Source organism: Amblyomma maculatum, chromosome 1 (genome assembly GCF_055883805.1).
Source record: "Amblyomma maculatum isolate TAMU_Amacu chromosome 1, ASM5588380v1, whole genome shotgun sequence".
NCBI lineage: Eukaryota > Metazoa > Arthropoda > Arachnida > Ixodida > Ixodidae > Amblyomma > Amblyomma maculatum.
In genome coordinates this window covers 168,173,197-168,317,375 of record NC_139344.1, presented here as the reverse complement: position 1 = coordinate 168,317,375, position 144,179 = coordinate 168,173,197, and the positions used below count along the sequence as shown (strand labels likewise).

General features: G+C 47.3%; 2 protein-coding genes and 2 long non-coding RNA genes across 7 annotated transcripts in view; 1 reads left to right on the top strand and 3 right to left on the bottom strand.

Moving 5' to 3' along the window:
* Positions 1-32,336: 32,336 nt before the first annotated feature.
* Positions 32,337-103,479, bottom strand: LOC146204839 (uncharacterized). 3 transcript variants are annotated; one of them, XR_014704060.1, is made up of 4 exons: positions 103,079-103,479; positions 53,080-53,163; positions 50,172-50,269; positions 32,337-32,611 (listed from the first exon to the last, which is right to left on the bottom strand). XR_014704060.1 is itself a non-coding variant. In XM_084589553.1 (3 exons), the coding sequence occupies exons 1-3, from the start codon at positions 52,823-52,825 to the stop codon at positions 32,379-32,381; spliced, it is 390 nt and encodes a 129-aa protein (XP_084445679.1). In that variant the 5' UTR covers positions 52,826-53,034; the 3' UTR covers positions 32,337-32,378. The 3 variants fall into 3 exon arrangements, 1 of the variants encoding a protein (XP_084445679.1); XR_014704061.1 differs by lacking the exon at positions 53,080-53,163 and having other exon boundaries at positions 103,079-103,463; XM_084589553.1 differs by lacking the exons at positions 53,080-53,163; positions 103,079-103,479 and adding an exon at positions 52,767-53,034.
* On the top strand, positions 60,926-67,516 carry LOC146204841 (uncharacterized). Its single transcript, XR_014704059.1, has 3 exons — positions 60,926-61,033; positions 63,512-63,592; positions 66,735-67,516. It is a non-coding gene; the product is annotated as an uncharacterized LOC146204841 (long non-coding RNA).
* Positions 90,752-97,149, bottom strand: LOC146204840 (uncharacterized). Its single transcript, XR_014702969.1, has 6 exons — positions 96,996-97,149; positions 95,014-95,220; positions 94,320-94,383; positions 93,533-93,692; positions 92,058-92,187; positions 90,752-90,812 (listed from the first exon to the last, which is right to left on the bottom strand). It is a non-coding gene; the product is annotated as an uncharacterized LOC146204840 (long non-coding RNA).
* A 30,146-nt stretch (positions 103,480-133,625) lies between the features above and the next one.
* noc (zinc finger protein no ocelli) overlaps positions 133,626-144,179 on the bottom strand; it is a 15,367-nt gene continuing 4,813 nt past the window's right edge. Inside the window, exons 1-2 of one of the 2 annotated variants that reach the window (XM_084589552.1) lie at positions 138,634-139,087; positions 133,626-138,117 (exon numbers count right to left, since the gene is read on the bottom strand). In XM_084589552.1, coding sequence (XP_084445678.1) covers positions 136,747-138,117; positions 138,634-138,648 — 1,386 coding nt within the window. In that variant the 5' untranslated portion in view covers positions 138,649-139,087 and the 3' untranslated portion in view covers positions 133,626-136,746. Of the gene's footprint in view, positions 138,118-138,633; positions 139,088-144,179 lie in introns of those variants that run through there. The other variant, XM_084589551.1, reaches the window with a different exon arrangement.

The following is a 144,179-nucleotide window of genomic DNA, read 5'->3' as shown; positions in this document are numbered from 1 at the left end:
ACGGAAGATATAGGCTTCTCTCAGTAAGGCAAATGGAAAAACTAGGCCTCTGGCGCATACACGCGGCAAGCGTCGCGCCTGTATAAATGCCATTGTAAAGGTCGCAAAGCCATTTTTCTCTTCTCGCGCCATTGTGAACTCGAGAGGACGGTTCACATGAAAATACCCGTCAATAATTCACTCCCCATTGTGCTCCTTGTTTCGGCCTGTTCTCGCGCGTGCGTCGGCAACGAATGGCCTATTCTTTCTCTGCAATCGATGTCACGAAAAACGTAGGGTGACCTGACAAATGGCCTCATGCACTCCACTGCTTCTTCAGTGCAGGAAATGCAGCTGCAGAGTTAATAAGTGAAATTAAATTTAAAAATACAAGAAGTGAAATTGTTCCATTCAGCGAGTTAACCCTAGCGAACAGCCGCAGTGACCTCAGCTTTTATTTCTCATTACTTCGTCATTTCAGGACCCCACTCACTGAAACAAACATGACTGCTATCGTTATGTATATGTTCCAGCATAGTGGCACCTGCCGGGCGAGGCGTTCCTTTTCTTTTGAGCTTCGCGGAACTGCTTCAATAACCGTAATACACGGAATCACCAATGCCGATTGTCTGGTTTTATTCAGCCGCCGCTGCGTCCCTCGGTTTCACGCGTAATCTGTATAATGCCGTGAACGATCTCTTTTTCTCTCATTTTTCCAAGAAAGTATTGCAAGAGAGCCTCAGGTACTATAGAACTGAGCCCAGCCACTTTTGGAGGACAATTTTTATTGAGTACTGTTAAGTTTATGCATTCATAATTGGTGAATACAATGCATGGACATGATTGTAGAAAAATATGTTTCGTAGACAAACAGTACATCTGAACAACTTATCCCAGAACGGGTGTGAAGGTGTTGTATACGGCCGGGTGCTAAAGCCTTTTTGCAGTTACGATTACCGATATGACTTACGTTCAAACAACAAGAACATCGGACATAAAGTAATAATTTAAATAATATAAATGCGTATGTTAGAAGTTGAAGACAGAATCCGTGATAAATGTACCGGAGTAATTTCCCAAAAAACCCTAAAAGATATGTGAACTTTTGATATCTGGTCCTATTTTATCCCAAGGTTTACAATTGCCAATTCAATCTTACGTTTACTACATTTATTGCGTGCTCTATGGAGAAGATGTCGTTAACAGAAAGGATCTGTGGGAGCAAGTCTTTAAAGCGCTTAATAAGCACCTCTTTTTAAAGAACTGTTCACATATATATATATATATATATATATATATATATATATATATATATATATATATATATATATATATATATATATATATATATATATATATATATATATATATATATATATATATATATATATATATATATATGCCGAAAGAGCTAAATTTGAGGCAAAGCCGTGTTGGATAAACGGGAAATGCAATACTGCAAGGTTTCGTGGGAAGTTTCCAGGAATTGAGAGTTAAGCTGCTATTCCGGAAAAAAAAAAAAAGTGAGAAAGAAAGAGCGAGGGAGTCCACCATTGCAGAAGTCGCGGTTGAGCTTGCTGGCTTGCAAAGAGAGGGGAGTATCGTCAGCATACAGGGTTTCTTTGGTGTAGAAAGAAATTCATTTGCGTACGTATACTGTTTATGTGACATCCAAAAAACTCTTCTCATACGTTGATATTCAACGGTGCGAAAAGAGACATTTGACCAGATGCATTACCCGAAGTTTAGCTACTATATACTTTGGTAGACTTTTGGTTAAAAATGAGGAAAAGCCCAATTTGAGGTTTCGAAATAAAATTTTGTAGTAGAAATGCTCAAAAGCCTTCGTAAACGAAATGAAAATAAATACGACACGCTTCTCCTCATTGATTCTGAATTTATTATGTTTGAAAAGCGCAATTAGTGCTCGCTCAGCGGAATATCTGAAGCTGGAGCAAATCTGACTGAGAGATACAAAATTGAAAATTGAATTTATTTGAAAATCGTTTTTGAAAGTCTTTCGACGAGGTCAAGGAGGAAAAACAGGTAGAGCAGGCGCCACGGCTTTAGGGTGTTCTGAGATCCATTCCCGTAGCCTCGATTTGCCCACCGGTCTCGACTGGGGACACACTTTCGCCGGCGTCAGGCTCGTCGTCTCCTCCGTCATTCCGCGCCAGCTATCCTTCTCACCCCTTGTGGTTGAGCTTATGGTGGCCAAGCACACACACACACACACACACACACACACACACACACACACACACACACACACACACACACACACACACACACACACACACACACACACACACACACACACACACACACACACACACACACACACACACACACACACACACACACACACACACACACACACACACACACACACACACACACACACACACACACACACACACACACACACACACACACACACACACACACACACACACACACACACACACACACACACACACACACACACACACACACACGCACACACACACACACACACACACACACACACACACCAGCGCGCGCGCGCACGCACACACACACACACACACACACACAACCCAGGCATAGGCCTGGGCTCAGTCCGGCATCGAATGATTAAAATAGATGACTTGAAAACTGCTTTTCACCATTTTGGAACGAGCAGTGTGCCTTTGTTTATGATGTGCTGTTTGTTGCATTAGAGCGCGCTCTTTACCTCCGTCTCAGTGTCGATGGCTTGGGAACTGAGCGTACACCTACACACTCTATGTTTCTGTGAGGCAAGGGGCTTAGTGGACGGCCTTTTTTCCAAGCCTTTGACTCCACTGAAATCCAATCATCATGTGAGTGGAAAACTTGGGCATATTAGATAGCCGCAGTGACCGGTGACACTTGAAAATAAACCCAGCTAATCCCATATACGATGTGGGCGGATGCCAACGTCCGTCGCCGTGGCAGTTGTTCCCTTCAGCAATGTCAAGTTTATTGAAAAATACAAAATGATGGTGGGTTGAGCACTATAATAGAGATAGGACGTTTAAATATTCGTTTATAATGGAAGTGAGGGCATATGTAGTATCTTTGAACACGCCGCGGTGGCTTGGAGGTTGTGGTATTCGGCTGCTGAGCCAATGGCGGGGGAATCAAATCCCGGTCGCTACGGTAGTAATTCAAAGGAGGACAAGTGCGAAATGACATTAGTTATACCTCGTCGGCTGTCCCTAGCTTCCTGTCGCTTTCTCCAGCAAGGCGCAATTCCTCGTCTTCTTCACCACCAACCTGACGGGTTTGGCCTGTGGGTGCCGAAGTAATATCCCTCCGATTCTCAGCCGAGCGCGCTAACCACTACGCCACACCTAGAAGTGCACTAAATATCGATTCTAAAGAGTCCTGACCCTGCTGCTTAGTTCGGACCCTGAGCTCCAGTTCCGCTTCGTCCGACTGGCTGAAGAGGACAGCGAGACACATGACCTTCCGGCCAGGCCTCCTGCCTCCACGGCCTAGTGAGTAACGAGGGCGGGGGGGGGGGGGGGGGGGGGAGGGGGGGGGAGGGGGGGGGGAGGAGCCATTTTACTGCGACAGCAATACTGCCATTTTCTGAAGAACAGCGCGACTTGGACAAGAACGAAAGGAAGACAACACGGACAGGCGCTGCCGTGTTGTCTTTCCTTCCGTCCTTGTCCAAGTCGCGCTGTTCTTCAGAAAATGGCATACCAACTCGCCCAAGCATCAGTTCTAGCAATACTGCGCCAGATTTCGGCCCGTCGCGTCGTCCCGGCAAGGGCCACGTTTGACCTTGAAAAGCAGCGAAGAAGAAGAAGAAGGATGCTCGGGCACAGGCAGCTAATACTTTCGCTCCATATTCGGTTCAGCAGCGTTGAACCCTTCTCATTTATATTTGGACTGGTAGCTTACGCTCTCGCGTCATGCCCTTAAAGGATGAGCTTAAGTGTCCCCATTAATGTAGCACGTTACACTGATAGGGCGTGATAGGGGAATAATGTAGCAGGTAAAAGAATCTTCTGCCGTTGCTATGGCAATTCACCTAGGGTTAACCAGGGTTAAACCAACTGATTTTTGTCGGATAATAAAAGTTCTTTCCTCCTCCTTCTACTTCTGCCTAAGTACTAGTTTATAGTTTTCTCATTCGTGTGAATATCTCGCCCATACCACGCACAACCACACCAATACGGCGCCGCTCACGCTCCATCGCAGGGGTACAAATTAGCGCTCGTGCATGCACTCTGTCGCTGCTGCGAAGTAAGGCATCGCTTGTAGGGAGCCAAGCTGGTAACATCGTCGTGGCGGCTGAGCAGAACCCCATGGTGATCTTATATGCATCACGCCGGTGGGACAGGCACCTTCATGGATAGGCGCAGGCCTTCGCGACGATGAACACTGTGAAGCTGAATGGCTAAAGTAGTAATGTAATTAGCCTTGTGGTTAATTTGCCGGCAATTTTTCCACGATATAGCGACAGTTAGAAGTTAATAATCCTACACATACCCTCCTTTCCCCTCCCCTTGCTTTTTATTTTTTCAGTGTTTTTTTTTTCTTTCTATTCTACAACGCAAAATTTTGTTTGCCCATTTTTATTTTCTTTTTTATTTTCTTTTTTTAATTTTATATTCGTTTAAGCCCGTTATGCTATTGGCGATGCAGGCTAGGTAACGTTATTTTTATTTTTTGATTGCCCACGCTAACTTTAGTTAGATGATAATACGATCCGGAACTGATTCGAAGATCTGAGACCTGGCATACCTGCGTCGCCAATCGCCATGCATACAGTCACTCATAATAGTCATGAATTGCTGCCGTCACCATCTATGATTACATCAATCAAGAAATGTCCCTCAACACATCAAAAGAATGTCCGAAGAAACTTTTTCAGCGATTTCGTACCCTGTGTCATCCGCCTAACAAGCCCAGCGTGACCAAAGGACTCAAGCCATTTTACTACGCCGCATTCGCACGGGATTCGCTCGTACCCCGGCGGGGAGTCACAAGGCGCGGCTGACATAGTCTCCTTTATGCTTCTCATGTGATGTGTGAGGTGATATGGCACCTTCTCTCATGTGCTGGTTAGTAAACAACGCCGAACGGCGCCTCTCGTTCGCATCCATAAAGAGTGCAGGAGTTCCAGATGGTTCCCTTGAATACATTGCTTATCCGCAGCCGCAACCAGTCAGGTGGCAAGGAGCCTTCTCGTCTTCCAAAATTCATTCGACAGTCTTATCTGGACTCTAAATGGTAGCAGCACCAGTTGTCTATTGTGGATGGTTGCGCGCATAGCGACGCCCATCTACTAGGTAACCGATCTGTGCCTTAATTCCGGACTTCAGTTAATATCTAAGGGTCGCTACGGTGGAGAAGTCGCCGGTATATTCCACAAGGCTTATCCCACCAGCAGTTTACAACAAACTCAACCTCACAAAGAAAGAAACTAGCTCCTCATGCATGCATTGAAACCACTTCAACATAAATAGCACGCTCTAAACTATCATATAACGATTTTAGTCATTCATATGCTGCACATGTGCGAGAATGCAAAGAGGGAGGAAGAAAGGGGGGGGAGGGGGGCTGAAGGCAGGCTAGGCAAAGCTTGGATAGTGCGACCAACCTTGTTTACAAAGCAGGACTTACTCTGGTGAATGCGGATCTGGACACAAGCAAAGACACAACAGTACAGCAGGTCACGACTTGGAGCTTTACATACGTGTCAGCGCAGCCTGATAACGACCGCTGGCTCTTGCTGTCACCTTAGAGGTATTAATGACGTAGACTACATTTTCGCGCTCTGAGGAGCAGTATGTAGATTCGGAAAATCGAAGTGACGTCAAAGTAAGCGCGGAATTTTGGTATGGAAATGTTGTTGCCGTCAGCACGCAACTTGTTCGCTAGGCTTATCTTGCGCGAATTTCACACCGCATACAAACTTCGTGAAAAGTTTCTCCGTCGAAAGTACCGGATCACTGTGATCATGGCTTGAAACTCCTTCACTCAGTAAAACAGCGTCCCCGCCTTCATGTTAGCTCTTATTGTCACCGATTCAGCTTCATGCGGCTCTGTAATATGTTTCTTTGGGTTATGGTTTATGAGGTTTACAACGCCGCAGCAACTCGGGCTATGAGAAACACCGTAGGGGAGGGGACGCTCGAAGAACTAATCGAAGCGCACAGGATCGGCCAATACGAGAGGTTGTCCAATACACCTACAGGGAGACACATTCTCCGGGAACTAAAAATATGTTTCAAAACAACTAAAACGAACGAAAGATCCGTACCCCGCGATATATTCAAGCACCTCGTAACGCACCCGATCCCAAAAAATATGCACCCGGAGTACCACAAGGCGAGAAGACAGGCTAAGCCAAATCTCTTCTCAAGCATTATGGGAACTGCGAGGAGGCAGTCTACGTAGATGCGGCCGAACACGAAGAGCGGGACGCCTTCGCGGTCGCCATCGTAGACCAAAAATTTAAACACCTCTCCGCCGCTACCGTCCTCGGTAGACGCGCGGAAGAAGTGGAGGAATCCGCGATAGTAATTGCAATCACCAATACTGCCTGTGGAATTATTTTCAACGACTAAAAAACGGCCGTGCGTAACTTTGGAAAAGGCAAAATTCACGAAACGGCATATAGAACCCTAAAAAAATCACATTTCTCTCCCCGCCAGATTAAAATTATCTGGGTCCCTGCGCACTCGTCCCACCCGGGGAACGAAGCGGCCCACAATATAGCCCGAGGATTCGTCAACCGGGCAGTGGACCAATCGTGCCTGCGAGGGGTGAAGGAACGCATGATAGCATACCAAGAAATCACCATCTATTACAGGAATAGCAGACTAGAATACCCAGCCCCGGATAAATCCCTTAGTAAAATCCAGCAAGTGACGTGGAGGCAGCTCCAATCGGATACCTTCCCTAACCCTGTCAAACTATCACTGGTCAACCCAGGGCTGTACACCCCCGAATGCCCGCTTTGCGATGCCAAAAAGGCCGACCTAGCTCATATCTTACACATGTGCCCTGAGCTCCAACCCAAAGCCGAATGGCTATTATCTAACCCTGTACAATGGGAGGCTGCGGTGACCAGCTCCGAACCTGTGGTACAACTGCGGGCGGCGAGCTGGACTTTGGAAGTCACCGAAAGACACGGTCTGACGGCCACATCACGAAGCCAACGGAAAGAAACCCATTGATCATTTGACAAATGTCTTTCTTTTTTTTTCTCTCTCTCTCTTTACGGAAATAAAGTTTTCACCACCACCACCTATGTAGTATGTTTGTATTTTATTGTTGTCTCACGTAAACTCACCGCTAGTCGAACGCACTTGAAATAGCAAGTAGCGCTGCCAGTACTAACAATACTTTCTTCGCTCATTTCTGCGCAGGTTAATGTTACCTATTTCTTCGTAGTTCACAAAATGTGTAATTTATTTCTCTCTGAAGCACAGCTCTTGCAGCCATATTATAAATCTTTGAATCATCATGTTTATTTCGGCTGCTGAGTCCTGACAAAGTTTTCGCTGTTGAGGCCATGGAGGCCTTGATTTAGATGGATTACAGAAACGCCAGCGTACTGTTATTTCTGCGCGGTTTAAAGCCTCTCCAGGAAGGATATATAGAACTTAATCTTTCAATTCTCAGGCCTCATAACACCAAGGTATACAGCTTTGGTTCGAAACAGTTTATTTCTATAGCGTTTGAGAAATTACCGTAAACGGAAATTACCTCATACTCCCATACACAATGCTTCTGGGAAAGCATCGTGACAGCCGTTCGTGACCTTAAAGGTTACAAAATTATCTGTAGGAGCAAATGTGCCCTCTTCGATCGTTGTTCACCAGGAGCTTTAATAACAATTCCCCTGTCTCATGATTGACTTCCGTTTACCCTGTACTTTTTCCTCGCCCTATATCCCGAGTTTGCACCCCGGTTCCTGAGCTACTTTAGGTGAACGATCGTTTTTTAAATCGCAGTCATGATTCTTCGGCGAATAACGCTCCAGCCACTGTGTACGTGCGCTATAGACACAAAAAGTGCCACGCTGAAAGACTGCTGGTGGCGATGGTAACGGCAACTAGTACTTGCGAAAATTTTCAGGTCTCAGTCCACTTTTTTTTCTTTCAGAGTTCTGTGCAGCCTGCCATGCACTACGCATCAGATCGAGTAGTTCCGAGCAGTATTGAACAAGTTGGACGCACCAATATTTCGTCGTGCGTCAAAGTGGAAAGCGCCTGCAGCAGCAACACACTAGTATCTGCTCTCCTGGCTGAGAGTTTACGCAATATAGGAGTGACTGCACAGTTATACACTCTTCGGCTTAGTTGAGGCACTATAATGCGATTGGTCTCTGTACTCATTCGCGTGAGCTTCGCAGGGCTGAATATTCTTGTTTGTTGCGTCATTGTCGTTTATTGAAGGGGTGCAAGACCGTTGTTGAGGTTTCATGCCTACAAAGAATCAATCTTAGCGTCAAGCCCACCAGGGAGAAGACACAGGCATGCTGTCATTGGCTGATGCACCCGGCGGCACATCCTAAGCTGAAAGCAAGCCAAACAGGCCTTCCTTTCTCCTTTTCGCCGTAATGAGGAGGGTGACGAGACGAAAGAGGGTAAAACGCTTTATGTATCAATGCGTACGCGTCCGCTCCTCTAACCTGACAGATAGTGTTTACAGCTCGCCGATTGCTGCTCGGAACTGCGGGCACAGAGCGTAAGCCGCGGCTTCGCGTCGATGCGCCGTAATAGTGACGGATAGAGACTAAGTGCTGCAGGAAAGCAGCTGTTCAGGCATCCCTCTCTGCGCCCCGATCCCGTACGGCTCTCTCCATCTTACAGGGGCGTCCCCTGTAGGCCGTGTAGGAGCTCCTGGCGGCGAAAGGAACCCCCGGAGTCGTTTTTACGTGCTGTTCCTTCTGTTCTCCAGTTTCCCAAGAAACTAACATGGAAAAAAAGAAAAAAGAATGTGACTATGGCCCCCATTTGCCAGAGGTTCTACCAGGTGCACTGAATCAACAAGTACTGCGCCTATAGCGAGCCATGAGGAAGGAACTCCTGACTCCAAAATTGCGCATATTAGCAAATGATTGAAATCGCATCATGGCATTCAACCTCACCAGCTTCGTGGACTGAAAGCTGCCGAGGAAGCGGAGGAAAAAACATTTATTGAAAACCAACCGTGCAAACGCGCCTTCATAATTGCCTTGTTAAAGGGTGCCTCTGACCAGGCTCGTGCAACGAATGGGTATAATATACGAAGGGTGTTCATAATGTAATGCTCTGCTTTTTTCTTCTTTTTCTGTCGAGCACTCTTTCTCAATAATTATGAAATTCGCAAATAATGTAGCCGAATATATCAGCGGAGCATAAATTATCTTCTAGTGTGGTCCCTTTCAGTTTATATAGCTTTGCGCCACCCGTGAAAGGGCATGCATGTTTTCTTTGTGCCAGCTTAAGCGCCATGCATTAAAGTTCACTAAAGTTAATTAATTAGTGAAGACTAATTAGCTATTTTTGTAATTCTTGGCTTGAGAGAAAAAGCGTCAATGCAAATGTTGTAGACCTGCTCGAAAAACAGGTAGCTACGTTGTTTCGATCAAACTAGCGTTTACGCAAAGTAAATATTTTTACCAGACGAAAACGCCACCTAGCGCAAAGAAAAAAAAAAAGAAAACCTTCCTCGTGACTGCTGCGTCACTTTAAAGCCTCGAGTCGAACCGAGATAACAAATCTGCTTTTCTGGGCCGTGCTCTCTATACGATGAACCTGGTTGTATGCAACAGCTTCATCGTCTTGTAAGTTGTGACCAGCTGCAACGTAACAGCTGGTCACGTGACAGCATTTTTGAAGGCCTGTAAATACAGGTGGTGTACGCCGTAGCATGACGAAAACAACGTAGCTACCTGTTTTTCGAAATCTGCAACTTTTCCATTGACACTTTTTCTCTCAAGCCTATATTTACAAACATAGCTCATTTGTCTTTACTAATTAATTAACTTCAGTGAACGAAAAAAAATATCGTCTTTATCGCCATTGGTGGTTGGAATCGCGCCTTTTTTCTTTTTCTTTTTTTTTTTTTTTTTTCAGCGCTTCAATGGGCTTTCCTGCAGCCGCTATGAGAGGAATTGGCACTGGCATCATAAATGAGGGCAGTGGGCTTCTATGGAAGTTTCCTTTCCTTGGGGATGTCGCTTAAAACAAAAATATAAGCGGTCAATTGGCGGAATTCAACTTATGACCTCTAGGTCGCGCATCAGGCACGCTACCAGTTAGCCACACTGGCATTTTTTTTTTCTTCTTCATTGCATGGGAAGACTTCCGAAAAGCAGAAACTCGAGCTGCTCATGGATAGGATCACCGAGCTGCATAATACGAACCCTCATACCCCAGCTAATCCCCACCTTCACAAAGGCCAAAATTCTGGGAGGCCCGCACAAGCATCGCGATAAGGAAGTCAGCTAAGGTCGTTCTTTCAGGGCAAGATATACGCACCTCACCAAAGAGTACTGCTCTCGGAACAAAGATTTCGATGATCGTGGAGATTCTGTATGGCGGTCCATCATTCCGCTCTTCCACAAACTGAATAGTCCCCCCCATCAACATTTTTAAATAACAAGACAACACAGTCATTCTCAATGGACAATAACTGAATACAGCAAGGAATACTACACTATACCCAGCCACCGAGGGACGCTCGTAAGACTTGGTCAAAAAGCACTATGCTAAAGTAATAAGCATGTCGATGTCAGCGAGATGGTGCACCAGGGGACCTCCCAGCGACCATAGAAATCATTGAATGCTATCGCGTCATACTCCTTGTGGAAAATCGTGTCCACCAATTCAGTCCTTGAACGGTTATTTCACAACATGAATAGCCTCTGTCAGTAGTTTAGAGCCCAGGTCGGCTCGCTTCTGAGCCACGCCATGTGTCACGTTGTGCATCTCCAGCGTTCCAAACCTCTTGAGGGTAAGGGAGATCTGGTCTCGTTCGAAAGATACAGGACTTCCAAGGATGCTACAAGGACATTGTTTTACGGCTTAGAAGCAAGCCCTCCCTGGATTTGAACGTTTAACGAGAGGTCACCTTTTAAGGTGTCATGATTCTTAGAGAGAGTATATTGCCACTGCAGAAATGAGTCTGAAGATTTGCTTTACTGAACACATCCACAGTGGCGGTGGAAAGGCCAATCCGTGTCTCCTGCCTGCAACTTTTTTCTACTTATAGAATGCCTTTTGTCATTTAAGACTAAGAAATCAACGCCTGAGAAAAATAAGATGCCTTATTCACCTTTTGAGAAATACCACTTCTCGACGTTCAAAAAAAAAAAAAAAAACACAAAAGAACCGTGAGCCGCAGCAGATTCCACAGAAGGCACGAATGAGAGAAATTTCCCTTCATTATATTCTTCTGTCCACATTTCATGACAGCCAACCGTTCAGCCATCTCACAAATGCAGTGATGGCAATAAAGAACGAATTTTTTTCTTTTTCTTTTTTTTTTTTTTTTTTTTTTTTTTTAACTCGCGGAGCTGCGTGAAGGGCGATGTGTTGACAGAATACTTCCATTTGCTGACCTTTCGTTTTGTGCAAGGATACTTCGCCTTATAAAAATTTTGTCAGAACAACTCGTGTCAGCGAACAATGTGTAGTTAGCGATCAGGTTCGTTTAGATTGTAGCATTGCCTTTTATACGAATGCTATTCACATCATCATATTCTTCTTTTACATTCTTTCCAGACAATTAATAGGAAGGCTGTCTTTAAGTACTGGTACGTAGAAGGAAAGAGGGGCGGTTACGTTTTATTTTTCATACAGCCCATAACTTTGCATGCTTGGTCCATGGCACCCGGCTGCGTTTGTGGCGTCGAGAGAGAGAGAGAGTGCATACGTTAAGAGCACGCTCGTGTAGTGCAAAAAGCCGAGCTAGTTACTTCGGCCTGAAGTCTTTTCATGCAGCGCCACTCACAGTCTATATCTTTCGATGCAAAGAACTGCGCACTGTATCTGTGCCTAATGCCGAAAATGCTTTTTCTTTGCTTCACTTTCACTTGTATAGAGCTACCGAATGAGGTCAGTGCAGTGGCTTCTTGTCGCAGAGGGGTGCGGAAACTGAGAAGTGATACCTGAAGAAAGAAAATACACTCAAGGTCAGATTAGAAAAAGTGAGGACCCTGGGCTACAGCGTATTCAACCCTCTAGCCCCCCCCCCCCCCCCCCTTCCCTTTGATATTATACTTCTGTATGCCCCGTTTCATTTTAACCGCGCTGAACTAAAATAATGTACGATAATTGTTATTAATACGAGAGTGGTGCATTAGTTTGGCAGCACACAGAACACAACGGTTGCCATTAACGCTCAGAGTATAAAGTAACATATAAAAGTTAAGATAGGTGCTCACTCTGACATGGCCTATTTTCCTATCCCAAAGCGGGATTAAAGGAGTGATGGAACTATTTGAGAGATGTATGGCGGCGGTGATGGTGGAGGTGGGAAAAAATATTTTCCTCGTTATCTCATCTGTTATTCATATTATATCTCTTATTAAATATTACCCACCGCCAAAACATGGAGGCATTCATTCAGAGGAAACCATAAAAAAATTCTTTTCTATAATCCCTAAGCAAGTGCATATAGCCTCAGAAGAAAAGGACCTCTACGAGTGGTGGGAAATTCATGTTTTTTGCAGCTCGACAAGATCTTCCCAAAAGTTAACAGAAGTCAGATTAGGCGAGGCCCCGTTTCTTCGTTTTAGTGTTCTCTCGTTATACCTGTTGCTCGAAGTTGCTTTATTCGTGGTTCCATATATGAAGCAGCTTAAAAAAATGGGCTCCCTCCTCTTACACTTGGAAACGAGGCACGTGGCTACAGCCTTCTTAGCCGCCCCCTTAATCCAGCGCTGAACACACTGCGGCATGCACGCAAACGTAACTACAATACGCAACGCATCAGTAAAATTTATATATAATGCAAGCGAATTAAATATAAGCAACACATGGGGCACTAACAAATTAAAAAAAAAAAAGAAATCAATGTGAGCCCGCCGAGTCTCAGCAATCAAATATGCTGCGCAAACTTCATTCACACCGAGTCTCATTGCCAATTTTTTTAAATCAAAAGTATGGCAATCATGGAAACGTACTACAGAATGGCTGATACTGTCACGGGTATCGAGGCATTTTGTGCGTGCAATTATTGCGCGTTCTTGAGGAGCACGCATTTGCCTTGAGCCCCCAAGTGTTCTTGTTTTTTTTTTTTTTAAAGGTTGACACTAATTTTTTTTTTTTTTAGTATCATTTAAATTATGCGTCATTTGGGTCCGAGCTACAGCGATTAATTCCGCAGGTAATAAACGTCACCATTTTCTTTATGGCGGTACACGCATTACGAACAGTGCGTGCCACCTATTGTTTTTTTTCTTAACATCTCGCAGGCCGTTTCTAAATATAAACAACGTAAAATAATTGCAGCGGTTCCATTAGATCGCAATGTAACAGTAAACCTAATTACTGGTCAAATGCAGCACAACTACAAACTCCTGAAGGGTAGATGCTTGGGCTTGTTGGTACATGATCGAAGGGAACAAAATGTAGCGCACCATGGACAAGGACAGAGAAAGAAGACACACACAGCGCTAACTTCCAACTAATGTTTATTCAAGGAAGAAAGCATGGTTTTATACCACCACGTATCACATGGTTTTAAAAGTGCACAAAAACCGGTTAACGCGTGAAATAGTTGAAGCTGAATGGATTACTCTTTTGAAATATGATTGTATAAGTAACCCTTCTGTCGCGTTGTTGCCAAAGGAGATTGCGTATCTGGCTGATACGACTTGCTAGCGCATGTTCTTTTGGCGCATGTGATACGCGGTGGTATAAAACCATGCTTTCTTCCTTGAATAAGCATTAGTTGGAAGTTAGCGCTGTGTGTGTTTTCTTTCTCTGTCCTTGTCTTGGTGCGCTACATTTTGTTACAAACTCCTGGGCTCTAACCCCATTGTGTCTCTCTATAAAGGATGGTCAAAAGATTCTAGAACGGAGCGCACTTACGATGACATAAATAGAAGACGAGAACCGATAGTGTCGTTATGAGCTTTCCCGGAAGACCGGGTAAGGTACTGGGTTCCCAGAAATAATGCAGAGTCAATGATATCTTCTAAAAGACTATGTTATGTTGCGCATTGATGCCCTTATAGTAGCAATTATTATAGCGTCTCACTCACCAACGAAGCATGCAGAGCTTTGGAGCTTATGATACTGAGGCAGTTCAATGCAGCTTGTATAAGTCAGTGTAGATTATCGAATCTCGCACATCTTGTGCCGCCGTTATGAAATTCTGAGGAGTACAGTGAGACAATGGACACGAAAAGAACATGGACAAACTCTAAGCGCTTGCCGACCATACAGCCAGGCCATTCTATAAGTCGTCAATTTTCTCATATTTGCAACTTCATACAAATTTGCGTATTCAGCTCAGAAATGACAAATGGGGACGCGGCACTGAAAGAGCCAGAGTGATCTGCGTATCATATACGTGAATATGGTATACATATCGCATGGTCCCAACTTCCTCAGCAGCAAATTCTGTCCCGTATTCTAACTATCCCCTCGAAAATGAAATCAATTTTAACGGCATTCACGAGATACGGCAATATCGCTGTACCAAGTTTACAAAAGTTTTTTTTTTTTTTTTGCGATTTGTTGAGGGATTCCTGAATTATCCTGTTTATGCGAATGTCACCTCGTGCGTCCGTCAAAGAAATTAATGGACACCTGTCTCGTTGGAAGACAAACCAGAAAATGTGCTGGAAAGTTTCAGGCGTGCACAATACAGTGTAAATTGAGGCTGTCGCGCCATTCAGCTTTACCACAGTTTGGAAACGCTTGGGAGGAGTGACCCAAACATACTCAAATGACTCTACGTAGTGGTCGCTTGGAAGCCTTCTACGGAGTATGCGAGAGGCATTGCGAAATCGGCGTGGAATGGGAGACATTTTAATATATGAATTCAATGTCGACTTGAAGCACAGACTACGTAAATTCTTGCCTAGACATTCCGGTGAAGCCTGCAAAACCTTGACCTCAACGCTTACCTGTCCTTTGAGATATTTAATCTGGGCGGCCCAGGAGAGCTAGGCTTCAATTTAAATTAGGACCACACCTCGAAAGTGTAACTTTCAAGAAAAAATTTTTAGCTAGGCGATTTTTTAAAACGCAGCCAGAAATACCGTTTCTGCATGCTAGTATCATTCCTTTTTTAAATAAGGGAGTAAATACTCATTGACATCCACCCTAGCGCAGCCATATACGACTACAAAGGAAAGCTATACAGCTTTCTCAGAAGCTTCGTAGTTAGAGAAAAATTCGTCCTGGTCGAATCCGGGACCACCGCCTTTCCAGGGCAAGGTCGCTCTACCAACTGAGCTAACCAGGTTAGAACGGCCAGTAGATCAGGTGGCAGGGCAACAACGAATTGATTAATAACTCGAAAGGGGGAAAGGTATTCGTCGCATATAGGGGAATCTCCCAAGGTGGAGTTGATTTGTAATAAGGGAGTGATTACTCATTGACATCCAACCATCGCAACCATATGGATACAATGAAAATTTAACTGCTTTCTCACAAGATTCGTATTTAAAGAAAAATTCAAGTGGATGTCAAATGAGTAATCACTCCCTTATTACAAATCTTCTACTTGGGTGATCCCGTAACTTATTCGACCATTGTTCGTTTTTTCTTGTGAGAAACACGGTGTGATGTTTAGGCATAGCAAGCTGATTTACGGTCGCACTCGACTCAGGTGCTAAAATAGACAGAAATAAAAATGGGACGGAAGTTTTCTTGGTAAATCTGGTGTGATATCATTGAGGGTGCCACGCTCTCCAAAGTGGAGACGCTTCCGAACAAGCACTTATTTTCAACTTTGGTTAACACGCCCGGCGACAAATATGCAGCTTCAATAAAGCTACTTCAATATTTCCACTATTTGTTGAGTCTCTTTTTCTGTATGTTCATCGTCTTCGCCGCACCGCCTTATCTGTTTCTGATTGCGATGAGAAACAATAGAAACTTTTAGATGACCGTTTTTACTGCAGGCGGACCTGAGTGGACCAGTGGATACACCAGCGGAGCGTTGGGCGAGACAACTGTTTTAAAGGAGGGGCAAGGTAGATCCCATGGTAGCGAAACTTACATAGCGCCCCATGGGGGCCGACTGAGTGAGGCATGGGTTTCTTTGCACAGCCACGCCACCCTGAGAACTGTCCTAACTACTAGTGTTAATAAAATACAAACAAAAAAGCATGACGTCTTATTGACGACTATACTCGGCGCGGATTTCGAATCCTTTTTTCTTGTGGATTACGAAAGGCAAGGCCATCGGCGACGAAGACTGAACGATGATCAGCCAAGACGGCAAAAATTTGACCCCGTAACGGTTGACGCGCAATTTAACCCGACTGGAAATTTCACTCCCAAGTTAAGACAACTCTTGATGTTGAACAGGGTCTATTCTTAGCCGACTTGTTCAATCATCGTTCTGTCTTCTTCGTCGTTGACTTTGCCTTTCAGTGCGAGTTACGTAAAAGCATGCAGCTTTACATCGCTACTTACATCCATCCACCTTCATTCTTCAGGCATGCACTGGCCTTATGAGTGACAAATGCACCGTAGTGCTTGCACACCCCCAAAAAACACAACGGCAGAATGGAGTATTGGAGAAGCAGCAGCAATTTAATGTCAGCTCTCGGATGTCATCAAGCAGCAACATGATGCAGTAAACAGAACAGAAGGCCTTAAAATAAGATGGAATATAAAGCTCCAATAATAACTCAAAGTAGTATGTCGCAGCAGCAGAGCAACAGTACGGCCGAGCTTAAAGATGAAAAAAAAAAAACACAGAACAAACCATGTACTGTTAGTACATCTTTTTCGTGTTTATAGTTATTTAGAAGTTAAATTGGGGGGGGGGGGGGGGGGGTGCACAGCTATGTGCCCACAGACTACACTTTTCAGGGCCTACAAGTAAAAGAGAGCCCTCATGGAAACGAACGTGCGGGAGTCTCCACAACTATTAATGACAGCACCCTATACAAATACACTGCTGCATGAAAGCGTATTGTATTCGATGGAATGATTTGTTTACAAATAGCAGTCAGCTTGCACATCATCACCAAGGCAGTAAGATTCCCATCAACCCAAATATTACGCAACTGAAATACAGGTATATGCATGCCACAAAACAACCCTTCACTGACCACCGCCAAAAAAATTACGAGGGACTTTAGGCGACTAAAGTATTAAAAGGCGAAAGCCTGAGAAGCCTCATCTTGTCTAGCGTTCCTGCCATCTGCAATCCCACGCTTAAACGCGCGCCAAAGAACGTCACGCAACAGGTGCGATGGCGCACCATCCAAACGCAAACTTGTCGGAGTAAGTGCGACAGGTACTGCACCTTTCATCCAGAAGTCTCATTTTGTCTAGCGTTCCTGCCATCTGCGATCCCACATTTGAACGCGCGCCAAGGAACACCACGCGACAGCCGCCGCGAAAGGACACACTTTGTCCACGACAGTATGAGCCATTAAAGGCTTCCGCCTTAAAATTAGAGGGTCTCTGAAAACGTACCCTTCCTATCCTATAATTTGCCTCCCACTGTTAGCTTTTTGCCGGCATTCGTTGCAGTGCTACATATAATTATAATTAGTTTACAGGAAAGGAAAGGCGCAGTATCTTCCTCCGGCAAGTGTGAGTTTGGACGGCCCACCATCGCTCCTGTCGGGTGGCGTTCCTTGGCGCGCGTTCAAGTGTGGCGCTGCAGATGGCAGGGACGCATCCCGCCTCGGCCAATCAGAACGCCGCAAAAGCGGGACACACTTTGTCCCTGACAGCATGCGCCATTAAGGCTTTCGCCTTAATAAAACGTCGGCCATCTGAATAGACTCAAGTACTTTGCCTTTGTACCTGTGTACTGTCTTGGCATGAGCAGCCAAGTTATAAAATTCGGCCTTTCTTTGCCTCGCAAGCCAATGAAGCCCAACTCGTGTAAAGAAGAAAAACATATCATCATATAACATATCATAGCTGCACACTGCCAAGAATTTTCAACTTTTTCATCAAGGATGGGAGAAAAGGGCTTGACTGATATTGTCTCAGGACACAAGTCTCTCAATAAAAGCCTTAAACGGCATTCACAAGTACAAAAAATAAGCAAGAAGCTGTTCCCATGATATTCCAATACCTCTAGTCATGCACACCAGTATCGCAGATTCCCCCCCCCCCCCCCCCCACCCCCCTGAATGCCACAATATTCCACAAGGCCTTCCAACCTATCAAAAGGTGTGTTGTAGAACTTTTTCTGGCTATACCGGTGCAGTCAAAAGTAAACGGAGCACGCTCTTTGCTTCTGACATTTTTCACGCATTGCATAATTGAAACTGGCAGTCGAGGTATTTGCGAACCGGTAGTATACGCCTGTGCCCTCTCACTTGGACAAATGTTGTTTTCTTATCTCCAGTGCAGGAGGCGTGTTTTTAATTTGAACGAAAAAACGTGCTCAGTTTACTTATGTCCTCACCTGTACATCTAATCAAACATTTTAGAGCATACACACCCGGGTGCCGAAAATGAACTTCTTACAAGTTAAAATAGTTCAGGAAAAATCTATTTTCAAGGGAAAACACCTGAGCTGCAGTTTCCTGACTTATGTTCACATGAAAAATTGTTTAAATTATCTATAGCCCCTTTTGGGATGGAAGTAAAGTTGGGCAAATGCTGCATCTGTCAGACTTGAGAGAAGGAAGATGGGAGGAGAAGCGGAGAGATAGAGTTCCATAGTAAAAAGGCTACGGAGTAATTTGGCCACATCTGAGCCTTTAACGTGCGCGGACATGGCAAAACACAGGGCTGCCTCTCCTTTTAAGTTAGGTTTTGGAGCAAGGAAGGCGCAGTTTCCTTTAGGTGAACACCACGAAATCGTGGACACCCACTCTTAATTAGGACAAGGTCACTTGAAGGCCAAATTCAGTGTCACACGAAGACTGCTATACCTACCGTAGTGGAGGTTTCGCTTCCGTTGTAAACTGGTTTATAAGAAAGGAAAGGCGTTATATCTGTCACGGTCACTTGACGGCTCGAAAGGAGTCTGCGGCGGCGTCACAAGCGCCCCCGTTCTAAACATGGCGTTGGCCTATAGGGGTAAGACATACGAGAAACTTGGTACTTGCTGCTTCAGGTTTTGGCGATCCTGGCAAAGAAGTACTCCAGCTAGATGTTGGAGCGCTCGCGTAATGCCTCTAAAGAAAACAACTTGTGAGTCGCATAAGGCATAATGTACGATTCGCGTCTTCTACGGTGGAGCAACAAATGAATTGTGTTTACTTCTCGAGGCTCGCCAAATGGTCTGCAATAAAAAACAAAAGAAAATAACGTGCTGCGGGTTTGCTGCTTAGCATGAAGCCAAAGCCAAACGTATCTCGCGCTTTCTCATTCGCAACGAGGGCAACACGCAAACGGTTTAGCGAACGCACGCAAAGGTGGGTATTTCTGCGCACACATGCAACGTATACGCAGTACGCAATAAATGAGCTGTGTATGACGCATGCACAGTAGGAAGCACACACGCCGCCTACTTACGCAAGAGTTCTGCGTATGCTTACGTATACGTACTAAAACTCTAATATCACTCATGTAGATCGGTCAGCGCATAGGCGTCTTATCTTGAAAGTTTACGTTTACGGCGAAATTCAGTGCTGCCCTGAGCGACACCCATTCTTGCCCCGGCGACTGTCAAATGCAAGCTGTCCTAAACCCCGAGATTATTATTATTATTTTTTTTTTTTGCTCGGTGGGCAGAAGCCGCCACGTATCGAATAGGATATGCGTGCCTGCGAAATCAAGCCACCACGGCTAATTCTGTTGGCAAAACATCCATTTTCATACCTCCCCCCCTCCCCCCTCCCACACACCCACACACACTCATACAAAATACATAAATTGCCTTGGACCACTACGAAACAACACTGGCTGCGTGCTTGGCCGCAAGTTCACCATAACATTAACTGTAGTGTTGTTTATTAGACCGCTTGTCTGGTTACCACTATCTTCCACTATTAAATCCAACCACCTTTCCGAAAGAAGAAAAAGGGCTGTCGTGGGTAAACTAAAGGTCAATTTCATAATGTAAGGAATTCGCGTATCGCATGCAATTGTGCGCAGACTGCGAAAGTTTGCACAATGTAAGGCGCCTCGCTAATGAGTTGCTCTCATTCGTACTTTTTTATTTTTGCAGTTTCAGCGTTGGTGCAACCGGTCACTGCAGAAACTGCGGAAGTAAACATGTAGTACCTCCGCCTTTCTCTGGCGTCGGCGAATACTCTAAATCAACTGGACAATATTGCACTCAAACAAAAAGTGGTCTGGGTCATTTACTGTCTGGCTCGAGTTTTCTGTCCCTGGATTAAAGCCATATGGAACTTGAAAAAGTCGAACTTAATGACAAAACTGATGTGATCATCTGAGAAAGTGCAGGAAGCTCAATGAGACTTTGGGATAGTCCGTGGCACGAGTTGACGTTGAAGAAGTCGTACTCCTATAATGTTGACAAACAGGCGGTCATACAAGACCTCATGGACAGAAGGAACAAAACGGAGAATTCACAATGGTCCTTGCTGCACGTCAAGTGCGCCCTATTCAAGAGAGACATGCTATGCTATGCACGGTTCGGTTGGATGTTTATACTGCATGGGCGTTCGGTCTGGGACGTTGCACGACGGCAGTGAAGCGCTAGTACGCGGCACGCACTTCACTCCTGGGCCGTCTGGAGTCACGAGCTTTCCTCTCAGCCCAGCGTGCCTTTACGGCCCCCCTCACGGCGGTGACCCGCCGCGCGCGCACAGGCGGGGTCCGAGAGCCGCGCAAGGGGCTCGCTGGCAGCACCACTTCGGACGAAGTGAATATTTCACGAGGCTCTTGAAAAATGCGCCCACCCTTTCCGGGGAGAGATATTTCACAGAAAAAACGGGCGGCCGAACAGGCTCACGCCCGCCCGAGCAAAGTGGCTCACCACTCGCTCCGGTCGTGATGTATGGCTCCGCGCCAAAGGGGTGCGCGTCGCCGGAAGAGGCCGACAACATCCCCGCGCGTAGGCAGCAGCCGACGGCGGTCGACACATGGTCGTCGCTTGCCCCAGGGAGGCGCCGCGGGTTGCGCGTGCCTGTCGGCGCGCGGTGGTGGGTCGCAGTCGTGCAATATGCATGATGGCTGCTGATAGGCCGGCACTGGAATGCACGCTGCGGCTGTGAGTGATGGCGGCGCTTTGGCGGGCGTCGCTTGACGCCTTTGGCGCGCTTTTAGAGCGCTGAACCGCCCACGTGTTCCTCGTGCCTGGTTGCCCTCTTGGTTGCAGCTTGCGCGCCCTACATGAGATATACGCGCTGAAGCAGACAGCACTTTAGACTTTAGGGGAAAAAAGGAATCGCACTGGGGGCCTCAGCGTCCGTATGGGAAGATGCATGCTGCCGGCTTTGCTGCTCGGGGGCCAACATGGCTCGCTCATTTTGGCGTCTGAAATGCGTGAGTGCGCCCATTGATTGTCCTCATTTATACTGCCGAATGCTACATGTTGTAATGTCTGCTGCGCATAGCACTTAAGCACACAACCTTCCCGTTCGGAACTATTCAAGCGACAGGGAGTGCTGCTTCAATCCCCGAGAGGCGACAAACGAGGTCGACACTAGGAGGCAGCAGATCGAAGCATGTATATATTTGTAATGATGACATTGTTTTCTTGCATTCTTTTTTTTTTTCTTCAGCTCGCCACCTGGAGTGTGATGGTTGCATGCATGTCAACTACAAGCGAAGAAAATAAAAGACAGGAAATTGTGCCATGGGAGGGTGCAAAGCTCAGCGAAAACCGCACGGCCTACGACACCAAGGCGCGCTCGCATCGTGCCTCTTGGTGGATCCGTGCAACTAGCCCACTGGTGATAGCTGGCCGTGTTTTAAGCTTCGCAGGCCAGATAACGCGGACAAGAGCGAGTTAAAAGAGGTGCTCGCACTTTCCGTGTTTCTCATTATAGACCACGTTCTTGCTTGCGTCAAGAACAGTTATGCAGTCTAAATAACCGTACATAATTGCTGCTTGTTAATTCACTTTACGAATGCAGCAAAAGCCCCTGAGCCTGGTCCTCCCTTGGCGGGCTTTACCATGATAGCAGACCGCTCTTTCCTTACTTTATGTTGTGCAAAATTTTGCAATGACCTCTAGCTTCATTATTCATTTATTTATTTGTAACTATTTAAATTAACTTATACCTCAAGCGCCACATAAAGTGGAGGCAGAGAGATTTTTTACTTTTCCTTTTTCTTGGGCTGCTTAGTGTTTAATCCCTGTGTACTTTACGGATAACCTGTTCTGTTCAGCGCAACTCTGTCGTAGCTTCAACCACATCTTTCCGCGAGCCAGCAAGGAGATAGGAAAAATTCTGTAGGTCCTTTTCCATATTCGCTTATAGTCTCTGTTGCCCGTCACAGAAATGGCGTGTGTATTTCCTATGCATCTGCAGATTGCGTGTTCCTATAGACATAGATAGTTTCCTCCAGAGGTTCGTATTACAGCAAGCTTTGTAGGCAATAATGTTTCAAACCGCACTACACTCGTACATGCCTATAAATTATTGTACAAATTATAGGTGAACTTCAGAAAGAATCACTTGCACTCAGGCACATATAGCGCTAGTTTCAACCAGCTGACTGTTGCTGCACCTGCTTCACTATCACACGAGAGACAACGTATACCATTAGCGAGACGAGAGTATTGTTACGTTTCTCCACCGAGAAGTGGGACAGCTGACGCGGCCACCGCATAGCAACAGGCAGAACCGCGAGCGGATCGGTCATTTCGACGCCGTTCATCGGCCGCGCAACGCTTCCTCCCGCCGACAAGTCTCAGCGTGTTCTTGTGCGTGCGTGTGTGTGCAAAAGCTGGCCAAGCCTGGAGCTCGAGGGAAAGTGCGTCGCCCTCTCCTGTCTGCAGGAGGTGGAGGAGATGAGGTCGGAACACCTGCGATTGAGTCATTCGTCGTGAACCAACATGTTTGGCTCTCCCTTTCCTGTGAGGGTTTACCCTTTCCCTGTGAACTGGAAAAACTATAAAAAGCAGCGGCCGACTCCGCTGAGGGAGAGACTACTTTGACGCGCCGTTGTTACGACGCTAGACACCAGCTGTGTGAGAGTGTCTGTAATCTCTCCGGGTCAGCTTCACTGCCCGTTTCTTCCTGATGTTACAGTAAAGATTGTTTCGTTAAAAGACGCCTCGTCTTTGCTGGCACCTTTGATGCCGTCCGCCGTCCACGGAGCCGCCAGGCTAACGCTACCGAGAGGCCGCGCGCCGCAGCGGTACGCTACCCCGGCACTCGCGACCCAAACGTAACAGTATATATCTAGGCAGTTCATTTTTTTTTCTTTTGATTATACCTCTGTTTTCCGCTTACAGAGTTTACCAAGATGTTTATCTAGCCTTTACATTCTAATATTTTCGTGAGCAAAAGTAAAGGGCCCCCCTCCAAGTTCCGAACCGAGCCACCGGGCTTGAGGGTGTTATATCTGACGACATACTCTTGGTGTTGAGACCGGAACACTGTGTCGGTCTCGACGCCAGGAGTGCATCATCACCTAGAGCCTACGTGCACTGTGTCATGGTTCGCAACCTGGACAGACTGAGGCAGGACAAAATTAGACTTATTCCTTATTTTGTTCTTTTCACTTAACCTTTCGATCGTGTCCCGCGTCGGTCGATGTATCGATGTTGTCATGGCACTCTTGGGGCACTCTTGGAAAGAATGATGCTCTCAATATATATTACTTAGCTCAGCCTGGTGTGTTTATTCGGGAATAACTCTTTGACGAAACATCAGTGTACCACAAGCTCAATTTTCTCGCGGAGAAAGTATCTCCAAGTTTGAAAATTACCCCTAAGTTATGCCTAAGTTTATATATATATATATATATATATATATATATATATATATATATATATATATATATATATATATATATATATATATATATATATATATATATATATATATATATATATATATATATATACACTACTCTGAGCGTAATGGTAAGGCCCTTTACCGCAGTTACCATGACCTTCGTCGTGGCTGAATTATAGTTAACAGCGTAGACGGCGAGACCAGTTGAGAAAGAAACAAGAAACATGTGGTGTCCGTCCTGCTTTCACTTCTTCACGGTACGTGCTTCAAAGCGAGTTTTTTTCATTCCGATATTAGGATTTATAAACATCCCAACTGTAAATAACGGCAGAAAAAGCAAGCGAACATTCCTGAAGGAAATTACCCCTTATACATATACTGCGAACCGGTTCGGTGTACAAAGCTGGTTTCTTAGGATCTCGTGCATGACATCAAGAAACGTGTAGTTAAATTAACCCTACATCAAAAAGCATGCTTACAAATGTCGGCGATTTGAGAGCTCTTAGCTATGGTGCTAAGACACAAAAAATGTAGGTTTACCTTTGTGGGTGTACCAAGCATCCGGGGCGCTTTTGCTGACCGTTGATAAAAACCCTTCATTTTCTTTTACAGAGAGAGTTACCTTTATTTTCTGCTGGGGTAGGAAGCCTCCGGCGAACTACATCGCCAACCACGTTGAGGACGCAATTTCACTTAACGTGCCGCGCGGCGCAGCTGCTGTAAAATGCAACGTGGTTAAGAGCAGCGATATGTGTAAAGTTCTGTGCTATAAGTGCTGTCAGTGCACCAATTATTGCGTTGACTAGCCAGGTATTACGAGTACAATGGTCACTCGAGTGCACTCTGGTTGTTTTCATGAGATCCTAAGACGAAGGAGCTGACACCCTACAGCAGCCCCACGACCTTGCCGCATAAAGTATTCCGCAAGCAACTAGAGAATAAATTCGCCGCATGTGAGCGTATATGACTCTCTAACGCTGGTTCATAGCCTTCATAAGCATTTCTTTTTGAAGCTCAGAAGACATATAAAGGGGCGTCATTGCGGCATAGTGGACATTATCTGAAGATGATCATATAAGCCCCTAACAGGTTCAGAATTAATTTTTTTTCAGTAAAAAAAAAAAAATAGTTGAAGTGCTAAAGTGCTAAAAATAAAAGTGCGCTGCTAAAAAAAAGTAAATAAAATAAAATAAAAGTTCTAAAAAGTGCTAAAAGTGCTAAAAAGTAGTTGAAGTGCTAAAAAGTGAGAGGACTCACGCGGGTCATACGTATAATTTTCGCCCCCCCCCCCCCCCCCCCAGTACAGCTCTCAAAAATATTTCTCATTGCTTTCCGGACAAAGCTCGTGCAACTAAGCAGCAAAAGAACATTAGTCTTCAAGTTATTAAGGCGAAAGCCTTTATTGTCTCATTGTTGTCGTCAGAAAAAGTGTCTTGCTTTTGCGGCGGCTCTGATTGGTCGAGACGGGATGGAGGTCTCGACCAATCCCAGAGCACCACAACAGTATGTGCGAATGCGTGCCTTATATAGCCATATGGCAATCAATGATCAATTACTAATAATTGACCAATTATTTATCAAATACTAACTATTCAGTAATTACCAATCGAGGTAAATTAATTAGCAAATACTAATTATTCAGCAATTACCAATCGGGGTAAATTAATTAGCAAATACTAATTAGTGGCATTTGGGTAAATAATCAATTAATTACTAATTAATGCCGCGCACCCGGTAAAATCAAGCACACAACAGTAAACGTAGAACAACTGTGAAGATACAAGGAGCGCGCTCTCGTCGCTGCCAAGCAGAATTCACTGAATAAATGCCCTCGCAGAATGTGAGAGTAGTCGCTCTCTTTACTCTCAGCAGCATTCATCGCTACATACGCAATAGTCGCGTAGCAGACTGCAGCACTCAGGCTTTCGCCTTTAGTCGCCAAAGTGTCCTCGAATGTTTTCGTTGAGTTGAAGTATGTAATACTTTATACCTTGCGTCAGCCGTCGCTAAAAAAAAAAAAAAAAAAAAAAAAAAAAAAAAAAAAAACTTGAGCTAAGGGCATACCAATAGCTTTAGATTATAAGTAAGTGGTGTTTCTTTAAACATGAAGAGCCTGTAAGAAGTCCAAAGGCCAAAAGAGAAGTATCAGTACATTATGACCAGGTCAAGTTTGAGCGAGCCGAACCTCCATGACCTATAAAAAGGCACTTTACATAGCACTTTTACAAATACTGGTGCAGCAAGCATATATCTCTTCCAGCCTGACAGCAGCAGAGTACGCCTTGTAATCGTGCCAAAACGTACGGTACGTGCTTCAGGGGTAATAGCCTGAATGACAAGTAGCGCTGCACAAGGGATCAGAGGACGACCGGTCGGCCCCGGTCGTACACAGCAGCCAGGGCCCCGGCTTCTGGGTACCCAGAGCCCAGAGTCAGCAATGTACACTGTACTCTGCGAGGGCGGCTAGCTATTTCTGGAAATTCGTATCGGCGCAGGCCACGGTGTTACTTCTAACTCTGTGGCGCAGGCTGTGCCGCGCGTCTTTTGCGCATGCGCTGTAGCAGTGCAAAAGGGGAGCAGCATATATGGCGTCCGTCTGACCGCAACCACAACAAGTACACTGGAAGATCGGCGTAGTGCACACTTTTCTGCATAGAGAACGAGCGCTACTGACTGTGCGACACTGCGTGCGGCTGAATTTATATCCCCTAGATGACCGCCGACGAAGATGGAGATTCGCACAGCAACCGATTCGTTTTCCCTGTCGCTCTAGCTGTCGAAACGCACTGCGCAAAGTGTCCAACGCCCTGCCTCTATGTTGTACATGTGTACACGAACCAAGACCGCTGGGCACACTCTGGTTTTTCTCTCACTGCGCGCCCCTCTCTTCCTCTTCAGTACTCGATATATCTTGTTTTTCCTCTTCACTTTTTTTTTATCTTCGCTCTCGCGAGTCGGATTCCTTCGATCATCCTTCAGGATTGAACTGACGCATACACGCATGCTGGGCCGCTGCGTCGAGCCGAGAGCGGAGCTGACGCAAGGCCTAGACTGCTTGGCAGTCTGCGAGCGTGCGCGTTCAAAAAACTCCGTCCTTGTTTTTCCCCGTGTTGCCGCTCGCTGGACGACGTGGGTGAGAAAACGCACGCCGGGAAAATTGTCTCCGATCCCTATCTCCTAATGGAGCAGGTAAGACAAATTACCCTCGTTTAATTTATGTGTATATATATACACGTACAAGCACACCCTAGTAGACTCGATCATTCTCGTCTGTTTTCTTTTTATTCAATTTTGACTGCTTACTTTGTTTTGCTCTCCCGCAGTCGGCTGCTTCTTTGCTCGCCGATATAGGCTCGCTGATGCGGAGAGCGAAGTCGTAACAACGTGACGCCCTCAATTAGGCGTCAGCACATAGTTAATTACGTCAACAGGTAATTGCATCAGCTACCACGAACTGCGCCGCAAGGGACCGTGAATAGCAAAACGTTTTATGCCTTTTCCGCTCTGGACACACCGTCCCCTGCAGGTACAGGCGGCGCTCGCGCGGAACAGTTGCGAACAACCTTTGCATGGTTAAGACTGCCTGCAGCTAAATTATTGCTCTTGATCCCCTTAGACTTGTCTGATATTGCGCCTGCAGACCGATAAAGAGGCCAGAAGGCAGCAGGAGAAACTATTGGAGTACATTGAATAACCGCCCCGCCGCGGTGGTGCAGTAGATATGGCGCTCGACTATACTGTGCCCAAGGTTGCGGGATCGAATCCCGGCTGCGGCGGCCGCTTTTCCATGGAAGCGGAAAGCTAGGGGCCCGTATGCTGTGCTATGACAGTGCACGTTAAAGAACCTCAGGTGGTCGATATTTCCGCAGCCCTCCACTACGGCGTCTCTCATAGCCTGAGTCGCTTTGGGGCGTTAAATCCCATAAACCGAACCAAACCGTGAATAACACTATGGTTTCTGGTTTCTTTTTGTGCAGGTAGACGTTTCAGCGCCATAATCAAAAGAAACTGAAATCGAACCTCCGATCGCACAACATGGTTGGTGCTTCGGAAAACCTCTAATGCCTTACTAAATTGTTCACCGGAGGTCAATTTAATATGGTCTGGATATAGGGAACAGTTTGCAAAACAATTGAAATGCTAATAACATAAATCGCGGACGGACACACTGCGTCACGCTTAAGATGTAGAGAAAAACACGTCACAATGTGTGTCGACAGAAGTTACTCGCACTCTAAGTTAAATGCCTAAGAAGTTTTTCCCTGCGGAAAAACTTTTGCGCATAACAGCAGAACAGCAGTGGTCTGGTGACTGCCTCGCTTTTGGAGACTATGCATAGCGGCGCTGATGTCAAGTCGAGGAACGTTTGGGCTTAGATGCAGCGCCGATCTTGGCCCTCCGATGCTTGCGCGGTGGCCATTGGGCAACCGGCCAAGGTGGAACAGTCCTAAGCAGCTGCAAGGAGATCCTGACAGGATGCATGTAGCGACGGTATTGATGTTTGAAGCGGCGGCGAGTGCCGAGCTTTTAACGCGATAGCATTAGAGGTGTCGTTACACGAAAAACCCGGCGTCGGCGCTGTGAGCGAAAAATCACGTGCATGGCGTTGGCAGGTGGTAGGTTGCAGCTGACATGGCCGAGCCCTGAAATTCATCAATGGTTTGTGCGACTCAACGAGACCACATGATGTCATAAACGTTTGAGGAGCTGTCACCTCGGATTGCTCATTTTAGGTGGGAAGGAGGAGGAGGAGGAGGAGGAGGAGGAGGAGGAGGAGGAGGAGGAGGAGGAGGAGGAGGAGGAGGAGGAGGAAAGGCATTGAGGTTAACCGGTAAAGGAACCGGTTTGCTACCCTGCACTGGGGGAGAGGGGTAGGTGAGTATAAACGTTGTGGGAGAGGGGTGGGTGAAGACAGTACATTCACATCACAGACATGTCACATCACATCACGTCACAGGTGGAGTAAGAAAAAAACTTTCCCGTGCTCTTGACGTCGAGTACAAGTGCGCGAACGAGGACTGGCTATCGCGTCGTGCCTTTAAAGGCAGAGCTTAGGTGTCTCCCTAGATTGCCTTTTTTTTTTTGTTTTTTTTTTTTGGCTGCAGCCGAAAGTGCACGACGGCAAAGATAATCTCGGCAGTTTCGACGCGTTCCATGTTTCTCTGGCCACGGAACAAAAGAATGATTGCCCTCTTTTCGTGATCACTCTGTGAGGCAGGGAAAAATACAGCAGGGAAACAAGAGAGAAGGCGACTTATGCTTCTTTATGCGGGCAAAATAACCGACTGCCATCGCTTTCAAGGAAGGAAGGCATGGGTTTTCCCGTAGGTTTTTGTCCATCCGTTCACACCCCACGAAAGCGACTACATCCAACTGGGCCGCTATCCCTACCGCGTTCAGGCAGAAGAGAGCTGATAAAAATAGATGCCCTTAAGGAGGGTTGAAAGAAATGGCATGTCGTAGCAACCACATCTGCCCCAATCGATTGCCGCTGCAGGTTCCCTAAAGAAGGCTAAGCAAGGGATTGCAAAAAAAAAAAAAAAAAAAAAACGTGTTGGCCATCTATGTTGGCCAAAACGCAAGCGCGCCACAAACCCTGCTGGCATTGGTGACACCCTTAGGATGCGGCGGAAACTCACAGTCGATCTCAAATATATCGAACCCCGATATATCGAATTATTGCTTATATCGGTCCCTTAGAATATCATCTTGAAAATCCCATGCAAAAGTATGGAAGTGGTGTTCGCCTTTATCGAACTCCCGTTCAGCAGAACGTTCAATATACAACTCTGTGCGACGCTTCTCCAAATGGTGCCAGACGGCAACTTCTCGCGAGCGGAGCCGGGTTGACTGTGCAGCCTTGGCCGCCTGCCTGCAGCATTAACGCTGTAAGGCTGCTGGACGAGGTGAGCATCGAGCCCGATTGAAAGTGACCTTCGGTCTTGCACGATTGTTTTCAAAGTGACGCTGCTGCCAAGGGGGGAGCGCCCAGGCTCGCCGCACATTTGTTATGCGGTGAAGCCTGCCTTGCGGACCGAAGGCTTGCGGCAGTTCTCCCGGGCATTTGAACTGAGTTAGTGTTACATTTATAGCGTACCAGTAACAGAGTTAGACTTCTTACAAGCAGCAGTGGCTTTTTTTTCCAAAGCACCGTCTACAACAGCTTTGAAGTCAGCCCCAGCACCAAATGCATTTGCGTCACGCGACGCAAGATGCGAGCCCTTCTACCCCGATCTGCTCCAATGAAATACTGAGAGCGTGCGCTCGCACCCATGGAACGGAATGTAGCAGTACTCTTCTCTTTTCAGCGTTTAGCGCGAAGTGACGCGCGCGCACCTCGCGAGCTAGTGGGCGACCAGGTTCTTACCGCGTCAAGCCGGCGATTTTCGCCCGACGGCGCGCACTCGCGGCGTCCAACGTCCCGCATGCCGCCGCCCATCTGGACTTGCCAGATATTTGACGTGAAGCGCGGGTGGCACGTCGTGCAGTGGAACCGGAAGCAGCTGCGAATGTGCGCCAATAGCAGCGCGGAAAGCTGGAATTTCCGTTTTGAGAGGCCGCAGGCAATATGACCGCCATGACCGATGAACTATGCGGCGATTTGGCCGCATAAATGTGATCATCGTGAAAATTAAATGCTCGCAATGCCTTTTTTTTTTTTTTTTTTTTTTTTACGTCAGTACACGACCTACTCGCGGATTGAAATGTATATGTTTCCTCCCTGAAGCAAAATGTGCCAAAGGAAAGCACGCAGCTGGCATCTGCGGCTGAGCGGGCATTCCGAAGTATGCGTCTTCATTCTGTCGAGCATACAAATCCTTCTGCAACCTACGCACGCTTGCTACAATTAGCACAGTAGTGTAGAAATAAACCCTTTCGTGATTTTACCAGAAGGGACAGCGTCGCTGCTCTCATGGACCTCGCTTTGAGGTTATTTGCACTCTCTGATCACACTGTTTGCTTTCGCATCGAGATATATATGGGGCATTGCTCGCGGCTTCGTCGCTCCATGTATTTCGAGCTGGGCGTCGCATCGGCTCAGCGCTTTTCGACGCGTGAACACCATCCTGGGCTTTGTGCCGAGGGACGGGTATCTCGCTGCTAGCGTGGATACACCGTATGCACGCTCCTGGGTTGCATAGAAGCTCATCTGTTGGCGTTTTATATATAAAATTATCGATACATCGAAGTATTCCACGATCCCCTTCTAGATCGATATATTCGGGATCGACTCTATAACTATAGCCTATAGGAACCTATGGACTATATGCATAGAACCTATACTTTATCCAAGACCAGCTCCTCAATCGGGACGTCGAAGAACTGAGGCACGTTCGCTTCTTAGATGAAGTGGTGCAGCAGTAAACATGGCACTGGACTGCTGCATAGCCCAAACGGAGTACAAGATGTTGCTCATGCGGTCATGCAGGGGCATCGCGTTACTATCTCAACTTTCTTTCCCTGCCGGAGGCAGCGGATGAGATACAAATGTTATGGTGTTTAGTTTGCTCCTTGTCAGTTACTTTAAACGTCATGTCTGCTGTCGCGAACATTAGAGCAAAATATTACAGGGAGGGCTTCGAAAAAGATCTGGGGGATCGACCTGTATTCCAGCAAGACGATGTCCTGCGCAATTCATATAGCAGTAACACAATCGAAAGGCTGCTTCCTGCGAAAGCAAACCTGCATTAGCTCTACAATACCTGCAAAGCTGGAGACTAATCCACCGTTATGAACAGAGCCAAAAGCCATGAACGGAACGGAACGGAACGTAGCAGCGTTCTTCGTCACGGCGACATTGTAAGGCTGTTGAAGGCCTGCAGACTAAGAAAATTCCACCATCTTTACCTTTTTCTTACTACTCAAATGCGGGATGCCCACTCCAGAGCGTGCCAATAAGTGCCAAATATTCCGAAACGGGTGAAGTGCAATTCTGCTTTCCCATGTTTCGCATTGAGCAGCAGCTGAAGGCGCTTCAGAACTGGCCAGCGCTGTAATAAACATACAGGGTCGTCCACTTCTAGCTATAACACGGCCACTGCTTTTAAAACAACATTTTGTTCTGCGCAGGTGCATATTGAAGCAGAGCGATACAAGTACAGAGGGGTCCGGAGTGGTGTTTCGCATGACCTCTCACTTGGCTTCACTGCGTGGTCAAGTCGGACGCAATGCCGCTTTGAGAGCAATGGCCGTGTTATAGCTAGAAGTGGAGGAAGCTGTACAACTCTCGTCGCCATTTTGATGCGAGCCCCATCTGACAATTAAATAAAGATACGCTCGCTTTACTCGACGCGCCTTCACCGGTGCGTAGGCTATTTTGTCCTAATAATGGAGCGTGAATTAAATTCAGAATGCCTTTTTCCCTTCTTTTGCAGACAACTGTTTATTAACAATGAAACTAATGGTTGAGGTTACATTCGTCCGTACGGTTCGGAGTCCATCTTCTTCTGCCCAGTCGTCTTCCTCCGCGGGGTTGCTGATCTCCTCCGCCAGGGTGGTCAGACGACTCTTCTGCCCCCCGCCGAGATTGCTCGCTGCGCTTCGCGCGGTGGCGGCTCGCTAAGAAGTGGTGTTGGCTGACAGCAGGTAGCAGGTGAGCCATATCGGGCAGCAGCAGCACCAGCGAAGAAGCTGCGAGAAGAAATTTACTTGCATTGCTGTTATCGCTTCTGCAAGCAACTCGCTATTGGTTAGCAATCCTCGGAAATGGTTCATTTTTTTACATTTTTCTATCTATAGGGCTCAATATTTGCACAAACAAACCAATTTTCGCGCGTTTTTCTGACGCCGGTGACTGTGTTTCAGGCTAATTCTGTTTAGATATCTCGATCGCAAACTTTAATGCTTATGCTTATAGTGCTCAGCAAAGGGCTTGCCCACTTGCCGTTGCCTCTTTTGTCCGTACGTCGCAAGCACATACAGTTTTCCCAAACTGCACTGCACATCCACAATGTGGTCTAGGGATAGACTGAAAATATGTGATATCTTAGCACGCTCCGCTGCTCTGTACTAGCAATGCAGAGAGCGCAATGGCTTGCTTCACGTCCGCAGCGAAATGAGTTCCCAAGATGAATCAGCAACGTACCGTATAGGCGGGTAAACAATGGTATGAATACTGCTTAGTTTCTGCATGTAGGAGATGGTTTAGCTAGAGTTCCTGATCTCTTTGCGAGCATTTTTGATATTTAAGTGTGAAATGTTACTTTTTTTTTTTCTACTATTCCACTCTATTTTTCACAGAAATTTAAACACTCTCCCGATTTCTTAGCGGTATCCGGGTCCGCGTTATAAGGCGCTTCATTCATCCCAACAAATATTTTTACTCGAAACAAAAAGGCAGCGCATATCTCGCGTCGCGCCACGTCAGCGTCTAGTAGACCGGTGTGTTTGCTTGGTGCCTGCGCAGGAGGGGGTGACCTAAGACGCGCGCGGGAACGCGAAATGGCTTCTCCAGGCGGAGGTGTGGAGAAATCGTGGAATAGTTACCATCGTATTCTGCGTTTTCATTCTACTAGGTTCTCGTTGCGAAAGAGGGTATGCGCAAAGGAAGGTGCACAACGCCCAAGACGGTGACGAGAGAACAGCTTTACTTGATCAAGAACAGAAAGATTGCTGTAGATTAATAACAAAAGCGAGGTAGATTAATAACAAACGATTGAATTGGCTAGCTCAGTATATCCGAAGATGTATATCTCAAACCATAGCTCAAAACAATGGACTAAGCTCGCGGCTCAGTTTTAAAGACTATACTTAAAATCGCAGGAAGCGTCAACGCGGTTGTTTCCTGCTGTATGTAACAATACCAATAACTCTCTCTCAAGACAAACTGCAAAGGGCATAGTGACCCCAGCAAATGCGATTTACCCGCCGGATCACGTGTACTTCCCTACAACTTAGACAGTGTGCGCGAAGCTAGCTCTCTCACAAAGAGAAGAGAGAGAAGCCCCTAATGAAAAACAGATAATTTACCCGGCGTTTGGAAATCGCTGGCATGCTACTCTACGTCGGAAAGGGGATCTGAGACAAGAACACTGAAGGAGAGTGGTGCGTAAAAGAAAGAAATAAAGAAACGGAGAAGATAAAATGAGGTGATTAAATGCGTACTAAGGTGCATAGGCAAGTAATGTTAAAACACTAAATGATGAAGTGCATTGTCCGACATATGGGCTCACAAGTTCACTACGTGAAGAAGGCATGAGAGAAACATGGAAAGTGGAATTAGAGATTGCCGAGGTGTCCAATGTCATTTAAATATGTAAGAAAAAAGGTCGTCGCCTGTCTCTGTTTCCTATCTCAGACCAACGGGCCTAAAGCACTGTCCACTCTTAGAGGCACTGGGTAGAGCTTTTGTACGCAATACTCATAGTACGCACGCACGCCCGTCACCATGCGCAGGGTGCTCAAGCAGAATATATTCCACAATTTCGTTCCAGCCGCAGTTATCATTGCGCGGACTGTTCACCGAATTTTTGGTTGCAAGAGGAAAAACAAACAGAAAAGCATAAAATTCCCTTTTCCTCACGTGTCGCATACGCTCTTCCATAACGTCTAGCCGTTCGAACGCTGTCATTAAGGCAAATTAGGAAGGCCGTTTCCATGCGTTCTTCCCCGTGAGGGCTTTTGTGGTGCTCCCGCGACAATCCGCCGCCGTCTAGCGCGCCCTGCTTTCCTGAAAGCTGCCAAGTCGATGACCTCTGCCTTGGCGGCGCGGCGAGGAGGTTCGCGACTTTTCAGCGTGTTCTGTTGTCGCAGTGACAGATGTACCTGTACCCACGAACGCGTACCTTTGCTTTCACGCGCGCTTGGTCCAGCGCTAGCCGGCTCAGCCCCAACGCGCTCTCATGGCGCCCGAAGACACACATGCTCGTCTAGATGCCATTTTCCCGTGAACAGGTCATCATCCGCTGGTGCCAGAGGCACGGGGTCGGCTCATCCGAGAGTCTTTCCGTGGACATGCATAAAGGCAAGGACGTCGTTTGAAGAACCGCCGGCCGTCAGTCACACGGGGTGGGGTGCCTGTCACTTCAACGGCTTTCGGCGCTGTCCAGCGAATTGCGGCGTCTGTATGCCTTCCCATCTTTTTTACAGAAGGCAGTTACTGCGACGGGGCGTTGACACTTGAACGATCTGTCCCACATGATCCCGCGTGCGTACACCGACAGTTTACAGCGGGTACATTTGTTGAGCGCGGATATAAGCAGCTCGGATTAATCCAGAAGTCGCAGTCTTAAGCCTCGCTAGTGATTTGCCCCAACCAATTCCTGCCTATCGCTGCCAATATTCGGAGACCTGAACTAAGAAGAGTTACGGATAAGAGTTAGTAAAGAATACCTCAATAATCTGCGACTTCCTGATGACTGTTTGCTAAGTATCAGGGAATGGTTTGCCAAGCATGGGACCAGTGTGCTAGACAGGAAAAGTAGAACGGCGGGTCTAAAAGTTAATATGCGGAAAACCAAACTTAATAACCTCGAATTGCAGCAGCTGTTCACGATAGGTAGCAAGGCGATAGAAATCGCAAGGGAATCCGTTTGTTTAGGGCAAGTAGTAATCGCCAATACGGACCGCGAAAATTAAGAATGGAGTAGAACGCATTTGTCAGGCACTCTAGGATAGTGAATGGCAGTTTACCTGCATCCCTCAAGAGAACAGTGTCGATAACAACAACTGTATATTGCCGGTAGTCGTCTGTAGGGCAGAAACGTGGACGCTAACGGAAAGAGTTCAACTACTCGAATAGCATGAGGACAACGCCGCGAACTATCGAGATGATAGGTGCGCGTAACGGTAAGAGGCAGGAAGCGAGCAGAATGGGACAGAGAACAAACGCCAGTCAGAGGCATTCTGGTCGAGAAGAGAAAAACCGTCATGGGCTAGTACCGATAACGTAATGCCGATAAGGATGGCAGACTGGATAATTAGAGAAGGCCAGCGTAGCAAGGGGTGTAGGGAGTTAGGTGGGCGGATGAGATTGGTATAGTTTGTGGGGTTTACGTGGACACAGCTGGCACAGCAGCGGGCTTATTCGGAGAGAAGTGTAGGGGCATTTGCCCTGCAGTGGGTATAGTCCGGCTGATGGTGAAGTTCATGAAACCCTACTTTTGAGGCATTTCCGACCACGGCAATGAGATCTAGCATCGTCAGATGTCTGCGTCTTCCTACGTCGTCTCGCTCTAAATGCCAAATCTTGCCCCCGGCCGCGCCGATAGCCGAAGCACGCACGCCACGCTAATCACACGCTGGGCATTTAGCGTCGCGACTCTACAGTGAAAGGTACGACTCGCGCAAACTTCCTCTGGAGCGCGCGCGCCTAAGCCCCGATGAAATAGTGAAAGAGAAGAGTACCGACATAGTGCATGCTTGTTACATGCTTCCCTCTTGGATTTCCATAGATCTTGGTGCAGTGCCACAGTTTTATTTGCGGGCCATAAAATTTCAGCTTGTTCAGCTTCACACGCGCGTGCACGTTTCTAACACTCGGCTAGCGCGCTCAGAGGTGCGCTGAACATACGGTCATGTATGTTCCTCCACCGATAGTCCGCAGCGCACGCAACTATGAAACTTCCTTGGGAGCGGATAGCTTGAGGACACATTACTTAATCTTTCATGAATCGTCACAGTGCCACTTAGTAGACGGCGTGCACATGCAAGCACAGGAAAAAAACAAAAAAGTCTGCACTACGATATGCAATTAACTGCGTGCCTTGCCGCGTACATAGGCGCAGCAGAATTGCAGACTCTCACGCGCAAACATGCGCCGCCTTAACGACGGCAATCGAAAAGCGCCTTTTAGTCTGCATTTTCTGTTTTCGGGTCGGCAAATAATTTGAGGGCGAACGCGTTCGGCTAAAATTAGCCGTTAAAAGGACGCAAACTTGTGCCAGCCACTACGAGACAAAGCGAAAACGAAGCTGAGGCTCGAGTGTCGGAGTCGAGCCTCAGCGTTTAGCACTGATCGGAAGCAGCGATCGGAGCCTACGTGGCACGGTAGTTCGAGGGCGCACGCTTGTACGCACGGGGTGCGGCGCGTGGGACGGCATAAGCAGTGAGGAGAGGAAACAAGTCGCGCGACAAAACCGTCATCCGTCTTCTTTGTCGGGTGCGACACGAAGCTTGGAAGCGGCGACTGGGCGAACAGTACCCGACAGGCAACGCTGACTACACGACGAAGCACGCGGAAACGGCTGCACAAAGAACGGGCGGAGAGTATCGACGGAGCGGGTGTCCGGAGTTACCAGGTGAAGCGCTTCGGCTATTTTGGGAGCGTGCAGTTCTAGTGAGGTTGCAGGACTGACCGGGAGGGTAATTTTCTAACCGCTGAAAGTGCGCTGACAGTGCACTTGAACACGAGGAACAAGACAGGTAATATTTAATGGTAATGGTAATTACTGTCTCATTTAATTGCGTTAACATTCGTAAAGTTTAAAGAGTGATTGGAGAAATGACACGCTGTGAAAAGTGCTGGGCTGTTTATTGAACTAAAGCTGTTGTAAAAGTAATCCCCAACATAGAAACGCGAACTGAGTGCCGGCGTGTAGAACGAAAACCGGAGAGCGAAATTAAGCGAAAGTAGATATGACCATTCTCCGCGGCAGTTGCTTTCTGGGAAGCGCGACTTCAAGGAATCTCAACACCGGTCGAGCTAATCCCCAAAATATGGCAAGGAATTAGACGCGTCGACGCACACACAGCTGTAAATGTACCGAAGGAAGGCTGCTTCTCCAGCTGGCCGGCTCGAACATGCCGTTCGATTGTGATAGTCGGCCTACATACGAAGCATCGGACAGTAGCGCTACAGTTTCTTATACTTCAGGTGGCTAGCCTGCCTTGTTGTGCGCAGGGTTGCACTTCCGCTCTGCGCAGACCACCGAGAGTGTCGCCATGACGTCGCGGCCGGCGCGCGAGCTGCCACGGTGGCAGCTTGCAATGCCGGAGTCGCAGCCCGCCTCCCCCGCCCCGGCTTCAGAACAGATTTCGAGGCTACATGAGCCGGCGGCACATGATGGATAGGCCGCAATAGGGCACGCAAGCCCATAGCTGGGCGGCGTTGCTCTGGCTCCTTTGAGCGCAGCGGCGTCGCAGAACAGGCGCAACCAACTGGACCCGCCAACCCCCCTGCCTTCGAACCGTGCGCGTTCGATGCGCGCGCCCGCTGCTGCGCGTTCTCTCACGGCTGCTGCGAGCTCAGCGGCCGTTTTTCATCCTGTCGCTCACGATGTGGCAACTTATTTTGGTCGCAAAAAGAATGTAAGAAGGCCTTATAGCACAGCGCTGGACCGAATGGAAAGCCACGTGGAACAGAGTACTATAGCTATGATTAAGCACGCCTGGACACTAGAGGTCTTGTTTTGTCTACTCGTACCTGGCGCAGGTGTCCATGCTTTGTGCGCACTCATAAAGTACAAAAAAAGCGAGAGAAGGAAGCTGCCCGTATCCCGATCTGACTCGAACGGAACTACTTGTATTAGGGTATAGGAAACAATGAAACCGTTCGTATACTTGCTTATTGAAGGATTTATGTTCAGTGGCCTTTTGCTGAAATTTATTGAAGGCTGGAGCGATCCTGCGAGCTTTCGCATTAGTCGAAACATAGCCGTTGTTATGTTGTTTACTGACCTTGGAGCTTAGATGTAGTTGAGTTCATTTCACTCGGAATTTCAAGGCACGAAAGCACTGGCCGCACTCAATGACTCGTCTAGAAGCACGTAAATTATTTACTTAGATGTTTCCCATCAAGCATTATGACGGCTACAAAAGAAACCCACTTCCTCAACTTAGTTGCACATATGTACTAGATTGCGATGAATTGCGCTCCACTCGCGCGTAATGTATACGCTGCACCTGGAGTTAGCCGCGCAGTACAAGAAACCAGCGATGAGAAGTGTATTATTGGGGCTTCGGTCCACGTAGCTAGCCCCATTCTACTCCTGCGGAGAATTTCGTTAGTGTATAGAGTCGTTCCCAAAGACAAGCTGTGGACCACCGGCATTTTGTGATCTTCGGAGACGCACTACAGCTGTACAAGAAAGATGAACTCTCTCTGCAGGTCGTCATCCGACAGCTGCTAAAACCTTCCGGCCCCGCAACTAACGCCCTGTCCGGCTGTCTTTCCGCTTCACGTAACCGCCGAGCTTTCGCCCTTCGAAGATATACTCACAGACTGGCAGCGGCTGTAAACACGCGACTCCCTGTTTCCCGGCGCAGTCTCAGTCGGCGCGCAATAGGACTCCTGTCCACTCGGTCACGTCAGGGCGGGCCGTTCGGCCGGAAAATCCGGGGCCGGCCCGATGCCAAACCCGCGCGCTCGGGACTCTGATGAAGAGAAAAGGCGTTGGGTGGCTTCGCGCTGTCCCGCCGCTAAGAGCATCTTATTGCTCGGGCCCGGGACTCGCACACTGCACAGGTCCGCAGCAGCAACCAATAACCTCGGGTCAGCGTCCGGATCGGTGAACGCCTGTAAATATTGGCACTGCTCGCTCCGGCCCGCCAACCGCTTCTCTCCGAGCGAGCGCGCTCACTGGCCAATCCCGGCCGCACCTCGATCGGGTGGCGTCGCAAACAGTTGTACGCTTCCTTTGTGTTTTGCCCCTTGTGAGGGTAATCCTGCGACGCACTTCCTGCAATCTAAACGCCCACGTGGGCGCCCCCGCGGAGAGAGAAGAAAACATCCGCGTAGGCCTCCACGGCCCGTTGGACACTGCATCAACGGGGGTTATGTATACCACTGTCCAGATATACAGCCTCCTGTCTAAATTACATTGACGGCTGATCGCCAAGGCTTCACTCCAAATGCGAACAAGTACTAAGAGGCGCCTGTTATTGCCTTCTATAGTAGGTGTGATTTGTCAGTTCATTCAGCAGCTTCTTGAAACGTCGGCTCGAGCAATTATTTTTCAAGTGTCTCTATGAGCAGCCAATGAAGGATATACAACAAACCTCTATGTCACTTTCTTAAGCTTTACGTCTACTTTACAGGCGCGTTTTTCGAAGCGTTTCTCTGACCTGATTTTAAACTAGCATTCTTTTCTGTCAGTAGCGCAAACGGCCACTAAAACGCATTTGCTCGTAAAGCATCCAAATGTGACACAGATTTCCTTGCAACTGAACACCTTTCTGTCCTGGCAATGAACTTTCAATGCTCTTCAGGAAGCAAGAGAAACAGCATCGTTATTTGGATGGACCGTAAGGACAAAATTGTCTGCTTGGTATAGGCTATGTGCCGGTCTCAGTTCACTTCCCGACTAAGCCGCGCGTATGCAATATTTATTTCCTACCATTCATGCTTGCCTCCAAGTTTTTGACTTTCTTAACTCGTTCGTTGCTCGTCTGCGAAGAGAATCTATCTACCTGATTCTCAAAAGAACTTATTTTCGAAATTTTAGCGTTTGCTTATATTTTTCCCTCGTGTTTCGCAGCAGTAATCTCCTTGCTGGTACTTAGGCTAATGAGTGTTTGCGTAACAGTTGTTGAAATAAACTTGGAACCTACAGTTTTGCAGTTTACCCTTCCACCTACAACGCAGCGCAGCCGCTAAGCCGATGAGTATGCAGGGCGCGTACGCGCACACGTCGTGGGCGCACACTGCGTGTGTGCGTGCGTGGAAAAAAAAAATAAAGTGTACCAAAGGGCCAAGAAGCGCGGCGGCCCTCGGGAACGAAGGCGGAGGGCGCTGCCGGCAGCTGGCGCGCTGCGTGCGTAGTGCTTGCGGCTCGTCCGAACAGGATACATTATTAACGCAGAGGCACTTCCCGTTTCAAAGGGCACCCCTCTCTGACCATTGCGAAGTCCGGAAGGGTGAGCGAAATGCTAAGAACAATCCCGGTATGATTGATCGCCTCCAACTCACGCAAGCCTCGTCGATAACCGGGCCACGAAAGCCGGAGAGGGCAAGACAACGAGCAGGAGCGGACGAAAAATAAAAAGAAGCAAGCAATAGAAAGGAGAGAAGAAGGCGAAAGAAGCGAAGTGCGCGTTTCACGGCGGTTTGTCTTCGCCGAGGTTTGTAATTTAAACGTGCCGTGACAGCTCACACGGAGTGTCGGCCGTATAGGCGGGCACGAACCGACTGGTGGTAACATTTTCATTCCGCCTGTTCTTCTGGCTGTTTTTTTCCTTTCCCTTCTCTCTCTTTCTCTCTTTCTTTCTTTAGCACGAAGAATCAAGCCCTTCCATCTTCGTTCTATTTCTTTCGTGCGTTTTTTGCTACAATCTATTTTGTTCCCTGGCGTTGGAGTGCTGTTTTGGTGTCCTTTTGTTTATTTCGAAACGAAAGCTGGAACGGGGTACAAGCAGCAAAATGCCAGGTGGCCATGCAAGTGCAATTCTGCGGTGTAGAGAAGTGCGGGGTGCAAGCTGGTGCTCTATTGCACTGAACACCAGTTACCTTGCAGCTCTCCTTGGCTGCGCACGCAGGGGTCATGACGAATATCAGTCACCCGCCAGTCACGCAAGCATGTGCAGTGCCGAAGATGCATGTGTTTGCGATACTATCTTTTGACACATTTTTATGTATCAGTATTAGTCCCATCGCATATCAAAAAATAAAACTATCGAAGTATCAGCATCGAAAATACATTTTTAGCGTACCTTCTATTTCAACAATATTTCAACCTGCAGAGATTTCAGGCTTCTATGAGACAAAGTGTGTATACCCCGCTAAGGCACACAACGCACAAAATATAAAAGGGATAGAGTGAAATTACGAAGAAATGATGACAATGCAAATTGGCCCAAGTCAATCTGCTTTCTTCAAAAACACAAACACAAATACAATGATCCAAAAACTTAACAGACTTCGAACAACTTTTCCTTTGCAATAAAAAATCACCATCGTAAAATGAATGGCGCACCTTCAGTTTATACTTCCACCGGTTAATGCATTTCGTAGCCGTCAGCCTGATATTATATGCATGTAGACACATACTGACACCTTTATTTATATATCGATTTCTACAATTCCACATATTGCAGAAAAGCTTTGTACTCTAAAAGTGTTTACCGAATTCTGTTCTCGTGTATTGCATTCATATAATGCTTTGAAGAGACTAGATACTTTGCCCTAGCTATTTCTGATGCCTTTATTGTTGTGCAAGTTTTAGCGTTTCTGTTTTATTGTAAGCATACAGTTTATACAATCTGTGATATATGTACCTTTCTTTTATTAGTATTCTCACAAGCGTTGAGAGTGATGTGCAACTTTCTGTAAACTGGCTTACTCTAATGTCCTTATTTTGATACATTGTTGCCTCCATACTTGTATATATCTTTTATTGGACCCACTGCTAGCCATTGGCTATGGGCCCGAAAAGAGTTTCGTATTATTGTATAGCAACGAAGGACAATAAAAAGAATTAAAAAGAAAGAAAATGAATGTCCCTTCCAGCGGCGAAGAGCGAAGAGAAAAGAGACCTGCAAGACTTCGCCGGGATTTTAACTTGAACCAGTTATGTTGATTGCGTCTTATGCCTAAGAGCACAGTTTTGCAATACATTTTTTTTTTTTCGTTCAGCATTTGAACAGGTTCAATTCATGGGCAGTCACTCTGAGCCGCTGACTCTACAAAATTGCGGCACGAAAAACTTGAACTCCATGCTTTTCCATCGGCCTTCGTTCATCGGAAGCAGCAGCTGAAGGCGAGTTATCCGCGTGCCGAGCCTATGATTGGGATGGAATGCTTTCGCCTCCACCGAAACGCAGCCGCGGCGGCTGGGATCAAATCCGGGTCTCTCGGCTTAGTAGTCGAGCTCTCTAACCACTGTGCCGCATCTGGCGTGGCAGATCTTTGATGTGACGGCTTGCCCCTCGTCGTCATCATCATCATCATCATCGTCATCATCATCATCGTCATCGTCATCATCAGACGAACTATACCCACTGCAGGGCGAAGGACTCTCATTTTCTTCCAATTAATCTTGTCCTGTGCTAGCTGCATCCACTTGACCTCTGCGAATTCCTTAATCTTATCCACCCACCTAATTTTCTGCCGCCCCCTGCTACGCTTACCTTCCCTTGGAATCCGATTCGTTTCTCTTAGAGACCATCGGTTATCCTTTCTTCGAACAACATGTCTTGCCCATGCCCATTTCGTCTTCTTAATTTCGACTAGAATATCAGTATGCATGAGTTATTTCTCTGACCCATTCTGCACGCTGCCTATTTACCTACCGTTTGATCCGTTCCGTGGCCCCCTGCGTTGTCCTCAACTTAAATAGAACCCTTTTCATTAACCTCCATGTTTAAGCCCCATAAGTCAATGCTGGTAGGATGCAACTGCTATACACTTCCCTCTTGAGTGATACCGGTAAGCTGCTAGTCATAATGTTTGAGTACCTTCCAAATGCACTCCATTCCAATCTTATTCTCGTAGTTATTTCTTTTTCATGGTCCGGATTTGAGGTCACTACCTCTTCCTAAGTAACATATTCGCCTACTACTTCCACTACTTCGCTACCTAATGTAAACTGCTGTTCCTTCCCGAGGCTGTTGAACATTACCTTAGTCTTCTGCATATCGATTTTCAAGCCTACCTTTCTAATTTTCCTGTCTAGGTCATCAATCATTATTTGCAGTTCATCCCCCGAGTTGCTTAGCAAGGCAATGTCATCAGCAAATCGTAGATTACTGAGGTATTCTCCATCTACCCTTATCCCTAACTGCTCCCATTCCAAGTCTCTGAATACTTCCTCTAAGCAAGCTGTGAATAGTACTAGGGAGATTGTGTCTCCTTGCCTAACACCTTTCTTTATTGGAATTTTGTTACTTTCTTTATGCAGAATTATTGGTTGCTGTGCAGCCACTATATATATCTTCCAGCACTTTCACGTACGGCTCGTCTACCCCCTGATTTCGCAATGCCTGCATGACCGTCGAGGTTTCAACTGAGTCAAATGCTTTTTCGTAATGAATGAATGCTATGTATAAGGGCTGGTTATATTCCAAGAATTTTTCTATCACCTGATTTATGGTATGGATATGATCGATAATAGAGTACCTTTTCCGAAAACCTGCTTGATCTTCTGCTTGATTGCAGTCTAAGGTTGTCCTGATTCTATTAGCGATTACCTTAGTAAATACCTTATACGTAACAGACAGTAAGCTGATTGGTCTGTAATTTTTAAGGTCCTTAGAGTCCCCTTTCTTATGAATGAGGATGATGTTTGCATTCTTCCATGGTTCTGGTACCGTCGATGACACCAGGCACTGCGTATACAAGGTGGCCAGTTTTTCTAGCGCGATATCCCTCCCCCCCCCCCCCCTCCCCCCGTCCTTCAGCAAATCTGTAGTTATCTGATCCTCTCCAGCTGATTTCCCCCTTTTCATAGCTTCTAGTGCTTTCTTGACCTCGTCCTTCGTCACTGATGGAACGTCTGACTGTTTTTCCCTACCGCCAATCTCATTACGGTCCTGACTTCTTTGGCTACTGTAGAGACCTGTATAGAACTCCTGGGCTACTTTGACTATCTTGTACATATTCGTGATGACGTTGCCCGCCTTGTCCCTTATCGCATACATCTGGTTTTTGCCTATGCCCAATTTCTTCTTTACTGCTTTAAGGCGTCCCCCGTTCTTTACAGCATGCTATATTTTCTCCATGTTATACTTCCTTATATCGGCCACCTTGCGCTTATTGATTAGCTTTGATATCTCGGCCAATTCGATCTGGTCTGTTGGATTGGAGCTTCCATACTCTGGCGTTTTTTAATCAAATCTTTTGTCTCCTTACACAGCTTACCGGTATCCTCTCTAACTATCCTACCGCCTACTTCTACCGCGCACTCAGTAATGATATCTCTGAAATTATTCTTCCTTGCTTCTAGGATAATGTCGCCATCCTCGGTTAGAGCTGAATACCTATTCTGTAACGAGATCCTGAACTCTTCTGCCCTCCCCCTCACCGCTAATTCGTTAATGGATTTCTTTCTTACTAATCTGTTGCGTTCCTTCTTCAGATTTAGGCTAATTCGGGACCTCACCATCCTGTGGTCACTGCATCGCACTTTCCCGATTACCTCTACATCTTGCATAATGGCGGGGGTTGAACACATTATGAAGTCGATTTCGTTTTTAGTCTCCCCGTTAGGACTTTTCCATGTCCATTTCCGGTTCTTCAGTTTGCTGAAAAAGGTATTCATGATTCGTAAGTTACTGCGCTCTGCAAACTCAACTAGTAACTCCCCCCTGCTATTCCTAGAACCAATGCCATAGTCACCTACTGCCTTGTCTCCTGCCTGCTTTTTCGCTACCTTGGCATTGAAGTCGCCCATTAGTACAGTATACTGCGTCTTTACTTTTCGCATTGCCGATTCTACATCTTCGTAGAAGCTTTCAACTGCCTAGTCATCATAACTACATGTAGGTGCATAGGCCTGTACAACCTTCAGTTTATACCGCTTATTAAGCCTAAATACGATGTCTTCCACCCTCACATAAATACTATAGAATTAATCTATATTACCCGCTATATACTTATTGACAAGGAAACCTACTCCCAGTTGTCGCCTTTCTGGTAAACCTCGATAACGCAGTACATGCCCATCCTTCAGTACAGTATATGCCTCATTTGGCCTCTTAACCTCACTAAGCCCTATGACATCCCATTTCATACCCTCTAGTTCCTCTAACAGCACTGCTAAACTAGCTTCACTAGCTAGGGTTCTAGCATTAAGCGTTGCCAGGGTCAGTTTCCAATGGCGGCCTACTGAGTATGTATTCTGCAGAGAGAGCCTGAATTCTACTTTTCTCCTTACCGCTAATCCATTGGTGTACTTCTTCCAAACAATTGGTTCCGCTCCCTCTTCAAATCAAGGCTAATTCAAGACCTTACCATCCTGTGGTCACTGCATCGCACCTTTCCGATTACCTCTACATCCTGCATAATGCCGGAGTTAGAACACAGTATGAAATCAATTTCTTTTTTAGTCTCCCCGTTGGGGCTTTTCCATGTCCACTTCCAGTTCTTCCGTTTGCTGAAGAAGGCATTTATGATTCGTATGTTACTGCATTCAACAAACTCAACTAAGAACTCCCTGTTAATATTATAAATGTTAATATAAATGTTAATATTATATAAATGTCAGAAGGCATAGGCCAGAGCTTCTGTTGCTAATGAATTTTTTCAGTTATCGAGTATTCCAAAACAGGATTTTAATGTCTAGCCACTGCATTACACCCATTCGCGTTGCAAAGCCCGTGATTCTACAGGTAAATATGATTTGCGTGGCTCTTTAATTGGCAGGGATAAAGCCGAAAGTTAACTGATCGTTCCTCATGGCCCTTCGTTTTGGTAACGTAAAGTGTACACAGCGTGCTGGTTCTAACTTCCGCATAGCACACATGCAACCGCCGATACGATCTACAGCAGACGTATTTCAAACTGCATGGCAGTCTACTGCTGCTGCCGCGTTTCCGAACTCACTCTCTCTATCTATCTATCTATCTATCTATCTATCTATCTATCTATCTATCTATCTATCTATCTATCTATCTATCTATCTATCTATCTATCTATCTATCTATCTATCTATCTATCTATCTATCTATCTATCTATCTATCTATCTATCTATCTATCTATCTATCTATCTATCTATCTATCTATCTATCTATCTATCTATCTATCTATCTATCTATCTATCTATCTATCTATCTATCTATCTATCTATCTATCTATCTATCTATCTATCTATCTATCTATCTATCTATCTATCTATCTATCTATCTATCTATCTATCTATCTATCTATCTATCTATCTATCTATCTATCTATCTATCTATCTATCTATCTATCTATCTATCTATCTATCTATCTATCTATCTATCTATCTATCTATCTATCTATCTATCTATCTATCTATCTATCTATCTATCTATCTATCTATCTATCTATCTATCTATCTATCTATCTATCTATCTATCTATCTATCTATCTATCTATCTATCTATCTATCTATCTATCTATCTATCTATCTATCTATCTATCTATCTATCTATCTATCTATCTATCTATCTATCTATCTATCTATCTATCTATCTATCTATCTATCTATCTATCTATCTATCTATCTATCTATCTATCTATCTATCTATCTATCTATCTATCTATCTATCTATCTATCTATCTATCTATCTATCTATCTATCTATCTATCTATCTATCTATCTATCTATCTATCTATCTATCTATCTATCTATCTATCTATCTATCTATCTATCTATCTATCTCATCTCTTCTCTCTCTCTTTCTATTTCTCTCTTTCACACGCAACACACACGCACAAATGCCTAGCATTGCGTAAGGTATACATGCGGCAGGCGATGGAGTGGAGCCTGGATGATTGAACCGTCTAGATAACGCTTCAGCAGCTTTGCCGATAGCTCACAACCCAGCAACAGCTATAAAATAAGTTCGATTACTCCCTTTCGCAGCTTAGTTCAAGAGTTGAAGGCTTTTCGCGCAATTTGGCCGGCGGCTGATGATCGGCTGATTCACGGAGGCGCTGGCTAATTGTATACCTAACCCTTTGGCGAGGCCACGCGCGGCGCGACACGCTGCCTGATAATTAGTAATGGAAGCATTCAAGTGCAATGCCTTACCAAAATTCACTACTGATGTTTCGAGAGCCAGTCATAATAGAGATTTAGCTTGGCGGAAACGTGCTAGTGTAGGAATATACCGGTTTGCTGGACCTCTCCTATACGCACGCGCACTGAGAGGGGCGGATGCAATCGCGGCCACTGCGCCTGCGGTATAGGTCCGGTAAACCAGTATACATCAGCAATAGTACGTCTCCGGAAAGCTAATTCTCTCTAATATAACGTGACCAGATTGCGGCAAAATACGCGCTGCAAAGCTCGAGCGAAACCTAGCGCCAGCTTTTACTCGGGAGCGCGTCTGCTAGCAGGAGGAGGAGGAGAGAGGAGATGACACTACTGTTAGTTCCTTGAGGGGTTTTAGAAGCAGGTGCGCATGCATGCACGGTGTTCAGAGGTTGCGGCGGTGGCCGAAGGGTGGAAGGCATAGGGAAACCGGAAGGAGATACGCATGCACAGTGCTCTGAGGCTGGGCCTATATGGACGAATACTGTAAGGCTTAGAGAAACCTGCAGCAGATGCTGTAGCGGTGGTTGAATTGTGTACCTGCTCAGTCGGTCACAAGGGAGGGAATGTGTCTGCATTTCACTATCAATAACTAATGTCGTAAGAGATCTAAGCACGCTTGCTCGGAACACGACAACGGTTTCATGGATCGCTTCACAAAAATAAAGCTTCCAATATCACTGCCTTGATGTGATCGGCCCAGAAATCCAGCGAAGGCTGACACTTTTAAAACACCGCACTTGAAGAGCTATAAATGAATTGCGAGTTTTTGTTTTTGTCTTTGTTGGCCACGATGCACTCATGACTGCAGTCATGTCCCATGGACGCAACTGATTGGACTTTGCTCCTCCCTCTTCTCTTTCGCCTCCTTTGCCCCTTTCCCCGCGTTTATGGTAGCCAATCAGGCCTACACTTGGTTAATACCTCGCCATCTCATTTGTTCTCTGTTTCTCACATACAATACATAGTGCGCGTTCCACTGTGGCCAATAGCTATTGGAGTTATAATGTGCCGTATCTAGTTGCCTTAATGTTCTTTAATACACCGTTAGCATAACTGACGCTCCGCATTTTAGATCAGCCAAGCCCATGTTAACTAAGGACAAGTTATGACGCGTGCGCTCTGCGCAGCAATAATTGCTCCGATACCAAAAGTTGTAATGTATGCTGTACGCATATATGATAGGACGTGTCCATTACTTTTTATAGCAGTGTCGCAATTCTGCTCACTCTCCAGATATGTTGCGCAACATCCGGTTCACATGCACACGCGCGGGCTATTTGTGCATGCTCCGCCCTGTGTAGCCATATGTGACCTCCATTCATTGTTTCCGACGGGCACTTATCAAGCTCCGCTTCCTCCAAGGAGTCGCTTGTTGCGCATGCATTGAACGCTAATGATCACCGTCCGCTATATGCATAGCCAAATGAGGCGTGTCTCCATGGGATGGCGCGAACACGCGCACCTTTCCTGAGGGAGAAAATTTATCACGGGTCTTCTATATATTGGCTCTAACCGCAGGGAATATAGATTTAAATGCCGCCAATCTTCACGTAAGCCTCAAAACTGATTTCTCTCAGCCCGTGAATTTTAGGGACAAAAAAAGAGCAAAACAACGGAAGGAAACGGATCAGGGCGTTGGTAATGTTTGCATTAATCGTATACCGTCCGCTCGAAAGTGCTCGGCGTCCGGAATGAATAATCGAGAAGAGCCCCCATTGAAAGGTGCATAATAGCGCTCTCTAGTAGTTGTAGACGGATCCTGTGCCGACCGGGCGAGGCTTGCGCCATACGTTATGCGCGGCGAATATCCCCTCATTCGATGTTGTCCACATCTGCGGCACCCACGGTGAGGAGCGAAGAAATGCTATCCCCTCGCGCGCCGTAAATCTTGGCCGGGTCCGGATCAGCGGGGACGATCGGCCATTTTCCTCTTTATGGCGCCGTCATTAACCGCTCGGCCGTCCCGAAGCATCGGCGCCCGCCAGCGTGTGAAGGTTAATTGGATTAATAAATTTCCACTGAAAACAGCCGGCGCTCGATCGGCGCGCCGCCCCGTCGTGAGCGCTCCCCCGGTGCCCCACGGTGCCTGCGCCGACGCGTGCACGCAAAAATGAAAGCGTCGAGGGGAACGCTGCTGCGAAAAGCGCGGCTGCTGCTGCACACGGCAGCATCAGTCAGCGGCGGCGGAAACGCGCAGTCATATCAGTGCGCAGGCCGCAGTGCGCCCTCCTCTTCGGCGTCCGTGCATGGGGGTCTACTCGGGTGGATTGCGATCGCTGATCAGCGGACACCTCTGGATTTATGGGAGATCTTTTCGCGGCGGTTGTAATGAATCGCGGACGCCTGTTGGCCCGGCGTTTATGGGCACCGTGAACGGAATTTGTAGACCTCGCGAGCACACAGGCGGCAACAGGTCAGACTCAGCCCTTTCCCAGAGCCCCATTTCTCTCTCTCTCTCTCTCTCTAACGCAGTCGCCTCTTCCATTTCCCTCGAGGAGCGTTCTGCACCGACGGAGTGGCGCACACCTCGCGTTCACACTGCTTAGGGAGAGCCTCGGAACGGTCTGCTATCGGTGGGCGCGAAGCAAACCCTCACCAATGACGCCATCCACTGGACAGAAGCCACATTCGGAGGCTATCAGGGCCGGGCAGGTAGCTGCTTCAAGTGGAGTCGACCATTTCACCAGCACCAGCCTGGAAATAAAAGGGGAAAGAAAGCTATAAGTCGCGTTGTATATATCATTTCGATCGATGAATACATTACCTCAACAGCGCTTCGTCTGATGTACTAACAAATTTTGGCTCTTTAATAATAGGCTGCCTATTTCGCTTTGCGACGTGGTCGCAATGCTTCGTTTTTTTCCCCGAGCTCTCAACCCCGCACTTGCGCATCTTCACATGTACCACGACTCTCAAAAATGTGGCCCCTAAACGTGAGATCACCAACTTCATCTACTTATTGAGCACTGCTCCATCGCAGGGTTTCGGAGCGTAGGCGCCTGAACTAGTTGCTTTTGTACAGCCAAACAAGGAATGCAAGAGCACAAGACGACAGGGTGAGTGTACTTTGGGGTACCACAAAGAATATTTTCACACATTTGCGAGTTGCACCCCATTATTGCGACAAGTGCAACGGAACTTTACTCGGCTAGCCGCCTTATACGTGTAGTGCGCGCAAATTGTCAAAACAGAGCACACTGACGTGCGCACTCTGCGTTTGCTTTAACAAAAATGTGGTGACACTTTATTTTAAATTTATTTTCTTTAATCGCCCGATCGGCCTGGCCCGCAAAAGAAATTTCAATATTGAACACGGGTCAGCTGCGCGCAATCTCGTCCCATGTAGCGACGGCATATACATCGGCATGTAGCAGCGGCATATACATTAGACACACTTTCTTTCTTTTTTTTTCTTCTTCTTTTCTATATATCATGCGTTCTTCAGCCCGCGACCACTACACCTCCAGGTATATTCAAAAACGACTATCTTTCGTTTATGTACAGCCTCGTCCACTTCTAGCTATAACACGGTCACTGCTTTCAAAGCGTCATTGCGTCCGACTCGGCCAAGCAATATAGCTTAGTGGCAGGCCATGTGAAGCAACACGCCCAGGTCCTTCTGTGCTTGCATCGCTTTGCATCGATATATGCCTACGTCGGACGCAATGTTGCTTTGAAAGCAGTGACCGTGTTATAGCTAGAAGTGGATGACCCTGTACATACTAATTTCTCGGAGTTAGCATCTGTTATTTTCCTTCCTTCCTTTGCTCAGGGCGGCGCAGATGAAGAGAAACGCATCGCCCCGTAGCGACTTTTTCACCACATATATACCAAGTTTCGAGTCAAAGAAGTGCCACGCGGCGTTTACTTGTGGTATGTTTCATGAGAAGTGCACGCACTTAAACGCAACAAAAGCACTAGGCTGAGCGTGAGAAGGCCACCATGGCGCAATTTCTTGAGTTCCTGACGTCTTCTTTCACGTATCCGCTCTTCTCAACTCTGTCCGTTGATGATTCCGTACCTGCTACGCTTGTCTCGTCAAACACGACAGCTCGCTCATCAACCTTCGGCGTGTTCAGGTTTCCATGCTGCAGTATAGGCGCGAATTGTTCTGAGGGGGCTTAACTCCATCACTGTCCAGCTCTGAGTTACTGTGTCACCTCGCATTTTAAACGACACAGTCCAAAATATTGAAACAATGTATTCGCTATGGAACACTGCAGAAAAACAAATGTCATAGCAACTTTTACTAGGTCCTATACTTTGGAAGTAGATTAGCCAGATCTTAAAAGCTAACACGACATTCATCAAGAAATTTTTTTGGACTTTATTACAACCTTCAAAAAAAAAAAAAATCTCGTTATTTTAGTGTCAATTATCACTAGATTTGGCTAACTGCAGTGGCTTTTGAATACATTTCGTTTCACACACCAGAATTTTTGCACATTTTCTGGGAAAGAGATTTTGAGCTTAATTTTCTAACACATTGTATAACTTTACGACAACACTCAATATAGACGAGTTCTGTGCTTTCATGGGTTTATTTTTTGAGTGTCTCTGCTACTCGAGGTGTAACTTCGGATTTCGCCTCGCTGGGTGCGAATGACTTTGAGCTGTGTCCGAGCAACCCTGAGCTCAGTCCGAATGACCTTGAGTGCCTTATCAGCAGAAGCTTCCAAGTGTTTTCGGTTAACCTTTAAAAACGCGCTCCGTGGCTTCTCTATGGCAGCCTCAGTTATTTGTTGTGAGTGCGAGACAAACTTAAAGAGAAACAATTATTTTACTACCCACCGGAAGCTTAGACCAGTTATGTAGATATGTTCATAAAAAGCATTTTACAATGTCCCACATTCGTCTCACAATTATTCTCAAAAACGCAGCTCATTGCTTTTTCTATGGCAGATTTAACTACTAGCTGCGAGTGCAGGAAAGGCTTTGAAGGCTGGTTTCTGACACGCATCGGATGCTTAGACCATTGCCATCAACATGGGGATAGCAACACCTTGTAATATCCAACACTGGCCTAGCAAATTTAAATTTTTATACTTTTTTAAAGACTGTTTTCTAAGGAGGCGGGGGTAAAACCTATCATCCCTAGCTGAATTTGTTACAGGATTGAAAAAAAAGCACAGAAAAATAGCGTCACCAAACCACTGAGGCCGGTCAGCACTGATGAGAATGCGTTGCGCACCAGAATTCCAAGTGCATCGCATATCGTGTACACATTTTGAATCCACTGACGTGCTTCATCCAGGGTTGCGTCAGAGGTCTGTATTGGGTGGCAGTCCGCACCGGCGACTCTATATGATGCTCGGCTACGGTGTGTGCTGGCTAGCAAGTTCAAACCAGCCGCGGCGGTGGCATTTCAATGAAGGTGAAATGTAAAACCGAGGTGCACCATAAAGAACTCCCAGGTCGTCGAAATTAATCATGTGCCTTGCATTACGGCTTGCCTTACTACCTGCAGTGCTTGTTAGGCCCGAGAAAATCAATATCTTACCAACCTTTGATGGCCAACCCCCTCCGAGCTGATGTATTCTAAATTCGCAACTCTGCTCGCAGTGAATTAACCGGCGACCAGACATCACCTGTGAATGTAAAATGCAGAGGCAAGTGTTACAGCCGAGCAATTAGCATGCCGCGTGGGCCGCCGATGCAAGCAGCCCTGCTCCGTATGGAGCTGCATAGGATATACGGCCGCCAATCTCCTCGCCGCTCTTGGCTCATGGTATGGGGCTTTCCGGCTCTTTGCTTTACACACACGCGATAATTAATGCCCTGGGCTGTTTTTCTCCAAGCTACGGGCGAGAACAAAAAAAGAAAAACGAAATCATTTAAGCAACTTGCGCGGTTTTCTATCCTCCCACGTGTGCAATAGTTAGAGGGCGTACTCCAAAGGCGTGCGTGCGTGTGTGCTGTCTGGTGTCTGATCATACTTTGAGCCGCGAACGGATTGGATTGGTTTCAACACTGGGGGCGTAGGGCAGCTGATAAGGGAGTGTCAGGGGAGTAATTTATATTGACATGGTCGTGAATTCATGTCTTGCAGTCTTAGCATAGCTGTAGCTGCGCAGCCTGTAGCTCATAAAGGAAACCTTTTTTTTTTTTTTTTTTTTTTTCTGTACCTCTCGCCTTCTCTGTCTGACTTCGAATTTCGCGGCTCGCCCAGAGCCACCTTTCAGGCAAAAAAAAAAAAAAAAAATCGAATTATTGTCGGCTCCGCCAAGAGCGTGTAGACGGTGGTATGGTGGGAGCTCCTAATCATCGGCCGCTCCTCATTGAATTACAATTAAGTTGGCTTATTCGGGGAAAAAAATGCGGAGCCGTCTTCTCGAGAAATAAACGTCACTATACTTTCAACTCTAATCAGCTTTATCGCTGCAGCAATCATAGCGTCAAAAATCAATATTCGAGGTGGCCCCAAGTCGAAAAACATTTCACATCGTATTACTTTACTGATCCAATTCCATCGCGCAAGGACAGAACAAAACGAAAAAAATGTTTGTGTGCCTTCTTTAGCACTGCGAATGAGAATTCTTTTCTGAAAAATAAAAATTTATAGTCCCAAGGAATTGCAGATGTTTCTTTTCATTTGTTTCAGAAAACTGTCAATTCATTTCGGTATTTTTACAGGCGTGGGTCTCTGGTTATACCCGTTGGTACGCAGTCCAGCAAGCCCTCACATTTGAAGTACATAAAAAGGAGACAGAAAAAATTCGGGCCGATGTTACAATGCATTTGAAAAACATAAATAAGGGCAACGCATACATCACCATCAAACTCTCACATTCTATTTAGCAAAAGAGTAAGAATGCAAAATGCACGAGGAGCACAGCAGGAACAAGTAAATAAATAATGAACACAAAAAGAGTATGCAATTCATTCTTCGTGACAGCACACTTGTGCTAGCTATTTCCGAGAAGTTCTCAATAAACTGCTGCGCAATCACTTGTTCGTCTAAAGCTGTCCACTCCCGTACAGCTCTCGGGAAAAAAAAAAAAAAAAAAGAAAAAAAAAAAAGAAAAACATACACGTATTATCTGCGTAAAAATGTTATTCGAGCGTCAACTCGTGCTTATGAGGGGCTTCTCTAGAAACGTTGTATTTAATATATGTGGTAGGATCTATTTTAAGCTTGCATATGCAAGAGCATATACAGAAGCTTCGGCCGGTAAAGTGCCGCACGGCAAGCTGATTTCAAGCATCATCTGCGTCCGCTAGTCGGTGCGCCTGAGTATGTTAAAAATAAAACGCTCAGCCAGCATTTCGCTGGTCAACATCTAGCGTAGTCATTTCAGCTTGGGTGAAGGGCAATCAGGGACGCAAGGAGGTTATAAAAAACTTGCCTTTATAAGCTTTTAATAACAGTATTTTTATAACCGCCTTGAGGCGACGTTCGCATATTTTATAAGATTGGGAGGATGATGACCTCATACGCCAGAAGCCTTTCTTCCTTCATGAAATAGCCGGGCTCCTAAGTTCGGAAACAGCTGTTTTCGCATCGCTTTATTTGCTATACGTGAGCTATCCAGTCCGGATTATTTGATATGATGACGCCTAAGTATTTACGTTCGATGACAGTCTCTAGCGTGTTGCTGCTGAGTCCGAACGGGAAAATTAGTATACGTATATTTTTCGTTACCGTAATTGAACCAGCTGCTTTGTCAATTTCCTTTTGCCCTATTGTACACCAATTGTATACCAATATCCCCGTTTACTCTCATCTGACTTTGCGGCCTTTGCTTCTCTACACAGTATACTTAATATTTTGCGAATAACACAAGTTTGGCTTCTGCCTGGCTTGCAATGACATTAATTGGCAGAAGAAATAGCACGCGGACGAGGACAGAGCCCTGAGGTACACCAAAACGGAAAGGGGTGCGCTATCACAAGCTGGCGAGGGTCAGATAAATACCTGGCAATCCATTGAACAATTGGCCCGCCGCCTAATATATGCTTAATTCTCATTAACAATTTCGACTGAGAGACAGACAGAGAGGGACAGAGAGAGAGAGAGCTTTATTTCCACGCAATATTAAGAGCCGAGTATATCCTGGACCAGGATTTCGAAGACAACTGTTGCTCCAGCTGGACCGATATGATAGTCAAACCTGCCACGTTGCGGAGAAGGGTACAGAAACTTTAGCTGGGTAGACGCGATCGAAGGCCTTTGGGAAGCGCAGAAAACTTACAATCATTTCTGTTTGGCCGTTTATTCTTCGGCAAAATTGCGTAGCATTCCACAAGTTGTGTAACTGTCTACAGTCCGCGCCTGAATCCATGCCTGAAGGAATGGAGAATACTGTTGGGTGTAACGAACTCTCTGTTTTAAAATAATCTGTTCCAATACAAAGTAATTTAAGAGAAATAAGCCTAATTTGACTGGCAATACATGTCGTACCTGATTTGTGCGCTAGGATCAATTTTTGCAACTTTTTATTCCACTGAATGATAGCGCTCGCAGATAGACTTATTGTACACATGGTACTTGCTTGATGGTTCGGCATAACGCTCAGGAAGACGTTTGGCAATCCGTCAGGGCCGCTAAACTTTTTACCAGCTAAATTTATTAATAGTGAGAGTAGCTGCTTCGGTTATCACTGAGACATCCAATTCCCTCTATTGCGCTCTAATTTCTTGCATAATAGGCTGAGAAATGATATTGTCATATATAAATACGCATTGAAAAAAAAAAAAAGTTCAATGCCTCCGCCTGCTTTATCTTCTCGAATGTATGCAACGGTTCTGGAGGTTTCTCTTTGTCAATAATATAACACAATCATGATGAAAAAATATCTACACGTGATGACCCCGGGGCCCAGACGGAACGAAAAATTTTTCTTTGTATTTGTTTAACATGAAATATTATCTTTGACGGAAGAATTATCATTTTTTGTGCTTGTTTATTTAAGATGGCATACCAAATGGTATTCCTTTGCTGTGAAGGCTCATTTCGAGTATATTTTGCCCCTTGTTCGCACTGACTGCAGAATTACCAGCAATTAATGTGCCAGAGGTGATATACACAGCTGTGCATGCCAAAAAAAAAATAATATCGCCTTTAAAAAGGCCAGTGAGGCATAAATGATCGAACCATCACTCGCGAACGTGAATTGAAGATTTTTTTTTTTTTTAACACTGTCCTCCTGTTATCATTTGGTTGTGAAGAATGTGCGAATGTTACGATAATTGCAGAAAAACGTTGACATTTACCTCGACGACTATATACGTTAACTCAACCGCACATGTTTCGGCCTTATTGTGACATTAATTCATTCCGACACCACTATTAAATCCGGAGTTGAGAGTCTTGGCTAAAACGTGCCGAGCTAGACGAATGAGAGCTATTTGGCTAATGCTTAGAAGCTTGTTTCAAATTCGCACTTCTATTAAAGCAGAAAAATAAAACGAACATCTGTTGTAATAAATTACTCCTTAAGCATCTGATCTCTAGAGGTCACCAGGATTTAGTCTGTTCAGCAAAACGGCGAATATTAAAATGAAACCAGCACCTGTATAGGCTATTAGCATGATTCGGAGAGCAAATGTTTTATAATAATGCCTCATCGGTGCCTTAAACGACGCTGGTACCAAGATTTATAGGCTAAACCCAGAACGCAAACGTTGTTGCTCCACGGTGCAGCGGCTAATGGAACCGGTTGCGATGCCGAGTCAAGAGTGCGCGATCGTCTCTTGGACCAGAAATTCAGTTACCGCTAGATCATCGATTAAAGCTTTCTTTCGGTTTTACTTGGCAATGCTGCTTATACGTGCCATGCATCGGCATTTGTATGTCCGACGAGTGCCATATGGGGACATGGCTGCGGCAAGCCTCCCATAATTTATGGCTCTGTATTCTAAGAAGAGAATTATATTCTGGCAGCAATGTTCAAACGTACCACTGCTTCTTTATTAATGTCCTCTGTTGGCTTTTTACACTTTGCTCATTTGGGTTTAAGTAAAACAAATTCCTTATTTTTTTTTTCTACGTACTTTGCTGCGCTGTGGCAAGCTGTTACTGTCTTGCGTGGTGGTATTTTTGTGTTTTGTGTTCTAAATACAAGCCCCTTTTTCGTAATTATTATTTTCCTGGTGAAATCATTTTTTTTGCTTGCCATTGCTAGTGCTATATGTTTTGAAATGCTCCTCTCGTTCCTTATATTTCTGAACGTCCTGATAAGCTATATCATGTCATTTACTTTCATAGCAAACCATCGTTTCTTGAGTGAGGTACTCGCGAACTGCTTTTGAGGTTTCACGTTTCTTCTTTTCATTTCATTTTAATACCTTATAAATCACGTAGGTGTATTACATTAGCGGTGGGACAAAAATACTATAAACTTTTCTTCATACATGATGCGCGGCAACACTTTGACGAAACGTCAAGAGACACGTGATTGCAGCGATATGGCGGAGAAGGTCAGGCCAAATAAGATTGTCTTTTTATTGCTTTTATTCTCGGTAGCTAAGTAGTTAAATATTGGGCACGGAGGAGTCGCGGCATTTTTTGTTGAGCCCAGCACCGGGCAACGGTGCTGTTTATATGCGGAGTGCGGTTTGACATTCTTGCATTCTTTTAATTAACTCAACATGTGTTGCCCGTGTTCTTCTCAAGGTTTATTTGTTGGCCCACGTGAATTTTGCGCGCAATTGCAGGGAGCGCATGACCGAGCGTCACGCGTGGATATAGTAAATTAGCTTTTTGGCATTGCATCTTTGCTGCAGCAGCACTGCTGTGGTGCCGAGGCAGTCGCAGCGTGCATACGCGCACAGTGTGCCCTCTTAGCCAGGGCCTCGTTTCTGCCAGCAAATGTTTCTCGCAGCCGTGCAAAATACTAAAAAATTAACTCCTCAATCGCTTCTTCACCCATTCAGTCTGGTCCCAATCTCCTTCTTGCTGGTACATGTAGAGGCAACACCTCGTTAACAAGCCGACTTCCAACTCAGCCGGGTTGGCGTGACGTAAGCGTTTCGTTTCAGTAAATGAACTCTGGTACGCATGTATGAAGCATTTCACCAATTATGCTTTACCCCTTTAAGTACCCTTTTGATCATTTTATGCTTTCGAATACCTTCCTATACTTTCCCTCGTCCGCGTTTTTTATCTAAGTGCATCCGAACGATATCTCAGATTTTGTCTTATCTGGTGCCCAATCCATCTTTCACGTCTGGTAAGTGCTTTGAGGAGACGAGGCGTCTGTCCTTTTGCGAATGAATCATTTACCACAACCATTCATGTTTTTTTGGGGCTAACTGCGATTAATTTAATACCAGTACCCTAGCAAAAGGGGTGCAACACACCAGAAGCAGGTGTCTAAAAATAAATGCACATGAAGCGTGTTTTTGCGGAGTAAATTTGTGCACCATGGTTCCTCACAGCACTTAGCGCACATGCGACTGTATAGGAGAGTTTAATGAGCAAATCCGAGTACACCATGATTCGAACACGCGACGTTTAGAACTGAGCCCGAATTCGACTGCGCTATCACAGCGGACGGTACACATATTGCTTGAATACACCACCATGGTGTTTTCATCAATCGTGTTGCTGCTTATTAAGTGCAAACATGGTGGCTTTGTTGCCATGCGCTTTTTTTTTTTTTTTCAACAAGTTTAGGTAAGTCAAATCTTAAATGTGTACTTGATGTCCGATTCTTCTCGAACACGAAGCATCATTAATTATTCGATTCGGTTTTTTACGCATAAGCTGGTTATATTTGCATCAACTGGCAGCTGCACATGACGTGTTCAAAGTAAGGATGACAGCTCATAGTTCGCTTCATTTTTCATTTTTGTTTTGTTACTGACAATCAGCAGCGAAGAGAAATTGGCTGCTTCCCATTATCGCTATTCCGCGAAGTGTCACTGATGCTTACGCGGAATCATGCAAAGCGGAAATGTAACGACAACGAAAGGAAATTACCCTCTTGTTTAACGCTGACTCTTACAACTCCTCCCCCCCTCCCCCCTCTCTCTCTCTCTCTCTTTTTTTTTTTATCGAGAGGGAGAAGTATCCGCTTCGGTCCCGGACAGTGGAGGTTCTCATCGGCTTTATATGCGCATGTTCTGCTTTGAAAAACAAGAGTCTGTTGTGGTTCAGATGAGCTTCGCACGCTTCTATGCTGCTGCGGTTCGTGCCTTAGACACTGTACAGCAGCCAACGTGGGAAGGATGTGAGGCCGACCTGTCCAGCTCGGACCTCGAAGACCAGCGAGCCCTCGTGGAAAGAGTGAGGACGGCAGCCTTAGTCAAAGGAATCCCGGAATAAGGCAACCTTCCCATGAATCCCCTTTTATTTTTCCTTTCAATAAAAAATTTTCATCATAGTCATATCCATTCGTCAGTTCCTTTCTCCGCAGTTAGTGCGCTGAGTTTGCGCACAGCAAACATCTGTGGCAAAAGGCATGCCGAGTGCAAACTTATCGACTAACGGCGGATTTCGAGGTCATAAGTTGACTTTGCGCCCCACTCAGCTGATTGTGTCCGTGTGTATTACAGCCTTTTACAGCTTGCTTCCCAACAGCCTGCCTTTGTTCTGCGGGGATCACCTTGTCTCTGCAGGCCGTGGCAGGAGACGATAACTTGGGCAGCACTTACGAGATGGGAATCGAACGCACCCTTGGATCCCGAGAAAGATCATGCAGGTACGGCTTGGCTAAGCGGGCCTTATCACACTATATGTAGATTGCGGCTGTATGTTAATGAGTATATGCGACCCGAAACCCAAGGGCTAGCGCGCCCGATGCGCTTTTCATGTCACCACGCTAAGTCGGCAGCGGCTTTTTTTTTTTTTTTTTTTTTTTTTTTTTTTTTGATAACTTTTTTCCCCACGGTTCATATGGCGCCCAGGCTTCCGATGGCATACCTGACACCCCTGCCATTCAAAGAGTCTCCCTCGCAGGATTGTTTGTGCTTGCGCGCGGTGAGGCGCAGCGACACGGCTATGCGTGAGGCCGAGGCAGCCGGCAAAGTTCCCGAGAGTCATTTGTCATTGCGCAGCATATGCGGCGTCATCAACGGCGCCGCGAAATCGCCGATTGCGCCGAGTACACACGTTCGGCCTCCGGATGCAGCGCACAGTCCGGCCGGCGTGCTGTTCTCTGTCGCCTCCGAGTCCGCTCCGTTTCCTTTATGGGCCGGAGGCGTGTTCGATTACCCGCCGCGCGGGACCTTTCATTAGGGCCGGCGTCACCCAGGGACCAAATTGCAGTGCCCGCGCTGCGGTTCTCGAAAGCACCGCCCGACGATGGCGCAGCCACAATGGCGACAGTCGCCCTCCCTGAACGCCGTGCTCTCGGCGAAGCGTGCTTCGGCACTACGGTGCACCGTAGGTGGCGCCTTGGACGCTTAAGGATGCGCTGTGGTGATCGCAGTGATCGCGCGAGCAATTTATATTCGCTGTTTCGGAGAGCGTTCGCTCGCGGGTCCTCACTGCCATGACTCGAATTTAAAGGACAGGTAGGTACGTCTCAAACCACTTCAAGTTGAACAGGTTCCCCATATAGACAGCGATCGCCATCAGACTAGCACAGCTGCCAGCGTGTCGTCGCTCGGGCGACTGCATCGGCCGCAGGTGCGCTGAACGGAACTAGGCGGCGCAAGCTGTAGGAAGAAGAGTCGTTACCACGACCACGCTCTCTCTGTGCCTCTGAAATTTTCGTTATGTTTCTGCCTGCTGCTGTCATTGTTATCATTACGCAGCCCCTTTTACGGACTCCTTCGAGAAGGCTGCAGCTATAGCCTCACCTCCGTGAATGGTCCTCGCTGCCCCTCGCGGCACTTTCTCCGTTGTAATAAAAGAATAAGAAGGGGAGGCCTGCCCCCGCGGTGGCGGCTCCCTTCCCGGCTACTTACTCCGCGCGTATGCAGCGGCGCCCGCCGCCGGAATGGCCATGCATGCGCTCCGCTTCGAATCATTCGGAATCATTAGGGCCGAAAGCCGCTATCGCTGGCGCAGATCAAGGAGTCATTTGGCTCGTAATCACGATAATAATGGCGCCTTGGACGCGCGTTTCCTTCGAGGACTTCTACTCCGGCGGAAAACAAAAATTAAAGAATCATCGGCAGTTACCGTCGTAAGGAAGAAACGTGTTGTCGGCCGATGTACATGCGCGCGGAGCTTCGCGGTTCCCGCGTATGAAAAAGCGCGGTCGTAAAGGCGTGATGACGCGAGGAAGATCGCACGGCCGAAGCATTTGCTGGGAAGCTGCGGCACATCGACAAAGTACGAATGATGATCTCGCCGACAGGCATGTCAGAGCGCAGACGAGAGGAAAAACTCTGCCTTCCATTGCCGCTGCCTAGCCTGCTCGCTGAGTGACGTCTCTCTCGTAAACTGCAAACTCTACGCGCATGTGATGTCAGCTCATCAGAGCGGAGCATCAACTTTATTCGCTACATAGCTTCAGTTTCTCAAATTGCGTAAAAAACAAAGGCAGCGAAGTAGAGTTACCGCCTTCGTGAATCAATCACGTCACCTCCTGGTGCAATGGATGTCTATAGCGGGAAATAGATTGAATAATTTCAGTGTACGAGTCCGCATGAGCCACCGGTCTAATGGACGATCACTCACGGTGCAGAAGAGGCTCTTAACTTAAGGTACAGTATGGCGGCGTCACGGCTCGGTCTCATCTCGGGGTTAGGCCATGTATCACCGCAATTGCTATAACAGCCCACTACCTGTTACCGAACCAGCTGCCTTTTGAATAGAAATTAAGTTTCCTCCTGCTCCTCCTTACGAGAAACTCGAGCACTCTGTTCAGTTGTAACAATGTCATGTCAGGTACACAGTCTTATTTGTCGACGGTGTAAAGAAATAAGCGAGAAACAAGACGAGGATCGGCTGTCAGCCATAGAGCCTGAAAATATCCCGCATGCGCGTGAAGAAGCAGACGATTGACGCACGCTTTGGAAAGAATTGAAATCCAATGACATTGACGATGAAAGCTTTTGTACAATAGGTGAAAGACGAAATAAAGAATCAGGTAAGCAAGATTCAGCGATAGTCAATTTGTCAAGCTGATTGTAAAATTTCCCCGCCACTTATGATTTAATTAATAAATCTGCGACCTTTTCATCGTGTTTTGTGATCAGTAATTTCATTAACCGTATTCAGCTTGAAACGATAATAGATTTCGAATCGTACGTGCATGCAGATGCAAAACCAGAACAATGAGGTTGCTTTTTCTTTTTTTTTTTTTTTCGCGTTCTCTCTTCACGGGGAACTAAGTGCGAATTGTGCTCCCAGTTTGTTCGTATGCAAATGATGGAGGGCTGCTAAGCTCAATTTTTGTTGCTTCGACTTCCTTTGATTTTAACTATTCGCCCGTTTCTCTGACTCCAGCGACAACGAGTGCGCGGGGACACAGAAGTGCACAACAAATAAAAAAAATGAACATAAAATGATGTCATTTAATTACCCCGTTTCTACCTTTAGGATAACAAAGAACCACATCACCAAACACGCAAGCCGTAATCCTGGGATTTCAGGTCCTGTCATGCAGAAAGCTTTTTGCACTAGAAATGTACCCTTTAGAAAACGTTGCTGAGCACACGTGTCCTCAGCTGTGTTTCTTAACGGTGCCCTGTATTTGCATAAGCCCCCTTCTAGAACGGGCAAACGATATTTTTAAACATGTTGGGGATTTTCACGAAATCGACGCCACGCTGCGGCGGTGCCGCGAACTATGCTGAGAAGTATCAACAGCACGCGGTACCATTTATTTCCTTCTTTGCGAGTGCTCCGTCAGGAGCATTCTAGACGCTACTGTAACAAATTTCTTGAGAAAATATTCGCGATCTTCACGACGCCCAGCTGCTGCGACGCTATCCCGTCTACAGATGACCCGCAAAAGAAAAGCTCAGTAGCACTGTTGCGTGCCTTCTTACGTCAGCGAGATGGAATAACCGGAACGTATTGTTCCCTTGTTTTCGCAGTGCAACAACCCGAAGAGAAAGCACCCTTGGGAACATTTCGGATTAGCAGTCTATAGTCACATCATGGATGGTCCTCCTGAGGTAAAGGCAATTTCAGCGATATGATCGCGTTCTTTCTGGCGCAAAACTATAAGTTTTGTTGCTTTTAATTGAACGACTGGGGTTATAATAGTGGCTGCAATTGCAATGCTCGCAAAAGTGCACCTCGTCTTAACCAAAGTCGCAATTAAAGCACAGGCATTTATTTTTTTCTTCTTCGCTGTTTTATACTTGCGCACAGCACTCATATATTTGAGACACTTGTATTTCATGGTCCGCGAAAAAAAGCTTCAAAGCAAAGAAGCCGGAGCGGCCAGAGACGAGCGCATCTAAGAAATTTGTATACGCGCCGGTGACCAGAAAAGCAATAAACGGCGAAGCAGGTCGAGTCCACTCGCCGGCAAGGGTTAGGTTTATTTACACGCTAAAATCGATCGGTAAATTGCGCCACTTCCCCCGTTTCACGTCTGGGAATTTGATTACCGGCAAGTGAAAGCACCCCGCACTATCGCGCCTCCGAGGGCGCGCCCCACTCGATGATGTCGAGTGTACGCCGCGGCGTACAGACGTGAGCATATATAGGAGCGCTCGAGCGGTCCTCTGCATCTAGAGCAAACCAAGCAAATTTTAGAGCGCACTCTCTACTACTCCAGGCGCACGAACTCGAAAATCGACTGCCTATCCTGCTTTGATCATTATGCCGGATAGAGGTCAAATCGATATTGCGCCTTCCAAAATTTCCTATAACCCAGCTGGTAAATGCAAATTCGTTCACGAGAAAGGAAAGGCGCATGTATGTGTCATACTTCTCGGTGTACGCCTGCATCGAGGAGATAGTCAAAGAAGAAAGAGGTGCCGTAGTGAAGGCTACAAAATAATTTCGACTCCCTGGGGGCTTTCTAACGTGCACTGACGTCGCAAAGCACACAGACGCCTTTGCGTTTCGTCTCTATCGAAAATCATACCTGTTTCCGAATACTATACGACCGGTCGAACATTAAATACTCCTATGGGCTTTCAAGTCTTTGAAACGTTGGTTCCCTTAAGCATACAGTTGTTCAATAGCTCCTTACGCGACGAGTAATTTCAATGCTTGACGAAATCCTTCAATTCTATTCGATGCATTCATGGTCCCTGTGATTACCCTGGTATGGCTATGTGGGCCCCGACTTCGTCGAAAATGCCACTTCAACGTGAAATAATTGCTATGCCAGGTTTAAAACGTTGTTTTACATGTAAATGTGTGGGGTATGTTCACAAGGATATATTCATATGCTCAATGTTTTTCCTGTTAACGCAACAGACTGAATACGAATGACTTCACTCTGATGGCAGTCGGCTTTTACAGCATATACTCCAGTCGGATGCCTTGTGTGCACTTTTGGTCCTACTATAAAGTAAGAAAAAAAGAACTCCCTGACACTACACAGTCATGCTAGACAGGTATATGTGCAATGATGAAGCGCTGCAAATGATTCTGCACTCAAGTATGAACTTGATGTGGCACTGCTGCGGCCAGATTGTTGTAACAATCACTTCAGGGACAAAGTATAATTCATTGGGAAGAATAAAGAAAGCTGGTGAATCAAGAAGCCGTGGCAGCATAGAAAAACTCACTATCAGCCTTGGTCTTCTTACGTTCTCTGCTGTGCGTGACTGTCACTTGTGCGTATAATATGTTATTGCACATGCGTTATACTGCATGCATCTTGTACTCTCAAAATACAGGCTAGCTCCTTCCTTTTCTATGCCATTGAATTATGGATCTCTCTAGCAAATCAAGGTTCCAGGCTTGCAGTAACATTTTTTTTTTGTTTACTTCCACGCAGTATGCGGTAGTATAGTAGTTGCTGCCGCAGCGTCTAGCAGTGAGATACTCCTCACGATATTAAATCCTAAAAACAGGAGGGCGAAACAGAAGCTTCCTTCTTGAGCTGTCCATCACGAGCGCTTTCATTTCCGCCTTTCTCGCTTATCCCTTCTCCTTCAATGTGTGAAGATACGTAATAACTATCTGTACAGTGATGTGCATGCTCTCCTTCGATCCCTTCATCATTTATCACTTGCCCGCCGGGATAGTGCGTGTTTCTCCAGGGCTGCTGCTGCCGCTCGTAGCGCGCTTTGCAGAAGATACTGTCTACGCTACGTTCGTCGGAAATTCGAGCACATCACTACACACACGCGCATACGAAAGCCCCACATGTGCAGTAGCCAAAAGCGCATCGACGCCACGCGATGATTCGTCGCTCGTAGAAGCGACGCCGTCGCCACTTCGGTGTACGCATCGGCTGCACGCGAGCCGAATGTAAGTCCGCGGGTCAATGCGGCCGCGCGGGTCGCAAGCTCGTGTACGCGGCTCGAAACGTTGGCGACGGCTGCGAACAGCTGGGCCCGCGCTTCGAACTACTTGTTACGCAGTGGAGGGGGGAGCGGAGAGAAAAGAACTTGCACTCGCGCCCAAGCAGGCTGTGGTGCGTAGCGCGCGAGGGGCGCGTTTAAATTTAGCGCCGCCGACGTCCTACTCACTCTTTGCGAGACTCGTCGCCCTGCCAGGGACCATTGCCGGCAGATTTGTCGGCTGTCTTCATATACCACGGCCGGGCTTCCCAGACACGCGCTGGCGTCGCCGGCACCGCGGATCATTTTTAGCGCGCCGGCGTCCGCTCAACGAGCTCGTTATAGATTCCTTTCTTTTTACTGTTTCCTTCGTGCCCTTTCGTTCTCTCTCGCGGGAAAAAAAGAAAAAAAAAGAAAAAAGAAAAAAAAACTGACGGGATCGAACGACACTGCTTGTCGAGAGTATTTTTAGTTTCTCCGCAGCTTTTGCGGAGGATGAAATGTGAACCCTTTTTCCGGCTTCCCTGGCCAGGCCGAGTGCCCTCCCCTCGGTGAAGAAGAGCTGTTCCTCACGCTGACGCGAGCCTCCCTGCCTCCCTTGCTCTTACACGCGCGTGTCTTTCGAGAAGACAATTTGTCCGTGACGTCTTGCTCCGATGTTTGCTGGGTCACATATTTCTCCACTGCAAGGGTGCGACGTGTTCGGATGTTTCCGGGAATTAAGCGCTGCAAGCGCAACCGACAGCCATGAATGAAGGGTTGCGCGCCTTGTTTTCTTTTCTGCGTAACTTATGATGGTGGCTACGGTCAATGTGTTCCTCCATCCCTTTCTCTCTTTATTTTGCAGCGTGAACAACGTTGGCTGTTCTTCCGCAGAAACAAACGGGATGACTGACGGAAGACGTCCTTCGCCGCAGGCTTTTGCTCGCAAACGTGAGCTATAATGGCGGCAGGCGCCTGAGATGCGGTAGACACATCCTTTTCACGGCACCCTTACGAAGTCCAGAGTGAGACTTCAGACTAACAGTGACAAGAATGCCAATTTCGGAAGCGTCGGTGACATGCAGGAGAGTGCCTGGGAAAGGACCGGCTAGCACGGAGATGTCAGCCATGAGAAGGCAGCCATGGAGCACGCGATAAGTCGCTTTTATAGAAAGCCCGGGCCCATTCGGGATCCCGTGAGCTCGACCTGACGAGGTGCACGGCGGTCTTGAACGTCATTGCATCTTCTGGTTTGGTTTGGTTTGAGTTTCCATGGTTTAACATCCCAAAGCTACTCAAACGATGAGGGACGCCGTATATTTTGGAAAATTTCGGGAAATTTCGACCATCTGGGGTTCTCTAACGTGCACTGACACCGCACGGTACACGAGCGCCTTGTTTTTCGCCTCTGTCGAAAACGGCCGCCACAGCCGGGATTCCACCTGCATCATTAGTTAATTCGAGTGCTATAACCGCTGATTCGCTGCACCGCAGCTTAGAGACGAAAATACTAATTAAAAAACTTTAAAATGACGAAAATATTTTAGCTAACCTTTTAACAATACAAATCCTATAATCTTCCCGGTATTAAAGGAAAATATTGAAAAGTAAATGTATGGAAAAGGAAACCCACTTGCAAAAAAGAAATACGAATTCAGCTTACTGCCCACGCATCAAAGTTTGATCACGTTTTCTCTCAGACGTTGTCACTCGCTGTGCGTGTAGCCTTAGAGACCACTTGCTAGTCCGAAATTTGGCATGATCGCTGTTTTCAGCTCAAGGCATAGGCGGAGAACGCCGCCTGCAGGTAGGCCTGGTTAAAGCCTCTCGCGGCCGGCCACGGTAGGAAACCGGAAGCCGCTGCTCGGGCTGACACGTGAGCGCGTTCGCGCGGCTCACTGAGGCAGCGGTGTGTGCCCCGTGTTTTCGGCGCCGTGGCGCTGGTCCCGGTTCGACGCGCCGCGGCAACGGCCGGCGATCCGTCAACGTCCGCGGCGCGTCTTGCACCAGCGAACCCGTTGGCCGCGGATCCAAGGCCTCTGGGATGCTGCTCAGTCCCGCTGCCGGCGTCCCGGGGGCCAAAATAGCTTCCTGCTGGGGTTCGACCTCCTGCGCTGGCCTGCTTCTGTCGCGCAACAGATCGTCAGTCACGCCGCGTTTATCTCGGCAACATCGTTTGTCACCAGTCCGTTTACAAACTTCCTCTGCTCTCCGGGCACCGACGCCGTCGGCGCGTACGCTGCTCGTTAAAGCGACGCCGTTGTGCGCTTTCGTGCGTCCTCCGCTCAGTTGCTGAAAAACCTAAAGAAAGACGAAGGCCGAAACCAAGCAAAACGAGAGGGAGACGCGGAATAGGCAGGTAGGCACGGCTTTAAAAGAATTGTCAACAACTGCGTCATCCAGCTGTTGTGAGCTGTAGGCAGCCTGCCGCGAGTGACGCAGAATGAGGTGTTTGAACTTCGCTACCTGGCCCCGTCGGGCTGCGGTCCCAAAGGAAAGGCAGCCGACAGCTGAGACAACGACTCACCGGGACGCGGCGTCTCCATCGCACTTTTTCGACACTGTTTACGAGCGGAGCGCGGTCAGCGGGTGACGGGGAGCCGACTTCCGAGCGCGACACGTCAGCTCGACACGACCTCCTCTGCCACCACGGTCCTGTTTCTCCGAGCGGGTCTAAACGCGGTGTTTATGGACGCGTTCGTCACGTTATGTCCACGGCGCGTGGGCTAGGCTAAGCTAAGTGACGTCAAGAAATAACGCGCATGAGCAGCCAGCACTGAGTAAAAAAGGATGTTTTACTTTGCGGCTTCTCTTCCATGTGCGCATATGACGTATCGACGCTGCAGTGCGCGTACCAGTTTGCAGTTACTATAGTACAGTTATATAGGTCAGGGGCGGCGGGATAAGTTTTCTAAAAGCAGAGGTACATTTCATCAGAGGAAATTTGAGAAGGATGGGGTGGAAAGATGGGCACCTGCTATCGCACACGCAGGAAAAAGGAATCATTTCAAAGAGAAACAGAAGAAGGAATAGCGATTAAGACAAGCACGAAGCGAGCGAAGCAAAAGTATACTAAATCAGTAAATCAGTCTACGGCTGTACCTGAGTTTATAAAACAGAAAGATAAAATAGTTTTGCATGGAGACGGCGAAAGTGCATTATTCTGGGAAGTAGAACCCCCCTCCCCCGACCTTCCTTAGTAAAGGACATTGCTGACACAAACAATATCCTGCCTTAGTCGAGACAAGAGGAAATTATATGTGATGAGCTTTTGCTCTCATTGTGAGCGTTCAGCATCACCACCACCACCACCACACTATCATCATCATCATCATCATCATCATCATCATCAGCTTTACTATACCCACTGGAGCGAAATCAGCGTTCCGGAAGCAGGTGATCACCCTCTGACCAGCCAACAAATTAAGAGCAATGCTGTGCTCGAATGGCCATAGCGCTTCATCTATTATACTCGGCCTATTTGCCTTCTAGTTGAATAGGGGAGGCTAAAAGGGGGAGGTGAGCTACGGGGTACGGCATTTTCTCTTTTGTCGCATCGCCATGGGAAGAAGCGAAAAAACTATAGTCGCTTCTAGAAGGCACAGTACGGTGCTTGTACGTATACCAGTCACAAGTTCCTGCTTGAAACACGTCGGCGCGACTGAAAAAGGGATAGGCCTGCACACGGGCCTTCAGGTAGACCGCAGTTTGTTACTTGAGAGCGTTCACACTGAAAAACAATAGAGTAATGTTGCAGGACTCTTCAACAGCTATATCGCGCAGAATACGAAAAGTTAAAAGCGGTATTCTTCGTTCAGACAGCTTCAGCATGTAATTTTTTAATGTGTGTAACATAAATTAGACTTAGGTTTATGGGTTTAAAGTCCCAAAGCGACCCAGGCTATAAGGAACGCCGTAACGAAGAGCTCCAGAAATTTTGACCGCCTATAGGGGTTCCTTAACGTGTACTGGCATCGCACAGCACACAGGCGCCTTGGTTTTCACCTCCATAAAATAAAATAAAAATTGAAATAAATAAACACTGCCTATAAATGCTTCATGAGGATCCAGTCCCACATGGATCGCTGCTCACACAGCATGCTGTCAATCAGCCATGTTTCGCTCATGATCTGTGGCCACTCCAAAAGAAACCCATTCCCCAAAGTAGCTCGTGGCACACCGTTACACATACTGAAGGCGCAGTCATGGCCTTGACACTCATACCCGCTATCAAGATCTCAATACGGAAATCTGCGCCGACTGCTAATCTGCGCAAGGGAAGTATTATCACTTGTCCCCCCAAACATCGTACTGATTGTCAATCAAGACATGTCCCCAAGCAAGATAATTCTCACGTAACTTCCCGGTAATGCCTCGATCTGATGTAATCAGCACTTTCTTTCTGGCCCAAGAATTAATCCTCCGGGCCACAGAGAATTCGACACTCAACACGCAGGAAATCTCGTGGGCTCATCTCATTTTTCACTTACCGCCAAACCACCACTCATTGCGAACACTTTCCTGACCCTCTCACCATACTAGATTCTAAATACAGGGCCGACTGGCGACAATTGCAGAGAAGCTACTTCATAGCGACCTACATCCTTCACTGCATGCCACCTTACCTTGACCCTTCCACTAAGCGCTTCACGTGTGGGGAAGTCAGGACCAGAATCATACACATCCTGTGCGAATGGCCCCACCCATGGTAGCACCACCGATACTCAACTCATTTTCATCCTCATGGAAGACCGCTTTGAGGGTTACTCTACCAATTGGCCAAACACAGTGGGGGGGGGGGGGGGGGAACTCTCAGTGAGGTCCAAGCCCTTGGACAAGTAAGAGTCTATCATTGAGGGCCATCCTCAGTTTTACTTAAAAAAAAAAAAATGCGCATGGCACCATCACCATCATTTTTGCCTCCTTTTTCTTAGTAGGCGTTTTAACGCCACCCACAAGAAAAGGAACCCATCCTGAATAAATTGCGCACCGATCATGCCTATACACACTGGCGTAGCGGTTTACCTTGACATGACCCGTCATTTTGGAGGCCTGTGGCCTAGAAGCTCATATACAGAATTTTTCACGTTTTTACTTGGCGTACGCAAATCAGCTGGCTCCATTCCTGTAACACCAGGAGTGCGAATAAGCATTTGATGGTAAGGAGCCCTAATGCCCTGCATACGTACGATATTAAATATGTAAACGTATTGATTTAGGTATTACGTATTAATTACGTAATGCGTAAACACAGTGCCTCCCTGAATGCTACAAACTATCAAGAATCAGCCACGACACGCCTGTTCTACATGATATCCTATATAGTGTGTGTCTTCCCCGCACTGATTTTGTGCACTTTCCTTAGGCACACTGAGCAACGGGACTTTTCTGGAACATACGTGCCAAGATGGTGATGAAGCACACTAGTTTTCAATGTTTCCCCGTGCAGATTTATATGCGTCATCACGTTTCATTTAAACGGACCCTTCATAGTCGAAATAAACGCTTCTGTAACAGCTGCCTCCTACTGTTTTCTGAGAACGTACATTTAGAATTTGAGCCATTTCGAAATTTTATGGGCCATTATTTCCTCACTCCGCTGCTGAGGTGGCAGTATGCTATTTTCTCTCAAGCGAAACCAGGAGCAACGTCATTTCTACACCTTGAATACGGACAAACGCCTCGTCAAAAGAACGCCGTCATACCCGCGTGAAATGTCACGATACGATTTCAGTTCTGCCTCTCGGTTCCCTAGCCTTTTGAGAATTCATGCAAACTGGAGTCACCGATCAAGTTGCGAAGGCTGCGACATCACATTAAAAAATTTGATTGCAGAGCAGCCTTCTTGTCGTAGCCCCTATATAGGCACGCCATCGTGCTCGACTATAGCACTTGCCTTCTTGTTTTCTGAAATCAAAATGTATCAGAAATGCGGTGTGCACGTGCTCTACTTATGCCCACCGGACGCCAGCGAGCCTTGCTCTCCAGGCGTGACGACGATGCCTGTAGTTCTTCGAATACGGTCACTAAAATATTGTATCGGTGATTACCTGCGAACGAGGTTTTATTATAGACCGCGCGAGAATCATGACTTCTACATGGGTGTTCCTCGGCGAGCCTTTTCTAAATTTATCTTTTGAACCAACTCGCATAATGAGGGGCGCTTTGCGAAATGTATGGACTTATTAGGTGAATTCATTACAAATTCATCTCCCCCCCCCCCCCCCCCCTCCTCATTTTTGAGCAATGAATGAGCCTTTTGAAGAGAGAATAACAACAAGCGCCATGTGGGTTGATACGCGGGCAGCTATTGCAATTCGCATTTGGGCGGGCAGATCGTCCAGGATATTATTTTGGCTCTGCATACAATGTCATGGCTGCATAAGTGGAGACAACAGACTTTGCAAAGTGTGTGCACTTCAGCTGGAGCGATATAATGGATGACGTTTGGTATGTCACTTCAGATGTCAACTTCTAGCTATAATTTCTTGGAACTACACAGAAAAGCACTTCGCCACTTGTTTTTTTTATCGCTTCCACATCTTTCAGGTGGCCTTATTGTATATGGCTTTCACCCATGACGTTCGCCATCTACGCGAACGCTGGCTCGGCATTAGGCGCTGTTTCCTGGATGAAATGTTGGGGACAGGAAGAAACCTGAACAACGTCGTAGCTTCTTTCTTCCTCATGTTTTTGCATTCGACTCGAGCCGACAATAGATCGCTCATTGTGGGAGTATGTTTGTCTGGCTGGGCCTGCACTAAGCGCTGCAAGGCTGCCATTTCAGCAGATATTTAGCGCCGTCGCTAGCACACGGCTCTCAGAATAATTCGGGCATGGATTCTGCTCGCTATACGCACCATGACAGTTAATTTGCAAATAAAAGTTTTAGCACGTTTAGGCGCATTGTTTGTTAAGAGAGACGAAAGGAGGAAATATATAATGGCATTTGCAGGCTTCGAACTTTTACATCTTTCAGTGTATTTTAAGACATTCCGCGCAGTGATGTCAGCAAAACGAATCTCAAAAATAATTATACTCAGAAAGCTGCTTCGCGTGCTAATTTACGTATTCGTCTTGGGCAAGTCAAATCTTCGCTGTTCGTAGCTGCAAATAGATTATGAAGTGGTTGCGCAAAACATGTTTCGCAGTCGTTAGTTAATCGCCTTTGAATCCTAAAAGGCATTCTGAGCCCTGTCGTTGTGTGCGTGTGCAGTTACTGCTCTAGATTTTTCTTGTATAATTCCCTTCAGATGACTGCAAATGGCTCACATGGTGCGACACCATTTTTCCACCTCTCTATGTATCTGTAAACGTAAACATGTTCATGTGGATGTGCACGTGTGTCTAGTCAAATAAGTGCCGGGAAATGCGCTTTTCTTTCTTTTTTTTTTTTTTCCGCTGAGGTCGCCTTTTAGCATTAGGTGCGCTCGAACATATGGCCTGGTATCCTGCGCAGGGTGGTGTGCAATAGGTGTATTGACTCTGCTTCCCAGCCAGAAGTCAAAAAAAAAAATGCAGACGATTACATTACTTTGTAATGCGAAATTTGAGCGCAGCTCATCAGCTGTTTCAGCTTTTCGATAGACTGAGGCAAAGAATTCGAGAAAGACATGTATGTTTGAGTAAAACAAGTTCTGAGCAAGTTGGTAACATTCTTGATTCACACCGGTAACGAAGAAGCGCATGATAACACGCATGAACATGCGTTCGTCCGTGTTATTGCATGTTCCTTTTCTTTGTGTTTGTTCTTCGCTGCCGGTATGAATCAACAAGCATGTATGTACAATTACAGACAACTTTTTATTTTTCACACATAATACCAACTAGTTCCTCCTCCGCGAGTGACTGAACTGAGCCTTTCTTTTCCTATAAACCACTAAACTGGCTCTAATTAAGTTTAGATGGAGGCGAACGAAGAGACGTCCATGTGCTGTGAGATATCAGTGCACGTTAAAGATCCCCAGGTGGTCGAAATTACAACGGAGTCCTCCAATACGGCATGGCACGGCACCCCTTTCACTATTTCCGCTTTCACTCCCATCCTCCTCCCTTCCTTTAAGGCCCGGTTAAGGTGTCCTCAAAACAGGTGTGACAAGCATTGCGCCTTTCTTTTTCTGTGAACCAATTATCACTGTAATTCGCTGTAATTAAATATGTAATTAAACCACATCAAACATTCTGTCACTTACACACCTTTCCTTGACGCTCTATTCCATGGTCCATTCTTTTTCAAATATACCAACTAGTTCCTCTTTTACTACTTCTACAAAGTCATGCCCACGCGAAACCCACCTCGGCTGTTGAGCTAGTTACGAGGGACAACGGCAACGCCGAGAAACGCAAGAAGGGACGCCAAAGAGCTGCGCTCTAAAACATCTTCATGATTCTCGCAACATTCTGGACCAGAACCCAGCGCGCCCCTATACGAGTTAATCTCCCGTAACTAGAACTGTACAACCACCTGGAACGGAGACAATTTTGATCTCTTGATTGCGCAAGAAATCCCACGTATAAAGAGCACGACTGACATGGAGTCAAACCGTAAAGTACGATAGAGTAGCGAACCATTTTTTTTTAATAAAAAAGAATGATTACGTTATTTTCACGGACAGCAGCTAAGCTCCGCTAGTAAGGAGGTACGTTTATATAGAAGAGCACCCATGACACGAAACATCGGCTAAAAGGCTGCAGATGATTTTTTTTTTTAAATTGCGCATGAAGCAGAATGTCTAGCGGCTTGTCTAACGTTTCTTTGCTGACAACCTGAACGAAAAGTACCCTAAAATTACTGTGAGCAAGCGCCCAAATTCGTGCAAGCTGCAAGCGCACTCCCCCCTCGTCTCCACCGCATCCAGGCAACACTGAGCAGCCCCAGTCAGTCCCAGAATCAAATCTCAAATCTGAAAACGTGAACAAAAACAACACCCTGACAGCGCATACTCGCCCGAATGCGCACATGTCCACGGAAGGTGTCCGTTGACCCCCGCGAATCTGACATCCGATGCGCGCGCGCTAAAGAGCATATGGCCGCTGTCTATATAGGCAAGAACTAGCGTCGAACTAGAACATAATACGATCGCTAACATATTAAATGGCGTGCCGAGATAAAATGTCGGCGGTGGCAGAGCGCCGATCAGTTTGCGTTGGCAACGGCGGCGTAGCGAAACACTCGGTAGCGGTGTGCTGCGCCCAGTCAGCTCGGAATTTTACGGTAGGTGTCCCGTGCGTGCTAGTTGCGTTCATTCATGCTTTGTACTGAAAGTACAGCCGTGTGCCTTCGTGGCGTCTGAAGCACAGACACAAAAATAGTCGTTCGTATTGATCTTCGCTACTTAAAAAGCACATAATAAAGCTTTGGTTTCTATTGATCCTGTTTTGAGAGCGGTGTACATCCTCGTTTTCTCTGTAAGCTAGAAAGCGATGACGAGGCTCAAGAACCACCCATATCGGATGAAAAAGTAAAATACCCGACAGCCCCATGGGCACACGTGTGTGACTATCAGTAGAGAGAGACGTCGAACACCACTTTAGTTCGCAAACCGGAGTACCCCAATCGATCATATTGGACGGCAAAGCGTCGCACTTGATGCGCTCTAGCTGAGAAATGTACGCACGATGAGCTGAGTCATCGTGCTTACTAGCGGACAGCGCTTTAGTTAGCTGAATGTTATTGTTATCAAAGCCAAGCCGCTGGTGGCAGCGGTACGTGTCCCATCGAGCTTTCAGAGCTGCGCGTTGAAAGAGAGCATATGCAATGTTGCCAGTCTGAAGTTAGACATCTGCTTCACGCATGTTACGAAAGTCCAAGAATTAAGGTTTGGTTTGGGTAATGGGGTTTAACTTTAGTGCCAAAGCGACTCGGGATATAGGAGACGCAGTAATGGAGGGCTCCGGAAATTTCAACGTGCCTGTGGTTCTTTAAAGTACAGTGACACCGTGCAGCACACAGGCGCCTTGCTTTCCGCCTCCATCGAAAAGAGGCCGCCGCGGCCGAGATTCGATCCCACGTCCTTGGGTTCAGCAGTAGAGCGCCGGAACCACTGAGCCACCGCGGCGGCTTCCAGGAATTAAGGGAAGTTTAGTTGCAGTTAGGAGGAAATGCGAAGCAAACCACTCCATATATCTTTGAATAAAAAGTATCGCAGCGGAGTGTCTTCGGCATTTCCTATGAGCAGGAGCGGTACGGATCGAAATGGTGGAATTGAAATGCTTGCTGATAAGAACAGACCCTAGTTTGGCTGTCTTAACATCGCGAGTTGGGCCGTGACGTGGCGGCACAATGCAGTGCGATCGAAGCTCGCGCTGTGTATACAGCACTTTTGCTCTCGACAGTGCGTAATTGATCGATCTTTATATTCCATATATTATAGACGTATTGTATAGCTTTCAGATTCTTGGTATTCTTATTGCAATGAAAACACAGTTGGAGACAGTATCGGAAGCGGGTTTTTAACATGATGAATGCATTCTAAACTCTGACATGCGCCTTCTTCTATCTGCTTTCATGTGTGCAAGGCAGAAGAAAGTACTATGTCATAAATTGCACGTGAACATGATATGCTGGCTGTAGCAGCAGTTGCATGTGAACAGCAACTCTGCGCTGGAGATGTTAAAGAAATAAACATTTAAATGGCAAATTCTGTACTCTTGACTGAATGTCTGGCGCTAACGACCTTGCTTGTCGTTAAATGATTCAGCATGTGTCAGATCTGTCGACGTTCCATCATCGGTCCGCCGATGTGAAATGAATGCGATTACTTCATGCACTATTAGATGTTGTACTAGGGTACAGCAGCGGCAACAACAATAACAGTTGCTCAGGCCTCTCACCCTCCCAGGAGACGAAGATCGAATGGCAGTACTATCTGTACCATTCATATTCCTCTCCCTCCATCGAACCCCACCAAAGCAGACGTTGGCTATCGAGGGCTTCTACGCCATATACGGCTTATGAAAATGCCCATTCCAAAATAAATTGATCGCCATTAAACCTCAGGTAAATGCGGGAGTTTTCGGTTACAGCACTGGACGACTGCGACGCCGTAAACACCACTGAAAGACCGCCGCTCAACTACTGCTTCTGCAAGAAGGATAGGTCATCCGAGTTGCGGCCTTCCTTTTCTGTAACCGTCGGGGGTTGGAGGGCGCTAGCGTACGTGCCGCATCCGGCGTTATCAAAGCTGATCTTCATTGTGACGATATGCGCCCCACTCATGCCGTACTCGCTATTTTCCGAACGTACGATGCCGCACACGTGGCGGCCATCCGAATGGATCCCAAGCTTCATGGTTACCAATCCTATTAGAACACTAGCCGTTAGTTCTCGTCAGCGCATCGCTTTTCTTCTACAGCTCACTTTATCCCCACGAAGCAAGCAGTTAGCGCACGAAAGTTCTTTCGTGATGTCCCTTAGACCAGTGATACTGCCAATTGAGGACGAACGTACTGCTCCCACACGCAGGTGATCGCTCTTCTTCCAGCACGCGCCCATGCGATGAAAGCAACGAGAGCAAGCTGAGCTTAAGACAGAGCGCAGCAGCATTTTTTTTTTTTTTTTGCCTTTCGTTGCTGTGTGTACGGAAGCGACATACTTCATTTCTTGCCTGCCTACTTCGCTCATCTTTCATCTTCCAGTTTTCCAGTCTTCCGCACGTCAGGCAGTGATGCGCGCCCTTGATGGCTCCAAGCTCGCACGGCCCCTTCAGTCATCCATCGTTGATCACGCGAAAGACTAGAAATTGACAGGCCTTCTTCGCCCGCACCGAGCTCGCTTTTCGGCGTTGCCCTTGCTTCCATTGGAGAAATGTTGGCTGCCGTTTTTCTATTGTTGTCTTTGTTTTGCAATAGATCCTCGCACGTCGTTATATACACAGCCGCAGCTCCATGGCACAGCAGCACAGCAGCACCGTCAAGCAACAGCAGCTCGGAGAGGCACGGCTGGAGCGGCGGCGGAGAGGGTGCTGCTTCGGTGAGAGGGAAGCCACGCCGACGTGAGAGGGGCAGCGGCGACACATTCGATGATATATCGCTATCGTCTGAATCTGCCGCTGACAGAGACGGATGGTCAGTTTAATGAGCTCCGGGAGATGCTGTCACGAAATCATTCTTCTAGATTAGTCCCCGTCCCTTTTATTTGCTTCTTCACTGGCTTCACTTTCTCGCATTTCGCCCGCTCTCCCGCGCCACTTCCTCTCTGCTTGCCTCCTTGCTTTTTGGCTGGGTCCCCGCGCAGGATGCTTGGAAGTCGTCTTCGCGCCCTCCCCCTTCTTCCTGGTTGTCCGTGCCGTGACGACGTCGCGACGGCTTTCGCCACTCGCGCGAGTGAGAAGACCCACAGGGGGTGGCCATAGCCACCACCATAACTGCGGGCGGCGCGCTATACCGCGCTGCCCGCCACCGACGGTGGTGACTGAACTGAGTCATTTTCGCCCGGTCGGAGCGAAGCTCGACTCGTGGGATGATCGATTGTATAATGCCCGGGTTCCCGCCGCTTTCCAAACGGCGGCTAGCGCGCCTCTCAGCTCCGAAATCTTCCACTGCTCGGTTGCCTAAGGCTTGCTGGCAGCTCTGATGGTGCCTATATCCTTTCTAGCGATGAGAGGTTATCCGTTTCGACGTATCATTGTGTCAATCTCGGCAGCGCTGGGCCTGAGAATGAAAACTTGCCAGCGCGCCTCGAGTCTCCACCGGCTGCGCAGCGCGCGTTTCGGCGTCGTGTCCAGCAAGCGATGCTTTCTTAATCTCTTCAAGGCCCGTCGTCTTCGGTGAGCACTCTCCGTCCGGCGCTGGCGTTGAAAAGTGTAAGGCACGTAACGAATGCGACTCGCTGTCTCCCCTTTTCCGCCATGTACACGATGCCCGTGTTGCATTTCGCAGCCGCAGCTGAACTGTAATACAGCGGCTGGGCTCTAGCAGATTTATGTCAGCTCACATAAAATAGCTCAGAGGCGGCAGAACGACACAGACAGCGTCCAAACATGTCCTAGTATTCGGTACCTGCGCTGTTTTAAGCGAGCAGGCAGCTTCGCGTTTTATCTTGCATTAACAGCGCGACTATCGTGGCGAGCAGTTTTAACAACTTTGCCATGCACGCGACACAACGCCTTGCCGTTAATCTATAGCATCGGCATTGATCGCTGCATATCAAGGGCATCCGGCAAAATCGATCGCTCGAAGGTCCCAACCGCGGTACGCGCTGAGTGATAACTTGTCGCATTCTCGGTACGAGGTAGAGAACCGAAAGCGATGATTATTCGCCAGCATCGATGTCTGCCACGCTTGGCGTACAATCACGACCGGTATAAATCTCCCTTCATTGCCAATATTGAGCAAGACTAAAGCGATCAACTTGTTCTCTCTGCGTGGTAAGCATTGACATTCGATTCATTTTTCTCCTTTGTTCAACCTGTTGCAACTCTCTCTCTCTATATATTTTTTTTTGTTTGTCTCAAGAACCAGTTTATATTTCGCTCCTGCCTTCAGGTCAGTACAGTCGTGGGGTGCGGTCACGAGTATACGGCTTCATTACTTGCACGCTGTGCTTTCGCGCCAATATGTTTTTTTTTTTTTTGCATGATACTCTGTTCTTGCCCCCCCCCCCCCTTGTTTTCTTTTTTCTTTTTTTGAATGAGCAAAGAGTTGCATATCCACGAGAAAAAACGTTTTGTTCAACAGGCTGCTGTGGGAGCTTTCCCAGAAGAAAGAAAGAAAGAAAGAAAGAAAGAAAGAAAGAAAGAAAGAAAGAAAGAAAGAAAGAAAGAAAGAAAGAAAGAAAGAAAGAAAGAAAGAAAGAAAGAAAGAAAGGAAGAAAAAAAAATCAAAATAATTTGAATTTTCTTAATGTGCTGGCAACTCGTCAGAAATGCTTTTGACGGCCTCCGTCAGAAATTCCAATCACTGTTTACGGCAGAAGAGGAGTAAATATTAAATAGTGGATTTGTACTGGCATGGAGTTAGGGTGCTTCACATAGTCATCACTCGCTCCTCAGATAAGATGCCCTGTGGATGCCGTGCTTGGTCGGTCAGAGCCGTTATACGAAACTCTGTACGGTATCCAATGAGGTCTTTGAAAACACGGCGGCTGCTACACACTCTCATTGAGAGCGCTAAAACAAAGAACAGAACTCGGAGAAAGCGCTTGTACGAAAGAGATAAGTGGCGCTTGGCGAACTGAGTATGGCTGTCAGCACGCGAGGCAGCCATGATTGTTCCCCGACTCAGTGTTTCTGTCGCGTGTGATTGTAGAATGACAAGGGCGTCTGTGGAGGGTATAGAGTGGGAGTGGATGAAAAGCACGGACCATATCGATCCGTACCTCATCTCCTTGCGATGCCTTCTTTGGCTGATAATAGCAGCGTTGCGCCGCGGCTCACCCATCATCATTCGTCGGTGGGCCTACTCGATGTTCTGTCTTTCCGCGCACTGTGACCAGCGCAAAAGACTACCTAGCCGCTTCCGCATTGCCAAACCAACGAGATGGACCCTTGGCTGGCAAAGCTCTCAGCGCCTGGCGCGCACAGCGGCGCAGGAATGGAGTCCAGGACTCGGGCACCGCGGCGGCGCGGGACTTTGAAAGTGAGCCGGCTTGTCCGGCGTCGCGAGGAGAGGCGCCGGCGTTGTCTTCTCGTCGGGGAGGAGGCGCCTTCCAAAATAACCCTTGCTCCCGGAGGGCCGCGCTTCCGGCCCCAGCGCGGGGGCCCCTGATGAGCGCCGTAATGACGCCCGCGGCCAAGACGGATGACGGAGCCGAAGGCCGCGCTGGTTGTCTGCCCGACGGCGGCAGCCGACGCCCCGAGGCTGCGGAGCAACCAGCCGAGCGCGGATGATGAATGGCGCTGGCGCCAACGCGCCGGCCCTAATTGCCCGGGACCTGAGCGATGAAATTTAAATGATCGCCGTCTCCCTCCTTTCTTCGCCAGTGTCCGAGCGCCGGGTTCTCCCTCGCGTAAGTGGCGGGGTGTCGCATTTGTCAACCGCGTCCTGCGGACAACCGGCCGCCTGACCGCTATGCACATCGCGCCGCGTGGTGACGATGCATGCTGGGCCTTGCACGTCCTGCTCGTTACCGTCGCCCCGCTGCCAACGACGAGCATTTGCGTGGGCTCGCCGCAAAGTGCGCCACCAAGTCGGAACACATGTGCACTCGCACATGGCATGCCTTCTCTGAACGCTCCACTCCCCGTGATGAGAACAGCGCAGACAGGCTCTAGTTTTGCATCCAGTCTGCGATGGGCGCTCAGGAGGCGCGACATGGAGGGGCAGCTTAGCTCCGAGATGTGAGCCCTAAAATGTCTACTACTAATGCTACGTTGCAACAAGCGATGTGTGCTTGTCAAACATACGGAGTTTTCTACGCTGTCGTTTTCCTATAACAGCTGACGTCAGCGGCACCATAGCAACAACATCAGCGGCAGCACAGGCGTCAAGGCGTCTTTACGATGTTTTGATCATCGATCAACATAGCGTACAAGAGCCGTGACGTACCGATCTGAAAGAAAAAAATGAGATAGTGTTATTCCAGCTCGAAAGAGTGTGACATGAATGGGACGCAGTATGGAGGCGCACATCTGAAATCGCGTTGGAAACAGCACGGCGGAAAGTTGCCTCGACGCTTCACGGCGACAAGCTAAGCTGTCAAGTTAAATCAACCACCATGCAGGACCAGAAAAAACAAAAACAAAAGAAAACAAAGGGCTCCTCTGGGCAACAAAACTGCTTTTTAGAAGCAAATAAGTATGACAATGACGCCTTACTTCTGTTTTCAAGTCTTTCCATTCCACTCCCAACGCGACAGAACGCTTGGCGCACTTGTGCAATGCATACCCACCGAATGCGCCGTCACAGTTGCAAGCTTATATTATCAGCGACAAGCTAGTACGTCATTATATATAGAGCAGCGTGTGAATAGCTCGACCTACTACAGCATTGCCTTCCCCTTCATTCGATGGTATGCATGTTGGTTTAGGCGTACCTCGATTTTCTATGAGATTTCGATTACGTTTCTAAAGAAAAAAAAAAAAAGGGAAAAAGAACCGCTCTCAGTTTTGTAGAAATATTCGAATTTTTACAATCATTTCAAAATGATAGGTATTATTTGCTAAACTCTTTCTATACACGTGATTCTCAAATGTACGCAGGAATATACGATTTGTTGGAAGCTGACTGAACGTCGCCAAAGACATGGTTCCAAAACATCGCTGTTATGGAAGGGATAGCTTGATATAATCCGTTCAGTTTTCCTCCACTGGCCAAACGTAAGGCACCGACTTCCCCACGCCTACCAGGCCAACCGGATAAGAGTGGCACACTCTAAGGCGTGTCTACTTTACCAATAATGTCCATGTTCTGCCAGAATACACGAAACGGTGTCGGCGCCACTCTGAGCGGAAATCAGCATTATTCCGCATAGTAGCGCTCAGTGCAGTGTCGATGTTCCTCGCAAGCCCGACTCTCTCCTGTTCAGCGCACCTCAGGAAAGGCTGGTGCACTAGTGCTCTTATAACGTACGTGTCTGCCGAAGCGAGCGGCAACTCTCTTGCGCCGCTATAGGTATACGCTCGCGCCTGCTACGCCTATCCCTCCCTTCACTTGGCTTCTTAACAAGTATTGGCGAATCCTTATACAGTCGCCAATTAAGTCACGCGCTTGCGTCGTGTTGATGTTATTGGCGAGGCTGGCTAATCTCCGCAGTTACCCTCAGTCGTGCGCGAGGTGGGACGCCCTGTGTTCAGTAATGTTTGTGCTGCCTGGTACTGGTGAAGTTGGAGAGCACAAGGCGCAGCTCTTGTCCTTTTTTTTTTTTTTTTTTTCGGTGGCTTCTATCGCGAGTCCGCAGCCAGCTACAAAGAGCTACATTAAGCGCATTGCCGCCCGGTTACGTTTGCACCAGCGAAGCACTCCCACAGTCGCCGCCGCCGACAGCGCGCTGTGCCACCGGGCGAAACCTTGTGACAACCGTGTCCTCTTTCTCCCTCCCCATTATGAATCCTTCCCTCGGGATTCATTCATACAAGCATTCTGCAGACCTGCAAAGGACCGCAGGCTGCTCAGCATGGCAGCCCCCCTCGAGACGAGGAATTTTACGGCGCCCTGTCGCGCTGCGCCGCACATGACGCCGCGTCTGACGCACGTCCGATTCTCTCGGGGTGCGTGCCTTTGCCGCGCCGCACAGCGACGCCTGCGCTCTCCAGCACTCGTGTATCGCAGAGACCAGGCCTTGGTTCGTTCTCTCTTGTGCTTAACGGAGGGAACGACAGAACTCTCGATACCACTAATTTGCTTCGTTTTTACGACCAATTTAGGTCATAGCTCGAACTGTAATACCGAATGCAAAAAAAAAAAAAAAAAAAAAAAAAGAAAAGAAAGCTACCACTTTGCATAACGTCGCACTGATTTCGTAACGGAATGCATCATGGGCCTGAAGCGCGCAGCTCGCGTAAGGTTTTTCCGACTTTCTGTCGCGTTTAATACTTTCAGAACTTTCATAGTCTCGTTTAGCTCTTCACTATCGTTCGCGCATGGAAACTTTATAAACACGTATACGCAGTGCTTGCTGAGACCTCAAGTATAGCTCTGAATTACATCCATCAACTTTAACCTTCGTAGATTTAAAGATATCGCGACGCTAATTTTGTCCTGGCAAACAGCTTACTATTTGCGATGCAAGAGAAAAAACCATCGCACTTGTCATGAATTGTTGACATGTTTATCTTGTTCCTCTTGATTTTTTAGAAAAAAAAAAAATGAAAGCCCGCCGTCTTCTTGTTTCTAGGGAATTTGGTGACTCGGGGGAGAATGTTTCCATGACGCGAAATTCATCCTGCATAACAGACCTCTGGTGCGCACATGTAGAAATTTGGTGGCGTTACACAAAGCTCCCAATCACGTTGCTGATAATTCATATTTGCGAAACTCTGCGGGTATGCTTTGACAGAACTCTGTGATAATTTTATATCTGCATTATCTAAAGAACTGAAACGAGCCGATCTTATGCTGAAGATTCGCTTCTGCCTGGCTAAGAAAAGAAAAAAAGAAATATTAGGAGGACGCTTAAGCTTCGCCTTTAACACCGCCTTTTCAGTCCGCAATTTTTTAAATTATTAATACTGTCCTCCCGGTAGGCATTCCAGGCACAATGTCAGTAAGTTGTGAGCACCCCAATGCGTTTACCAGGTACCCCTCTAAGAGGCTTAGTGCCAATTAACGACCCTTCGTGGCCTGTGACAGTGATAGAGTGCACAGCCGCCAAGCAGAACCGCTGACGGCGTTGCGCGAGTTTTAGTGTGCTCGATTTTATTCAGATTGTTGTGTTGATGTAATCTGTGCCAAAGGCAGGCTATAAATGAAAAAAAAAAAAAAAAAAAAAAAAAAAAAAAAAAAGCTTTCGTGACCTCTGTTTTGCGTGCCCACCTGTCATGTGTAGGTCCTGGGTTCGAACCCTGATGTTGACATATTTGTTCTATTGAACTGCGTACGTATTTTTCCCGATACGTTTTTCTCAGTTAAGGGTTACGGCAGCGCCTTTTCCTCCGAACGCGTTGTGTACGCCATCAGGTAAAAGGCATTAAAGAAACCGTAGTCCCATTGGCAACAAGACTATACTGCTTTCGTGAGCGCCAAAGGGTTATCATTAGGTGATTAACTGAAATGGCAAGCCGCGGAACGAGCTGCTCGACACGCTCTTTTTTTTTTTTTTTTAATATTGTGTATTAAACTATTTATCCGCGTTTAGCTCGTTTAAACGGTCGATGATAGTTTTCCGGCAAGCACGCCTACTTTGTTACTCTAAGAACAAAAAGGACTAAAAGTGCCGAGAGGAATTGTCCTTCTTCAATTAATTGATTTGCCACAACCGTTCGTTCTTTCCGGCCTAACTAAAAGAGTTTAACTGCTCATCACCCAGGAAAGTGATTCTGCAGTCCGGGAGCAACCGAGGAAAAAACGCAAGTAAAGCGTAGTTTCTGCGGTAATTAGGTATGGTATAGCTTGTGACAACACTGACCATGCATACGGCAATAAAAGACACAGAAATAAACGCACACAGAAACACCTGGTTTCAAACACAGTATACTTCTGCATCGAGAACCAAGCGCAGGTATGACCAGGCCACCACAGCAGACAGACCGGAGTGAAAAGAAAAGTCATGTTCCCCTCAAGAGGGCAGGATCGCTACGAGGGAATTGTTTGAACTCGCGGAAACCGGTCATGTAGAAAGGAGGCTTCCTGCTTTCTCCTCCAGTTCCTTCAGTGCCTGGATGTGGGCTCCATACGGTAACAATAGCAGTTGACTATTGCTGTTGATTGTTTGTATAGTGAGGTATAGATTTTCCAGGTCCCGATAAGGGTCTCAGTTACGGACATCAGAAAGACACTGTGAAGAATATGAAGTTGAATGTTAACTGTAGAGTTCCAGCTCCTAATCGCGCAAAGGCCGTTTGTACTGGATACTAATCTCTTCTTGATAAATAGAAAACAGTGAGAACAGAAATACAGGTATTGTTGCCATAGCCCATTCACGCCACTACAAGCGTCGTGACGGGCAAGGAGGTTGACAAATGTGCGTTACGGTTACACGTCTAGCTTGTAAGCTGGCTTGTGGCTGGTAACTCTTATTTCGCAATTGCTAGAGCACTAACACAAAGAAGACGGCGAAAAGTCTAGAAAATTTTCGGAAGCCAATGAAAACCTACCTACAACGGCTCAGTTTCGGTGCTCTTCGGTTTTGACGCTTCGCGGCATGTGCATGCTGAAGTGGTTTCGCTTTTGACATACCTCAAATTCATGTCTAAAGGGGCGGTTCCCTGTCGGAAAATTCAGTGTGAAATTTGTACAGGATTAGGTATACGCATACCGATAAGTTACTGTGCATAGTGGGCCTGCATGAAACCGGGCGGAGACGTTCTAATACTGGTTGGCCCTGTGCTACATGGCGGCCCTGCCTACTGGCAGAGACAAGAGGGCTGGAAAACATTCGAAGACGAAAAATACCACGACTGCCGACTGCATTCTAAGAAAAAAAAAAAAAGGAGAACAAGAAGAAACAGGGTCTCACAGGATTTCTACCACTGTCTTACGGAGCCCCACCCAACTGCGATCACCATGTGTACATCACACCGAGCGATGAAGCCTTAAACATTATTATTACTTGTGTTGCGTAACTACATTTCTTCGCGGTGCAATTTTTCTGAAGCATTCAACTTGCTGTCGTATCTGAACGATCGCCCTGTAAGTGTGCCAAATCTTTTCACTGGCTGTTAGGCGATGTATTTGACGCGCATCTTTGACAAACATCGGTTCTCACAGACGCATCTCAGAATATTCCAATTTTTCAATGTTCGCTGTTCTGTCATCGTCTCATAGCGCACGCAATTATACGCAGAGCTATCTGTAGCATCTATTTGTTGCATATCGCGCAATTTACCTTCACATGCACCCTGCGGAGCGGGGACGCTGATAATTAACTTTTGAGCAAGTAATTTACGCGTGTAAACACTCAAGGAAGCATTGAACAAATATGACCTCGGTTGGTTCATGCATCAGTAGAGAACGAAATGAAACGAACTGAGCAAAGCAGGTCCTGAAGTGTGTTCACCTTAATTCCTTCTGCCACACTGCATGGTTACTTGCTTGATACTATTTAAAAACGCCCATAAGTAGTGGTCTCTGCTTTTAAGCCATATATATGACTGTGGCTCCGCAATATTAGCTGCCACACCAGTAGGTTCACTCTCTGCCTACACCGCCGCCTCGCCACCGCTCGGACATTCTTGGTATCCTGTTAGCCGAGCCGCTTCAGCCCTCGAAAGCGTCGCGCGTTCTATGGTGCCGAGGTCGCTATATACAAGTGCAAGCAGGCGTTCGACGTCATAACTTTGTTGTCGATCTTGGAAGCTAGATCCATTGCTGGTGCAAACAAAGCGACGGCTCCGGCTAGCGGTAGCTTTAATTTTGGCTTCTGTTAGAGCTCACCGCTCGCCGTGTGCCAGCATTCGCGGAGTAAGCATTTACGTCAAGGTTTGCGTCAATTTTCTCGCATGCCGTCATAGGAGAAAACTGAGTTTTTAATACAGCGGCGGCAAGAAATCTGTAAAGTTCCGAACCGACTGCACAAAATGCGTCTTCTTGCTTTCAGACAAGCGAAAGTAAAAATAAAAAAAAAAGCATTAAATAGCACATTACATCAAAAATTGCCTCATTGAGCTGTCGTCAATGACCCTCGTTTTGTCGAGTGCACAAGCTGCTTCGAAACAAAACCTGATTCACAAGTCAGACGCATAACTGTACTGCACATTTGTCAGCATCCGAGAAAGAGAGACAATAGAGAGATTTAGCGTTCCGGAGACGTACTAGCGTAGACGTATACCGGTTTTCCGGACCCCTCCTGCGCACCAGCATTGACAGGGGCGGGAGCAGTCGTGGCCACTGCGCCTGCGTGGGGGGGGGGGGGGGGGGGGGGGATAGTTTATAACGCCACCAGAACACATAATGAGCAGGTAAACCTTAACTCGTACCTACAAACAGTAAAAACATGGTGCGATGAATGGCAGATGGTCCTAAGCCCGTCGAAAACGGTCGTTATGAGTGTGTGTGTGAAAAACTTTATTTCTAGAAGGAAGCTTGAGGTAGCCGGGGCAACCTCACGCAATCACTAGGTGGGCTCCTCATTACAGGAGCCCATTGGCGACCGCCGCGGCTCAGGCTCGGTGGACCAGGGCCTTCTGGCTTGCCAGATCGGAGTAGCCGAGCACGGCTGCCTCCCAGTCCTCCCGGGTGGGGTTGGGTTTGGGGGCGAGGTTCGGGGTTGACTGGTATGCCCATACCATGTGGAAACTGTCCGAAGACTTCTCCGCACAGTGCGGGCATTTTCCTGTACAGGCAGGATCAACGTGTTTTAAAACTGCCGGGCACAGCAGCGTTTTGGTGTAAAGGCGGAGGAGTGTGCGTTCCTCCACCTTTGTAAGGCCCTTACAAGGCTTGGGATAAATTACACGGCCGAATTGAAATAATTCAGTAATTTCTCCAAAAGTGAGAGCCGGATTGGGTTCGGGATCCGTATCATAAGGGTCTGAAGGCGTTGCCCGGAGAGTGAGCGCGCGGGCGGCGGTGTCTGCCGTTTCATTGCCATCGAGGCCCATGTTAGCTGGAGCCCATACAATCGTTCCGAGATGCGGGGGCCCCGAGGTAATCACTATTTTGAAGTACGCGGTGCGCAAAGAGAGGAATGTACCCCTGTTTAATATTTCTGCAGGCCCCTCTCGGAGTCGATGATGACTCGCGAGTCCTTGTCTGCGGCGGCTAACGCGATGGCAACTTCTTTCGTATGTGGTGTGTCTTGAGCTCGGAACTTAGGCCATTCACCGTGATTTTTTATGGACTACTGCGGCCGTGTACCACCCCCCATGGTGAGGGCCATAGGCGTCCACGTAGCGTCCCATAGTGACGTGCCTCCGCCCGCGCAAGGCGCCTGCCTCTGTGGTCGCCCCGTGTCATGTTGGCCGGAAGAGGGCGTACGTGCAGGGCATATCTCCAGATTTCAGGAATGCGTACGCGCTCTTCCGTAAGTGTTAGGTGGTGGATGTGTAGTCGGGCTAATAAGCGGCGTCCGGACGGCGTTTTTGAAAGCCTTGTGTATTGATTGGTCAACCGCGCCTCCCGGAGCTCCGCGAATGTGTTTATCATCCCCAGGCCGATGAGACGCTGATTGGATGTGTTGATCGGGAGATCGAGGGCCCGCTTGTACATCTTTCTGAGAATCACTTCTAGGGCGTTCTCATCAAACCTGCGCAGGTGGAGGTAAGGAGTCGAGTATAGAGTACTCGACTGGTCACGAATGCATGTGCCAGCCGCAAAGCGTCTGTGCATCGTAACCCCCCGCGTTTGCTGGAAACCCGACGCACTATCCGGTCCACCTGGTCCCCCGCCTTGCGCAGTTTCGCTAGTGTTGTATCAGCCCGTCGATGATTGTGGATAAGGAGACAAAGTACTCTAATCTCATCGTGTTCGGGCATCGGACCGCTGGCCAGGGATAGTTCCATTTTGGTGGTGCACTTAGGCGACGGGCGAATGTGCACAAATTCGGATTTGGACGTCGTTATGTATATAACCAGACAAAAAGGTATCTCGAATTTTTTTTTATAATTTTGAAGATAAAGCAATTCAAAGGAAAATGCAACACAAATACCTGGAACTTATATTCACCCCCGGTCGTTCGAACACCCACATTTATTATGTATACTCCAAAGCCCGAAAGGCACTTTGAAGCCTCAGGCGGAATATATATAACGCAACCTCTGAAATAAAATGTATAGCATATAAAACATTAATAAGACCAATTATAGAATACGCGAAACTTGCCTGGGACGCATACACAAAACACAACATTTCAAATATTAAAAAAGTACAGCGACTTGCTGCTAGGTTTATATAATACCGGCATTGTACCTCTCCTTCTGATCTCTGTTCACAAGCTGGACTTCTGACATTAAGGTCATGAACGCAACAAGAATAGCTAGAATGCTTGTACCTAATTATTTATAATTAATTTAATATTGACAAATTAAAATTTTTCGAAATTCGATCTAACGAGACATCAAGACATCGCCATTCTATGTTTATTCCAGCTCCTTCCGTCCGCACTGATTGTTTTATGTACAGCTATTTCTCTAGAGCGATTAATGATTGGAACTCCTTATCTAACGCTGCGGTACAGTGCAACGTCCCTTCAAGCCTTCATAAATAGTATCAGCTATGTTCTTGTTTTTTCTAAAGAGCGAGTTTTATTTCTGTGTAATGTTGAGCGAATCAAGCGTTGTATACCTGTTATATGTTTTTTTTTTTCCACTGTCTGCTGGCTGTATATGTTGTTTCATAATAATATCAATAATCATAATAATAATAATAATAATCAAAGCTTCTAATAACAGAAGCTTTGATTACAGCATGTGTTGGTTTGTTTTTGTTGTCTTGCTCTTTAATTTTATTAATATACCTGCATTAGGATGTATTATGTCTTAAAATTTTTTCTTTCCACTCCTGTAAAATCACCTCAAAGGACTGACAGTATAAATAAATAAATAAATAAATAAATATATTTCCTGGAACCAGCCTACACTGTAAAAAAAATTTCGCCGATTTACGTAGAAACATGGAGGTAATTTATTGCCGAGCTGTTTCCGTATTTCATATAACGGACGTTCCTAATATAACGTAAAACCGTAAAACGGACTCTGTTAATTGGTTACAGAATCTCTGTTTCCTGATTACAGCATAATGTTTATTTCTGCATTATAAGGTTTCCGTTTTCTGAATACAGCATTGAGTTCATTTCTGCTTTACAGAATTTGCGTTTTCTCAATACAGCATCAAGTCCGAATTTCCATTATAGGGTTTCTGTTTTCTGAATACAGCATCAAGTCCATTTTTGGATTATAGGATTTCTGTTTTCTGAATACCGCATTTAGTTCATTTCTGCTTTACAGAATTTATGCCTTCTGAATACAGCATCAAGTCCATTTCTGCATGACCGAATTTTCCTTTTTCTAATTACGTTAAGCAACCTGTTACACAGACCTTCTTTTGCAATTATGAAGCTGTCTGCTTTCTGAGTCACGCGCACAATCAACAAAAAATGAAATCTGTTCTTTTACCGACAGTACAGCATCGGCTTGTACAGTTTGTACCAGCCGATGGGATATGATTGTTGATTTCTTTTTGGTGTTCTTTCAGCATGCAGTGTAAGTGAGAGTAGCGTGACCACATGTGAATTTTGTGATTTATCTAGTGAAGAAACATGGACGCATGCAAATTGTGTAGGACTTTGTATGCAAATATATTTAACACCCATTCAATGGAACACGTACATACGGTTTATTTCCCTTCGTGCATTAAACTGCCTTCGGGGCATGCATCCTCTTTTGTAATCTGCCATTCTGTCTGAGATCCTCTGAAAAGCACAAAAAAAGATATTTTGTCAGAACCATAAGATTCTAGGTACTGGAAAAAGATGGAGAATTGGTTTGGTTTGGTTTGTGGAGTTTAACGTCCCAAAGCGACTCAGGCTATGAGAGCCGCCGTAGTGGGGGACTCCGGAAATTTAGACCTCCTGGGGTTCTTTAACGTGCACTGACATCGCACAGCACACGGGCGCCTTGCTTTTCACCTCCATCGAAAAGACGAAAAATGTTGTTTTCAGCATTTCTAAGGCAGTGATAAAATTAACACCTGAGTTTCTAGAATTCGACACAATAAATAAAATAAATTATGAAAAATATGGATATATTGTAGAAACTAACATGCAAAGAAGGGATGTAAGACATATAAAAACCTTTTACTTATAATTTGCACGCTTAGATAGGGTAAAGGACTTGAGTTTAAACTTAATCAGTGATCTTATATGTCCCACTGTACAAGGGCAAAATTATTGCAGAAGTCAGAACCATTTTTGGTAGGTCAGCTGTTTCAGTTTTTCCATGAGCAAACTTTCGACAAATGGGACGCTGGCATTTGAATGTTACCCTTGGACTTCATTTTTCTCTGTACTCAATATTGGGAACCAAGTGGCACATGTTTCGAATGTATTACTACATGCTAAATCTGCCATGCCTTTTACTTTCTCTATGTAAAAAAGGTAAAATATTTGTTGAAAGTCATGCACGAGATGAAATGGGAAAAAAGCTTAAGTGATGCGGAAACGCAGAATTTTAAATTATTGCACTGTTTCCAGGATCATGGTTAAAGACACATATATATATATATATATATATATATATATATATATATATATATATATATATATATATATATATATATATATGAAGGGGAAATGAGGGTGCTCGTTATTATACATGAAGGAAAGAAGCCAACAGTCGGCGAAGCCAAGGAAAGCATTGGAGATCATGTTTTATGTCTTTTTTTTTAATTTTTACTTGGATAATCACAGAATGAATAATATAATCTGCTTAGGGGAAAGATAATTAAACACCAAGTAGAAGAAAAAACAACGTGCCGACTGTTGGCTTCTTTCCTTCATATATATATATATATATATATATATATATATATATATATATATATATATATTTAAATGAGGAAGCATCAGTTGTTTTTAACGTAGCAAGAATTCATCAAAAAAGATCAAGACAGCCATGAAGGCATGCAGTCAAAATCAACCATGAGAAAATTGACATACATGCTTAGTGTATCAGGAGATGGAACGAAGCTTCTGCGCCAACTTCATAACTGTCGAATGGACGCAGGTGAGTGACTTCTTTCCGCCTCGCCACTTGCTCCCTGACAAGGGACTGATGAAAAATATTTGCCTGTAAAACAGAAATGACTTGTTTTAGTTATGTTTGTTTTACCAAAGAATGCATTGTAACATGCTTGTTATGTTTGTTGCTTAGTATTTCATAAACCGTATGAAACACTGAATAGTTGGCTAAGTAGTTCTGCTAGAATATTCAAAGGCGAACAAACGTTTTCAGTGCAACTATTTAACAATCATGCAATTCTCGAACACTGATGTGTATCGCTGATTGCTTACTATTCCAAAAATTTCGGCTGCAGAAAAAGGTGAAATAGTGGCTAAACAACCTGTAAAAATTCTTTTAGTTATTTATATATCTCTGGATATAAGTAAATAAAATCGTAATGTACAGTGGCATAGCTTCACGTATTGTGCAATACCCCGAACAAAAGGGAATTGCAAACGCGCACAAAGTCACAGGTGTATATTTTGTTGGAGCTACGAGAGGTTGCACAATAATAGAGCCTAAATTATGTGCAAAAATATTTCGTAGATTTTTCTTACAGTAAGGAACAGATCTGCCCATCACATCGGTGCATGTCAGTAACGTGTCTATTAAAAAGCCCTTGGGCTAGGTGTTTAGAAGGCTCTTGACGAAAGTGACAAGGGCACGTTGTGCGGCCTAGTCCCGAGGCAAGCAAAATGCGCCATGGTGGGGTTCGAGGCAAAGAATAAGTGGGAGACTAGAAGTCTGTATGGCGTTGTGTGAGGCAATGTTCTATATCTGCTTATATATGTGAACAGCTAGGGCACTGTGACATGGAAGAGTGTTTGTACAAATAAAGTTTGGCTGCTGTGTAAAGACAGAATTGCTGAAGGATGTACTTTTCACAGATCGATAAGGGTGGGTGTCCTAAGTGGCAAGTTAGCTGAGTCAAATCACTGGTGCGTGCATTATTCATAGCCTATCGCTTTCTACACTGTCTGCATTCACCCTCGGTGGGCTCGTCCATAGGAGCCTCAGCACCCGGTTTACAATAGAGCAGGCAAGCTAGTAGTAAGCCAGCTCATAGAAGTGCACAGAAATTATGTTTTCTTGCCTGCACCACTGCTGAATTTGACAAGATAGAGAATACTATTTTCTTAATGAAAAAGTTGAGTACTGGAAACAAGACTAGAAAAGTAGCGTTACATGCATTAGTATATACAGCACATAATTATAAATCAGTTCTAAAAGCAACCAGAAAAGTAAGGCCAGGAGGAAATATATTTTCAAATGGTCCTTTAAAGGCACTATGCTGAAATGCTTCGCCTCAACAAGTACAATAAACGAAGAACCAAGTGCTAAATGGAGAAATGACATTCATCCCATATATACGATACAACCAGAAAAAAAAAAAAAACGATAAGAGCCTCACCTCTGGATAAATTCCAGCGTCGTTGCCGCTGGCTCTGCATACTCAAGTTTCAGGACTTATTACAGCACGAAAAGCAGGCAAGCTGCCTCACTGAATGATGCTGGCTCTATAAATACAGCCTCCTGTTCACAAAACACGCACTGCTTTCCATATATGGTACCTGAAATAGAATAAACATTTTTGTTTTGCTTCTAATGCAACACAGTGCCAGTGCTTTATTTAGAGTAGCCTAAAAAGTGAAGGCATCTTACGCATTGGTGCTGTCAATATGAAAGGAGCTGGTAATTTGCAAAAAAAAAAATGAAGAGAATTTTTTGGTTAATTTTTAATAACATAAATATTGACTTCAGTATTGTAAGCCATAAAAAATGCTAGTAACAAAAAAAAAAAGAAAGATGTGCCTGTCGCGCAAAATTATATAGTAATCATTATTTGAATACTCGAAGTGGCAACTTTGTCCCATTCTTTTTCGGAAGTCTGTGCCTTCAAATGGTCATTTTGACTGAAATAGGAACAAATAGTGATCTTGTATAATGCTCGCATATCTACAGTTTACAAGAACATATACCCATACTCATTGGTTAGATATATGACAATATCTCGTAACCTATGAAGACAGCTTCCCAAAATTTAAACCGTAATTTAATTTGATTAGTTAGCCTTTTTGTGAATGAAGAGCTAAGCAATCCAGTAAAAGGCATGCGTCACTACAATTAGTCCAACCACACAATCTGCTGCCGCATCCATATGTACAAAGCATGTTAATAAATACCATCATCAAGCTTACCGAGTACAAATATAACTGGCGTGGACGGCAAATCGGAGATCCTGGATGTAATGCTCGTGCCTTCCTGATAAGAGATGGGAATAAAATCGAATTCATGTGGTAACGAACAAGAACAGTTTATAGTGCTCCAAAATAGTGATAACTGACTAACTTTATAGCCAAGTTTCTTTACTCAGCCGATGCACCGAATCCTTTGGTTTCTAGGAACATATACGCGGCAAACAATACAGCTGCGGATATTCCGACAGTCACCTGCAGATTTAACTTCAATGGTGCAGCTCTCTATTCCATACTAAAGATGCTAAGCATTTCAACAAAAATAAAACGGCGCTGACAGGTGTACTTTTTCTTTTTACAACTAAGAAGTTTCCTTTCTTTGATGGGTTCCACGCTCATATTCCGTATAGCCATAGCATCCGTCTTGCAAGTAGAGAAGAGTGGTGCAAGCATATGGTAGCTACCGAACCTAACAAGCATACTAAAGAGACGTAAGGGAAGTCAAACTGCAATAATCAAGGCTTCTAATAATTATAGTTCTTTCTTGTTTCTTTCATATAGTTCCAAGTTTCAATGAATAAGGCCATGAAGGCTGTTAGGTTATACCTGACACCACAATAGTTTCACATTATTTTACAATCTCCAAAATGGATTGCTCAGGATTCACTACTAAGGTACAGTGGGGTTTATAACTCACTTCAAAGATAAGGTAGAGAGCACGAGGGTCGTCCTTGAAGTATGCGGCAAGGAGATGCATTACCACATCTGCCTCAGCTCTGATGTTGCTTTTTGTTTCTTCGAGCTGCCGCTCTGCAAGCAGGTACATGATTTCCTTTGAAGGTGCACTGCCAAGGTACTTCACAAGGAGTGGAGCGCATATTGCAATACTGTCCTGAAATGTGGCCTGGAATAAATTAAAACATTTTTTTTTTCATCATTGGTAAGCAAGGATTATTGGTAGGCTTCAATGGCAAAAGGCAAATGTTTGCTTTGACATGTATGCAGAAATTTAAATTTGCAGCAAGAAACACTGCAGTAGGCTACCAATTTTCTACGGCTATCACAGTATCACCATTGAATGTGATGCGTGTCTGGCAGTCCTAAACCAAACAAACAAATTATCGGGAAAAAAATTAAACATTTAAAAGTTCTCATAAAATGATGCCCATTTACATCTTACTGATTAAATTTAGCTGCAGATCTTCCCCACCCTAGGATTTCCACAACTTTCGCTGCTCTGCACAAGGTCTGTACTTGTAATGCTCAAATTTTTCATTCGCAAAAGCAAGATCTTTCACAGCATAGCTTGGTTTCCTCACATATCAGTCAGCAGAACTGAATATTCACAACTCCAACTTGTACACTGCAGCCATTCTCCTTATCTTACCTGAACATCTTTCCCAAGAAAGTTATGTGCGTGACTGTAGAAGAATGGTCTGTGAAATAAAAATGGCCATTCTTCTTTCACTCGGGCTGTGGTAGCACAGGGTTAGCCGAGTTGATGAACACCAGTTGGTAAAAGTATGTTTCTTTCATGTACGCCATTGCAAGTGGCACGTCTATATCTCTGAATGTTTTTTTTCCTTTCTTTTTGCAAAAAAATCAATTTTTTTCATGGTCATTTTCAGCAATTGGCTTTTGAACAGGCTACCAGTTCTGACAGCCATAGCTGCTGCTCTTACTTTTCTTAACTTGTTTTTTGGTCTGCTGCAGTCCCTGTGTTTCACGATGCAAATTTTCTACTCTGTTCTCTATTTGAAATGGTCCACAATATGTGACACAAGCTTCATCCGTAATGACTCGTATCTCCCGCAGGATGGCACAGTACACAGGAAGGCAATGTTTTCTGTTTCAGCATAGTTTCTGTGGTGCCTGAAGTTATGGCTTCTGAAGGTTCGGCAGTTCTTGAACGTAGCACCGCACGGACTGACTGGACATAAGGCTCCACCGAGTACACTACTATGATAAGAAAAATGTTCAAAGTAGGCCAGCCATGTAGAAAAGCTCTGCGCACATCTCGGGCATCTGTTCATCTTTCAGCACCATCCGGTAATAACGCTATAATAAAAAATAAGTTGTCATATAATTTACAAACAAGCTGTCATACGAAGACCACCCCGCGCACAACCCTCTGAACAATCAGCACCATGTCTTGTCACCTGCCAAAGCCACGCCCGTGATTTTTCGCTGACAATTAGCCGGATTTTCTGCTAATCGGCAACTTTAACGCTATCGCATTATTATTGCATACTGCGGTCGAACAGCTCCAGTTGAAAACAAACTTCCACGGTACAAACGAGCGGCTTAGTTCGCGATTGACAAGTGGTTTATGCCTCCTTAAATCTGAACACCGCAGTTGACCAAAATACAAGCCAAGGTGCTGCTGTGTGCTGCTTAAGTACCGCTCAACACCGGACGTTCGTTTAGTCGGACAGAGCTATAAAATAGTTTCGATATGGTCCGAGTAGTTCCTCTGTCTGGACTCATCATGCGGAGAAACGAAAATCATATGAGCAATGCAAATAAACAAGTTTGTAATGAGAGCGCGCCCTGTATCGAAATTGTTCACTGAATAAAACGTTTGCACTGCCTGAATGGTGCCTTTGCGAAGCGCGCAGCACACCCGTACGAAGCCAGTCACGAGTTGCACCTCAAAGACAATTGTAAGATTGTTCTCACCTGTTAGGCGAACACGTTGTCTTTTTTTTTTGCTCGTCGGTGATCCAGATGTATTCGCAAGCGCACAAGATGGCTGGGTCGTCAAAGATAAAAAGTTGCAATGCAGTATCGCAGTCCAGACGTTCAGCTCAACACGTCCACGCCCTGTTCTCACTTGAAAAAGGCGCGAGAATGCAGTGCGCAACCGCTACGGCGCATGCGTCATTGCCCTAGCGACGAGGGGACGAAGCAGTCGTCGGCGCGGGCGCGGGCGGCTTTATGCAGCAGACGGTGCGGAGCAAGCGCGAAGGCGTGAGAACGTTGTTTTCCGCTGGAAGATGACACGTACAAGGCGTGATTAAAAAAAAAAAAAAAATTGGCTTACATTGAATCGGCCAACACGGCGACAACCAAAGAGCCTGGGAACGCCGACTTCTAGAGCAGTTTTCTATTTGTTTTTATAGTAAATGGCGCAGTACCAAGGTCTATGTACAGTATACCTCTCACTTGTCGGTGGGCGCAGCGCCGGGAGGGAAGAGGTGAACGAAAGAATGAAAAAAAAAAAAAAAGTACGCCAGCGGAGGTTTCGATCTCAACTTACACTGAGACCGCATAGCAGACAGGCGCACCTGTATTTTGAATCCATTGCAATACCGCCGCCGCGGCCGCGATGAAAGCGCTTCTCCGATCACCGGCCGAGAGCGCATTGCTTTGCGCGTTAGGTGATGCTGCTGTGTGTACTATGCTTGACAGCAGCATCATCCGGCCAGAGGAGAAACGATGCGCGGCTTTGGAATGTTGCTCTTGTGCAGGTGGTTCGAGGAGCCCAGCCCGGCGGGAAGGCGTGGGAGCATGTACAGTGTGCATGCTTTGGGATCTTCCATACTTGGGCATGCGGGCGTCGCAGTGGCGTGAACTCCTCCTTCATCCATGCCCGGTTCACGGATTTTCAATACGTATTGAATAAAACGGAAGCGCCTGAAATTCGATTCACGGATGTTCAATACTTATTGAGTAAAACGGAAGTGTCTGAAATGCTTATAAGGACATTTTCCTTCATCCGTGAGCCAATTCTCGGATGTTCAATACGTATTGAGGAAAACAGAACCGTTTTACGTTCTTTTAAGGAGGTTGTCTGCGTAAAATTACGGTTTTTTTTTACAGTGTAGAGCAGCCGATCCTCCTGCACTTCGATCATCGTGTTTACAGTCATAACGTCAAGTCGCTGCGTCGTTACTTCGTATGCCAGTTTCAACGCTACGTTACTCATCGTGCAAGAAATCTTTTAGCCATAATTCGATATGTTTCAAGAATTATGTGCGCGAAGAGAGCAGAAAGTGCATTTACAGCAGAACCAACAGCAGCCGTGCTCGCGCGCGGCCAACCCTGTGAAATCCACCGAAGGTTTTACCTGCTACTACATTGAGTGGCATGATTCAAACTATCAGTCATTTGCTCTCAGCAAGCTTGACAGTCTACAGTTAAACAGAAAACTGCTATCGCTCCTACTCCCTTCGCGATTTTCACACTGCAAGACAGAATATCAACTAAAACGCTATAGATATCTCAACCTCTAAAAGCGCAGGTCAGGCTCACCTTCTGTGATCTATTTCTGTGATCACTGTTGGGAAGGGGTTTATTTCTGGGGCGTGCTACAAAGGACTATTACAAAATAGTTACCGCTCATTTCGTATGGAATGAGATTTTTGCCTACAGATGATGAAGATGGTTGTCCTTTTGATTTAGTTATGCTTGTGGGCCTCCATTGTATATGCCATTCGCTAATGGCCGAATATCACTTGTGACATTGACGCCCGGCCGGCACGCATGCACTTTCGTAAAAGTATTCTCAGATTTATTGAAGTTTTGAAACCTGAAACATGTGCCCCGGACGCGTATTGCCAAACCATATCCCGTAGGCGCACTGGAGCAGACGACGCTCTCAACGAGTTAAACGGCGATTGTTGCTGAAAGGTCTCTCGGAACGCAACCTAAAGGTAACACAGCTCGCTGTAAACGGCGATTGTTGCTGAAAGATGTCTCTGAACGCAACCTAAAGGTAACGTACACTCACTGACGCAGGAAATGATAACGGGGAATGTAATTGCTTAGTACAACTGTTGTCATACCGATTGCTACAGAATGGTGTCTGTGAACCCAACCTAAAGGTAACATACACTCACTGAAGGCAGGATATAATTGTGGTGAAGGCAACTGCAAAAAAAAAAAAAAAAAAAAAAGAATATTAGGAAAAAATTACAACACAGGAGGCGAACAGATGTTTAAGTGGCATCAGTGCATAGATGGGTGATGTTGATCCATTACGCCACCAAAACGGCACGAACGGTGGCCTTTAAATGCGTTCTTATTCGTTTTAGACAATATATACACTATTTGTCGCCAGGTGGCGCTGCTCAGAGGAGTCACGCGCCAAAGCGTCGTCTGCTCGAGTGCGCCTACGGGATATGGTTTGCTAATACGCGCCCGCCGCCCGGGACAGGTTACCAAGGAGCCATTAGTTGCGCTTAGAGAATTTTAGAGTGTGAAAGCCATAGTCGTAGAGTTGGCAATTTACTTTTTTTCTGCGTTGTATTTTGATGTATGTATTTTGAGGTCTGTTAAAGCCTGGCAATAAACATATAAAAACGGGCTAAAAAACTGAGTCACGCTTCTTTTTCTTACGAGAACAAAGTGATGGTTTTTTGCGTACAATGTTGCATGTCTGAGTGGCTAAAGCTTTGCCTGATTTCATTGTTACCACCCGTGATTCTGTGAATTGTAGAGTCACTGTTTTTTTGCATGAAATGGTTGTGTCATATCGCATATTAACATCGCGGATTTCTTTGGAGTACTTGCCTTTGGTTAACAAAAGGAAATTGTATAAAGATTTAATTGATGTCATGATGCCAGTCCCTCAGTACAGAACGGTGTACTGTGGAGGCCCAGGACGTGACACTTTATATAGTCAAAATGATGCCTGCAACAGCTTCTATAAAAACCGTTTTCTTCAAGATGCACGCTAACACTCTTCCAGTGAAATCATGGCTCGAGGAAAAAAATTTTTCTACCCTGGAGAGTTAATTGCCTTTTGTGCAAAAAAAAAAAAAATAATAAAAACCATTGAACATTTATTTATTGATTGCTGGGACCCGATATTTTTCTGGAACGTTTTATAGGGAACACTTAAAAAGGAACTATCAATTACCCCTTCAGTAATCAGGTTTTTAGCTGCTTGCAGAGAGCGAAGATGTTAATCTTGAAAAGTAACAAAGTTCGATCTCGCAAAGAGGGTGACATCCTTTTCATTTTTTTTCCTACTTTTTCAATATTGTCACGTAGCCGTTTAGGCCCGTAAGCAGAAGGTTGGTTTTAATAGGGGGTTGACCTAGTAGGCGCAGAAGAGCAGGTCCAGAGAGGTATCTCAAAATAACGGCTTGAGGGGCTAGTTGGTGCTGCATAGTATTCAGAAATGTGGCGCAACAAACACAAACACGCGTGTGTTGTGTCTGTTCTCTTGTGTTTGTGTTTGTTGCACCACATTTCTGAATACTAGGTCCAGAGAGCACTGAGTGACAGCAGCCGACTTCAGCTTCTTCTCAAACGCCACGGGGCCACTTCTTCGAGTCCGCGCACGAGACTCTCGATGAGCAGCAGCCTAGCGGCTGCTGTTGCACACGCTACAATATATACTGCCTCTCATATGCCGCGGACAGCTTTTATTTTTCGAAAACTGCTTTGCTGACCCAGCAACCATAGCCGTGAAATACTGGGCTGTATTCAGTTTTGGCCCATAATCATGACAGGTGAGGCACTTGCTTCGTATCGTTGCATTTACGAAACAGTGAAACCGAATTAAAATAAATCGTCCTTTCCTATGCTACTTCACAATTGTGAGATTAAACCAGGTAAAATAAAAAAGGAGAATTTCGCATGGCAGAAGGAAAATAAATAAATAAAAGGATTAAGAAAAAGAACACTATAATGACGCAAGAAGAGAGTGAGAACGAGAGGGCCGAGTCAGTGGTTTCGCACGCTGTCTCGCTAGTGTGACATAGGAGTTGGGCGACTGTCGGCCGACAGCCGTCTTGCGAGCAACGCGGCACATGATTGTCGGCCAACTGTTTGCGCCGGCGCAATGCGACATAGATGAAGGCATCAGGAAGACACGGTGTTGGCAGACCGAATCGGCTTCGTATCGTGCTATAGTGTGACAGGCCCTTAAGTCACCTGCGGGTGACACGAAAGCAAAACACACAGCCAATGGCGCACGACAGCATGGTGCGAGCCGTTTGGTCAGCGCTTAGAGCTATTTCGTTTCCCATCGTAAATTCGCGATACAGATTAATACAAGAAGCATGGAGAACGGCAATGTCGCGGACAACAGAATGTAAGACGTGGTGGAGAAGTCATCAACACAAAAAACACCAGGGCCAAAGAACGCTGCTAAATTTTGCCTCCACCGCTTCTCACAAACTCCTGTATTACTTAAGGTGTCGCTCGATTCACGACCAATTTAGCTGGCATTGTCCACATAAGTTTGCGCCCAGAAGTTGGAGACATGGTTTATTATACTTTCCGACAGACATATCAAACAAAATGCAGAAAAATTAGGTTTTTTTTTTTTTGTGAGATGCATAAAGAAGGGAGCCAAGAGGCCACAAACATCAAGAAAAGCGTGGGGAATTTTATTGATGTTGTTGAATGCGAACTAATAATTACTGTCTACCTAACTGACTAGAATGTCGAAAAACAACCACATGTTGAACCCACGACCTCATAATTTCACTTCTGGTGCCCTATACCCTTAAGCCACTTCCTTAGGTATTTATTTTGCGTGTAGCCTATCCATCAGAGTGTTTGCCAGCGCCTCCCTCCGCCACAGCGGCGGATATGGAACGTCTTGTGATACCGCGAGTGTCCCGTAGAAAGTGATCTAATAGGGAGGGTGGGAGTTGTTTGATAACCCTCTTACTCTACATGTGACGTCAAGGCAGCCAGATGCGAATTACTCTTTAAGCTAATCAGCAAACAAATGTAGGTAAGATGAGGGATTTGATTATGAGATACTTGAGAAAGGGGCAACTGCCACTGACGCAGAGGCAGAGGGGAACGCTTTTTTTTTGTTGTTGATGAATGTGAAGCAGTAATTAATTGTAGAGGTAATTGATTATGAAGTGGAAAAAAAATATCGTTAGCTAGTTGAAGTGTTATTTGATGTTCTACAATGAAAATTTCAGCTGCTAAAAGAAAGTATACTCCTCCTGCGTTGGTAATTTGCCTTGGTAGTGACAGTGCTGAACTGATTGCTGATTGCGTCACTGTGATGTTTAGATAGAGCTGATATCGCTGTCAGTTCGTCCCGGGTGATGACGAAAATTGTGAGAGCTTTCCCACATCAAAATCATGAAACATGGGCGCTCTTATGGAAGCTGTACAGTTGCAGAAAATAATGCTTTTTTCACTGCATCAATTTATTACTCTTCAGTTCTCTTTTCTTTGCACATGATATCAAATCAATCATTAAATTCTTATCACATAATTTCGGCAATCGCTATAAGTCCGTTTCGACCCTGCCGAGCTTTTTTAACTCCTGCACGGTGAAATGTAAGGTGGCGAAACCTCTTGCGGAGCAACTTTTAAATCGAAGTGGCCTAGGCGGTATAGCCATCGTTTCGAATAATTCTTGTTTGAGATGGGCGTTATTTTGGAGCTGTCGCCGTTGCGCCATTATTTCTCTCCTGCCTATACTCAGCATCGGCCGTGTCGCGAGAGTTGCGTAGGCAACAGCCAGCATTTCACGTTGCTCGTCTTGCGAGCCATCTCCGCCGCTTTCCAGTTCGCGACACAGAGTCACACAACGTGCTCTTCTACACCCCTCCCTCCCCCCCCCCACCCCCCCCCCCCCGCCTTTTTTTTTTTTGTTTTTATTTCGTGATGCGCATAATCGCTTCTGCAAGGCCAGGCTGTCACAAGACATCTCGCGCGGCCACTCGGCGAGGCGACACGGATCCGATGGCGGGTGTAAAGTGTAACCAAATATTGCCACACGATGAAAAAAGGAGGCCGCTATCGCGCGCTCGCATATGCGACAGACAACTACTCACGCCTCTCCTTTCCATGCGCGCCCACACAGAGCCTCCAAAGAAGGCGCCTTATTTCGCCGGCGTCTTGTTGAGAGATGGCCGGCTGTGACAAGCCGCCGAAAGGACTGCTCGCGCTGGTCGACCCCGTTCGGGCGCTGCTCTGGACACTGTTCGCTGCTGTCACAGGGGCTGCCGTGGTCCGCGGCGATAGCCCCCTTTCCTCCTGCGCCGAAACATAAGCCAGCCCGGGGCGATTCTCACTTGCGGCGCGCTCCGCGGCGCTTGATACTTTTTTATCGCGCCAACCGTCGAAAGGCGACTCCCCCCTCCACTGGCCGCTGCGATGTCGACTGGCGCTTTATCGCCGCAGCCTCGGGCGTTTCCTCGGGCCGAGACCTTTCGCTTGTCGGAGGAGCCGTCCATTCGCGCGACGTCCGAGGCGCGACAGGAGGCGATACAAGGAGATACCAGAGTCGCGCGGCTCAGCGAACGGCATCTGTACGCCTGTAGCTGTCGCTCTTGTCAGTGGGAACGAGGGCTCCAAGGGGAGAATCGTGCTGCCGTTTAGCGATCCTCACGCGCGCGGCGACACGTTGATGCAGGCTCAATGAGGCTATCCGCGAGAAGGCCTTGGGCGAGACCGCTGCTCCTACTGTGCGCAACGCAAGCGAGGCGTCTGGTTCGATGGCTGCGCGTGTTCCCTCGCATCGCCACTATTTATATGACTGGAACCGCAGTGCCATGAAGATAGCAGACCCTGCACAGTTGGCAAATGCCTCTGGAACCAAATCTCGACGCCGTTGTTATCTCGCAGCGAACACACAAGGATGCAGCTGCGAAGATGCGGATGCCAGTAGAAGTGCCGGTGCCGGAATTTCACGCTCCAGTTAGTAGTATTTTTATTGCGGAAAGGAATAAGCGAGTGATCTGAACTTAACTTGAAGAACATGGTATAAGTTTATGCTTACCATTTTTTAAACCAGGAGGACCAAGGAGACGAAATATCAAAAGTTTTCCAGGAGAGAGCAACAACGCTAGGAAATTTGTGGAAGTCTACTTAATAGTACAGTCTTCTTCATTTTTATTTCTTGGGTTGGAAAGGGGGAGGGGGAATGGGGAGGAGTCGCCAACAGCAATTCGCGGTCAGAGTGTGCAGATGTGAGATCTGATTTCACACTGCAGCTTACCAATACCCGCTGGTCTCTTCAGAGTAAGAACACTGCGAGGGGAGTTTATTTTAATTTTAATGAATCATTTAAAAGTCCCGAAAAACTACGCAGTGATTTTTTAAAACCGTTTTCAAGCTTGTATCTTGAAAACTATGGGAGCTACGTCATGCTGTGCAGGTGGGTTTAACCGCAAGGCGCACAATGTGTACTTGATACAGCTTGACGATTAAACAATTATTTAGTAAAATTGACTCAGCAACCTGCTATTTTTATTTTAAGAACTAATATTATATCGAGAAATTCGAGGCGGTCAACATAAAAGGTGAGCCCTGTTTTTAATTTTACCATTTTACTTAACTGGCAACGTGTTTTGAAATATCGAATGTCAAAAATGCGCATTTGAAAGACCGTTGAGTTCGCTTTGCCGCATTGAATACACATACACATATTGACCTTGACACATGTGGTAATGTCGCCAAACCCAAGTTAAAGTCTTCTACATCAAGTACACAAACGGCGTCTGTATATGGTGCATAAGAAATGCGACACACACCAGTTTCTGAATGTGCAATGCCGAAATTCTGATTCTTGGTGCTTCAAGCACATATTTTCGAATTTCAATATTTCGAACGACACTGCCAATTAAAGAAATTAAAAAACGGTCTCCATACTTGGTGTCGATCCCTTTCAATTTCGCAATTTGTTAATCCATTATTATGAACGCTACTAACTGAACCACCTTCACCACACCCCTTTGCACCGCTGTATGTTCTGTACCTTAATTGTAGGATTATTTAGATGTTAGTGCCCTTCCTGTAATAATCCCAAATGGGATCGGCAGTATTTCTAAAAAAATAAGTAAATAAACAACTAAATAAATAAATTTAATATTCTCCTTTAAAATCACATGTAATACGGTTTGTGAAGTCATTTTTAGTTAATTAATTATCTAACCGTCAAGTTCTAGCTCCCACGCACATAATGTCCGTCATGCTGTAAAACCAACCAACACAGACAAAACAGAGGTTTCCTTCGTGGTTTCTGAAATGCAATTTTGTAAATGGTTTTAAAAATGAACCTGTATAAGTTTTTACAGCGTGCTCTGCGTAACGTGAGACACGATTTAGAACTTAAGTGACCAGCTCGTTTCCCACTCTGTAAAGCGAATTTCAGTGACAACTGCTAGTGGATAAGTACACCGGGAAAACAAAGCCTACAATACTCCTCTCACCACCCCAACAATATTTCTTGGTGCTGACGCCGCCTCAAGTGTAATTGCCACTACCGGAGGAACAATTACGAGTCTGCATCATCTGCGCAGGGGCGTACAGAGTCGGGAGCAGCAACAAGAAGTTTAAATTTGCCACCCAGCAAGCCTTCCAGATATTCAGCCCGGCCAATAAGGCCAACTAAAACGTCAGGCAAAACGCCAAATATATACGCCAGACGAGGGGACTGAAATCGACAACGTGTGGCTCCGACCCGAGGTGACAAAAGGGAGGCATCAATGTCCTTCCAGCCACTATCACGAAGCAGAAGCAACTTGCAAGTCGGCGACAGGGTACAGGGAGCGACAACGATCTTCGAACCGCTAGACAATGCCAGAAGAAAAGGGCATCAGGTGGGAGGGAGATCTGGAGAAGGTGAGGGAGTAAACATCTTTAATAGGACGCGTACAGTCCCAGATCAGAGAGCTATAGGCAGCAAACTCGCCAGTCTGACGCACCCCCAACGCCCAATTGAGAGCGCAACAACCGCTAAGAACAGGCTTCCTGCCTCACACCTTACGAGGATACGCCTGTGAACTTAAAACCCACGAACGCTCTCTAAAGGCAGACCCCACAAGACCAGCGAGAGGGCAGGATCCCAAAATATGAATCTAAACAGACGCGGCGTCCCAGGTGATGCCAACTTTTCCAGTTAGAGCCCAAGTAGCTGTCGTGCACGCAGACCAAGAGGTCCAACAAACTAGCGACCCAAGCAGATATAGGCTAGAAACGACGTGCACAGACATCGTCAAAAACAAACACACCAGAAAATAAATGATAAATCAAGGCATTAGAAGCTCGAGGGAGCGCGATAGCGGCTGCGCACCTGACAGTGTCCCAGCATTGAAGGTTTGGTTTGGTTTGGTTTGGTTTGGTTTGTCGGGTTTCACGTCCATAAGCGACTCAGGCTATGGAGATGCCGTAGTGGAGGGCTCTGAAAATTTCAACCACGTAGAGCTCTTTAACGTGCACTGACATCGCACAGCACACGGGTGTCTCGCTTTTCTCCTCCATCGAAAAGCGGCCGCCGCGGCCGCGGGATTCGATCCCGCATCAGTGGGCACAGAAGTCGAGCACCCTAAGCACAGCACCACCGCGGCGGGCCTAGCATTCACAGTCACGAGATCAACAACTGGAAATGTAACTGTAGAGGCTTTCGACGCGAGAAATGCAATTCCCAGCTCCATATTCGAAATTTAGGAACCAAACCGGAGGCTATATTACAATCCAAGAACCAATGAGGCCCGTAACAGGGCACAAAGCCATGTCCCGAAAATGAATACCACGCAAAGAAATGAGAGGCACGCTAGTGAGCAACCAACTCACGGCCATACAACACGAACTCGTCGATTCTGAAAAGATTACGCAGCATACGAAATTATTCTCGATGGAAAGGATCAGGCAAGCCTATGCGTTCTTAACCTTTAGTGCTCCACACAAGGTCAATCCAGGGAAATTCCTGCATTGGTATAGTAGACCACGTATTTATCTTAGAAGGGACACTTGGTAATTAGGGGAGACTTGAACGCACCACACGTCGACTGAGGATAGCACAAGTCGTGCAAGGAAGGTACCATCCTTTGAAACAAAATCCAATAATTAGGACTCGCCTAAACGATCCCAACACAGCAACCAGAACTAGCAGCACAGCCTTACAAGAAACACGACCCCGCGGACTTCATGCCACCAAATTCAGGAAAGGAAGGGATCAGACGACCTCAATTGCAATCGAAAACATTCAAGATAGAGTCAGATCTTATATTCAAACATATAGAATCGCAAATGAGCGAGCGAAATATCAACAGGAGCCGACCACCAACCTCTTCTAATTGGCGCAAACGTGGGAAGAAATAAACAATCTCACGAAGAGGTAGAACAGTCGAAGACTCAGCAAAATGGCACGAAGTCGAATCGCCAAACTTGAAAGAAAAATCAAACAGCACGTGAAAGAACTCACCTGGCCAGAGTGGTATGAAGCATGCATGGGCTCCGCGATAGTTTCACGCATTTTTCAAGCTGTGAACTTTGTGCGCTTGCAGGTCCCTGTTACGAATTTTTCACGCAGTGAATTTTGTAGGCTCATTGATTGGTATGACTATACATCTCATCACTTCATTACTTAATATTACACGATGACGATCTTTATTAGTGCGTATTTAATGGTCGCATTCTATATCCCCTTACATTTATTCTTTTATTTTCAACACCTCTCTGATTCCGCCTTTGTCTCCCCAATTTCCTTTCCTACGTTCTCTCTCTCTCCGCCACCCTCTCGAACCTACTCACTGCAAGTGAACTGCGCAAGGAAAACTCGCTCCAATCATCCACCAAGTCCCCAATGACCAACAATACTTAAAATTTCTCCAGCATCGCATACGATGATACGACGGAGAAAGGAACCCACAATGTTCGGAACAACCAAGCGCGGAGATGGACGAGCCGTTCAATGACACAGAAGCCTGGGCCGTACTCGGCCAGCCCGGGATAAACTTGGATGCAAGACTAGACCTAATTGCAAATAAGGCACTCCGTTATCAAGCCCCCCATTTCCCCTTCAATTGTCTCTTAAAAACCTGGCAAGAAACTCAACGTGCACAACCGAGGACCCATTTCCCTCATATCCTTTCTCTGGAACCTCATGGAACACGTGGTACTGAATAGACTGCAGGACTGCACCGAAGACAACCTCATGCTAGGCTTCATGATGGGCTTCAGAACAGGGCTCTCCGCCCATGACGTCATGCTGCAGCTATCATGTGACATACTCGATCCTAGCATTAAAGCCACAAGAGCGTAGTAGGACTCGGTCACAAAAAAAAAAAAAAAAAAAAAAAAAAGAGAGCTCGATAACGCATCACACGATGCCATCCTGAAACACCTAGCCGATCTCAGTCCATGCGAACTGGAGTACAATTACGTTAAAGCCTTCCTAGAAATAGAACAGTAGAGGTCGCCATCGGACCATTAAAATCCAACCCGTTCAGGCTCGCCAAAGAGGAAAACAAGAGGCCGTCTGCTCACCCTTCCTTTTCAGCCTGGCTTTAATCAAGCATCCGGAGAGGTTCAATGCCATTGAAAACATCCATCACACACAGTATACCGACGACTTACCGTATGGACGCGGCTGGTAAGGCTAAATTGAAGCTCTAGAGGCAGCAGCTAACATTGCGAAGGAGGAGGCAAGGCAAGCCGGCCTCGAGTGATCCCAACCCATATCAGAACTCCTCCGTCGACGGAGTAAAAACGCCAAGCACAGTACCCCAATCGACGTTAAATTTTGAGACAAAAACATCAAGTGGGGGACATACGGAGCATACGCGTCCTAGGATTCCACATCTCCAACACCCCCAGTAACAGTCCTGGGGAGACTTGACAGCCCAGTGAATCACTTGGCGCGTGGTCAGGAGCATCGCAAACCAGTGACGAAGCTTGACTCGGGCGTGCCCATACGAATTCCCCCAAACCTGCGCCAGTCAGCAAAATTACATAGCCTTTCAGTACCTCCGTCACAAGAAGAAAGCAGAACAAAATATTATGCCCCAATTCAGGCCGGCATGCGTATCGTTCACCAAAGTAATTAATCAGTAAAAACTAATTAGCTGATCTGTAATTTTTTGGTTGAGATAAAAAGTGTCAGTGCACAAGCTGTAGACCTTGCAAAAAAAAAAAAAAGAAAAAGCTTCCTCGTGACAGCGGCGCCACTTTAAAGTCCTGAGATACGTCCGAGATAACAAAATCCGCTTTTCTCTTCAGTGCCCTCTCCAATGAAGTTGGAAGTACGCACTTGGCGAACGATTTAAAATAACAGATGGTCATCTGACAGCATTCTTGAAGGGCTACAAATAGGGCGGCGTAAGTCGTAGCGCGATGGAAACAACGTAGCCGGCCGTTTTCGAGGCGATTTACAACTTTTACATTGACACTTCTTTTTTCAAGGCAATAATTTCCAAATTAGGTAATTAGTATTTACTAATTAATAAACTTTGGTGAACGAATAAAGACTGCAGGTTTGAAAAGACGACTCTGTATAGCTCTGAATAGGTTTCACGGGGCTCGGGCTCACCGTATCTTTTTTTTTCTTTTTAATCTTGGTTACGTTTAGTTGGGACACCCGATATATAGGAGAAACGGCGTGTTCGAGCGTTCCCTGAGCGTGTTATAACTGCCTGCTAAGAGAAACGTTATGAGCTGACACCGCAACGCAGTGGCATACATGATTCCACATGCCTGGACGCGCTTAGAGCATGCTGCCGCCTCGACCGCTATAGAGTCGGGAGGTGTTGGGCGCGCGCGAAATTCGTGGCGCCGTGGCACTCAGTCGCTCGTCTGTTGTTGCGCTGAGTGGTGCCTAGAGACTGTGTGCTCTAATCGCCTCTGGATTTAAATCAAGCTAAGCAACTAGCCTAAATTAACTGGCCCTTTTTTGTTTGACACTCGGAATTCCAAAGACATATTTTCATCCAGTCTTGAGCGCTCGCATGCGCGTATCTCTACTTCTCATGGTATGCTTAGTGCAAATACTTTTCACACGGAGCTCTGATGGAAGACGTTAGGGCTTTTCAATACAGAAATCTTGCTTTTATCGCTTTTCAGAGAGATTCGGAGAGCGGGGGATGTTAAGTCCATTTTTAAAGTGCGCCAAGGGAGTATCGAGAACGCCCTATCCTAATTGTGGGCATGGGAGAGCAGAATTCTAACTCGAGCCCAAATTCTGCGTGGCCTAGCTATGACACCAACGCACGTCCATTGTACTATACCATGCACTGCCATCATTACCGCGCGGGGACGTCACCAAAATTGACCTCATCTTGGCCCACTATATACCCACCGACTGTTTTACTGAGTGTGGCTAAAGGCCCGTTCACACTTGCGACTAGCAGCGGTCGCGCGACCGTTTTGGTCGAAAAGCGACAGTCGCAAATGGTCGCATCGGTCGAAATGCGACTGCCGCGGGCCGATCGGGCACTGCTCGAATTTTCAGTCGCGCGACTACTAGTCGCAAACCATTTCACCAATCAGCGAAGTCCCGGAGTACTCGATCGAGCACCTTCTCAATGCACTTAAAGAATACCCCTACCTTTTCAACAAACGGCACCCGGATTTCAAAGGCAGGGAGAAGGAATATATGGCCTGGGAGGAGATTGGAAAGATATTCAGACTATCCGGTTAGTACCATGAATATTTGAGAAATGGGTTTTTCACGCAGGCGCAACATTTTATATTGACACCGTCTATTCGTCGTCGGCGTTTTCCTGGAAACACGAGAGCGCGGCATGCGCACCGGCTCGCCTGAAAAAGCTAAATTGTCTGGCAAGCGGCTGCTACCGACGTTCGCTGTCATCGTCCAGCAGCTCTCCTACTCCCAACTCGTTCGGAACGAGAACAGAACGAGAAGGCGACTGTCGCAAGTGTGAACATCGGTAGTGGCGAGCTCCTCTCCACTGGTCGCGCGACTGGTAGACGCGCGACCTCATCTAGTCGCAAGTGTGAATAGACCTTAAGGCTTCATTTTCTTCGCGGCCGGCATATTCGAAGTCGCTAAAAAAAAGTCCTATTTGTACCTGTCTGGTACCATGGCACTTGTCTCTGCACCCTATAGAAGCTATACGAGTGTTCGAATTTCCTGGTGATTCGAATTGATGCTACAGCCATTAATTGTAACAAACAATGCAAGCTCAAGACGCAGTAAATAGCCCTTTGATAAAGGCTTCTCCTTTGTTTACGGGATTGTTAACGGAATGGCAGAAGAGCTAGATATATCTTGCAATAAACATCCAGGCTGCATGCATATTCTTATCTATGTTTAAATCAATTAACCGGACAGCACAGACAGCACCAGCACGAAGCCATTATTACATGTTCTTACTACTCAAATCTGGATGACGTTTGCATCGTCAGGCATAAAACGTTTGCTTAATCGCGCTTCAATATAGTTTATCGCAACGTCTTCTATATTTCACTCAGCATCAGCTTCAGTTACAGGGAACAAAAAGTGTACTATAATGCCATGATCTATTTGTATACAGCACTTCAGTGCCACGGACCAATCATACAACTACATACGACAGCCTCTCGGTCAACAATTCGTGTTCTACACCTAACCGAGGCTAACTAAGCATGATGTAAGCGCTGTCTAAACGGGGACGCTGGCTTTTGTTCCATACCGATAGATTTCGCGCCAAGACCCAATCCGCTGTAGCTGTCAGACAGTTGTAAACGGACAAAAACAATCCCACGATTATACTACTGGCTGCCCTTCTCACAAGAGGCGGCAGTAAAAGTATATAGTCGGCTAAGGCTTTGCATACGAGATCAGTGTACACTGCGGCCTAGACAGGATATCAGTTAGCAGGCAAGGCATGCACCTCACCCGTGCTCTTTACTCTGGACAAAGTGTAAGAAGAGGACAAAGAAGTCAGGTCCCCCAAATAGGAAAGTGGGCGAAGTTCGAGCATCGAAAAGGGATTATGCCGCAATTATGCGCGACGAGCACACTTTTTTCTGTTCTCTACTCTTGAGTATATGAACGTTGCATTCGCAGATTCACAAATATGTCGGAGCGCTTTTAAAGTAACAATATAGACCATCGATAAGGGGGAATGCTTGTGTTCGTCTTGGTCCTCAGCTCAATTCACATACGCTTAGCGCAGACATTTTGCACATGTCGGCTATATATGTAGGAAATTGAAATCCACCGATTTCTTTCAGCGGCAAGTGTTGCATTTGCAACTGCATGCGGCCTGAAAAGTTGTTAAAAAAGACGCTTTTGATGGTCTCATGTTGCCTATTCAAGTAGTCCATATGTAAACGTAGCGAAGCATCAGAAAAATGGCAATGAAAGTATCCGTTTGTCAAATGTAGCAAAAACGATCGCCCCATTGAGCATAATCATACAAGCGTAGCAGAAAATAGCAAAACAAAGAACCCCAAATGCGCGGTATCGGCAATGTGCTGACGTTATCGCGCGACGCATGCATAGCGAGAAATCTCGCGAGCGTGTTCACTGACACCAACATGTGACATGACGTCGAGCTCATCGCTCTATTCCGATCGTGCTCGCGTTTGACGTCGCGTGAGTTTTGCCTCGTCCTTCTTTTTATTTTATTTTTTTTTTCTGCGCTCTCAAGCACCTTCGAAGCGCTCTTTGTCAATCTCGCATTGCTTTCAGACGGATATGTCAAGAGTTAACTGAGCTAACCGACACGTCATTGATATGAGAAGGAACAGCAGGCAGCATTTGGCAACGAAGGTGAACGAATTACATTTTCCTCATCCTCATGGGGCTCGACAAGCAGGCGTCACCCACAATACGTACGTTTCGTCGCATTTCAGTGGCTTGTACCGCAATTTCTGCATGCGACCCATCTCGCTCCCGACTCTTCCCTAAAGAGCGCGACACGGCAAAAATCAATCGGACGTTTCTTTTTCCTTGTTATTCTTTATGCGAAAGACTGCACTGCGCAAAACAAATGCTTGTTGCTGTGCCTTATGCTGCAAGGGGAGAAAAGAGAACGCTCCTATTTAATCGGTGGAGAAAGATACACGCGCATACACACCGGACCGTCACTCAAAAATGAGCGGTCTGATATGAATGGTGTCAAGTCTTGACCGCATGTAATGTTCTTTTTTTTTACATGCGAAGACGCACCGCGCATAGCAGGCACGCGGCATGGTTCCGAGTGCAAAAAAACGTTCCACGCTGTCCCGGCTTTACAAGCTCGAAAGCTGCGCACGGTGTACGGGCCAGAGCTGTGCATTGCATTGCTTTGTCGTGTATTTCAATCAGCGATCTACCACGTCTTTTTGCTCCACGACAGCAAAAAAAAGCGTCTTTCAGAGGGATTCAGATCCCGAGTTCTGATTGGACGCAACGGTATATGGTCCCCAGGCTCTAAGATATCTTGCTAATTCGCGGAGACCTGAGTGAAATTCGCCATTAGAAATGAAACTGCAGCGTCCAAAACAAAAAGTAGTTCTAGGTAACCCCGAAGGTCAGCATTGTTAATCTGCACAGTGCAGTTCCCTACTCCCCTCCACTGTTAGGTAATACGAACACTTGAGTATACCTTATCAACGTCCGTCGAAATCATGACCGAGGGCTCGTTGTCTCATCTAAGAGGGCAGGAAGCCGGTGTTCGCCAGATCCTGATGCTGTATAACTGTTGTTTAAAAGTCGATCCCGCGCAGCGTATACACGCCTATAAGGCGCATCGTTCTTTTTTTTTTTTTTTCTTCTTCAAATTCAGTTCCCGCCAAATCCTTCTACACCTGAGGTTAGGTTGCGCTGAAAACCAAGCTCCTACACTTCCCTAACCTCAAATTGTCGCTCTACGACTGCCGCACCTCACCTTAGATGTGTAACTGTTCAGTACCATCGCTATGCACTCTTTTACAGCAACGCATTTCTTTAGTGCGAAAGGCTTCCATCTCTTCTTGCCCTCACCTAAAGCGCTCGGGTTCTCTCTGGCCGACTGCACGATGAGAGCCAGGCCCTATATATCAACGGCAGTACTGAAATAATTACTAGAAATAAAGAAGCTCTCTCCGTAATCAGTCGTATATCCCTGCTCGTATGTTTTGTCGCGCTATATATCCTTCTTTACGACATGCAAAATTTTAGTCTCATTCATGAAAGCATCAAAGAAAAAAAATTGCAACGAGGCATAGCAAGCCGTAGCGAAGAGGATAAAATGCGGAAGTTGCAGTAACCTCAAGCAAGGAGGAAAAAAAATTGCTGACGATTACGCTACTTCCTAATGCGAAATTTGAGCGCAGCTCATCGGCTGTTTCACCTTTTTCGATAGATTGAGTCAAATATTTCTAGCAAAAAATTTATGTACAATTATAGAGAATTATTTTATTTTTCATACATTCCTTCAAGAAAAATAACACTTCTTGACTGTCATGAAGGAAGCTTTGTGGTCGGAGAAATGAAGAGAGAAATTAAGTTATCGGGAGGTTGCGGGAGGCAGCGCGTGGGCCCATGGGAACGTTGCGCGGCGAAGAGACTAATGCAACAAGCTGCAGACGAGAAGATAGAACCTTCGCAAATATCTTAAACTAACTTGAAAACGCTGTAGCCAAAGTTAGCAAGCGTCTCATCGAATTTCTAGTCGTATGTATTAAAGGAAAATAAGGGCGGGCTAAATCCGGGCCAGGCCTTCCTCGAAAGCCAAGGCCCGATCGGCTAGAGATCCGGACTATCAAACTAGCTGTATATACGCAAACTACATCAAAATATGATGCTTTTCTATGTGAGTGTGTGAATTCTCGGTTACTGCATATGTTACCCTGCAGTTCAATGTGGGAGCTCGCATTTCTCATGAATTATTATCTTTGCAGTGTGTACCACGTGTGGTCACGTCTTTCACTTGAGCTCTGAAGCGTGCATTTCATAATTGGTTCCCAGGAATGGAAAGGCGCAGTATCTGTCACACTTGTTTCTGTGGACACCTGAATCGCGCCGTAAGGGAAGGAAGGAAGGTGGGAGTGAAAGTGGAGCTGGTTACGAGGGACAACGGCGACGACGACGCGAAACCCAGGAACGGGCGCCAAAGAGTTGCTCTCTAAAAGAAAGGTAAAAAGAACAAGCAAGAGTCATGAACTCGTACGTAGGCTTAAACGCACAGGCATAATTATTTTCCGTGAAAGCAGGTGGTGATATCAGCTTTTGTTCGTTACAGAGCGGCAATGTAACTCGATGACACCGATGCATATATGCGGCAGTGCACAAATATAAGTTCGTTTACGTACGGGAACGCGAATATACATTCACAGATCGAACATAGAATGCACTAATCAATATTTTAAAGCGATATGTATCGCCTTATGACATAAAGGGATAATGCGCGCATGACGGTCTGCACCTAGCGATAAAACCATGCAATACTGTGACGCTAATTGGACGCTTTAATTCGACATGGACGCCATTTTTCTGCGAGCATTCAGGTCCGACCTACCACCAGAAAGCGAATTACAGCTTTCCCTCTTGGGTGCTCTCATTGCATAAACGATATAAGAAAAGGTGTAGAGTGTCATCACTTAGCCGTAGTCAAAGACGAACAGCGCCCAAAACCATTCATCAGATTTTGCCTCAGTTTTCCTTTCCCTCGATTTTTCTCCTCCTCCTTCTCCTATCAAATTTGATCCAAACGACATAAAGATGCAATGAAGACTGATTTACTAGTTTCATCCGGGGTTGCAAGGAGAGGTATGGCGGCTGGGGAGGTCAGCTTGTGCCATAGCCCTTCCAACTGCTACTAAAGATGCGGGAGAAATGAGGTGAGACTAGCACACACACACACAGACGATTTAATATACACACTCATGGCTGATTATAAAGTCTTATTGAGTCCTGTGACTCTCGGAAAGGTCACGCTCCGGCCCCTACCGACACTGTACCTAGCTGAAATGGTGACAAGGTCGATGTGCGCACTCTCGGTTCGCAACTGGCATTCACTCCACACCGAGCACTCATCTCTCAGCTTAGGCACGTACGGGTTGTGCGAACTATGCACCAGTTTGCCGCTCATCGGTCGGAGGCCCCTGTCTCGCTAATCAAGCGACGGTCAACTGGCCTCCAGCAAAAGCTGTCAATCTCGGCGCGGCCCTCGACAGAGCTGCCCCTTCCCCGCAGCGCCGCCACCGCGGTGTGTCCTCCCAACACTCGTCCTGCAGGGCGCCGCCGCCATCGGCGAGCTGTCAACGGGCACGCGGAACAAAGCGATTCGCCACGCATGTCGGCCTCGCTGCCGGTGTCCGGCGGCCGCACGTGAAGCGGAACTTGGCCATCCCCTGTCGTTCCCTTGTCAGCCCTCTGTCGACGGCTAGAGCCGAAAGAGCCCCGCCGACACGGGACGCGACCCTCGGGTACTCACTAGCACCAGCATGCTCATTGATGGTGCTTCCGAATGAAGCGCACATGCACGCCGGTCATGACCAGTCAAGGCTGCGCGTTGTGCAGCACCTAGCTGAGGGCCGGATTTATGGATAACTCTCGGAGGGCGAGGGCGCAGTTTGGGAGGGAGGTCCTATTGTCAAATGCATTTCCAGGAGGTCGTTAACAGATTTTTTTTTTTTTTTTTTCACGCTTTCCCCCTGAGGTTTTAGTTGCGACCACACACCAGCGTGTTTAGTATGCGCTCAGTAAGCGTGCAGGGCACTACAGGTACGCAGCCTTCCCTTGTGAGTATCTTTTGAGTAACAATATATGGCCGCGGGTCCTCTCTGAACGGTGTCGTGACGCTGGGGCTACGTCGACCCGGCCTTCACTTGGTAGCGTGCAGAGACTCGGGGTTGAAGTAGGATTGAATCTTCGAAGTTGGTGAAATATGTACAAGCAGGTTTAATGGCACTTTGAGAAACTTATTTACAAGATTATTTACACGAAAAAGAAGGGTACATCAGCAAAATGGCAAGCGTTAAGAGTTCATAGCGAGAAGCGACTGGATGAGCCGTTTACCCAGGGCCCAGAGCGACATTTCGTGCTCTGCAGCGTCCTTAAAACCCCCTATGTCCAGCCCCTCTCTGAAGATGCTGACCAACCAAATCCAGGGCACGCCCCTCAGGTATCGGCATCCAATCGAACACATCACTGCACTGATGGTCTGATGCACTGACTGGTCCGGCATTCATTCGTTGGGCGTGATCACTTGTTGGCGGGAAAAGCTTGGGAACGGCGAGGAGAGGAGGTACATTTCTATTCTTCAGCAAAGAAACCACAGGCTGGTTCTGACAAGTGGTTTTACTTCTCAGAAACCCGAGTGCACGTGGCGCCGCATCCGCTCCCAGCATTGTCCGTTTTCGACAATTGCAAATCTTTCCTGCATTCCTGGGAAATCACTTAATGGCTGTATGCGTCATGCTCCTTTCTTGTCCTGCACGTCAGCGGACATGTCACTCTGTCGTCTCCTTTGGAAAGTAGGCATTCCTCACTGGACGATAGGGCTTATCGACTGGAAGGGTGAACAAAAGAAAGAAAGCACTTCCTGCATTTCCCCGCAGGGGGACGTTTCTTTGTGTTTTTCCAGACGTTCTCTTGGCAGGGTCAATTTGGCATTTGCAGAGTGTCCACAAAGCAAAACAGGCTTACAAAACAGGATTCCTGGAAACAGGCTCACTTAGAGCCATTGGACCATCACCACATATTCACAGCACTTATCCATGCCCACAGGCGAACAATAGAGCGCGCAAATGCGGATGCTTGGTCGTAACAGCCTCCTCCCCCGCCAGAAGAGTCTCGGAGGGCAGCAGTCCCAGCTGCTGCATGAAGAGACGACTTAATGGCCTGCACGTGAACGCTTGAAGCTCGCTGTTGCTTGTCGCGTTGTCTTGATTGTTGTAGGCCAAATTGCTCGAGCTGTCTGAAACTCAACCACATGTCGAAGCAAGCACTCGGCGCCCGTCTGAAGAGACCAGGTTAAAAGAAAACTGCCATTGTTGTTCGAGAAAAGCCCACTCTCAAGACGTTCAGGACCCACGTATTCCTAGAAAACCAAACGTGCTGCTTTACATAGTCACACATATACAAGCGCACGAGAAAAAAAAAATAAAAACCTGATTATCAATTTGGATACATGGTGAGGAACATCTCGGACCGCTTAGAAACAGCGGCTAAGCGCGTCCGCATTCCCATTTAACTTCCCCTTTTTGTATCTTATTTCAAAATTGTACTGCTGTAAAATCAAGCTCCACCTAAGAAGGCGACTGTTCTTCGATGTCGCAGTTTGCAGCCAAGCCAGGGGACAATGGTCCGTCTCTACGGTGAATTTGGCCCCTCCAAGATAGCACTGCAATTTTTGAATGGCCCATACAATGCAAGCGCACTCTTTCTCTGACGCGCAATAAGCCCTCTCTCTAGAACTCAGTTTTCTGCTCAGGTAGAGCACGGGGTGCTCATTACCGTCGTGATCTCTCTGGCAGAGAACAGCACCTAACCCTCGATCACTGGCATCACACTGGACCGTGAATTCTCGGGCATAGTCTGGAGCTCGCAATACCGGACGGCTAATCAGCACAGCCTTCAGGTTTACGAAGGAGGCTTCCTTTTGTTCGTCCCAGACTACATTTGTCGGTTCTGTCTTGCGGAGAGCGTCGGTCAGAGGGCTGGCCAAAGCTGAATAGTTAGGGATGTAGATTGTAGTACCCAGTCAGACCTAGGAATGCTCGAATTTCCGTCTTCGTGCTCGGCCGCGGATAGTCTGCTACCGTAGAAATCTTAATCTCGCTGGGTTTCCTGAAACCCTGACCTACATTGTGACCCAAGTAGTCCACGGTCGCCCTTGCCAGGCAACATTTCTCGGCCTTTACGGTTAGTCCAGCTTGACGCAAAAGGCTCAGTACAGCTCTTAGATGTACCATATGGTCCGCCCATGAGTCGGAAAAAACCGCAATGTCATCTAAATAAGGCACCGCGAATGTTTCACACCCCTTTAAAACCCTATCCATGAGTCGTGAAAAACAAAATGGAGCATTTTTGAGCCCGAAACTCATCATTGTTGGCTGGTAGCTGCCCGTCGGAGTGACGAAAGCCGCGTATCTGCTGGCGCGTTCAGTGAGCGGTACTTGCCAGTATCCTCGAGTAAGGTCCAGCGTAGTCACATATGCCGCTCTACTGACCTGTTCTACTCTCTCCTCAATATTCGGAATAGGATACACTTGATCCCTGGTGAGAGAATTTAGCTTTCGGTAGTCTACCACAGGCCTAGGGTCTTTACCTGGAGCTTCTACTAAGATCATAGGCGAAGCATAATCGCTTTCCGAGGGTTTTATTACTCCCAATTCCAGCATGCGAGTTACTTCCCTATCCAGAATTTCTCTTTGCCTTGGAGAAAATCGGTAGCACCTTGATCGCACTGGCACGTCTGAAGTCAGCTCAATATCGTGCTCAGTCAAATCAGTTCTGCCTGGCCTGTCCACGAAGCAGGCCTCAAACTCTGTTATTATCTCGCCCAGATCGGACAGCTGGGATTTCTTTAGTTCTCCTCTCTGCTCCGTCTTTTTGAGAAGCTCCTGAGCGTTGCTTCCTTTTCCGCTGAGGCAAATCAAGTTGTCCCCCATCTCCTCGGGAAGGTTTAACGTTAGATTTACCACGGCTTCCCTCTGCACATAAGGCTTCATAAGATTGCAATGATAAATGCGCACTTCTTTACGCCTACCGGGAATTTTCACTGCGTAGTTAGTGTTAGAAAGCTTTGCAACGACTTCAGCCGGTCCTTCCCACTGTACTTCGAGCTTATTCTGCCTTGAACTTCTCAGCAACATCACCTGGTCCCCGATACAAAACGTCCTTTGACGGGCTGTCTTATCATAGTACACCTTGGAACGAGCGTGGGCTGACTTCATGCTGGCCTCAACGAGTTCCTTAGTGTTATGTAAGCGATTCAAGAGGTTCAGAATGAATTCTACTACTGTTGGGTCTTCTCCGCGCCCCTCCCAGGCTTCGCGCACCATTCGCAAAGGTGAGCGCAGTGACCTTCCGTACACCAACTCGGCTGGGCTAAATCCAGTGGATTCGTGCGGCACTGACCGCAAAGCGAAAAGCGCTGCAGGCAGGCAGGTATCCCATTCGCGCTTGTTTTCATAGCACAGTCCCCTCAGGACTCGTTTGAGAACAGAGTGCCATCTTTCTACGCTGTTGCTCTGCGGATGATGGATCGAGCTATGCACTACCTTAATGCCGCATCGCTCGAGAAATGAGGTGGTGAGGACACTCGTGAAAACGCTACCCTGATCACTTTGGACCTCGGAAGGGAATCCAACTCGTGCAAACACTGACAGCAGCGAATCCACTACACTCTCGGACGTCACCTCGCGCAGCGGAACAGCCTCTGGAAACTTTGTGGCTGGGCATAACATAGTGAGGATATAACGGTACCCTGACTCTGTCACAGGAAGTGGCCCAACTACATCTATTACTAACCGGTGAAACGGCTCGGTAATGATTGGTACTAACACCATCGGAGCTTTCCACTTATCTTGCGCCTTTCCAACCCGCTGACACGTGTCGCATGACCGTACAAAATTTTCCGTGTCCTTAAAACATCCAGGCCAATAGTATTCTTGCAACAGCCTCTGCTTTGTTTTCTTTATTCCAAGGTGACATGACCACGAGCTGCCATGGGAAAGTCGCAGTAAGTCTCCGCGGTACTTTTGGGGAACGACTAATTGGTCCCGCTCTACTCCGCGCTTATCCTTGAATAAGCGATACAGCACTCCCTTTCTCATCTCGAAAGAAATATTGTTTGCTGTCTTAGTGGCGCGGTGGCGCTCCCTTATCTCCTGTATCTTGGGATCATTGGCTTGCTCTATAGCTAAGTCCTCTCGGGTTCCACTTAGAAGTCTCGTGAGATTACTAGACACCGGCGGCAAGAGGTTACTCTCAAGAACGTCCTCATTCCGCGTCTCATCAAGATCACTTTCAAGTTGACTTATCTGAGATGCCTCGCTCTCAAAGTTTTCTGACCTGCTATCTTCCGCATCTACCACTGTTTTAACTGCCATTTCCTCCGCTGTGGATTCTTCTGGAATGAGCAGTGTAGCTAGTTTTCGCGCCTTTGAACGTGTTAAGGCTTGCACAACTCTGTCTCCGAAAAGGATGCCCCTTTTTCGTAGTAGCATGTCCGATTTGTTGGAGAACAAATACGGATAGCACTTAGGAAGCTTTCCTGAAACGGCAGCCTCGGTTGTTAACTTGCCGAAAGGGCCCTCGATGACCACGTTCGCGATCGGCAAGCACACACTCTGTTCCTCAACTACCTGTCGGATCCATGCACACTGTCCTGTATAGTCGGAAGGCGATACATACGCCGGATGGACAACATCCATCGTTGCGGCCGAATCGCGCAGTACCTTGCAAGGCTTCCCGTTGACTACTAGGTCATGCAGGTAGGGTTCTAAAAGCTGCATATTTTCATCGCAGTCCCTGACATACGAGAAAGCAATCTTTTCTTTCCGGCAGTTGACGGCAATGTGACCCTGCTCATTACACCTAAAGCATGTGAGCGGCTTCCTAGCCTCAAGCTTATTCTTTGTGTTCTGCACGTTGGTCACTTCCCCACTTTTCTCACTGCCGTCCTTTCTAGGGAATTTGCCTGAAGAAACCTTCATTTCTTCGTTTCCAACTCTAGCAAAGTGCCTTTCCTGACGGTTTTTCACACTGAACTTGGGATTGCGGGGCCTATCCACTGCTTGGTTGCTGAATTGTCGACGCGAAGCATACTCCTAAATGAGTTCGGCAGCTTCAGTTGCCGACTTAATGTCGCCTCGGTCCTGTAACCAATTTCTTTCTTTTTCTGGGAGGCAGTTATAAAACTGCTCCAAAAGAATTCGCTCGACTACAGCGTCCCTATCACTGTAGGAATCAGTGCTCTTTAGCCACTCGCCCAAATTGATTCTTAGATTGTACAGGAATTCAGGGTAACTCTCGTCCCTGGACTTAGTAGCTTTCCGAAAACGTTGTCTGAACGCCTCGGCGCTAAGCCTATACTTTCTCAGAAGGCAAGCTTTAACCTTCTCGTAGTTGTCCGCGTCCTCCTTGCTTAGCCGCGCGACAACCTCCGCTGCCTCGCAGGGCAGAACCGTCAATAATCTCTGAGACCAAGTGTCTCGCTGGAAGGACAGTTTTTCGCAGGTTCGCTCAAAGTTAGCCAGATACAGACCGATATCCCCTGATATCACATATGGCTGCATGTACTTTGACATCTTGAAATCTGCCTCTTTGTTGAGAAGAGGTACCGCTAGCTGGGGACAATTGCCCGACCTCTTGCTCAACTCTAGTTCTACTTTCCGGAGCTCAAGTTCTTGCTCCAGCCTTTTTGCTTCACTCTCAATGTCACGCTCACGCCTCTTTTCCTCTTTTTCCCGCTCTTTCTGCTGTCTGAGCTGCTCCTCCTTTTTTTGTCCGATGAGGTTCCATGCTTCACTGAGCTCCTCATCATCGGCTCCCAAATCATTGATTGCCTTTAAAATCAAGGGTTTTCGTGCCAAACCACTTGTATCAATTCCCAATTCCTCACACAATAGCAACAATTCCGGTTTCTGCAGCTTTTGTAGGTCCATGATCGCTCCGAGTGTCGGCTACTTCCAAAACAACTGTGCAAACTACCAAACCTAAAGGCGTTTCCACACTCTTTTTACCAGTTCTAAAATCTAACCCTGTTCTAGAACCTGGTCCACATCAGAAGAAAAGCCAAGCACTCACCCACACATGCGATCGATGTTCCGAGCTGCTCTCTTGTTGGCCGATTGTTGCTCCTGCTTGTTGCTTGAGATGCCACCTCCGATCACCAGATGTTGTGGCTTGTAGATTCTGATCCACCTCGAATCACCAGATGTTGTAGCTTGTAGATCCAGATCCCACCTCCAATCACCAGATGTTGTGGCTTGTAGATTCAGATCCCAACGCTGGTCACCAGTTGTCGTGACGCTGGGGCTACGTCGACCCGGCCTTCACTTGGTAGCGTGCAGAGACTCGGGGTTGAAGTAGGATTGAATCTTCGAAGTTGGTGAAATATGTACAAGCAGGTTTAATGGCACTTTGAGAAACTTATTTACAAGATTATTTACACGAAAAAGAAGGGTACATCAGCAAAATGGCAAGCGTTAAGAGTTCATAGCGAGAAGCGACTGGATGAGCCGTTTACCCAGGGCCCAGAGCGACATTTCGTGCTCTGCAGCGTCCTTAAAACCCCCTATGTCCAGCCCCTCTCTGAAGATGCTGACCAACCAAATCCAGGGCACGCCCCTCAGGTATCGGCATCCAATCGAACACATCACTGCACTGATGGTCTGAAGCACTGACTGGTCCGGCATTCATTCGTTGGGCGTGATCACTTGTTGGCGGGAAAAGCTTGGGAACGGCGAGGAGAGGAGGTACATTTCTATTCTTCAGCAAAGAAACCACAGGCTGGTTCTGACAAGTGGTTTTACTTCTCAGAAACCCGAGTGCACGTGGCGCCGCATCCGCTCCCAGCATTGTCCGTTTTCGACAATTGCAAATCTTTCCTGCATTCCTGGGAAATCACTTAATGGCTGTATGCGTCATGCTCCTTTCTTGTCCTGCACGTCAGCGGACATGTCACTCTGTCGTCTCCTTTGGAAAGTAGGCATTCCTCACTGGACGATAGGGCTTATCGACTGGAAGGGTGAACAAAAGAAAGAAAGCACTTCCTGCATTTCCCCGCAGGGGGACGTTTCTTTGTGTTTTTCCAGACGTTCTCTTGGCAGGGTCAATTTGGCATTTGCAGAGTGTCCACAAAGCAAAACAGGCTTACAAAACAGGATTCCTGGAAACAGGCTCACTTAGAGCCATTGGACCATCACCACATATTCACAGCACTTATCCATGCCCACAGGCGAACAATAGAGCGCGCAAATGCGGATGCTTGGTCGTAACAACGGGCATGCGCGCAGGACGCTACAAGTTGCATGGTTGCGAAGTTTTAAAAGCGGGCTTGAGCGGCTCTCTCAGAACATTAAACCTCCATAAACGGGACATGATGAAAACATGCGCAATCTTACAGGCCCAAACTTATTTAATAGTCCAAGAGCATATAACCAGCTGCCATGTGCAAGCTATGTGTGTATGTTACATTATACCAACATGACGGTTGTGCTCACCGCGTACCGTTACCACATCGAAGGACCGGCGTTACTGAAAGTGCTCACACTGACGGACGGGCTTTGGGAGAATTATATCTGTGTTTCCTACTCGCACATGCCTCATCGAGCGTTCACCGCTGGCGTCCCCTGGCGTCCCCTTCCCGCTTGCAGAGAGACGTGGTTTCTCGGCGAGAAGAATGAATCGCCTTTGTTAGCGCGCTGTTCACCGATTGTTGTCATATCTGCAGAGGCCGTTACCTTCAACAGAAGAAAAGTCCGCACATGTGAGCCGCGGAAGCTGCCGCACACAATAGGCTCACTGAGCGTGTTCCTGAGGTGCACTTGGCAGCGCAAGGGAACGGAGTGCTCGCCGAGCGCTCTTTCAGTCAACGCCAAAGATGGAGTACGAAGATCGCGTTGGTGGAGCTCAGCGCGATCGGCGTGCGTCGCGTCCGTCTCTGTGGGGTACAGTATACATGGTGACCTGGTTGGCTAGCGCAGGCGGCCCCCTGCAGAGCCGTAAATCGCGAGGAAGGGGAGAACGAAGCTGCGCGGCCGAATCAAGACGCCTGTCTCCTCATTGTTCCTCGTTCAGGCGTTAACGCGCCCGGTTTCGAATGGTCGTACGCCTGTTGAATGACACACTAGCTGCTGCTTAGAGCGTGGAGCCATTTAGTGTTTCGTTCTGCGTGGCTCCCTAGAACCGCAACTACGCCGGTGTGGACGCACATAGAGGCTCGACGTGACGAGGCCGGAGCCGTGTGAAATGCGAATTTATTGTCCAGCTGCCAAGGACAGGGCGGTTTGAGGGCGTTGATAACTTCCCTAGGCAGGGTATAGGCAGTATAGGTGCTCGCTCATGTGCCCGAAGGCTGGAAGAAAGAGAGAGCGTTTTTTGCCGTGGTCCCAGGCTTACAGTTCATAGCGAGTGTTATCAACACTGTATGAATAAGCGAGTAGCGCCGTAGCGCTGCCCCGGTCGTTGCACGCAAGAGAGAGAGAGGGTTCGACGTGACACACAACTTCCGCTTCAAGGAGGCGGGCGTGGAAGTTTGTGTTTGGGCATTCCAGCTGTCGGATATGCGTCTTTGAATTCGCTTCCAGAGTTCGCTATCCTGCATTAGATTTCGCTTATGCCGGTTTGTGCGGTAAAAAGCGACAAATTTTTGATCTTGAGTTCCTCGTACGCCATGCGCCTTGATATTTCTCCAAGGGCCTGTTTTGAAAGCCATATCCGCCCATGCACATTTTCATTGCGCAGGCATCATAATAAAATGAAAACATCTGGCGGAACAGCACATGCGATACTCGTGGCCCGCTGCCGGCGTAGCGGTCTACACGGTCAGAAATAGTGGTAACCGCTAAATACGTGTTCATGCTTCCGAAATTTGTGGCGGATTCCAATTGGCGACCCGGAGCAGCCCTTCGAATCCGCGACGGAGATCGATATCCGCTGCGGTTCAATGAGAACTCAGGATTCTGTTCGTAGTCATCGCCAGCGCAGCTCACGTGTGTTCCGTGGTTATGTCGCAACTGCCTCTCTCCTTGAACAAACTATCATAATTCACGAGTACAAAATTTATTACATTGTTCACGTTTGTCCCAAAGAAGCGTCATAGTGCAAAGGAAACCAGCGACAAAGGAAGGTACACGGGCGGTGTTGCTCAATGGCCGGCGTATGTATCCCCTTGGAACGCTTCGTGATCGCTTAGAAAATCAGCGACAATGCTCTTGATAAACCCTGCCAGTCGTAAGTCACCCTGTATGAGTATGAGCGCGGTTTTCGTGACAGGCCCGACCCTTTTTATCCGCTCCTCGGCCGCTTTGCTGGAGGCGAGTGTAGTACTTTGATAACGTGACGGACAGGAAATGCGCGCCAGACAGGCCTGTCACTTGGTACAGTTGGCGGGACTCGTTTCGGAAACACGTCAAAGTCGTACCGCTGTCGTCGCCTGGCCTCGGAATGAGAGAAGAGGGGCAGGCGGGGTTGGATCCCTGGATCGCTCGCCGCGCCAGCGTGCATGCATGCACGCACCACTCCGCGGTCGCAGTCGAGCGGCTCTTCATCTGACAATCAAGGGCAGTTCGGCAGGCCGACGGAACGAAAAACGCCCGCGCTCCGAAAACGACGCGACGTGTAGGAGGGGGAGAAGAGGAGCATTGGGCGCTTGTCAATCTCACTGGCGGCGGAGCGATTCCCTACGGCTGCGCGCACGCACGGAGGATCGGAGGGACAGAAAAAGAGCGACCAAGGAAGGAGTCTCCCACGTCAGCCTCGTTAAGTCCACATTGCGTGACCGCGTGCGCGCTCGTCGCCCTGTCTCAGCATGCGCGGCAGCGGGCTACAGAAGAAGGCGCACTCTCCTCTCTCGCTGCTGCCGCCTGTAGGGGTAAAAGAAGGAAATCAAAAATGAAAGAAAACCGCAGAAACGAAGAAAAAGGAAGCGCTGAACAGGCTGTTCCCACAAAATAGAAAAAAGGAGGAGCGACGACTCGGGCGTCGCAGACACGACGGAAGCGCTCTCAATATGGCGGCGGCATTCAGGACGGAATTACTTTCCGCTTGTTGTCATTCGTAAACACGGCTTTTGCGCGGCGGCGTACAAGAGCGACGGCGGGTGGGCGACAGGAAGACGGGCAAGACGAGGAGGAAGGACACCCAGCGAGTATACAACAGCGAGCACGCACCGCTAGACTTGCAACGGGGGTCGTCGCCGTGCACTGCGCGCCGGTGCGTTCGACAGCAAACTGGCCCGCCTGTATTCCATTTTTCTTTGCCATATCCCTCTTTCGAGCCGTCACTGTCTGTTGGGCTCTGTCTTTCTCTTCGCCCCCCCTACACTCAGCTTTTTTTTTTTTTTTTATTCGTTCTCCGGGTCAAACAAAAGGCACCTGGAAGCGCTGCGTCGGCCAGTGGACCCGGGCCTGTCAGTCAGGCGGCGCAAAAGGCCCATTGTCTGGTCGCGTCTCGCGGCGGGCCCTGTCGCTGCGGCGGCCGAGAGATGCTCGCGGGAGTCCTGGCCCGGCTGTCAGGCCTCCTCCGACGACCATGTGTCCCCTGCCCGAGCGCGCGCGCGCGCCCGCCTGATCGCTTCCCGGTGTCATTTTTCCCCCGGTCGAGCCCGTCCACGCTTTGACAGGCGCGTCTCTCCACCGATGTTCCGCTTCTATGTCGCGCCTCCGCGCGCATACGCGGTCCGCGACCGCTGTTTTCGCGCTCCGCTTGTAGCCACGCCGAGGGCGCCGCTCACGTGCACGGCTCGCAGTGGTCACGTTTGATGCGCCGCGATGGAGACCTGTCCAGGAGGCGGTTTTTGGATGCCGGTCCAGCGGGCGTGCCGTCTAGGTCGCTGCAGAGCTAATCCTACACATTGTTGCAGTCAGGATGTGCTTGTGATGGGAGCTCTTCTTTTTGTAAACGTAAAGAAGTAGCACATTGTTTGGTTAATGATATAAATAATTTCGATAGCATTGTTTTAGTTCGGTTGCATAGACTTGATATGCGCCAAACCTAATACTACAAAGAGCGTGCAGAGTAGAAAATGTTGCATTTGTCAACCTCGGCAGTGATGCCGCACATCACTGCACTTGCTAGCTACGAAGGCGTACGGGATATATGTACTGAATCCCATTAGGAAGAGTTGCACCCACTGGAAGTGCGGGCTCTTTTTTAATAGGCGTTCACTTCTTTCCAAAGTATCCCGATGCTGTTCGGTGCTGCATTCCGGTATACTAACGGACAGAGGTAAAACCCGGTTACTGCGAATGCAGGAGCTATCATGTAGAAAAGTGCACGCGGTCCAAAAATCGCGTCCTCTGGCAAATATCTTAATGACCACGGGATATTGGCTGCGTGCTGTGCATAAGGTGTCAAAGCATATTTTCTTTTTTTTTTTTAAGTTATCGGAAGCTGCTATTCCTATAAAGCTTACGATGTAAAGTGCTGTTGCAGGTATATATGTGCCAGCAGCGAATTTAATATTCCCCGCGGTAAGAAGGGCCACTGTACGCAATTGTGAAGCTAATTTACTGCGAGTGCTGTTAATGATTCACTTCCCGAGATCCCATCGTCCGCAGAGGAGAAAGGGAAGCCCCGCGGTGAGGGTGGAGGGGAAAAGGGCAAGTCACTTTCCGTTGGTCTGCGCACACGCCCGGGAGCGTGGACCTCGTTGTCTTTCTCTTCGCCACCCTCGTGTGGAGGAGAAAGTGCTACCATTGATTTGTGCGGTTTGCCTGTGACACATCGGTAGCTGTGATGACGCGTGCCACTAGAATGGATGAACCGCTCGTGTAATATTAAACTGCTTTGAGTGACGCTCACTGCCTCAGCTCCGATGAAGATTACCGGACCCTGCTGGCGCTGACGGACACTACTGAAAAATGGCAGAGGCTTTCGCCCTGCATTGGGTATAGTCCGGTTGATGGTGTGATGATGATGCTGACGCAGAAGCTTGCTGGTGTTGGCGGCAAATTGTAAACAGGCGCGCTGAACTCGACTAGATTAAGCTACACGACTGGCTAAGTGCAGCGATTATTGACAACCATGACGTGCTATTGCATCTCTTCTATCTCCCAAGTCCGTGCAAGACTTCAAAGGGCAGTATCAATCGTGACGTCTTACCTACATTTGCAGGGCCTTAGAATTTCAAGTGAGAAATGCTCTGTTGTGGCCTTCACACGAAAACCAATGTCACACTATGCTATATCTATAAACGGGAAAGTCATTCGCTATGAAAAAAAAGCCACCGCTTCCTGGGAGTTGTCATCGACAGGAATCTCTCTTGGAGCCCACATCTGAATGACATGAAAAAGAGACTACTTGCCATTGCCCATGCTCTCTCCTTCCTCGGGGGAAAGTCATGGGGCGCATCAGTGCACTCGATGCTACAACTCTGCCGATCATTATTTATGGGGCACATGCGGTACAGCCTTCCGATATTCAACAACATCACGAAGACGAACATTCGGACTTCTCCAAAGTGTGCAAGCGCAAGCTCTCCGCATCTGCCTCGGTTTGCCTAAATGCACCTCAACGGCAGCAACTGTTATAGCCGGGGAACATCCTGTCACTACCTATGTTGCTGTCGAGACCCTGAGAACATGCATTAGACACCTCGCACAAGTTCCCAATCACCACCTGGCAAATCTCCCAGCAACTAGACCATGTACTGCCTTTTCCAAAACCATTGAAGCTCACCGCACTTATCTTCCCTCGCAGTTCACCCCTGCTTCAAGACCGTGCGCCCCCATATGGAGCCTACATGAACCCCAGATTCACCTATCGATGCCTAGCATAAAGAAGAAAGCTGGGGTACCAATGCTTGCCTTGCAACAAATGACGCTGGATCGCCTTCACTCTAAGCACAATCGTCGAATACATGTGTACGCGGATGGCTCAGTTACGTCAGCCAGCTCCGCGGGGTCAGTGGTTGTGCCGGCAAGGTCCGTCTCGATAAAGCTAAAGACCACATCTCACCTCTTCGACTGGCGCGGAACTAGCTGCCCTACGGGCTGCAGTCGAATACATCAGCAAGGAACTCCCCCAAGAATGGTCAGTTTTCACTGACTCCAAAGCAGCGATTCGAGCATGCAAGCGGCACTACGCCACGGCTGAAATGAACAACTAATTGCAGAACAACTAATTGCACGCTGCACCACGCCGCAATATCCAAAGGCCACGACATCATCTACCAGTGGTTGCAAGGACACTGTGGCATTGCAGGAAATAACCAGGAAATAACCGTTCTGCCCACAACGACAGACTTTCCAAATTTCGTTAACGAGAGCCGACGCAGCGAGCGGCCTTCGCTGTTTGGCTGTGGAGCTGACACATTTAGCGCGGAACACCGGAGAGTTCTCTAACCGTAGCCTCAAGGCATTGGACCCCGAACTGCGCCTGCGTATTCCCCACCACACAACACGTCGTGAAACAACGTTACTGTGCTGCCTATGGCTTGGCGTTGCTTTCGCAAACAAATACGCCTTCCTGATCGGGATGGCTGATAGCCCTGCTTGTGAACGATGTGGTGTTGCTGAAACGATTGAGCGCCTCCTTTGTGATTGCCCTGTTTTTGCAACTGAACGACATACGCTGCGTACTGCATTGGATCGTCTGGAGGCTCACTCCTTAACGGAAGGGAAGATCTTGGGACCATGGCCACAAACGTCATCTGCGCTCAAAGCCTACAAGGCACTTCTTCGCTTTTTAAGAGAGACTAGCCTGATTGACAGACTGTGACTTGCGCACCTCCTCTCCTCTTCTACCCTCCCCCTTTAATCCCCCATTCCCCTTCCCCAGTGCAGGGTAGCCAACCGGAATTCATTCTTTCTGGTTAACGTCTCTGCCTTCCGCCCTCCTTTTCTCCTCCTCCTCCTATGGCAAGCATTAAACTTTTAGCTAATCATACTAGACTTCCATTTCTACTCTAATACCCACTCGCTGACCTGCCTATATATACCCACCTACAGCACTGTTTGCTTAGGCGTGAATTATATACGCATGAAAATATGATGGGCAACAAATAATACTATACTATACTATACTATACTATACTATACTATACTATACTATACTGAACGTGTTATAGGCTGTCCTATGATGATCATTGATCACGCTGCCTTACTGACCTATACTGTGCCACATCTTCAATCGTGGGTAGAAGAAATAACAAGACAATATAATCCCCCCCCCCCCCCCCTAAGCCAATGCCACGCTCTGACTGAAACAATGTCGGAACTTTTCCTTGATGAAAGAATACAGAATAATTTTGCGATTATGAGCGATGTTGGTAGTGCATGAGTAATGATTTCTTCCTGAATCCCGGGATATATTCGGGGTCACAGCTCTCATCTTCATCTCTTCAGAACAAGTGTTCAGGATTGCGGGTGTAAAAAAGTGTTAAAATGTTCTCTCAAAATAGCGCACGCGGTTGTATCAGCTCAGTGCGATTTTTGGACCTCCCAAAATAATAAAAATTACAATTAACGAAGTAAGCGCGACAATGTATACAGAATAAATTCAGACTCCTGCGCGTTCGCTAAAATAGTAACTGATGTGAAGCAAAGCTGTTCTGAAAGTACGTTGAAATATCAGGAAGTGTACTTGCTTCTCCGCTATGAATACTAACGCTGCGCCGATGAATGATCGCTATTACGCAAATCATTTTTCTGCCATGTTTTGGCGGGAAATTGAATCACGTAATTTCATCAGTTGTGCATATATAGACGACGCCAATACATTTCCAGCATAATAAACAACCGGGATTTATGAGGAATGATGCGTTAGCATGGAATCACTGGCACAACCTTTATGGCCACATATTGAACAAATGTTCATAGCCGCCCGCCGCGGTGGCTCGAGTGCTGAACCAAAGGATCCGGGATCAAATTCCAACTTCGGCGGTCGCTTTTTGGTAGAGGCGGAAATCAATTTGCCCTTGTGCTGTGCGATATGTCAGTGCCCCGTTAAAGAGCCCCAGGTGGTCGAAATAAATACGACGTCCCGCAGGCCTGCGCCACTTTAAAACGGTAAACTCTTTAAACTAAACCATGCCTCAGGATATATCAGTCCACGAGACCAACTAGTATATACACTGCGCTGGCTGTCCACGCACGCGAAAAATTTTCAGTCGTGTAAGCTTCTTATAAAGCCTCTACGAGCGCCACTTTCGACTACGAGCGTTCAGCCCTGCAGCGGGAGATGCTCTAGGTGCAAAAATATCAGTCATGGTGTGGAATACACACGATGCCGCATAAGACACATGGATGCGCTATGCCTTTCTAAATGGTGCCTGTAGCTGACATCGACAGCGCGTCTAGCAAGCAGCCCTTTTCAAATTTCCTGAGCATCGAAGAGACGGGAAAGCACAGTAGCCGCTGAAAGCAGACAGTAGGAATGACCTAATGAAAAAAAAAAAAAAAAAAAAAAAAAAAAAAAAAAACTTGCTTAGCTGCAAACCTTGCAATGAAAACGATACTATAGCCCGAGAGCAAGCTTTCCAGAATTATTTTGATGACAAGGTTGGGCAACGTGGTGCCTCATATAAAAAAAAAAAACGGAAATGCACGAATTCTGCACATTGCTGGTTACGGCTCATCGCACGCACGCACACACACACTTGTCTAGTGATTTGTGGAGAAAAAAAACAACAGAAATGCTAAATGTACCAGGCCTAATTCAGAATAAAAATGAAAGGGTATCATGTCTATGTGAAAGGACCGTTTGCTGGGGTCTCGCGACACCGTCAAAGTTCTCGGCAGACGGCGGTGTTGATTTCATGACGTGCATTTCCCCGACAGTGGCCACATTTCTGAAGGTATATGCCTGATAATTCCTTTTTACCAGGTGCACAAAATTTTCCCGACAACTTCAGGTTTTCTAAGTAGCTAGACAACCTGATTGATCAACTTTCTCCAAGGCCGTTCTTTTTTAGGCACAATAAGCTTTCGGGTAGTTCACACACACCCTTTCCCGCAAAAGTGCTCGTATCATTATTGGTCAGCCTGAGGTTTAAACAGTGTGGTTTCGATACAGAGTACAAAAGCGCTGCTTTGGTTTTATACCTCCTTTAGTGCAACGAGTTAGCAATTCGCATTAGAAATGCATTCTTTCTCAATCTTTCCTTCCCGAATTCCCCTTCCTACACAGAGTAGCATGCCAGCGAAATCTAAACGCCGTCAAAATTCTGTTTTTTATTACAGGGTCTCTCTCTCACTAGAAATGCAGTATAAATGCACATTTCTCAGCGAACAAACGGGCACGGCAATGCCGCCGACCGGTCTTGACGAGCATCGGTTTTACTCTGACTGCCCATGATCGTTCCTTATTTGTTTGCGTCCAAAGGCAGTCAGTGAAAAGTTTGAATGTAACTTTTCAATCAGGCGACCAAGGCGTCACCGCCGTCCATGCTCAGCTGGTGTATAGCCCATCAGATAGAAATATTCCACCATTCAAGAATATGGCAACACCTGCGACCAAGGACATGCAATAGCAAACAGAAGGGCTGCGTTGCAAGCGAGTTGCTCCATTTCAGAGGCAGCACCAAAAATTCGGCTCCTGGAATTTAGCAAGGGGTGGGAACTGTATACAGTTCGGTTTCAGCTACTTCAGCGCACGTGGCCGTTGGAGGAGAAATGATATTGAAAGATGCAGACAATTAATTGAATAATTTATTCATCCTTCATCTCACACCCTAGTGATGCCCTGAGGCAATAAATATCGATAAAAAATAAAAAGAGTCAGTTGCGATGTCAGATTTGTCTGAGACAGTGGAATACAAAGTTTTCTCGTATTTCGGCTCCTTTCCGACCCCTCACCTATAGTGAGACCTACTTACCTGACCGAGCAGACTCTGCAAGAGCGACTCAACGGATGGCGCCAGTTATCCAATTGCACAGTGACGAGAGCTTTTCCAGACAACGGCTGCTTTTCTCAGCGCCGGCTGTTTCATCTCAAGATCTTTAATTGCCTTCTCTCTCCCTCTATATATTGACGGAGAGGAGAGGACACAATAGTAAAGTGACGACAGAAAGTTCAGGTTTCATCAGTGTCATGTATTTGCAGGATCATCGGCATCAAGGAATATGTACAACAATAAACAAAATAATACAAACAAAGACTATCGCGTGCGCGCTCCGCACGCGCCGACTTGAAATATATTACTAATGTACACGACTCGATCATCACACGCAAGCAAAAAAAAAAAAAAAAAAAAAGAACGAAAAAGAAAGCAGCCACGAACTTTCCAAGAAATTACGCAACACACAAGACGAAAAACGCGGACATATTTCTGTACAGTATGTATGTTACAATCCTCCCATCAGGAATAAAAAAAAAATAACGAGACGAGACAGCGAGTCTCAAAGTAAAATGAAGAAGACTTGAGTGTTATTTTGGCAACACGCTTTGGACACCCTTGACTTAGCATTTGACGTCAGGAGAGATCACACCGCGTTCTGAGATGCTAGAGTGCAGGCTGTGCATTTATTCTCCCTTTGAAAATATCCCCCCCCCCCCCCCGCCCCAGTAAAACCACACACCGAGTGGGGGGCCACTGAATTTAAACATTGTCGAACAACAAGGACTAACCGGCGTATGAGTACATGTGTACGCGGCAGCGAACGAGAAACGGCTGCACGCACACACTAACCTGCCCGCGCCATTTTCACAGTTTTCGTGTTTACCTGATGAACCGTGCCGGCCCCACGCAGTGTTGGCTACAAGCTTACTCGAGCCGGGCAAACATAACTACTAAGGCAGCTGCTTAGTTATAAAAACGCGACAGTGAAGTTTCACAAGTCTGTTGTGATTCGTGCGTTCCCTTCGAACTCGCGTCAACTCCAAGCTCCTTGGAGGCCATGTTTAATTTTTGTTTAGTCCCTCGTTTTTGTTAACGAACCGTCGGCCAGAGACGTACTGAGTGGAAAACGTTTTGTCATAGATGCGGCCGCGACTAGCACGCACTGCAAGTGGAGAGTCGTGATGAATAGTAAGATAACTGCACGGCGATTTTCGTGAGATTTTTCTTTTGTTGCTGTTGGTGTTGCTTTGTTTCAATGCACCCTGGCCTTCTAACTGAGGCTCTGCTCCGGAAAAGCAAGTTCAAAGAAGCCCAAGCGGGTGCCGCGCCGGTCAAGCTGCGCCGATGCACGACCCCAGCCGCCGTCGTAACGGTATGCCGCAGTGCAACAACCACGCACGGGTGTACGCTCTCAATACCGCGAAGGCTCATCGCTCAAGATAAGCATCGAGCGGCTTCACGGAGAAAGGAGGCCGGACTGCCCGTAGCACGCTCGAGTCGTAAAACGCGGCGGCGCGACGAATATTTATAAATCGCGCGGCTGCAGCGAGGCCCGCACACAATCTGCCATTCGAATCACGCGATTCCGCGCGTATGCTAATCCCTCTACCCCCTTACCAAAGAAACGCTACATTTAGATTAGCAAGGCCGTCGCGTCGCGCGCGCCTGGGCACCATTCGTCAGCCTGATCGATGGGGCAATCAGGAAGATGCCCCGGGTTGGAGTTTTTTCTTCTTAAATATGTACCAAACGAATAGCACAACTTCTTTTTACTTTTTTTTTCTTTCGTGCCTGGTTTCCATGTATTTTTATGCCTGGGCCATACACTTGCAACGCTCTGCGCGTGCGCGAAATCTGTGCCACGCTGGAGCGAACTGGCGGCCAGCGAATAAGACTGGTGCTTACAATAACGGAAGGGAATGTGACACTGTGGGCAGCGGCGCCAGCGGTGGCAGTGAAAACGTATACGAATTGAGCATCTTCAGAGTTTCTCTCGCGTCCGGTTGAGTTTGTGCAATTTGGTGTGGCCTGTTACGTGCGAACAACAATTTCTTTGCGTGCGGACTTCGGTCTTTCCATCTCTGCCTAAGCAATGAACAAAAGAGAGAATTAAAGAGTTGTTCTGACACGTACAGAACAAGAAAGGACAATACAAGACCCTCCAGGTCAATCTGTGGCGAAATTTAACCACTCACTAGTCGGCACACAACTTCGTGCAGAGCGAAAGCCAACGTTAAAATTTGAAAACCCGGTGCGCCGACGTCAGGATCGCGAGATACGCGCCGTGGAGCGAGTGCAACATCAACAAAGAAACATCTGACAGCGAACCAATCTCGTTAAAGTAGAGCCGATGTGACAAAATTAGTGCCCGAGTGAGTAGTTTGTGCCTTTCGTGAAGGTAAACAATCTGAGCCCTGCGACGTGGCTTAGCACGCGACAACGATGTCGTTGTCGAGTACGCCGCCTGATCGCATCGAAACGACCCAAAGAAATTGAGTGATGGTAAAAGCGGCCGTTCACTCGCGCACGCCGGAAGCTTCATTCACTCATGGCGGGAAATCCAGGAGCACCAGGCTGACGCAACACGGAGCGATATGAGACTATGAGACCTGTCGGCGGGCAAGACAAGTCGATAGGCGCGAATCTGGACAAGAGCCAATTAAACAGAGGTTCCCCAACATCTTGACAGGCACATGATCGAGAACAAGCAGCGTTGCCTGTCTACGCTGAGGAAGAATTACTTTAAATCGCTGGCTAACGTAGGCGAGATGCTGCACAATCCGCAACGACCGATAGCAGGTGCGAAAAGAATGGTCGCGAAATAAAAAAGGTGGAGAAGTGTGACAACGTGCGGGTGATGTAATACACTTTCAGAATCACACATGACGCTTTCAAGTGCATAAAGCCTACAGGCGTTATTGCGAATGACCGTGCTTAAATAGAGCCAGAACAGCCCGCGAGATGCGTGCGTTTCCTGTCGGCGGCTGACACAACAGGGAGAACTGCATATTGCTTGCATATGTTTCCGGCACAACAAGGCCTGTCGATAAGTATTTCCGTTGCGATACCTTCCGAGAAAACTTCTACTGGGGCCTAAACAACACGTCGAAAGCAAAAGGAAATAAAGAAAGGGAGACAAACGAAAGACAAGCACTGCCGAGCGGTGCACAAAGCCATGAGAGGCCCGACAGAGATCGTTACAAACTACGCTCGGGGTGAGAGGACAGCCGCTCAGCGTCCCAGTGAGCTTCAGCGCATGCGCGCACACAGGAGTCCACGCGAAGAACTTTCTTACAAGTGAGCAGCCGAGAGGAGGGGGGCGATGGCACTGGCGAGTGTCCACGGCGAGAGGCTCAGGGGTGCACGGGGGGCCCTAGCCTCTGTCCGTACAGTGCGTAGGGTGAGTAGTACATGCCGAGCGACGGGTGAGGTAGCGGCGCAAACGGCGTGCCGGGGAAGGCCGGCAGGGGCGGCTTGTACGGGTGGTAGCGCGCAGACAGCGAGCCCACGGGGCTCAGACTGGTCGGGTAGGTGCGGCGCAGGCCCGCCGGTGTGGTCAGCGAGGGCGCCGTGCTGTAGTGCAGGTGGCAGGCGGCGGCGCTCAGGCCGCTGGACGCCGAGGGCATCGACAGGCTGGGCGACAGCAGCGGCAGCGCGCTTGAGTCCGTCACCGACAGGTTGGTGTGGGTGCGCAGGTGCTGCAGTAGCTCCTCGGATGTCGAGAACCGCTTGCCACAGTAGGTGTCGCCCACCATCCAGCTACAGACGTTGGGCCGCGTGAGCATGGAGTGCGGGTAGAGCGGCGAGCCGAGGCCGCCGGAGCCCAGTCCCGGTGGTACCAACGCAGGGTTGAGACCCAGCCCGGCGGGAGCCAGGCGATCGTGCGAGCACTGCGTGCAGCCGCTTGGGCAGACGCCCAGCTGCGCGCTCTGCATGCTCATCTGGCAGTTGGTGCAGAAGGGGTCGCGGCACACGGGCACTAGCGAAGTACCGCCGCCGGCCGTCTTGACACGTGCGTAGCCCACGTACGGAGAGAGCGGGGAGCCCACGGGGTAGCTGCCCAGCTTGAGCGCCTGGCTCGCCAGCGCCGCGCCTGGGAAAGCGCCGCCGTCCATGGCGCCCGGAAGGTGGCCCGCCAGCAGAGGAGAGCAGCAGTTGGCCAGAGGGTTGAGCCCTTTGTAGGCCGCGCTCAGGGAGGTCAACTGCGAGAGCGCGTCCTTGTCGCGCGCCAGGTCCAGGCCCAGAGCAGCCGCGCCGCCGTATCCCAGGCCACTGAGCGTGTTCTGCGACGAAGGTGTCGACGAGGAAGACGACGTGGTCGTCGTGATGGCGGTTGCAGAGACCGAAGACGCATCCGATTTGGAGTGCTCGGACGCAGGCGACGCCTTGCCGCTCGAGGCGATGGACGCGGCCGGCGACGAGCTGGCAACCCGCGGAGGCGACTTGGACGAGGAGGAAGGGGATTTCTTGCCGCCGCCCACATCACCATTGGGCGCTGAGTCCTCCTTCTTCGCCGACTCGTAGGGCTTGAAGGACGGCTTGTCGTCCAGCTGGCTCGATGAGGACGTCGAAGAAGAAGAGAGCGACGATGACTTGCCCTTGCTCTTGTCTTGGTCCTTGGGCTTCTCCAGCGGCGGAATTATTGGCTTGATGTTGGGGTTGTCGGCGCCAATGTTGCTGCATGTCTGCGCCAGCAATGCCAGAGGGCTCTTCTTGGCGTCAAGCTGCGAGAGGGCGAAAGAAAAAGAGGAAAGGAAAAGAAAGCATAAGTGAGAGCAGCAATGGTCCGTCCGCTGTCTCACGGCGGTAAAACAATAGAAGCGCCGAAAAGAAGAATAATGGCTCAAACAAGGACGCAGGCCATGGCGGAAGACCTGGCGGCAGAATTCGACGAAGTTGACGCAACGCACATTTAAAGAAAGACACAGGAGAGAACACGAGGTCGTCCGTTTCATTCTGCGTCCTTGTTCGAAATTGCCCACGTAGTCGCGTTACCCGCCTCGACAGGCAACTTTGGGTGGGGAGGGAGGGTGTGGGCTATGGCAAGTAAAAGGCCCTGTGTTAGGAAGCAAAGAAACCAGGGCGGAGAAATAAGCTAGCAATAATTGCACCTGAACGGTCTAAAGAAAACTCATTCACACCCAACTGGGCAGAGCTCCCACCTAGTGTTTGACATGCTGTGTGCAACAATAGACGAATAGTAATGTGGGGACAGGCGCGAATACCTCACGGCACAATACCTGAATGCTAGCCATCTTTCAAGACGTCTAGTGCAACCTCCGTCGCTTGACTAGCAGTTAGTCGGTAACTTCGTTCGGCTTAAGGGTAGCATTCGTATGAGGTCCAGGCGGCCCGTTTAAAGGCAAAAGGCGCAGCTCTGACCGGCCAGTGGGAAGGTACACAAAGGAGCCTCAATCACAACTTAGCAACGCGTGCCTACTGAGAGAGCTCGCGCGTCTTATCTGGCGCCCAATAAAGAAGCGAATGTCGCGTCGTCGAGCGCCCCTATCTGGCTCTCTCCTCTGAGCGCAGGAATAATAAGAGCGAAAAACAGTCGGACGCCCCAATCCATCATCGGCGCGGCTTCTGGGAAGCGGGCATTATTTGCACGCGCTTTGTAACACATGTGCGGTACCTCGGCGCGGAACCTTTGTCTCGGCCGCAGAAATGTCCCGCTCCTGTCACTCGGCGCGTCGGGAGCCGCGGAGCGCATCTCGCGAGACAATGAAGTGCACGCACAACACAACGCGCCCCCCGCCAACGCCTCACTTTTTTTTTAGCTCTCCGTGTCTTCTTTATTCGTCACAGCCGCTATGTGGCTGGCTTCAATAGCGGCGAAAAACATCCCTCGAAACAATGGTTCGGCACGTGCTATCAATATCTGAAAAGCATTGTTTGATTTATCGCTGCCTCGTTGGCTGCGGCAGCACGTAATGTTATTTCCATTTACACCCCACTTTTTGTTTCGGCGCAAATCGCAAGCAACGAAACAAGACTAAATTTGGCGGCTACGGCGGTAGCCCTAACAGCGCCAAGCGGTAGACAAGTGCGCTCACCCCTGAGTCAGAACCACAGGTCTCAGACCACAAGCGGCGTAACGTCGGCGTATCTCGCGCAAGCCAAAGATGCACTCTACGCTATTGCTCTTTGCCCACTCGTCTCACAGACATAGTTTCCCAGACTATATTGCACGAGCAGCAAAGGACGGTTGACCGCCGCTTGATGCGTGCGGCTAAAGACTCGGGACGAAGCAGGCAGGAATAGCCCGACCAATCACGACCCTGAGCCGTCATTTAATTGTTCCTACACCGACTATGTACGCGATAAAAGCCACAGTACTCAGCAGGAGCGCGTCACAATGAGCGGCATGCGCAAGAGAACTATGCTGGGATAGGCGAGTTCTCCTTAACGAGAGTCTTCTCCTCAAGCGGCGCCCGGAAACACGCGAAGAAAAAATAAAAGCGAACACGCCAGTTGTCGCCACCCTGTCATCGCGTCTTCAACTCGACAGCGACAAGCAAAACAAAAACGTGATAGGGAGCTGAGACAGACGGACGTTTAACAGAAAGCAGGTTTGAAGGAGCAAGAAACAAGAAAGATCAAAATATGCCGAGAGAATAAGCCAGGACGTCTTGAATGAAGGTAACCGGGCAAATGAGAGAAGGAAATTTTGAATGAAAAACAAAATACAGGCGAAGCCCATTGTATGCCAAGGCTTGTCACTGAGCAAGGGATGCGGCGCGACGAGGCCTAGCACTGCATCAAAGAAGCCCTTCCCGGGAGCAAGGAATCAAGCCGCGGCGCACATTCTGCCGTTTCCACGGCGGCTGCAGGGTGGATGAGAGCAGAAAAAAAAAAAATGAGAAGGAGCACTCCATCAAACGAAGCGCGAAGAAGTCGGCTTCGTTCGATTCTTGGAAGCCGTCAGTCATATCACGGGCTTTGTCCCTTCAAACTTGCACGCGACAGCAATGGACAGATCGTTAAACTGTTAACGGCGGCGACATTTCTTCTTCTCCGCTCCTTTCCTCTTCCAGATGTCTCGCGGCTGTCAGAGGCCTCTCATTGTGTTCGTCGCACTTCTGAATTACCACATGCATTGCGACAAAAACGACGCGATCCGTGCCCACAAAGCCGCGCCTATTTATTGCGAAGAGTGGCGCAGCTTTCGTTCTAGGAATTTTAGGCTACAAAACGGGCCTGAATAGCGCGCCACGATTCATGACGTACGGCACCGTGATATATGAGGAACAATATAACTCCGCTCAACGTCTGCCACGCATTGAGCGCACTTTGTGCACACAATGCGCACAGTGATACCGCGCCGTGGCCAGAAAAGACATGCGCATGCACACGTGTCGTGTGCTGCCAGCTAGCGGAGAACGGAGGGCCGTCCAAATTGATTTAGGTGCCGCCCATTGTACCTCGCCGGGCTCGCATTGTGTTGAAAAAGATCAGATGAGCAACTGGCCGACAGTAATTGGCAGCCAGCAAGAGTACCCGTTCGAGCGCAACCGCAGTGTTAATTGCAGCGTCAGAATGACTAAGACATTAGCCAGAATTACTTTCGATGCTCCAGTGAATCGCCACTGGTACACACAGCGCGGAATGCGCATGAACCGAGAGCTGTTCCGGCTTCTTAGAGACAATCAGCCTGCTGCATTCCACATTAGAGAAATATATATATATATATAACGCGAGCTACCGGTGTCGTCTCCAGCTATAATATAGTTCCGACCGCGCATTTGAATGAACAAGGCAGTATCGCGGGTATCATAAGCCGAATGTGTCTGTGTATAGACATAAGCAGTGACGCGGCCTGACACGTTCACCACAGCACATCTGCCCTCTGTTCTGAATATACGGGTTGCCGAAACGCAATACGCGCACTGCCTGCTATGGTATGAACGGGGACGAGCTCGGCTGCGATCTCTGGGCTGCAGTCAGTCATGAATTCACAGTGGCCTCAGTATCTACCTGTTCATATATGCGCGCACATGCGCAAAAGCTTACGCAGAGCACAAAGAAGCCAGTGCTAGCAATCTCAAATGCAAATCTCAAACGATATCCAAAACTTACTGCATTGTTAGAATAAACGACATTTGCGAACGAGATCCGTCAACACGAAGAGCTCCGTAGCACATATGCACGTGTGTTGCATTCTCATGTTGGATGGACAATTGTTCACCTGTGCCAGCTGTTAAGCCATCCTGTATTCGATATAAGATACATGCAGACCAGTCGAATGAAACCAGCCGGTCGGCTTCTACTCATTCTTTGCTTTATTTGGCTGCGCGTTAGCACGGCCTTCTCCGTTACATTGGTTCAGCTCTTGCAAAAGTTTGATGTCAAAAGCCAAAACCGAAGGCAAGGAAAATGCATATGTTATTGCAGCGAGAGAACTATAATCCGCAATATATCTTTCGCATAACGGTCGATTACCCCCGAAGAACATTACATCTTCCTCATGAACCGGCAAAAGAATCCGCGAGTCTTTATGCCCACCACAATAGAGTAATCAGTCACAAGAAATGCGCTGCAGATAGCTCAACAGCCACGAAATTCCACGACATAACGAGAAGAAAAAGGAGTGGCTACAGCCTACTCGTATGCCGCAGCCAACCGGTACGCTATGCACGCAGTGGTATTCGCGATGTCAGCACATCAATCTGTATATTGCCGAGCAGACAACTCTCGCTGCCAACGTTACAAACTCCACAGCTGCGAAAAAAAGACAGCTTGCCAAAAACACGTCGAGATCTTGTCATCCGCGCGAATGTTTCTTAAGTCGGACTTTTTTTTTTTCTTTTTGCCGAACACGACGGTGACATTATTAAGAGAGATGAACGACTACAACCTACAGATACAAAAAACACAAAACGTCGGTGGCAAATAACGGCTCTCAAAAGCCGCTAGCATTTCGCGCCCTTAAACGTGCGCGGGAAACATGTCGACTTTTGCGTATAGTGCAACGCCTATTCGTCGGCAGCAGATAGTTTCTTTACTTTTTGGAACGAAAACGGAAAACCTGCCACCTTCATATGGTTTACGAAACAGACCCTACCGAACCGATCCTTCCAGGTGATTTACGGATGAAAGCATTGGCCAGAAAGCAGCATACCATGTAAATAAAGCATCTGCTTGTAAAAACGACGGCTTCAAACACAACGGAAACATGTTTTGCGGAACACAGTATTAGCGCACGGGGTATCGGGGGTGTACTGGGTACTTGCACGCTTCTACCCGAGTAGAAGCGAGATTTCGAAATTTTCGCCAATGACTTGGTCATGCTCTGCCGCAACCATACGAGGCGTCTTTTTCTCGCGAACAATGCTCGAGGTGCGTGCATGTCCCCGCGAATCTTGCGTGTACAGGCTAACAGTGGGAACCAATTGGCTTCCGACCGCGCTTTTTACTCGAGGGCGTTGCGAAATAGGCGGTACAAAAGCCGCCAGCTCGAATAAATACTCTATTCATTTTGCTTGCTCTGACAGGAGGCTTTATTGGAGACCCGCGGGCATAGCGGTACAAATGGGTAATCCGGCGAGCGCAATCAGTCAGATCAAAAGAAACTGCGCCCTTCCAGAAAGGAATTGCTGGCGTGATTTGCACCAATACCGGATACATTGTAGCGGATCGAGGCCTATGAACAGCTCCAAAATTGGGCAGAGGCTGTTTGGATACGAGTCAAGAATTCACTCTTCTCCAGCCACCTTATTCTTGAATGTATGAAACAGAAGAGCTGCTCCACAACAGGGGAGAAATGTCTCTCGCAGCACACTTCTTGAAAGCGGCTAAGCTAGCAGCTGTGCTAAGCGGTAGCGCAAATATGGTGGCACCCTCGCTTTTTCAATTAAGACTTGAGGAGGAAAGTTATCGTGAGAGAGTTGGATTGCTCGACAGGCTATGCGATTTTTGTTCGGGCCTTGAGACGAATCCGGCAGCTCTTCCGGAAATTTCGTTTCCAGAGTGATGGCGATAGAAAAAGCGAATGACTAGTGAACTGGGAGTTTTGTAATTATGACAAACAATGAACGACAATTCAGCATCGGTCAGCCCAACTAGTGAGCGGTCACGCCGTAGCGTCGGCTCCCTCCTCACCTTGTTCGGAACTCGGCCGAGGCGCGAGCGCCATCTTTCGCCAGGCGAGACACAGCTAGCGCGACTCGGGCAGCCCGCGCTGACTTGCGAAATGTGCTCGGCAGAGTAGCGCCGAAGTTCTTGGCAGCCCAGTATTTGCAAATACCTCTGAGTGATCGCTCTTTTCGCGTGACAAGTGTGAGCATTTCAGACCGTGCAGCATGCAGTAGCTGCCCTATCCGCACACCACACGCCTCGAAGTAAAAAACGCGAATCCCCGCCTGCCGAGCGGCCGGCTGCGATCCGTGATCCAGATGCGATAGAAACGTCACACGACGGCATTTCAGACGCTCTGCCGACCCCTCGGCAGCAGCTTCATCCTACACGAAGAGCACGAGAAGTGGACAAAAGGCCCGCCGCCACTCCACTAAGGTCTTTCATCCGAAATAACGGGAAGCGGTGGTAAATCGCGGAAAACTACGCAATTCGAGAGCACCCAACGTAGTCGCTCTAACGAACTAAGCTTACGCATATGTCAAGAAACCGCACCACGTGCAGGGCACGGCATTGCGCACTCGACACGCGCCACCATTACGGGTCGTCGCGTCAGTTCCAGGGCCAGACATGTCACACATCTGTCGACCGCGCACCGTGCTGACACGGTCGCTCATCTCCGGTTGACAGTGATGCGATGAGCTCCTGTGGC

Excerpts from the sequence above, each read along its gene's own strand:
- LOC146204839 (XM_084589553.1), bottom strand. The coding sequence starts at position 52,825 with ATGAAGCACGTCAGTGGATTCAAAATGTGTACACGATATGCGATGCAC. Across the intron at positions 50,270-52,766 it reads GCGATGCACTTGGAATTCTG|GCTGGTGCTGGTGAAATGGT; the intron begins GTGCGCAACGCA and ends TTTTATTTCCAG. Across the intron at positions 32,612-50,171 it reads TCCAGTGGATGGCGTCATTG|CTTCTTCGCTGGTGCTGCTG; the intron begins GTGAGGGTTTGC and ends TTCTTCTCGCAG.